We start from the raw sequence: 144,179 nt of genomic DNA on the forward strand, positions 1-144,179 counted from the left end.
TAATGCACTTTTGGAGTCGTGTATACAAGGATTTAGTATAATACCAATAGAAAGTCACTTGGCTCTGAAGAATCAATATTGGAAAACTAATCTCTGGAATCATCAACGGAATATTCAGACACCGACTTAGGAGAAAAAGCACATGAAACTACAAGAAGCACCAAATCAAATCACTCTACAGAACAATGTAGAAAATTTACTCAAACGACGGCAAATGAATTGAAAAACAAATTGGTAAAGAGGTCACCTCAAATACTACCATTATCTTTAACGCACAAACTCTACTTTTGACGTAATCCATAAAGCTATTCAGCAAGCTTCCAAAACTTTCCTAAATGAACACATTAATACGTGAATTTCAGCAAGGCAATAACTAGATATAAGCCAACTGAACTACCACCAAAAAGCTAAAAGAAGCCACTAAAAGATTGCTGTACCAACCCACCACGACAGAAACTTACACAACGTAGCACTCCAGTCCGGCATAAAGTCTCATCTAAGAACATAAATCTACTTTTACTAACATCCGAAGCATACAAGAAAAATCTATGGAATAGGTTGCGGATTGACAAAATCATTGCAATGATACTAAACTTTTTAAGAGAAAATCTCACAAAATACTGAATTTTAGAATGGTTTGTAAAACAGACAGTAACCTGTAGGTAAAACTGCAATCTTTATTCGCAACAACAGATCATGCTCCAACTTTAATATCCCAAAAAATCTACAAAATGAAAAAAAAAAAATTGATGGCAGTCATTCTGCACTTACAAGGGAAGGTTAAAAACTGGCTCCACTGAGATCCGAGCGAGACAATTGTGTTTGCACTTGATATGTTGTAACTAGACAAACCCCGAAGTTATACGTGCCACCGGGCGGAATATCGTGAGTTAGAACATATTTTGTAATGTGGAAGCTATTAAGTGGCAGAATAGTTTGAACAGGGTCATTTATTCGGAAATAGTTGGGTAGATGGAAAACTCGACGAACACGTATCCCATCATTTTTTCAAGTGCACACTTTTTGATGTAAAAAAGTTTACCCCAGGGTTCCCCGTAGGGTCCCAGAGGGGGTCCAACTAAAAAGTTTCAAATGACAAGGGGGAGTTTAGTAGCACATCATTTGAAAGCTGTTGCGAAATGAAAGATGGAGCAAGTCTCAGCTCTGTACGAGAACCCTGCGCAAAATGGTCGTCATTATTTCCTCTTCCATTTCGCTACGTTCGGTGGGTAGAAAATGCTAAAGTAGCAAAGCGAAGCCAAGAAATATTACCGGATGTGAGAAAGTATGTTGAGACAGTTAAGGGAACAGACAAAGAACCCAACTGTAACAGTTTCAGAATAGTAGCTGGAAGTTTGAACAACAAGTTGCTCCTTGCAAAATTAGCGTTCTCTCAATCCCTTGCTGAGGACTGTGAGCCTTTCCTGACCGAATACAGTCAGACACCCCTATGACTTCATTTTTACATAGTAGCTTCAGTTATTAAAACTATTGACACCATGCTTCGTTAAAAAGGAAGCGCTGGATAAGAAGAGTATCAATGAGATAGATGTTATGGAGAAAAATGAAAACATCTATGTTAATTCAGTACGTATCAAGGAAATTGACCTTAGGTATGCAATTAGATCAGCACTGAGGATATGTACAGAGGTTAGTGAAAACAAAATGCTGTGTTTTCGTAAACAAGTTCGTGAATGCTATCACAGCATTTTGTTTCCAAGCTGTAGCAAGGGTCTCCGCTAAAGTAGCACTGACGTTGCTTAATCCTTTCGCCGTTGCTCATTCACATGAAGAAGCTGTTGAACAAATGAGAGCAACGTTCGAAATTTTAGTACAGAGTAATATTGTCAGCATCCAATGCAGAACAGGCAGACAAAGAATTCAAAATTCTACTAGGTCAGATATATGTGCTGGAGAAAATGAAGCCTTACAAAAGAAGTGAACTCAGACTTGATGACTTTTGGATGAGTGTCTTATCACCAAATGATGTATATCTCAGCAAGATAGTAAAGATATGTCTAATTCTTTCCCATGGTAATGCAGCTTTAGAAAGTGATTTTTCCGCAAGCGAGGTAATAATAATAGAAAATATGTCAGAGGATTCATCAGCGGCTCAGCGTATACTATATGATGCTGTCAATGTAGCTAGTAGTGTACAGGCCCTGCATATCCCAAAACAGGTGATACTATCGATAAGAAATGCATATTCGCGATTCAGAACACCGCAGGAAAGTGATGTCAGAAGAAGATCGCAGAGCTGCTGAAAAAGAGCACAACAGAGACTAAAGGAACTTGAAACAAGTAAACAGAAAATTGTAGATCAGCTGTCAGAAGAATTCACTACCATAGAAGACGAGATGAAGAAGTTGCGTGATTAGATTACGTCATTACATACATAAATAAGAAATTATGTGACTAGGAAATATTTTGCACACTCTCATTACATTTAACTATTCTTAACCTTACGATTTTTTTCTTAGGATAGATTGGGAAAAATATGGAAATGGTCGGGAAAAGTCGTGAAAAAGTCAGGAAATTGCCGAGAGAAATTTGCTCGACACCCTGGTATATGTGATTAAAAATATGGAGAGAAAGGAACCCTTAATTATGCCTACATGCTCCACTGTTTACATCTGAGTCAGATATGTGTTTGCTTCAATTATTCAAAGAAGTTTCAAATACAATTCGTGGAGAATGGTACTCCAAATTCTTCCTAAAAATCAAAAAACAAAGTAAAAAAAGAGCCATAAATTATACCTTTCTAGCCCGGACTGTACTTCTAAGTCAAAAACGAAAAAGCAAATGACTCTCTTGCACACAACACTCAAAGTATCCCGAAACTTAACAATGAATGCATGCCTAACAAGCGTGTTGATAGCAATAAATATCCGAGCACCTAACTCTATTAGATTAAATTAGCGGGTATTTCAAACACTGAACAGTGAAAACAGTGACTCAGCACTTTTGACTATCTGAAACAAATTGGCTTTAGCGGGAAATATCTTCCTTCTGCATCATGCTGCCAGCTATTAGTCGATTTCCCGGCATCGGGATGTGTCGCCCAAATCGCCCAGTTCTTCGGAACTGCAGTAAGCCACTGGTTCTCCAGGTTCCGGTTTGTGCCAGGACGATCACCCGGCATGTAAAATGCGCGATTAAACACAGTTTCAGAAATAAGCCTCGGATGTAGACTGTTCACCATTGACGACAACATCGCTATGGACTTGGTTATGCTATATGGATTTGTGTTTGTAAGACGCTTGAATCCGAAGTCTGGTGACAGAACGAAAACTATTTACTATGGCTCTTTTTTCACTTTGTTTTTGATTTTTAGGAAGAATTTGGAGTACCCTTCTCCACGAATTGTATTTGAAACTTCTTTGAATAATTAAAGCAGACACATATCTGACTCAGATGTAAGCAGTGGCGCATGTAGGCAGGGGTAAGGGATCATTTTTCTCCATATTTTTTATCACATATAACAGGGTGTCTAGCAAATTTCTCTAGGCAATTTCCTGATTTTTTTCCATCCAGCCATACTGGAAGAAGTGATGTCCTGAAAGGGAAAGCTGGGAGTGCGCCTCCTTGTGAAAGTCCATAGAAAGCCTGATTCCTCCTCTTAGTCGGTGGGACAGCGGTCTCCTCATGAGTACTCATCAGTTAGGAGTACAAGTGGTTCTATCTCATTGGAATTGTTTCTTCTGTTGCTTTGAGCCAGAAGCTCAGCTTGCTCTGTTGCTCAGCTTGCTGGCTTAGGGCGATTTAAAGTTACTGGTCGCTTCGTAGGCGTCTAGAGCCATGACGAGGAAGTGGAGGAGATTAGGGTTTTTTCATAACATGGATTCGTATCACAAACCTCCCTCAGCCAGTGCTCATATTATTGAGGAACAGACCGTGGAGTTTACTCTCCGGTATTTCATAATTAAGGATAAGAATAATGACACATTAGGAAGTTTAGGTAAGTTGTCACCTTTCGAAATACATAAGCAACTTATACATATTGCGAAGGTTACATTTCCCCCTAGCCATATTAAAAAACTACGAAAGGGTACACTGTTAGTACATACCGCAACCGACAAACAGTATAATCTGTTATTGAAATGTACGTCGTTGGGATCTGTCCTTGTCTCAGCACTAGTTGAAGCTCTGCTGGGAACTAGTTAAAGCTTCATCTCCAACTGAATACCAGTAGAGGAGTTATTACTTGCTTTGATCTCCACAATGTCAGAGAAGAACAGCTAAAAGAAGAGCAGTATGTTATTGACCAGCATCTTATTGGCGTTAAAGGTATTCAGAAAGAGCAGAATGGCATTCTTACGCCAAAATCACCTTACATTCTTACTTTTGATCTTGCGGAACTCCCGTTCACGGTGCGAGCAGCTTTTATGTTCTCAAGATAAGGCTCTACATCCCATTGCCATTACGTTGTTTTAAATGCCAACATTTTGGGCACACTACAGGGCTTTGTCATTCGGCTTAGATTCTGTGTGATAATTGTGGTCAGGTGGAACATGGTAATCCCTGTACCCGTGCTCCTTCCTGTGTCAACTGGAATGGATCCCATCCCGTTTGATCCCGAGAGCATACGTCGCTTAAACTTACGAAGGGAATTCGTGAGTTAATGGTTACAGAGAAAATTCCTGCTGCTGACGCCCGTAGACGTCTAAAGCCTACTCATTCATTTGGAACTATCTTCTCTTCGTAGTTACTGCCGGCACATCCAAGAGCACACAAACAATTGAAGTCTCTACTCAAACTACTTCTGTTAGTGCCTCTACCTCCTCTCGGTCTACCCAGACTGTAGGGGCAGGTACCCAAACTAGTTTTCAACAGCCATCTACACCTGCTTCATATGTAGCTGGCGAATCGTCATCGACTATACTACAGACCATCGGAAAATTAAGACTTAATCTGCTTCTCAACATCAATTCAGTGGTGCTCCTAGCTTTTACGGGAGACCTTCCTCAAAACACCTACCGTCTTTAGTTCTAAACCAGTGCCCGCCTCAACTTATTCCTTTCGTAAAAGCAAGAGGGAATTGCAACGACTAAAATATGCCAGTACTCCTACTAATAAGAAGTCTAAATCTTCATCTAATCCACCTGGCAACCCACACCATAGCAATTCCTTTCTCTCGAATGATATGGTTGTCAATAATACTGATTATTTTACTGTCGTTGAGGACAAGAAGAAATCAAAACAGCGCATTACTTCACTTTAACACCTCTTTTTGATAATGGCTCTTCTTCAATGGAATTTGAATGTTTTTCAGCCATCTCGAAGAATTTACGCAGTTCTTTCACACCATTCAACCTGTAATTTTTTGCCTTCAGGAAACTCGTTTTAATTCAACACGCTCGGCCGTCGTGTCAGGTTATTCTATCTATGGACACAATCAAGTTTCTGATGGCCGTGCTGCAGAACGAGTGGCTATTGATGTCTTGAACACCTTTTATTCTCCACTCCTGCATCTTCAAAATACTTTGCAAGTTGCTGTTGTTCGAGTTTTCCTCCAACAACCGATTATCTTTTGCAGTATTTACATTACTCGTCATTAACACCATACAATGCATAATTTAGAACAACTTATCGTCAGTTACAACGTCCTGTGGTTCTTGTTGGTGAATGTAATGCTTACCATGGATTGTGGGGTTCTCCTCAAACCAAGGTTAGGGGTCGTTAAGTCACTGTCTTATTTGATATGTTCGATCTGGTCTTACTTAATGATGGCAGTCCAACGCATTTTACAACTGCCACGGGCACCTTTTCACACCTGGACCTTTCCATTTGCAGCCCCCAGTTAGTTGTTTACGTAGAGTGTTTATCCCGATTTGTGTGGAAGTGACCATTTCCTCATAATCATTCATGGTTTCCCTGTTGTTCCTACCATTCGCCCATCCATTTACAAGTTACGTCGGGCAGACTGAGATTATTTTTCACATCTTTTTACCTTTGATGATGATCTTAATCTTTCTATGTACGAGCGTACTGCACTATTTTAGCAAAGTATTCTCGCAGCTGCTGATTCTTCTATTTTGTGTTCCGGAAGGTCAGGTTCTCGTCGAGTTTCTTGGTGGTCGCCTGAAACCTGTCATGCTCTCCTTGCTCGGCATCGATCACTACGCCAATTTACATGTTTTCCAATACCCGATAATTTAGCGTATTATCGTCAGCTTCGTGATTGTGCCTGCTACTTGATTAATCAGGCAAAACGTCGATGTTTGCAAGACTAGGTCTTTGCATTAACCACGTCTAGTTTCATGACTGCTGTTTGGTAGAAAATCCACCGTTTGCAGGATTCTCATGAACCGCACTCTATCCCAGCCCTTTACGTAGATGACTAGTTGATCACTGATCAAAAGCAAATAGCGAACGAATTAGGTAGTTATTTTAGGTCCATCTCTAGTTCTATCCACTACTCTGTGGACTTCAATCGTTATAAGCAGCATGTTTAACGTGCAGGTTTATCATTTCAAACTAGGTATGTGGAACCCTATAATGTACTTTTTACTGGTGCAGAACTCGACTATATGCTATCCGACACCAAGGATACTGCTCCAGGCCCAGATAACATTCATTATGCTATGTTACGCCATTTACTCCCTCATGGAAAAACTTCTTTACTGACTATTTAATCATACCTGGCTTGCTGGTCACTTTCCGTTAGTTTGGCGAGAAGTCATAACCTTTCTTATTTTAAACGATTTAAGATTTCAAGTTGCTGTTCTAGCTATCGGCCTATTGCCCTTAGTAGCTGTGTCTCCAAGGTTTTTGAAAATCTGATAAACCTATGGTTGGTGTGGTTCTTGGAACGGAATTTCTTCCTTTCGAACTTCCACCGTTAATTTCGTTTGACCACTGACCATCTTGTCCATCTGGAAACCGCTGTTCAAGATGTTTTTCGTCATGGAGAACATTTAATGGCTGTCTTTTTTGACCTCGAAAAAGTGTACGACACTACCTGTCACTTTGAAATTTTGCAACAGCTTCACTCCGGGGAACTGCGCGGCCCTATGGCCTTGTTTTAAAATCAGTTTCTAGGTGAGCGATATTTCAGGGTACGGGTTGGCTCCACTCTTTCTGGTCGCTTCATCCAAGAAAACGGTGTCGATCAAGGTGGTGTTCTGAGTGTGACGTTATTTGCTGTTGCCATCAATAATATCATGTCTCATATTACCACACCTGTTCGTGGCCTCTTTTACGTTGATGGCCTTACCATCTATTGTCGTTCCCGTGACCTCCGTACATGTACTCACCAGCTCCAACTTACGCTGAATCGTTTATACACCTGGACAACACAGACTGGGTTTCGTTTTTCTGTTGAGAAAACCAAGTGTGTTATTTTTTCTCGGTTACGTACCTGTTTCAGATCCTTACCTTTATTTTCGTGGAACGCGTATTTCGTTTGCTAATAGTGTTCGATTTCTTGGCGTACAATTCGGAAGTCAATTAACTTGGTGTGAACATATGCGCGATCTGAAATATACTTGCTTGAGAGCGAACAACATTTTGCGAGTCCTTTCTCGTCGTTGTTTGCGTGGTAATCGTACTTTTACGATTCTACCGTACACAAATCCGTTCTAAAATGGATTATGGTTGGCTAGTTTACTCCTTCCTTAGGCCATCTGTTCTACGTCAACTGAATACAGTTCATCATCTTGGTATTCGCTTGTGTATAGGAACTTTCCATACTTGCCCTTTACCTAGCCTGTATGTTGATGCACATGAACCATCTCTTCATCGTCGCAGGAGTTGTTTGATTCTCCGTTATTCTGTAAGTCTTAAAGCCGTTCCTAGTCATCCTTCTTTCGTTCTTGAAGCGGGTGTCCGCTATAGTCGCTATGTGGCACGATCTCGTGTCAGCCGATCTTAGAACTTTTAGATCAAGTAGCTCTTGATGTACCCGCTTTTATCCATAGTGTTCTTCCAGTTCCATCTTGGCAGCTCCATAGTCCTCATGTTTCATTTCAGTTGGCGTGTTTTAGTAAATTACCCCGACTAATTACGATCAGCAGGAATTTAAGTCTTTGTTGATAGCATTATGCTGACTTCTCACAATTTTATACACATGGCTCGAAACAGGAAGATTCTGTTGGCTATTTGTTTGTCTTTGGCCCTAGCCGCTATGGTTACCTACTCACTTGTTTTACATCCATCTTCAGTGCTGAGCTGTTTGCTATTCTTGAAGCGTTAGACTATGCTATGTCCCATAACATTGCCCGTATTCTGATCCTGACTACAAGAGTGCCCTTACCAGCCTTAGTAATGTTTACACTAGGCATTCTCTGGTTCAGCGCATTTTGATAAAATGCCATTCCCTACTTCGTGCCGGCTCAGTTGTCCACTTTTGTTGGATTCCTAGCCAGATTGGAATTCCTGATAATGAGCAGGCGGATTCTGTGGTAAAAGATGCAGCAGCTCTTCAATGTGTTGCACTCGTGATGCCCTTGCCTTGCATTGATTTTTACTCGGTGTTGACATCTTGTCTTCTTCAACAATGGCAGTCGGAGTGGGATCTTGCACATGACAAGAAATAGCACGCCACTAAACCACGACTCGGAGTCTGGGCCTCTAGTTCCCGATAGTCTTGTCCAGAAGAAATAGTTTTAACTCGACTGCGTATTGGGCATAGTCATATAACGCATGCATGGAGATGGAGAAGCTATTCCAAAATGTGTTTTTTGTGGACACCTTTTAACTATTCGTCATCTTCTTGTTGCTTGCTCCGCTCTGGATCGGCATCGACAAAGTTACAAGCTTCCGGAAGAGGTGCACTTGCTGCTTTTTTGACGACACACGTTTTCTCCACTAACTCCTACTATTTTTGCAACAGCTCCAGGTTTTGCATGTCATTTAATTTTAATACGTGTGTGGATGTTTTTTCTTGTATTTTAATTAAGTTATTTTTAATTTTAATATTGTAGCTTTTGTCTTTGGTTTGTTTTTATGATTAAGTCAGGTCTTAGTATGGGTGCAAACAACATTTATTTATTCACATACCCTTATTACTACAGAAAACAAATTATAGTACTATAGTATATAAACATATTAAGTATAGCTTGCACAGGAACAAAACTAACTTTTTCCTTGGAGGACAAGACCCGAGATGACGTTATTTAAGAAGAAAACCAGTCGCACCTCCCCATGCCTTTTGGTAACAATGACAAGTGGCTAACCCTTCGTAACGGTGGCAAGATTGGACTCACTGACAGCTCACGAGTAGCCTCTAATGTCCTTCTGACTGATTTGCTGCTGATAGTAAAAGTTGGTTCAGTGTGTACTTAATACTAGTTATACTACAATATGAGAGAGGAAATTAGTATGTTTGGACATGTATTTCCAAGAACTGAACATTTTTCGATAGTCGAGGCCACGGTGGCTCAATGCTAGAGGGTTCACCTCTGGTGCATGGAATCCCTTGTTCGATGCCAGCTCGCGGCAAGTAGACTCTGTGATGGACAAACACCGTGTGCGTAGGTTTTCCCGGAGTTCTCCCGTTTTCTCCCACGTTCTTCATTCCACCATTTCATACATTTTTCATCATCACCGTCTCCTTTAGCCTAGAAAGAATAACCGTAAAACTTAAAGATTTCATTTTTCATTTTTTTACCTCTCGATAGTCCAGAGGGGAAATTCCCACTTACTCCGCTCCGGACAGTCATTCAGGAAAACAACAATTTAGATTAGTAATCATAGTTACAGTTTTATAGAGGTGATTGCACTATATATTGAAAAAGTTATTTCCGAAAGAAGAGACAGAATTAAAACAGTACTAGATAGTTGCATGTTCTAAGGACTAACAGTTCTGTTCCTTCCTAAAATTTAAAATAGTACTTCAATTATTTTAAGTCTTAGGGAGAAACATGTGTTATAAAAAGCAGCTTTTCGCTGTTAAAATGCTTATTTTATTTTCACAAAAGTAAGAGAAGAGGTTCCACAGAAGAGTTTCCTTCACAAACTATTTTCAGTTTAGATGTAAAGTAGGTACAGAAAACATCCTAGAAAGTGGGGAAAAGCTAGTCTTTTCGTCTTGAAATCTTTCTCTCTTTCTCCCTTCTAATATTGGAATTATCCTTTTTGACTTACACAAAATATTCCTTATGATGAAAGCTTTCCTCCCCCTTTCTCAAACCGTTTTTCGTTTATATTCTGTGTGTATATTTTAGTGGGGATACAGAGGAGGTTAAAAGAAATCGTCGTTTTTTAGAGCTTTTCTTCTTTTTCTTCTGTAAAAGAAGTTTCTTCAAATTGGAAAATTTCCCACTTTCTTCTATAGAAATTTCGCTCTTAGAGTATAAAGAAATATTTTTTCCTACCTGTCTTTTAGTAAACTATTTTTCAGTTTAGATTGTGTTACGAAGTGTTACATAGAAGAAAAAGGAACAGAAGAAGAGAAGTTACCAGCAAACGAAATATATATATAAAGAGAGGGGAAAGCCACCACCTACAGGTCCCTGGATGCACAGGGAAAAGTAAAACATCGAAGAGGGACAACAACTACATTTTATATACGTACAAGAAGCAGGTTTTCTGCGCAGGTAAAAAACGGGAAAAAGGGGCAGAAAGGAGAGAAAGACATTAAAGATTCAAAGATATCGACAAAAGGCAAAGGCAAGGTAGGGCAGGGCAGAGACAACATGGCGTGGCAGGTGAAAATTCAGTCAAGTAAAGTGAGGCTGAAGGTAGAGGTAGTAGCAAAAAAGGGAAGGAGAGAGTGTCCCCCTCGTGTACTACTCCAGCAAGCATCTTTTATTTGGTCCACTCGGTTCGTTCGCTGCTGCGCACATTGATTCCCTTTGTACCCTTGTGCTACACGCGCAAATAGATTTCTCTTTTTCTACTGCGTCTTTAAAAAAAATGCCAGCTAAATAAATAAACGAATAAACTGTAGAACAAGGAATAAACTGCTTTGAGTAGTTTTTCTTCTGAGGTCACAAACAATTTTAAATATAAAACCCAATTATGTAAGTTACTCAAGATAGAAATAAGTACTATGCTGTTTAGTAGTTGTTGTGTATTACAGAGCTAAATTCAAAAGAAAAATGAATTTGCCGTTCAAATTAAGATTAATTACACCAACTGAAGTGCTTAATTTTACTGAAATTTGTTTTATTCTAATGTTTTAAGTATACAGCATCCGCAACTTATTTTACGTTACATAGATATGTTTAAAATTACTCTTATATAATACTTGCAGAAATCTTAACTATGTAGCCTAACTACTTTACTCCTTAAGTAATAATCATCATCATAGGTATTCTGCCATTATTGGCAGGTCAGCTGCCACAACTGAGAAAGTTTCCATGGTCTTCCCTTAACCTCTTCGTCTTCACGTACTATTTCTTTGTTTTGATATCGTCCATTAATTCTAGTCTCCTTCAACCCCTTTTAAGTAGCGAGGAGTGGAAGTCTGATTAAGGCACTGTATGTTGAAACTGTTACGTGATTATGTTTTAATGTATTTTTATCACATAGCCTTGCTCAGTGTGTGTTGTGTTTAGTCTGACAATATGAAAAGAAGTTCTGATAGAATAATTACTTTGGAGGATGCATCATGAAGGAATGGATATCTCAGTATTTGATTCATTGTAACAAATAATCGAATTCTATTGCAGTATATGCTACCAATAGTTTACTGTTATGCTAGAATACTTCCTTAAACTATTGCATTTTTTCTCTATTCCAAGTTTCTTTTGCTTGAAAATACTCAGCACAGATGTCACCGGCGCCTTAAGACAACTTTCAAAAGAAGTAAACAATATTTATCTAGAAGAAAGAGATTTATTTCCTCTTGCAGCAAACTATTTATGTTATTCCTTTTTTTATTTTATGATCATTCGCCTAACTTATAGATTTTAGTAGATACCAAAGAAACTGAAGGAGAAAAACAAACATTTAAGATAAATATTGTCGAATTTCTAAGATATTATATATTATAATAGTGCAAATAAAATCATTCTGTCGCTTGAAGCCAATGGATACATTTCTTGTTTGAAGGTTGAACCAGTGTGACCACCGCTAGTACTTTCGTACTAGACCTAGTACCTTTTATAATATTTTAGTGTTACGTAATATTTTAGTACGTTCACAATCAAATCTAGTTATTTTCTTCTTCTCTTCTTTTCTCATAAATACATTTGAAAAGAAAAAGGAATTTCATGAAAACCTGGCAATGTACAAAAATTTCACTGTTCACCCCTTCAGTGCGTAATTTTCAGATGCGAACCGCTGTAAAAAGTTTTTCTTTTTCTTTTTCTTTTTTTTTTTTTTTGAGAACTTTGGATGTTGATTCTAAATCTGTTTCAAAATCACTTACATCAGAGTCACTCATTAATAACTCTTCCTCGATGTCAGCATTGTTGAAATATCGTTTTGAAGCCATTACTGTGCTGTCTGCTCTCAAACAAAACAAAGAATGAAAACTGCCCAAACTCTATTTTAATTTCTTTCTTTTTCCACTTCTTCTTTTAATTAAGCAACAATTGAAACCAGCTGAGCGCAAACTCGCTAAATATTGTCGGGATAACATTACTCATACTATGGGCAAGTATATTCGCCATACGCAATACAAAATAGCCAAAGCAAAATGAAAGCGTATATATACGTCATCCGCACAGCAGGTGCGTTTTGAAGACACGAGTTAACTCGCCACCCACACTGAAGGAATTAAGGGTATCAGGAGGAAACAGATCCATTTCTATCGGTTTTGTTCTGTAACTTATAGTTTATTCTATTGGGGGAAATAGGAAGTACAAAAGTGTCAAAGAACGAAGATTTAAAACTAATAAATGACCACAGTAAATAGTATTACACATTTGGTGATCTGTTTAAACAGTAGACTATTAAGGAATTAAAACTCGATTTTCCCAATAAGCCCATTTCTTGTTTTCTACCGACATCTTCTATATTTGTCATACTTGTGTTACTTTAGTGGTTTTACAGTGAGTTCTAATACGACAATTAAGCAGGGATTCCGCAATGATTTTATTTTGGGGGTGTAAAGTCAAAATTGGGAAGGTGTAAGTGGTTTGTGTGGTTTGTATCGAACTTTGACTTTAAAAAATTAAAGTTAGGGGTTCTTTCAAGAATTTGGGGTCACTTCCCCACCCACAGGGAAGGGGGAGCTGCCGAAAACCTTCTAATAAAATAGTAATGTAAAATGTAATAAATAGGGTGAAACGGGAGCAGATAAAATTTTAGTACTTTTCCCTAGATCTAGTACTTTTTTTCTGCGTAGTTTAATACGAATTATTTTTGCTGGGTGGTCACACTGGGCTGAACTTATCAGACAAATGGATCATAGATGTGTTTTGCCACATTGTTCACAATTTATTCCCAACGTTTAGGCAGTTGTCAGATGTCTTTACGGAAGAAAACACATTGTTGGGTGCATAGAAGCCATGAATGAAATTTTGCAAGTGTTCATCGTTTTCGAAGGGTGTATCACGGACTGTGTTCGACAGAGACCGGAAAATATGTTAATATGTAGGAGCCACATCTGCGGAATACACCGGGTCAAGAAGAACCTCCGATTGAAGTTGCTGAATGGCAACGGTTGTCGTGTTTGATACATGTGGTCTAGCGTTGCCCATATGGATGATGATGCTATGTCGTTTATTCGTTTATTTTTATTGAAGTACTTCATGAACATGTTGGAATTAAACACAGTAGAGAGCAGCAATGATGGTATGATTACAGGATATGAGTTTACTGTGAATAATCCCTACCAGTCACGTGACATTGTCTTCCTGGATACAAATTCTGTTTAGGACGTGATATTACCTTCCTGTTTAAGCTGACCAATTCATTTCTCTGCTTAAGTTTCAGTACTTGTATAAGTACCATTTCTCCTCTTCGGTAACAGTACGTGGGAGAAAGAACTGATGTTGGCAACAGGAATCACGATTGATTGATTGATTTGGAGTTTAACGTCTCTTTCAGCAGCGAGGCTATATAAGACCTACTGATTAACATGGAATCCGAACCATATGAGCTCCCGCTGGGAAAGAACTACGATGTCGGATAAGCGAAGAACCACATATGGCAACACGATGGTTTTTGTTGTCTGCACTGAGTGAAAGAGGCTCCCACGGACTCAGATTTTGAACTTTTCCCATGAAGACGTCGCACAACAGTTGCCTGTCCGGTCCACTGCTATTCTCCGTGCCTTATTTCCGGGTGCTTTGACTAGGATCGCGGTTAAGTCAAGACATTCAAAGTCCTCATCAAAATAGGATGGCCGACCAGAACATGTAGCATTACTCAGGTCAAAATTTGCACTTTAGAATTTGTCAAACTATTTCCGGATAATCCTTTCAGCAATTGCGTACTCTTCATACACTGCACAAGTATGTCTGAATGCTTTGGCGGCACTAGTACTTTTGTTGCATTCATACAGGAACATATGCCGAAGATGGATCTTGTTTTCAACTTAATGCTTCATACTTTAGATTCCGAGAAACAAAAATTGATTAGCACAGCCGAAACCAGAAATACATGTAGTGCTACACCTTACTGATAACATAGTCAATGTTACAATTTGATATATTCCACAGCACTACAACCATCACTGATGTCTGGTTTAGAAAAATGTATGAAAACTAACGGCATGAATTGATAAGTCAATTCAATAGATGATAGATTGTCCACTCAGAAATAATTAATTATATTTTGGTAAAAGGTTTTAAAAGGAAAAGTCAACGCAAACTGTATACTTGTAAAGTTTGTTCATTTTCAACTTGCCATCTAAGGTACTTTTTCTAATCTTGTATTCCGAAATGGAGTGTGTAAATGGGTTAATTCCTGTTTGACCCACCTCCGTTTTGCCTACTATTGCTAGCAATTTATATCATTATCTTTATTTCATTTTAGATGTAGGCGAAACAGGAATTCTTGTTTGGACTATCTCTACTCAGTTTTTGGGAGGGAAATATTCAAGATTCTAGGGACTTTAAAAATATTTCCCCCTCCCCTAACTTCTGGTCATTCAGTTTCGGGGGGATAAACCATACAATAAACTGAGACAGAAATGAAACAAAATTCCTCTGCAAACCTCCCAGCTGGTCTACTGGCTAGCGCGCTGAGAAGGGATGTTAAACTTGAATAAACAGATAAATCCTTCTGCTTAGATGGGTCAAATTTTGAGTGTGAATCAGAATGTCGTGTGTCAAATTTTGAGCGTTGATCAATGCGTCGTGGGTTAACTGTAAATGATCCAATGCGACGCTCCACTCACTGAGATCCAATGCAACCCACAATCTACTGTGACCTATTGTGATCCAGTGGGATCCATTACCAATGTGTCTGTCGATTATTACTAAGAAAAAGTTGGGCTGATTAGGTACAAACATCCTGTCATTATGTTCAAATTTAGAATTTTAAAAGAAAGGATCAGTTAGTCAAAAGTGAAAGATAAAAATTGGATATTTTGCCACATAAGAGCTACCTTCCGTAAACAATCAATTGAAGCATTCCCCCTAATAACAGTGGGTGGCACATTTTGCAATATACTGAGTTACTAGTGGAAACATACTGTTCAGAACATAACTGATACATGGCTCGTCCCAAGGTATGGCACTAGTGCGCAGCAAACTCTGATCGTCGTATATATGGAAGTATTCAACAGTTTTCTTGATTTTTCTTGGTTCCACTGAAATGTGACATACAGTGCATACACTGAATGCTTCAATTATCATTAAGAATGTAAGCCATTGGGCCTATGAACGCAATTTTACCCTATACATTCTGCAGGGACGCCTAAAGCCACTCAAGAAAAGCTATTTCAGTAACAGCTCTGCAGCTCGATATAAGCCATTTCTTTTTGGAAAAAAAAAAAGAAAGAAAGAATAAATTATACAAAAGCAAATGATTTGTAATTTACACTTAGAGTGAGTTTTTGTTTTGGACAATTTTCTCATAAATGGCTTACGCGGTATTTTAAAATATAAATTTCTTAAACAACCACAAAATACAGAATGCACTTATTCCTTGGAATAAGTGATTAATAGTTTACAGGTGAGGTGACTTTCTACGTTCGAGCGACAATAATAGGCCTATTGAACAGTATTATAGTCGCGAGAAAAAAGAAATAATATAATAATAAAATGATTAGATCTATGTTCTCCCAAACTTTAGCACAACTTTCAAACTTTTTTGAATGTTCTGATTTCCAATAAGGCACGAGTACACGACTTGGTTAAAACATGCTTATACAACATAAATTATAGTGTTTATTATTATTATTTTAAGGAAAGAATAAAGTTTTGTGATTTAAAAAAAAACGAATTTGAGATTTATGCTATTAACATATTTCATAGCCTATACATGCCAAAAAAAAGTTATTTTTAAATGTCCTTTTGTCGTGATATATGTGCTAACGCCCAGACGCTATGTATGTACTATTTGATACATACCACTCATATTGTAAATCTGAGGTTTGTAACTGATAAGGTTCTCCATCAGTTTTTTTATTTTTTATTTTTCCCTCTACCTCCAAAAATAAGGGTAGTTTGTGGGAGAGTGAAAAGTGTGATTTTCTCAAAAATGGCTCTAACAAGACACCTATAACATAGTATGCCATTTCTCTGGAAAATTACAGAAGAAGCGGTTTGCTCTTAAGGATGATTGCGAAAAAACGGTTTAGGCGATTGTATTCACGTTTTATAAATGCCTGTTTCATTAACAACTGTACAATCCAGCGAAAGCCACTTTTGGGAGGAATCCATGTGTGGTTATTATAATCTTAGAGCGAGTTTAATATAACACGTGGTTTTATATTACGATCACGAAAAATAAATAAATATTTGGTGGTTTCTACCGATATACACGTAACATTACGTACAAACCTAAAGGGTGATTTTTGGAACCCGTTTGTCCGTTTGATTGCATTGCAAAGACGCCAACCAACACCTTTCACTGTATAGAGACCAAAGTTTTAAAAAGATTCTCTAGAGATGTTTTGATCTCCCTTGTTCACCGAAACATAAGTGTGTAGTTAAGTGAAAAATGAAGATAAAATCTACGATTTTCAAAAAAAGAAAACAAGTACTAGATAGAAAGTCCCATTTATATTTATATTACATAATTAATTTTTCTCATAGCATTTCAGAAATATTAGTTTACTGATGTCGGTGTGTTTTGATCCTATGATCTTCTAAGGAATGGTCCTTAATTTTCTTGATGCTTTCTGAATAAGTGTTTCATCATTAAACCTTAGAATCCAGAAAGGGTTCGTGATTATTGGCAGCCTGAGTTCTCTCGAGGAGAAGTTTTCGGAAGATGCATGTTATAGTTTCTTCATATTTCATATAAAGAAATATTTTAGTAATAATATTGCTTCATGACATGATTTATTTATTTATTTATTTTTGAAAATGAGAGGGAGAAAGTTTAGTGCAGTTACCAGTAGCCCTTGCTTGCATCTGATTCGTGGTGAACCGTGACAAAAACTTCTCACTAGAAAAGATATCATTAGAAGGGAGGAAAACATACTAAGTGACAATTGTGCTATTTTTGAATTTGGTAGTTTTCGAGCTGCCAGAAAAAAAAAATATATCGCATGGAATGCAATTTTATTACAATAACGAACATCTATATGAATTATATTTGCTGTTAAAAATTAAAATGTTAAATTGAGATGTTATTCTCGCACACACACACAAAAGTAAAACTTTCAATATCTTTAAATTTGTGTCACCAATTTCCTTCTGAGCCTTTCATTATAAATATTATAGTTGTATTAATGATGTAGTTGGTATTAGTAATAGTATTTCTAAAACTAATCACTATATGGATTTTTTATGCGGATGGACTTTTACAGATAATCTCAATTTATTTTAAAAAAAATATAGAATAGTGACACTTCCCATTAATTCCTTTGCACTCCTCACTGGAGACACCTCACAGACTAAGAATCAGGGGCTCCCGAAGAAGATTTTCTAGAGGGGGGCCCATCTCCATGGTTGCTGTATTACTCTGGTATTTCTGATATTTAATATACGTGGTTTGCTATATTACGTATACATTTTCGTGAGCCAGGGGGGAGCCCGGGCTCCACCCTGCCCCCACTTTCGGGCGCCCGTGCTAAGAACCCCTACATTACTCATTGATACATTTTGTTTTCTGGATTCAGAGTGACTCAGTGGTAGAGCGCTCACCTCTGGTGTTACGGGTCCCTGGTTGGATCCCAAATTATGTAAGCTTGTGGTGGCTTACATTCTGTTCGAGGGTTTTCTCGAGATTCTTCCACTTTTCTCCCACGTGCTCATTCCACCAATTCTTTCCTTATCATTCATTTTATTAATAAATAATTTCCTTTAGATAAAACTGAAAGATATTCCTTTTTTTTTCAAAAATCCCTCTTGGTCTTTTTTATATCGCTTTTATCATCTCAAGGAGCCTAAACTACATATCTATAGCTGTTAATTAATCTCGAAATAGCATCTAAATTATTATTATTATTATTATTATTAATAATAATAATAATAATAATAATAATAATAATAATAATAATAATAATAATAATAATAATAATAATAATAATAATAATAATACCAATGGAGTAAAGTTTAGCATGGGGCAACATTAACTTTGGTAGCTTCCCTTGTTGTAAAGTCACTCTAGATTTTACCACCACACCCCGTTCCTCATCTTTTCTCCCAGGTCGATACTGTGTTGCTGAGAAAGGCTAACACACAGAGCAGCTTGCTCATTAAATATCAACACCACTTCTCTTCTCCTAATAACGTACATGGCAATACAATATCTCCTGATGCGTTGACACATTTCGGCTATCTGTACTAGAAAAGCACAGATTAATTATTAACGAACGTAGGATGTAGACTGGTAAATGATTTTCTGCTTCGCGTTCCCCTATAGTCTACGTCCCTGAAGACTACACGGACTTTAACAATGGCTGTTTCTTGTCCTTAAATGGTGCCGCGAATCGTCGACAACGCTCATGATGTCACTGGCTTAGGGATTGAACGAAGGGAGAGAGACAGAGGGAAACAGAAGTATCCAATTGTTGAGACTTGGCTTGATTAAATTGACGTTTGCAAGCAAATACACTGACAATAATTATCTCCTCCTTTCTTATGTAGATTAATTTCTTATTTCTATCAATATGCGCTGTCATTATGGGTGGTGTTGTGAATTCATTTTGTATATGTTTGATTTTTTTCAGACTTGGTCGCTCTGTCTAAAACATTTTACAGTTATTATTATCATTATTGTTATTATTATTATTTCCCCAAGCCTTTGGCTCGTCTGCATTTTAACTGCAAGCTAGGGACATACCTTGACGTCGGATAGGAGGAGCACAGGTAGCGACAATTATTAGTCTACATATGAAGTATTGAAAATTAGTGTGACTGAGAGAATGAAGCGTCATGGGTTTAAAAGGCGGCTTAAGAATATCAAAATATTTATCCTACGTGTTATGCAATCCGTAATTCTTAAGTGTTTTGTGATTTAATAGTAGAATTACTCATACACTCTCGGAGAGACTGATATGTTTTTTGCTTTATAATATCTATTATCATTATTATCTTGTTGAGCTTTCTTAAGGAATTAATTCATAAAATTTACAGAATATTTTTCGCAAGTACTGAAACCTCGAAGCTGCGCCCAGCAGAGTTCATTGGTTGTCAGAACACCTAACCATCCAAATTATCAAGTTTAAGAAAAGCATTTTGAAGTGTTTGAGTGTTTGTATAAATGCACATGTTTTAGAAAAAAAAGTATGTGTAAAGCTTCATAAACAATTTCTCCGCCATTTGATTTCTGATTTCATTCTGGATAGGTGCTTATTTTCCTCGGGAAGTACATTCCTCGAAGTGCAGTTGCAGCAATTAAAGAAGTTTAATGCAAATTACCACATTATACAGTAGTTTCCAAAGTGAACACAATAGCGCATTTCATCACGCGCTTAAGGTACTTCGTAATGTAAACGTCAAAAATATAATTACGCTCCTCTAATAGTCTAATGGCTAAGGTTTATGTATTTAGTATATGCTTTGATTTTTGGTGGGGAAAGCATTGAAAACTACAGTGATTTAAATCCTAATTTTAATGGTGTTGTTCTATATTACGTAGCTGCTGTCAATTGACGTAAATACAAATAAATCAATCGGCCAATGAAAAAAACATTATTCAGTGACTTTTATCATTAGATGCTATACGGAAGAACAAATATCTTTGTGGTATCTTCATTACTCGGTATTCATATGTACACGTCAGTAAATATTTCTATAACGTAAGGAATTGGAGGTTACTTATATTGGAGTGACTACATGATGCGTTCATTGTAAAACGGAATAGGAATCAAGTCCACGTTTGGCTATTTTTGGATATAATTCATCTTTAAGATCTCTACCAGAAGCTGTTCCTCGTCAACCTCTTTTTAAGACAGAGGAAATATTCCGATCTCATTAAAAAGGCGCCGGTACGCCATACCGTTCCCTACCGCCAGAAATAAAACACTGACTATAAATATTGTGTAAAAGAGGAGACATACATGATTGGATAAATGATATCGAGCTAAATAATATGACATGCTTGCGGGTAAATTCCTATGCGTAGTTTTTGAAAAAAATCAAGGAAAAATATTTTTATGGTACTAAAATGTATGCCGTTTGTTGCGAATAATAATTTATTGTTTTGTAATAGTTTTAAGTTTAAATACGTATTGCATGCAAACATAAATTCCCTGTTAACTGTGAAAAATGTTACTCTTAACTATAAACTGTTATGGCAGATCTTATCTATAGTTGTTTTTCCTTTATTAACGGTGATAACCATATTCTTACCAATAACGTAATGAATACTTAAATTATGCAAAATAGATTTTAAATACTGTTTAATAAAAAGCGAAGTTCTTAATTCTTGTTGTTTTTTTTATCATAAAGAATTATTTGAAGAAAAATTGTAAGTTTATTATGTTTCAAGAATAAAAAAGGTGAAAATCCATAGTAGCACAGAAATAACTGCTTTCCCTTCTAGTTCTTTCCATTTCAAATACCGCAAGATAATCAATAATATTATGATACCAATGATATTATTGTTGCCCTAGTTCTTCTGCTGTGCGTGAGAAACAGTAAGAATTCCACTTCTATAAATGGAAAATAAAATACCCAGTTTCAACTGCTCGTTGAGACATTGAATTTAAAAGGGACCATCAGGAAAGTTATAAGAAATGGATTTGCATCAGAGAATCGTCAATATACAAAGCACATGTGTTCGAATTTCTTTGAAAAATCTTAAAATTGTAATATCTGAAAAGATAAATTACCTATGTACAATATTATGTTTCTTAAAAGTTAAAATAAAATTATACTGGTTTCGTTTTGACAGAATTTTGCAATCCAACAAACTGGTGATATATATATATATATATATATATATATATATATATATATATATATATATATATATATATATATATATATATATATATATGTAAACCTGATCAACATAGTTATTCTACGTAGTCTGGTTTATTTTAAACATATATTAGAAATTATCATACCTTTGGTTCTAACTTTATTTTGAGAATACAATATCCTTGCTTCTTTTGGTAGGGAAAATAAGTTTGAATGGTACGCTTGACAAGCGGGAGTGAATATAGTCCCAAAGAAAGTAACCAAAGAATAGTAAGGACTTGCCTGAAAACAAAATATCACCTTTAAATAGTTTATAGACCAGGGACGGCCAAGCTTTCTAGATTTGAGAGCTATTTTTCAATTCAATGATCACTCGCGGTCTACTATTGCAGTTAATGTTTCAGACAGTATGATACAGACAAGTGCGGGCTACTAATAGACCGCGGACAATGCCTTGGCCATCCCTAGTTTATAATATAGCTTTGGATTATACTCGTCATTTCTTTTTCAGACAGCTCCTGGTCATCTTGTAGTTACTGAGTGATGTATTGCGATGGCGCTTGGAAATGATTCACCTCATGAAGTCCTATATAGACCCTATAAAAACGCCATGATAACTCGGTTAATTAGTTCCAAGCAACGTCCACATTTTACAATCCACGTTATGCAAAATCACGCTTTACAAGATCTATATACAATAGGTTTAAACTGTAGGATAATAAATAACTTTGAAAAAATATAAATTAAATAATAAAGAATATACTTTTAAATATATAAAGACAATAAAAAATTTCTTCAATTATAAATTTAAAAATCTAATCCTCTATTATTGATCAACCATGTTCTCATTCATGTGGTTAAAATTCAAGTCTAATATGGCCTCGTGCTCCAAACAGATTAAACTTGAAACCAACCTACAAAACTACTTGTTTTTTACGCAACACTGTGGTCATATTATAAATGCAAATTTGGAAAGAACACACAAACTGCTTTACCCAATCTTGGTTATTAAAATTGCTACTCCAAGGTGAACTCTTCAGATCAATCCGACATTTGCAGCGTGTATTGTGTATATGACAATGCCATAATTAATTTCCTAGTTCTCTTGAGTTGTCTGACTCTCCTAGCGATGGATCTTTATGTATGGATTCTCTGTGCCCCAACAGCCCCAATAAATTTTTTGTTTGAAGTGTTTCCTTCTTGCCGCTGTGAAACAACTTGGAATCCTTATAGCTTTGAAAGGTAATTTCCTTATTGTAAAACACTTTCAAGAACATTGTTTCTCAGGGTATGGTTATACCGAAATTTTCCTATTTGATTTTTACCTTTTTCTTCTTCAGTGGGTCAGAAAAAGCCAAACAAACATAACGTTTTAAATGGAGCCTGGTGATAACGCATGCTGAATCAAAGTTCATACCTCCTTTCTTTTTTCAAAAAGCAAAAGTGTTTGTTTTTTACAGTGACCGATCAAGTAAACAGCGTATTGATTGGCTACTTACACACACATACACACAGACGCAAGAGTTCTGCTTGCTCAATAACGTTTAAAATGGTGTTGCAGATGTTCTCTTGACTGCAAATGTGCTGTTGCTGCCTGAGCTGCAAATAACTTTAAACACTTTTTCTGTCAATTCTAATTTGCCTGTGAGTGAGAAAATGCGAAACTGCATAAACACGCTGTTCTATGAAGATGAAGGAAGATCCAACATAAGAACATTGAAAAGGAAAGGATGAAGGGAGATTCAACATAAGAAAATTGAAAAGGGAAGGATGAAACAGGAACATTTCTGTATAACCTTATCCTTAATTGCACTATACCTATATACTATGTTGGAAACAACTGTTACGTACCGGTCCAGGAACTGTTATTTTCAGAGTCAATTATTGCCCAAGAACATCATTCGCTGATAGGATGCTCACTTTATTCAAGAATCTTAATTTTGATGCATAGACTTTCTTGTTTTGTTCCTCAGGTCACGATTCCAGCGCTTTCAGACATCGTTCAAAATAGTTTCCATTGAAGGTGGACAGACAATCTTAGAGGTATGTGAATGTATCGTCATCCGAAGAATAGGTTCCATCCTTGAAATAAAATCTCATTGACCTTTTCCAAAAACTGAAGAGAGAATATATGATCTTTTTTTGTGGATTTGGATTTAAAATCGGGATCTAATAATCCAGTATTCATTCTCCTATTAACACCTACATCTATTAGATATTTTGGATTCGAATGTCAACTCTCAAACGCAAGACTTCTCTCTAAGTCAATGACAGAATTTGTTCTTTTGGTAACATGAAAAGAGAAAGTGGTACGAAAGGTGAAATAAAAACTTATTTCAACGACGTTTCAGAATTGAAATTTGAAAACTGTATGTTATTGAATTGTTATGATACACTATTTTTCGGAAAGCTAGAGGTCAAATTTCAAAGTTTTTGAGCTTGATCATGATTGGTTAAGAAATGGCAAGTTTATCACATGATTGGAAAGACTAGATTTACTTTAGCCTGAAAATTGATAACCCTTGTTTAAACTCGATTCATTAAAATGGTAGTGCCTATAATAACTTTCTTAAATATCCCCTGATGAGTACTATTTGTTAATATCCGTATAGAATTTGTTGAAATTGCTGTAGTTTCGAATTACTTAAGAAAACAATTTATAATTAAGCAAAATTTATCTATTCCTAATAGTTTGGTGGAAAAAATCATATATTTATATGGTCTTTTAATGTGTCGGAAGAAATTCTTTGTGATTCTAAGCTCAGTGGATTTGTCGATTAATTTGTTGAATTCGGTTATTTTTTTCAGATTCTAAATTAATATTGAGATATGCTGTGAGATTGGTCTTGTAGTTTCAAAATAAATAAACGAAAAATAAGAAAAAGGTGGAAATTGGCAATAAATACATTGGCAATTACTTCACGTTTACGTGTATATGCGAATATCTAACGTATATTTGCATATTCACAGCCACCTATTTGTTGTAATAAAATTAATATATAAAATTTGAAAAAAAAAACTTGTGTTTGATTTACTTTGATTATTGTTTTATTTTGTAGTCCTAACTTTATATTAATTGGATACTGGATTATTGTATTGGATGAACAGGAATTTCGTGGTCTGGTTGGTCAAGCTTCCTATAGTCCCTTCTGCAGGTGTCTTTCGGATGAACCTAGTCATTATCTCTATTGTTTGGTTGGTTATCCAAAAGGCTCTAGCGGAAAGGGGCGTTACACAGCGTATACTTTACGCAAGAATCTTGACTTTGATGCACAGATTTCATCTTTTGTTCCTCAGGTCACGATGACAGAGCTTTCAGATTACCATTCAAAATCGTTTCCATTCAATGTGGAGCAACCATCTTAAATGTATGTGAATGTATCGTCATCCAAAGCCTAGGTACCATCTTCATTCCCTAAACAGTTTCAACGAGCAATAAATAATATTTAAAAATTTTACTGGATCACCATTGTTTGGAAGTCAATTGTAGTTTCAGGAAAGGTAAAACTCTTTCTTTTTTTCTTTTTCTTTTCTTTTTTTTAAGTTGCATTTGTGGAGGGTTTCTTGCTTGGGAGAATAGGAATCTACCATTTATTTGAGTCTATTATGGATGACGTAGACGGATGGAGAGGATGCAGAACACATTTTGTAGTGTGTTTGCTAGTAATATTGCAAACTCTGCTAAAGACAGTAAAGTGTATCACTCGAAACATACAAATATGAACGAAATAACCATGTTGGTAGATGAAGAGATAAGAATTCCATGTATGGAATATGGATAGCAATCCTTATGTGTAAAGATATTCACAAACTGCCTTTCGTTGGCCGATATAATTCGTCTATAGCAAAACATAAATAAATAAATAAAAATAAAAAATAAAAAATTCGCTCTCGTTTACGATTTCTTGTATGGAGTAACGGACGAACGGAACTACTAACGTTACAATCCTATAGGGCTCATTACTAGCATGATTTGTAATAAATCCTACAATATTACTAGTGTCTAAGAAATCAAAATTGTTCAAAGATGAGTCACATATATCAATCGACAAATCTTAAAGAACTGAACGAAATCATATGAGTCATGTGCAAAAAGAATTATGCGAGTTGACGAAAATATGAATCAATTTGTTTGTAAACCTAAAAACTGACGCTGTAAGAGAACCATGCGCTTTATGCTGAGATGAAACTGATTCTGAATATACCTTCATTAAAATCTTGAGTTTAATTTCTGTTTAACTAAAACATTATACCAGGGGCGGTTGCAGGGGGCGATCAGGTCGATTGCCCCCCCCCCCCAAGAAGAGGAAACTTCCTTATTTTATATATAAATAAAACCCATCCCAGAGTTTAGAGCTCTTAAAATTAGTTCTAAGTAGCAGTATTACAACCCACCGCCCCCTCCAGAAGTCCGTCCTGGATCCACCCCTGCATTATACCAATAAAAAATATCGTATACGTCAGACAAAGGATCACATTGAGTTGAACAAGGCATATTTTCATGTGTAGTTTTTGAGAAAATCAAAGAAGGAAAAGAACTTGTGTGACACTGAAAAGTTATGTCATTCATTGCCAATAATAACTGACAGCTTCCTTTCTTATTTTGCTGTAAGAAATTGCTATTTATTTCTCCACTAAATACATGGTGTTTCAAAATAACACCGACAACCTTTGGGAGGTGATTTCCTGACACCAAGATAAGACTAAATGTATAGACCAACATTGGTGCACAAACGCTTCCTTTCGGAGTTATAGGATGCAGAAAACAAGAAAAATGAACTTTAAAAGTCCATATCTCCAATGCTATAGGACCTACCGTAGTCGGTTCAAGATTTCACTTAGGAACTAGTACGTGTCCTATCCAAATATCCATGTTTCAGAATTCTGCGATACTTCTGCAACAGTTTTTATAAAGGTAGTTGGTTAGTACTTCAACTTATGTGCGCATAGCCAAACAGCCTCTACAAAAATTGTTGTGGAAGTACCACAGGATTCTGATCCGAAAGGAAGCATTTCCCAGTTTGGTCTATACTTTTTGTCTTATCTTGGTGTCAGGAATCACCTCCCAAACGTTGTCGGTGTTGTTTTAAAACACCCTGTATATAGAAAAATATACTGTTAACTATTCCCTGTTCAGCGTAAGCTCTAAACTCCGATAAACAAAATATTTGTATCCTTCCGATTGTCACAAATACGATTGGCTAGTGATGTATCACTCCTACTTCCCACGCGGAGGAGCAAATTATACGCGTGAATTTTGACAATACTGTCTCGTGTTGTCCAGATACTTACAGCAGCAGCAGAAAAGAAAGAAAAAAGCTCGAATGATTAAAAATAATATATTTGAATTTCGCTGGTAAACAATTGCTGCTTAGTGAGTAAAGGTTTACCTTGTTGATATTTTACCACAACACTCGCGGAACCGGGATTCATGCCAGCCATCTTTCAGACTTTAAAAGCAGAACACGCGTCTATAGTTGAATTGGCGCCATAATTACTGCGCATAGTTAGTGTTTATTTCTATTATTTCATTAGCCACACTCGATTGCAGCATTATTTGATAATCCGTATTATATTTTTGTCATTTATAATAATATTGCAATTTTATATGGAGCTTCAAAGTAAAAGTAATAATCCAATCACATGAACTGTTTTACGGAGGAGTACAAGTGTCGGTAGAACAACAACAAATCAGCGAGATTTAGTTTCACGTGGCTTTGTTTATCGCAGTTTAGAGCTTACGCCAAACAAGGTTTAGTAGAATTTGTTATCGAAACGGTAATACACACACACACACATACATACACAGACACACTACATATAATACTTGTAACTAATCTGTTCCAACAGTTTAAAATCTATCAGTTATTATTAGGAAATGAATGACTTACATTTTAGCACCATTAATATTAGTTTTTTTCTCGACATTAAAAAAGCATGGCAATTTACTTTCAAGGATGTCATTTAGTTTGACTCGATATCATGTATAGATTGATATATGTGCCATTTTTTGAATGATATTACAGTTAAACAAAATAAATAAATAAATAAAGTTTAAGAGTTAATGATAAACTTGGACTGTATCACATTAACCAAACTGTGTACTGACGTCATGCTAGTGTCAGAATGAAAAGCTTTATGAGAGTATATTTTAGTGTCAGTTTAACCTTAATACGTCTCGAGGTTACCGTATAGCTTAAAAAATATATTTCTCGATTATTATTATTATTATTATTATTATTATTATTATTATTATTATTATTATTTTGAAATGCATGAAAATTTACAAAAGAAACATACCATTTTCTTCAACTCATTGAGAGGTATCGATTGGTAGCCTATGTATTTTATATTTATAATTTGATTTCGTCAAATGCTAAAAAATTACCTATAATTTTACTATAAAATGTAATACTATTGTATATTTCCCAATTACTCTTTACAATACCTTGCATTTCACTACACTTGTTATATCATGTGTTCCATGCTGTTTCTCTTCCATATTCCTCTCTGTCTAATACAAGATAAAAGTAAAGCAAGCTACACATATACGGAACTTTTTGATCGATATAAAAGGGAAGCCAAACATAAGGAAAAATTCATGGTGTTTATATGTGAGGCTTGTCACCTTCTCTTTTCATATTTCTCTCTTTCGCAATATATATCTTTGTGTCTTGTTCGGTCTCTTTCTCCTCTTCTCCTCTGTGTGATGTCTCTACATGTGTAAGTTTTCCTTTGAATTTCTTATATGTACAGTATATACATATATGTGCCTATATACATCTCTATGTATGTGTGTGTGAACAACATGTGTATTGATTCACATCAATATCAATCCAGTGAAGCTTCCGACGATTATATATATATATATATATATATATATATATATATATATATATATATATATATAACGATTTCTAGGTTTCTTTGAGCAATCCATTAAGGTGGAAGAAAATAAAAATGGGGCTTCTTTAGTCATCAGGCAAGAAGGAAGAAATATATGATTGTAAGAGGAAGACATTTTTTATTTTATTGTATTGTATTTTTGCGTTTCTGTTTCTTTTTTATTTCTATTTACTTCCTCCTTCTGTTTCAGCGCTTCCTTCTTTGTTCTTTGCTCCTTGTTTCTTGACACAATCGATATATAAGTACAGAGTGAAGAAATATATAAGGTGCCATGGGATTGTCACTGGTGCAGAAAAGACAATTTTATTTTTATGTTACCGTAATATTTAATACGTATATGTGTTTAAATCCATGTGGATTTCCTACTTACGAGCGGAATTTTCTCCTCAGTCAACCCCTGAAATCATCGATGTAAACTATCCTTATTTAAACGGAGTCGGTATGTGCAAGTAAGAGCAACACTTTCTCAATTGTCGCCCTAGAAACTATAAAGATAATTCTTAGAACGAACGGCAAGGCGAGTGGTGTATGGCACATGTGGTCATTCTGTTGGTGTTATTCTGTTGGTGCCGTTCCAGATATAAGATTTAATTTTGTAAATTCCTAATGTTACAAACATACTTCTTTAAGATGAAAACAATGTATTATTAGAACCACTAGCTGAGAGAAACGGAGCCTGCCACGTGCATTGGAAAAAATGAAATGAAATCCTTGAGTTTTACGTCCCACGCTTATGCCGGTTAGGCTAAAGGAGACGGTGATGATGAGAAATGAATGAAATGGTGGAATGAAAGAAGTGGGAGGAAACGAGAGAACCCCGAGGAAACCCACGCACACGGTGTTTGTCCACCACAAAGTTCAATTGGCGGGAGCAGGGTTTGAACCCGGGACCCCATGCACCAGAGGTGAACGCTCTACCACTGAGCCACCGCGGCCGCACGTGCATTGAAGTTACGGAGGTAGAACAACTTTGAGTGCGTTACTGGAGAAGGTAAAATCAATTGAGTATCATCTGGTAAAGAACTCTACAAGAGAAGCAGAAAAGTGTGGAAGTGGTGACATGGAGCACGGTGACAACCACGAAGCTATTGATGTGGGTTTTAGAACTGTGATGTGATACCAAAGGTCATTGAAGAACGTGACATTTGATTTTTTGGAAATCGATAAGAATACAGGAGAGTACTGTTGTCTGACTCACTGAGAACAGAAATAATACACCTGGCTACACAATATTTTAAAAAATAAGTTAGGAAGATTTCGCAGCTACAAATAATCGTTCAATGAATCGAAGTTGGTTTGAAAATCGGGGAAACAAAGTGTTATAATGCATTCACAAATGCTTTACTCTTCTTCTGAAAACTTATTATTTTGATTTAAGTGACTTATCTCTCTCTGTCTCTCTCGTCACTAAGTCATTAGAACATGTAACAGGATTTAACCATTGGAAAGGATTTGAACGGATGAGCGTACATAAAAATCCCAAGACACGTCGTGCCTCATTCACCCAAGGGATAGAAATGGACAGAAACATAATTGAGTAGTAGTGACTGATGCAAAACGTCAAACTTAGATATCAAGAGAAAGTAAAAGTGGTATGATATACTGGAGAGATTAATTCATTGCCCAAAGTCCTTGCCACACAAAACTTACGTCTATGTGGCGCAGGAAACAATGACTTCTACGTGACTCCTTGCTTTTATCTAATTTGGAAACAATATCTATTTCAAACAGAAAATGTCCTAGTTCTGTATCTTGTTTGTCGTCTAGTATTCAGACCGAAATCATCTACGAAGTGGTATCCAATGTCGAGTTAAGTACTATAGTTCAACGTTTGATTGCAGTGCTGATGAGGAAAACAAAGAATAGATATAAGAATTGGTAAGGCATACAGAAGTTGATTTTGAGGAAAGTACAACATACCTCAGAACTGGTGTTAACCAGTGAATTAAAAAAAAAAAGAGTCTGACAGTATTTGAAAACTATGAGAATCATTCAGCCAACTTGATGCTCAAACAAGCTGCAAAATTGGATACATTGCTTGGTGGTAATATTTTTTTGGAAGCCCATTACATCTTTGCTATGGCCTTAAAATCAGAGCCAGAAAATAGGTGGAGTGTAAGGCTAGAAGTGTTAAGAAACAACATTCCAGAGGTACTTCAATTCTTCAGGTCATTTTAGATGAGATCAAGAGCAATGAAAGAAGAAGTAAAACTGAACAGCTATAGCAATTATATCTCGACATAGAAAAGCTTGAATTACACTGTTGGGATTTTGGAAGAAGTAACTCAGTTCAATCGGCCGAATTCAAAAGAGCTCCAGGACTTCCATGAACTCCCAGGAATTCAAAAATGAACTTCCATGATTCTAACCTATTTTAAAAAATCTGAAAGATCATTTTTACGGTGCAAGATAAACTTTAGTCTGTGAGTCACTGAATGAAAGATTTGACCTATGTCAAAAATGGGATATTGAAGTTGAGGTACGGTAAAAAACAAAGAAAAATTATATCTGCTAAAAAATAGATGGAAAAATATATGGAAAAAGGTAATAAAGGGATCACTTGTCCATATTTTCTCACTGAAATAAATGAAAAGTTTATTTCGTTGTAAGATACTGAGTCAAAGTTCGAGTTACTTCTGAATACCAACACAGTATGTTTGGTTGCTGACAGCAACGAGTTAGAAAACAATTGCAGAAGGTTGAGAAATAACATGCAGCAATAATATTGATACACATCATTTACATGAATAAATTATGGGTGCAGAATGTTGCTCTCAGTTTATGCTGCAAAGATTTCTAGAATTGAAAAGCTTCTAGAATTTGTCGTAATGAAGATGATCTCCAATCTGAGAAAGACTATTCTAAATAACAGTGACCATTGCTGTTACCATTTGTAAGTGGTACAATTATCCAGAAAATTAAAACTAATTCTTTCATACTTAAGTGCATTCCATGGATCTTACTTCTAACAATAAAGAGTTGAAAGAAAATAAGTTGAAAAAATTCGTACTTTAAGGATATTATAAGCTACTTAGCAATACTTAAGGCAAGTAAAATAACAACTATAGTTTGAAAATATCAAATATATATATAATCATTCTAAAAAGTGAGATAATGTTGAAGTTTTTCAATCATTTTATTTTATTTGATCTTGTAAAAAAAAGTGATAAACTCAATAAAATAATTTGAATAACGTCTCTTTTCTCCTCAGTCATACCAAACTAGGTATGCATCAATTGGAAATTTGGAGCTAAGTGATCGACTTTTTCTGATTATTCACAGAATTTTAAGCGCATCAACTGTTTTCGTTAACTAATACGACATGCAAATAGTTGAATATGGGATATCAGTGGAAAGCATAATGACTTAGAAAATTGTGTTCGCAGAATCAATGAAAAGGGCTTCGTCATATATTTATAATGCTGAGAATTCATACACCAAATGCTTTTCCAATGTTAACTCTATGGGCATCCCGTTTTCAGGTTATTATTATTCCTCAATGTTATGTCCGATTGGGACGTGTCACTCCTTATGACACTCAGTGCGCACTCTCGAATCACCATGTCAACTTTGATTAAGAATGTTTCAGGCATCCCGGAGGAATATCCGGACAAACGAACGCCGAATAAAGAGGAGCTTCGCTCCAATTAAGAAAAAGAAAATAAAATATAGAATTGAAATTATGTGAATGCAAGGATGGGGAATGGGTAGGAATGGCTGCAATTTCCGCGCTGGCCCTAGGCGCTGTTAACGGTAGATACGCAACTACTGCCAAGGGGAGAGTACACAATATGATTAATGAAATATAACCCAAAAATATTTTAAACAGTTGAACTTTATTTGTTTATTTATTGTTTAACTTAAAAGTTTTCAAAGATGACAATCAACAGATGACACGTTGAGGTTTTAAAAAACATTTTTTTTGTTCGTAGTTTTCGTGAAAATCTAGGAAAATGAATTTTTTGGGAGCTGAAAGGTAAAATTTGACCAAATCATATATTTACTATTGCTAATCTGTTAAATCTTTGGAAATACACATCATTCATTGCTTTCGTTAGACACACTATTTGATGAGTCAAATGAAGGCAATGATATGCTATATTGCTGAAATTGTAATACAAATTATTAATAATAAGAGTTTGCTCTGGTTAGGTTTTATTTTTATTTGAGCTATAAGTAATTTCAAAGCTAGAATTAGCAATATTTAGCTAGAAAGTGTGACTTTCGTTGCCAATAATATTTGGGTTTTTATCTTGAAGGAACAGATTTTTACTTTATGTACTGTATAAGTAAAACAATGCGCTGTTAAATAGCAGATTTTATCTTGTTCTAATAGTCACAAATAATCTTACGGGTGACACACACACTTTTGTTGTCAACAAACGGGAGCAGAAAGAAAATGGAAAAAGAATGTCATAACTCAGCATGGCGGTGGTGCATATATGAATTCAAATTATTTTCATGAGGGCAGAAGGAGTATTGTTAGTTTGTTCTTAGTTTGTTTTTAATCTCTACGTATAATCGAAAAAGTCCTGAGTAAACGACTGACTAATCAATGCTCAGATCAAACCGCTTAAGCTAGAATCTAGGAATTTTGATCATACATAGGATTTGTGACGTAAGGTACCACATAGAAAGTATATATTTTCTGAACATCGACGAGGAAGGGGGAAATTAGGGGTGGCAATTAATATAGAAAAATATCCTTATCTCCGCATCTTTGAAGAGTAGAAACATTAAATTTGGTATATGAATTACCCATTTAAAATAATTAGAAGCGTGTTTCAATATATATATATATATATATATATATATATATATATATATATATATCCCACAGAAGGGAAGAAAAAGGCAGGATGGCAATATCTCGAAATCGTTTAAGATCAGAAGCATGGAATTTGGTATTTAAATATTTCATTTAGTAATTAAAAATGTTTCAGCGTTTATATATATTTCCTCTACAAGTGAAGAGAAACAGCAGAACGAGCAACAGTTGCGGTAAGTTAAAATAAGATAGCCATATCTCGAAATCCGTTAAGGTTAGAGACAAAAATTGGCACTTAACTTTTTAACTTAAAATAATTAAAGACTTGTATCAGCGATTATTTTATGTCTTTCTTAAAATAGAAGAAAAAAATATTGAGGATTGAAATTTTTATAAAATGAAGGCCATATCTCGAAGTTCCTTAATATTAGGAACATGAAAAGCGCAGAAGGAAGAACACAAATAATCCTCACAATAGCACTTGGAGGGGAGGGGGAGGATTTCTATACTATGCTATATGCTATATGCTATATGCTATATATTACTTAGTCAATTCACCTTTTATGACACTGATTTCCATCTTGACACCGTGCTCTAATTTGACGGAGGAAGGGGGTATACGAGAGCAAAGAAGGGACCAAATCCACACATTAAAATATATTGTGAAATTATTAAATAAATACACTTGAGAACGAATTAAGAAATGGATCTAAAATAGAATTAATCAATAAATCTGAAATCAAACCCGGAACACACACACATGTGTTAACCACTTAACGATGTAAGTTTAGCATGAAATAAAATAAAATGTATAGTTTTAGATCCATACAGGTTATCTCCCTTAGGTTAAACAAGACGGATGATTATTGAAAGGTAATGGTAATGAAAGAATTGTATAATAAAAATGGAAGGAAGCGAGAAAACCCCGAGAAAACCCACGGACACGATATTGTCCACCACGAATTCATTTGGCCTGAGAACGAACCAGGAAGCTTTAACACAAGAAGTGAGGACTCTATTACTACACAGGTAAGCATAAACTTTACATGGTTTACAATGGAAGACACCACATAAAACCAGTTGAGAACAGTAGCGGATCTAGAAGATAAAAACTGAGGAGGCAGGCAGAGCCCAGACTATGATAGGTACATCATGAGTTTACTATAAACTTTCAAAAATATATGGGTCATTCTCACTTAACTCCAGCAGGTTATGCAAGAAAAAAGTGAGAAATGACTTTCAATAAACAACAAAAAGAACATTTTTGTTATTATCTTTAGAACTTCTGAGTAAAGATTCTATGTTTTGGCATACACTTTTCATCTCTATTTTGCAAAAAAATTAACTTAACTTAACTTAAATTAATTAATTTTTTTTTTAAGAAAGATGTCATACTTCATGTCGCTTACGTTACCGCATGCGTTTCTTCACTAAAGCGACTTATTTTGTGTTTGTTTTGCAGAACTAGACAAGATTTGCATTATGGAGTGAAACAAACATTTCTTAACGTCTTTTATTGAAGGAAATTTGCTGCAATACGAAAGTAACACAAGTGACGAGGAAGTAATATATGTGACTTGTACGTACAATTACTGTACTAAAGTTCAGGTTTTGGTTGAAGAAAGAGAAGAAAATTAACTTCTAAAACACTTATCAGTCTCCACATTGAAATTTTCCATTTTCTTCCGTCTCATTACCTATCTATTTGCAGATAAAATATACCGAATGCGCAGAAAAAGTTTTATGTTTTCTTCATTACGCTTTTAAATCAATTTATGTTTCGTTTGCATTTTTCAAAATATTTCTTTCAAATTTTCTCTTATAGTTTAATATAATATTTAATAATAATAATAATAATAATAATAATAATAATAATAATAATAATAATAATAATAATATATGTTGTAAATAATCTTCCCTGTACTTGACACATTTATAAAAAAATGAAAAAAGATTAGATTATATAATGAAATAGTCCATAAGAAATTCATGTTTAAGAACATGATTGAGATTTTATTTAAAACATTAATAAAAAAGACTTATTTGAACTTCTGCAGCAAACGCGCTACTGCATTTAATAATTTCAGCACAGTAGTAGTTCAGGCAAAGAAATCAGAAAACTGAATTTTTATGTTAAAAAAAAAAACAATAATCCAATCCGACGAATTTTATTGCAGATACAAGCCCGTCGATCGGCCTTCGTTTTTCATTAGATTAAAAGAGAAACTTATTAGCCACTTTGGAGATTATTATTTATATCATTGTGCTATAGAATAACAATTATTGATAAAATATTTCTTGTTCTATGTCAGAGGTGTTCTTTGAAGTCACATAAGTTACTGAGACATATGGTAACAACGTATGTGACATTTTGTATATTTTAAAGAAAAACATCAGATTTTTAACTTTAAATGCAATCTGTTTTAATACTTTACAAATGATAAGTCAGCGCTTCAGAATATAATAAGTGCATATATATATATATATATATATATATATATATATATATATATATATATATATATATATATATATATATACTAGCAGCGTTCACCCCGCTTCGCTGCGGTCACCCCGGAACGCAATAAACTTTGTTACTTAGATAATTTTTACTTTTTCGCTTTCAAGTGATATGATAAAAACCATAGAAGATTGCATTAAATGTTAACATTATATCGCCTGTCATTTATGTTAACCCGCCCCGCTTCGCTGCGGTCACCCCGGAACGCAATAAACTTTGTTACTTAGATAATTTTTACTTTTTCGCTTTCAAGTGATTGCAGTAAATGTTAACATTATAGCGCCTGTCATTTATGTTAACCCGCCGAGTGACACGGTCATGCGGGTTGCATATAAATACTTTTATTTTTATACCTATGATGAATAACTAACAAAGGATTTGTACGTTATGGACACTTGAATGGTCAATTATCTCAAGACACTGGTAATTAAAAATTAAAGTGATATGATAAAAACCATCTAGGGTCCAAATCCTAATAACCCCCCAAAAATAAAAGAAATTGGTTCAGCCGTATTAGCGTGATGAGGGAACAAAGGATTTTGTACGTTCTCTTTTATATATAAGATATATATATATATATATATATATATATATATATATATATATATATATATATATATATATATATATATATATTTGCAAAATAAACAGTCCTTAAACATTGGTAACTTGCGTGACACATATTAAACCTATTTACGAATTCATCTACATGTTTTCTTCCACAAGATCACAAACGTATAACGACCATCGGCGCTACAGATTACACTGAAGCATAAAACATCCAGAGAACAAAACTATTATTTTGAATTGTATTTTAAATCCTGCCACAGTCGCGAATCTAGCTCGGGGCCAGGGAGTCCTAGGATTCCTGTTCTTTGAGTGACAAAAATAAATTAAGCTATTATTTTTATATTTTTGAAAGTTTATAGTAAACTAATGCTACACCTATCATAGCCTGGGTTCTAGCTGCCCCCCCCCCAAGTTTTTGTTTTCTAGATCCGCCACTGTCCTGTCATGTGTTGTAAGTTCATAGAACCAGAGAGTAACTTAAGTGACAGACAATTACAGTACAGAAGTTTCTTTAAAAAAAAAATAACAAAGATACTCACGCAAAATGAAAGTTTACATTTTTCATTTCTATAAAAATTTCTGTTTGTAATCGTAATGATTTTATTTTGCAACTTATGCTTGTCAATGTAGAATAACTACTTCAAACTTTGAAAATGCTATTGGGACAGGTAATTTATGTGATAAAATTAGTAATTTTTATATTATTTTCAAACAACTCTGGAATATATTTCCCTGCTAATCCTGTTCCAAGGATTAGTGGCAGCTATCCTGTCACCTTTTAAAATAGAAATTGGATAAATTAAATTTTGAATATCCTATACAGTTGGACATAGCGTGTCGGAGTTAAGTGAGAATGGCCCATATAAATAATAGCTTAAATTATTTTTGTCACTCAAAAAACTGGGAGGGTCTAGACTCCTCCGGCCTCGGGCTGGATCAGCCACTGGTTAAGAAGACTATGCTTTTAAGAGTCTTCATCCCGGCGAAATTAAAATACCGCTAATTTTACAGTAATTATGTGATATCTTCAAATAGATAAAAGATAATCGAAATGTGGAACAAGAGCGCCCTAGACAATATTATTTTACATGAGAAACCGTTATCACGACTCATTTATCTGCTTTCGATTCCGAGCCATTTTGAAAATCGGCATTTATTTTCGCGTTTCTAAACAGCTGAAAACGGAAAGCCACTAGGTGACTTGTGATAACGGTACCTCACGCAAAATAATATTGTCTAGGGCGCTCTTGTTCCATATTTCAATTATCTTTTATCTATTTGAAGATATCACATAATTACTGTAAAATTAATTTCGCCGGGATGAAGACTCTTTAACCTATGGTCCGCAGGTCATAGGAGACCTCTCTCTTTGCCGTTCCTCGCAATATTTTGAAAAATTAAGTACTTGACATGAAAGTCTGGTTAAATAAAGCATAGATGGCAGTATCTTGCAGTATTGAATACAAATGTATAGCTCTGTGGCCTGCGAGAGTCGTTGGTTTTTAACCTGGTTCATGTGACCAGGTTAAAAACCATTGACAAACTTACTTTTTATTTATTTATTTATTTACATAGTTAGCAGTGGCATATTTAAGAGGGGACTTCCGGGCTTAAGCTCCCCTCCGAAATTGTATTTACTATATTAAAGTAAATGAAATATCTTGCAGAAATTTATACATTTCCAAGAACAAAGATAACAAAGCCTTTCCCCTGGAAACAAAATTTTAAATACGCCACTGATAGTTAGTTAGTTTAGTTTAGTGTGCTTGTGGTCGCTTTACAAACAATGAAAACACTTCGCAACGCCAAACTGCAATGTAGGCCTATATTCTTTAGAAATAAACAAAAGGATCAGAATTTCCAGGAACAGAAAGATTTACTAACACAACAGTAATCCCAAAACAGAAATCTAGATATGATCGTTATACCACATTATCCTTAATAATCTCTTATCATAAATCTCCTCGTATAGTAGTAGAGATCCTAAATATACGTATATATGTACTATATATCTAGATAGGCATTTGTTGGTGTGTGAGTGTGTGTGTGTGTGTGTATTTAAACAACGATTGGTAAAATTCAAACTGGACTCGGTGAGTATTTTCGTAATTACATACGAAAAGAAGTCGGATAAAAATAATCGTACCATTGACGAAAGGGTGGTGTCGACTAACTGTATGGATGGATTTGTGTTGGAATGAGTGCGCCATAGATGGGGAGAAGGGGTGAGGTTGAGCATTCCGAAAAGCGGATTTACTCAACTAATGGATTGATCTATTCAAAAAGAGGACGCTTCAATTGAGTTGTAATGAAAAGGGCAGTGAATCACATACATATTGGAGAAGCAGTTGTTTCGGTCGCAAGGGGAGAGAGTGTCTGTAAAACCTATGCCTAATCTGACATTACATTATATATATATATGTGTATATCTGAAAGTGCAAGTGATGTAATAGGTGTTTGCATTCAAGCAAACAAAGCGAAAAAATACAGAAAAAAATGAAAAGCAATTCAAATTTTGTCACACGTAAGCTACTGAGGGCAGTACTTGTAACACCTTGTACTGCTGTGTATTATCTCGTGTTTTTCTTTTGTACCGGATTGGGTCACCTCTTTCAAAGGAAAATGAATGTAAGCAAAACAAAAACAAAAAAAGACTTTTTAATACAAGTCTTACGTATAAAAGCGAAACTAACATTTCAAAAAATGGAATTCGTAGAAAGGGGAGAGAAAATTATATAATGGTACTTCTGAGAATGAATGAAAAGTTGCTGTATTTTTAAAAGGGAGTAAAATAAACAAACAAAAATATTTGTTATTTCTAAAAGTTTCATGAAACTGTGTATTAGTAAAGACTGGGCACTTTTTTTGGTAAGAGGTAGCACTAAATAACAGGAAATTAGAGTAGCAATTTGAAATCTAAATTACGTTGGGTTGTATAGCTATGTAACTACTACTACTACTGGAGACAATGGAGCTGTATTCAGTTCACTTATAAGTAGGATAGAGCCGTGAGTATTGGTCTATACCGTGAAGGTTTATCTTACGTGGCGAACTGTGCATATGCCAGCTGACTCGAAGCTCACATTGCACAGTGGGCCAGGAATCCCGAAAACCTGGCCAAAACTGGAAGTCGTGTTTTAATTTTTATGAAATTTGGAATACATAGGTTTAGAAGGTCGCTCAGCACGAATTTGATACCAAAAGGGTAAAATTCAAAATGTTGGATACAATATGGCGGTCATAAATTGCAATAATTTGTATATATGTGTAATTTTCGTGTATATATATTACAGAAAAATCGGATGTGAAAAACAACAACAAGTGAAATCATATATGTAATACATTATTATGTCTTGAAAGATCACAAACTATCGCTGCTACTTTTTATATGATCTATATCACAAAATAGTCTGTCTTTTTTGTGCGAATTGTCTTTATAAATTATGTTTTGGTACCGCACCCATTTCCCGTATTAATTCTTTTTTAAAACGTGCTGCCTGATTTCAGCTTTGCTGATGGATGTCTTCTTGGATGTCTGTTCATATCTTTAGGTTTTCTGCAGCATACATTACACATTTGTGGAGACTTTGTGTGCATGATAGCGTTGCAGACTTTGCCGTCTACCGTCGTCAAATGGAGGTTGTGTTTAAATTGAAACGCCATATCTTCAACGAACACCTTACTTAGTGTTAAGGCTGATATTTGTTCTTGTACGCGCTGCACCTCTTCCCGTGCCAGGTCCTCGGTTTCTTTCTTGAATTGGAGCCGAACTGGACGGCAGAATCTTGGTGATGATGGGTGGGGATTCTGCCACACTACAACTCTTTCACCTTTCTGTTCAAAGAACATCTGCAATGGCACACATGAAATGAAGAAAATGTCTGAATTCTGAAGCCCAGCTTCACTGACTGACTGCTTCTATTTGGCCTGACCACTAGACCCATTACAGCCTTACTTGCTGATCAACGTTATTCACATACGGTAGTTCCGTGGTATGCTCTCCAAGACTGGCTCTTGAAGCTGGAAAAGCCTTTTCACAGTGTGATCTAGTAGATACTAAAGTGGCACTAACGACAACGACTCACTCACTTGCATGCCCTCTGGGTAGCACTTCTTCTTTGCGTCCCGTACATGATTATAAGCAGGTTAAATATCATGGCCCAGTTTTTTTTTGCTTCACTCCTACGAATTTGGTACTGATGTTAGATTGGTTTCCAGAAATAATGTTAGAATCTTATCTGAATCGTACAACGTTGCAAAGTGTTTTTCAGATTGTGACCAGGACTCCCTAATCTTGGTCGCTCTAGTAGGACTTGCCTCGATTTCTTCTAGTATTTTTGACTTATCAAGTTCCCTTTGCTCTCTGTACTTCATCGCGGTTGCGTAAGCAAGAGTGGTTCCACTCTCGGCTGATTGAATTGCCTCAGTCTTACTCCTCTTTGATCTTTCACTGCTTTCTGCAAAGTCTGCCAGTGGGCGTCCGACTTTCGCTGAGGTCGATGGTTGTGATTCAGTATCACTCAGATTAATATCAGTATCCAGCCAGTCTGCATACTTTTCCTCTAGTTTACCGTACTCGTGATTGCATTTGCAGAGCTTCCGGAACATCTGATAGCAAAAGGCGACTATTGTGTTTTGGTCAGTACTACATAACATATCTCAACCTGATATTTGATCTTCCACAAAGCGCAAGAGCTGCTGTTTTTTTTTTTTTTTTTTTGGCTTCTCTGTTCCCTTCTGCATTCTTCAGAAACCCAAATAGCTTTCTTCTAATTATTTTATGTGGCATTTCTCTAGAAAGAGAACAAAATTGCTATTAATATGCTGTATTTTGGTTAGAAAATTTCACACATCTTTCACATTAAATATGCACTTACAATCTAAATGGGCAAAAACGGCAAAATTGGTTAACTGTTCCAGAAACATAACTAATTCAGGTACCACATTAGCAAAAAACCGTGTTGTATCCGCTTTTCCCGGATTAAACTCCTACAAAACTGTCAAAATGTGTTTTTCTTTCTGATTTACAACCTACTTCTCCATAAGCATCCATAGAATAAATAAATTACATATAACGTCAAAAATAGATATTTATCATTGAATTATAATATATATAGATGAAATAAACAATAGGTGCCCACTCGAGGATATGACGCTATTATCCGTAAAAATATCGCGAACTTGACCTTCCCTAACATAGAAAGTACACATGAATACAGAACATTGCAAAGTTTAGTTTTGACTTTCTCTCCTGAGTAAAACCAGTGAACATATGTCAGTAACACTGATATCTGTATGCGATTGGAACCTCCCTTGATCATATGCGTTAGGTGATAGACCGTTCCATGAACTTTCATTTTTGGGGTTTTGGCCAGGTTTTCGAGGTTCCTGGCACACTGTGCATTGCTCTGATAGCAGTTCGGAGTCTATGCTAATAGTAGGTCCGGTCCTTCATAACCCCGGTTGTATAAGGATGTAAAGGGGAAAAAATCTAACTAGAAGGTAACCAAAAATATTGTTACCGATTTTGACGTCCTGTTAATCATGCGCTCACAAAGAAGAAATGAAATACACGTGGCTGTCAAGCGATCAGGAGCTAGTCCGACCCATCGACTTTCGATAACACAAGCACGTTGCGCACGTACAACAGTCATAGCTCGTCCAGTTTCGAAGACAAAAAGAAGTATCGGAGCTGCTTCGCGTATGTTTGTTGTATGACTTTTTAAAGTGGGCCTGTCAACTGCTGCATCAAGTCACCACATATGCCAGACATTTGAAGAATATATCGTGAACGAACTCACTGCCAGGCACTGATTCCAAAAGTTTCGTTCGAGAGACGCGAGACCTTAGATCGAACCTTGCAGTGGACGACGACATGTGTTGGATTACGAGGCCTCAGTCAAAAGTTTGTTTTATGGGTCCCTGAATAAAGAGTTAAGAAAAATACTCGTTAACATGTTTCGTGTGGAGTACTGTGCTCTATAGAACAAAATCATGGGCAATACACAAAACCAAATAAAAAGGCTGAAGGGTTTTAAAGTGTGATGAAGGCAAGGATAGAGAAAATTAGCTCTGACGAACGAAAACGAATGAAGAAAGTTAGGAATAGTATCAGAGAAAAGAAGTACTTTATGTGTGATTAAAAAAAGGGAAAGATAAACTGATTGGGACATTGGCTGTGTAGGAACTGTATAATGGGAGACGTATTAGAAGGAACAGTGGCAGGAAAAAGAAGAAAGAATGAAAGGGGTTACAGCTGATGGAGACATTAAAATAAAATACCTATCTGAAGACGAAGAGATTATTTTAAAAACGTAGTGCATGGAAGCTTGTCAATTTTCTGTAAGTAACCTGCCAGAATAATGTATTTGGTGATGTTGAATATTTAAATTATCTCTAGTTGTATACAGTACCTAAACATCTGTCAGTAATGGTTGAATACCGATAGTGATGCTGAATTGCTAAACTATATGTACTTACATACTGTAATTCAACACCTGCTTGTAATGGCTGAATATCTGTGGGGATGAAGAACTGTTAATTATCTGTAGTTTTATATTGTATGTAATTCAACACCTGCCAGTAATGACTGGATATTTGTGGGTATACTGAATTGTTAAACTACCTATACTTTATACTATAATTCAACACCTGCCAGTAACGACTGGATATCTGTGGTATGCTGAATTGTTAAACTACCTATACTTCACACTGTAATTCAACATCTGCCAGTAATGGCAGGATATCTATGGTGATACTGAATTGTTAAACTATCTATAGTTATATACTGTAATTCAATAAAAAAGTAGTCCGCATTCTTCTATATCTGTCTAAACAAGCAGATTGGATGAGTGTAGATTGAGATTAAATCTAACAATAAGAAACATATTCTAAGTTTAAGATTCTTCTCTACTGACCATAAATTTTCGTTCATGACCTTAAACGTATGTATGTAATATATAATAAAGAATTATAAAACTTTTTAGATTATGGATAATAATCATTGATCAAAACCAGGTGTACAGAACGCATGACACAGTTATGTTATCTATATTCAGTATCTCATTGTTCTGTTATATCTTAACACATATATTTTTTTAAGTTACTTCTATATCGGAAACAAAAAATGCATATATAGGGTACATTGTTCCGGATCACAGTTCTGTTATAATCCTGACCGCGTTGCTACTCACGGGTAAAAAAGTAATTATCACCACATATAACTTCATAACATATTTCTTTCTTTATTCCATGCTGACAATAACTGTACGTGACTCACTTAACACGTGTTCGTAACGACAATGAACCTCTGTAATACTGTATTTATAGAATAAATATATATGTGTATTTCTCCTCCTATTATGATTGGTTAATAATATATTCCGTCATTTTCGGAGGAACAAGGATTATTACTGAGTCGTGTTTCATGAACTGAATCCATATCACGTAGAAAAATTACTTTGAAGAATTTATTTTTATTTTTGATCGACAGATGGCAGTGGAATCCTCTTTCTGACGGACGTGTTTCATAACTATAACTGCTTTAGCTAGTGCTTTTTTAAAATGTTTTTATGGAAGTGATAACTGCTTAGACAGTTTCATTCTGTTTGGTCTCTCTTTATAAAAGAGATAATCTTACAAGAAGTAAATAAGAATAGAAATTAATTTAAATAGTGAAAATGCTGTAGACCTTCAATTAGAAACCATCGTACTCCCCCAATAGAGAAAAGTGGTCATAGTAATATTGGATTTCAAAAGATAAACATAAACATTAACTAAAATTTAAGAAAAAATTAGAAGACTAAATCGATAAACGATGAGTAAAGTGTAAGTAAGGAAATGATAAGTTAAGATGTTACAGTTTAGTGGAATGTTCATGGTGAGACTTTAGTCTCTGTCTTACGTACTTCCAGGCGATTAAAAAAGGGATCCAACTCACGTCTTTGTGCCATAGTGCCAAGAGAGCACCCACGCACACAATTTTATATACAAACTAAAACGAACGAAATGTTTAATCGATGTTGTCAAAGTATGACCAAAAATTGTTAATATTCATTCAGAAGTGATAAGAACAAATAAAATTACACAAAAATAGTAAACAAGAGAAAACGTGGAAAAGAGGCTTTAAGAAAAAGCCCTGTCCTGCTTCCAGGAAAAGAATCCATGCATATCGTGTGAACGACTGTATTTATTTATTTATTTATTTATTTATTTATTTTTAATTTTTCATCTCTCTGCCCAGTGTGATGAATTATTTTAAAGTACTACTGCAAATGCGATACTGGCCGATTCCTTCAAATTTCGTGAATGACAGTCAATAAGAACGATTCATCAGAAGAATCAATTCATTCATGAATGAACCATTATAATTTCATTCACGGTATGATTCCGTCGTTACGACAGAATCGTTCATGGACATAAGAACAAGTCGCTGCAATATAAATACCGGTAGTATTACACACGAACTATTATTATGGTAAACTACTCACTTCAGTAAATAGTATGTTTATATTGACGTCTAACGTGGTATTAAATTTTTCGTTTTTTTTTTTACAGTTCCATCTATATTTATTTTTTAAAAGAAGCTTTACTTTTAAAATCATGTAAATTAAATTTCAACTTTTTTTTAAAAAAAAGTACATTATCACATAATAAAGAATATTTGCTTTATATTGTTGTGTTGCAACTATTCTTTATATATTTTAATTCATATTCTGTATCTACCGTGGAAATGTAAGGAAAAAAATAGTGTAGGAACATAGCGTAAAAACCAACACATTTCCAAATCATCAAAATTATTGTGAGTATTAATACATTTTGCTTTATTTATGCATTTTGTAATTATTAAACATTCTTTATTTGGAATTAATATAATAGAGATTCGTTTCGTGGTGGAAGTAAGTTTGTATGATTTGCATTCAACACGAAATTTTAGATGTCATCTTATATAGCCTAGGAGCTAAGAGAAAAAATAAGAGATGTTAAACCAAATGATAAGTGAGGAATCATTAAAGGCTTAAAAGGTTGAGTTTGAACTTGTTGAGTATTAGCTAAGCTTGTTAGTATAATAGTTTCAGTCACAAATATATTATAAACTTATTTATTGTCGTACTAATTACGGAAAGAATCGACTTACATTCAGATCGTACTGTTATGCATAGTGTGACAGTGCAACTGGTAATTGATGTATTTTCTGCAAGAAATCAAGGCCTGAAGCTTATCTAGGAACAAAATGTATCCTAATATTATGTAATTTTTCTATAGGATAAATACTTTCTTGTATTAGTGGTTGTATCGTACTCCAATCCAATATAAAACAACATAATTGGATAGGGACATCCCTTCAAGGGCTTGGGTTCAAATTTACTTCTCCTGCCCCAAACGTACAGTCAACGAGAAAAGTTATTTCCACTTGATAATATAGAACGTAATTTTCTGTACATACTAGCTTTACCATCGTTGTACGTTTCAGCTATACCACTGTTATTTCCAAAATAAATTTTACCAAACGGAAAGAAATTTTGTCGCTGACTGTACCTTTCTCCACCCAAATGTACGTACCATTCTGGCCTCCAAATGTACTTTCCCCCAAATTTTACCGTTCTCCAATCTGGTTGTACCATTTTCAATGAAAAATCTTATTCTCCTTAAATGTTCTCATGGGCTCAATCTGCAATCTAAAATTAGCCTGTGGAATATACGTAGTTACGAAAAGGATGACCCAGAGTTTTGAACGCACACTTTTCCGAAGTTTTCAGTTATATCCCAAACGATAATTATCATATCTGATAAAAAGAATGATGTTGCGTACTGTAAATTAACTAGGATATAATTTATCCTAAAATTGTTTTTCTACTTAATGGTGGTATCGATATCTTTGCATCTACCATGACACTAGCAGACTAGCTCGTCTACAAAATGACTTGATGTCTGAGAGACTGACATAACTACCACGAGGTTTAAATTACAAGTTAAGGTAACATCGCATCAGTATCTATCTCAAACAGTTTATTTAAAATTAATTATTTCTAGTTAATATCTTCTGCTAGTAAGCAAATATCTTGGCGCTCATATGACTTGTTAAACTGGTTTAGCTTTAATTTTTAAATTCTGGCTTTACATTAAAATAATTTCCTCGCTCCAATTCCTTAAACTAACTTGAATTCTGCTGTAGTTATCAACGAAACAATTTTCTTGTGTAATACGAACAAAATTATAAGACCGGAAAACTTCACCCTATGATCAAAGTTGAATGAGCTGTTTTTCAGAAAATTGTACGAGAAAATTTTACCCCCAACAGTAAATATCCCATCTCGATTTTCTTAGAGAATTAACTTATACCACAGTGTGAGGTTGTTAATGAACTATTGTTTTTTTTAATATAAACAAAATCGTTAGAACCGTTTTTTAAGTAAATAGCATTCTTTTATTTTTCACCCTTGAGTAAACTACCCTTATTTTAAGGAGTAGAAAGAAAATTGAAAAAATCCTCTGGAGAATCACATGAAAATCTTAAGTTCAAGATTTGGTTGAGATATGTTAAACGGTATGGCTTGTAGGCGAGCCTACACTAGAATGAACATACGAACAAACGGACAGACGTCGAAAAATTACTTACAGTATCAAAAGTTTTCCGTACATCTAGTATGCAAAATGCACCCCCATTTAACTTCATCTAGCAAGAAGCCTTTGGATATAGTATTTCCATCTTTAAAAAAATCATTTTTGAGTTCTTGGTAGTTATCCTACCTCTGTTACTTTGTCACTCACTATTCCTGTAAAGATTTGCATTAATTTCTAGATGATCATTATTGGCCGTCAATTTTCAGCTTTAGTGAGATTTCTCTCCTATTTGGGTATGAGAACAGTCTTGTTCTTTTTTATATACTGATGGTATTCACCTTCTCTTTAAAATTAATTTTAAAGAAGTAGTTACAAATTCTAATTTGCCTCTACCTGTAACATTTGTTTTCTTGATTTTCTAGAGTGTGGGGACCGTGTCATTTCATATTGTAATGACTCTTCTTCTCACTTCTTCCATTGAGATAATCCTTGTTAAATTTTCAGTATCGATATGTTCAAATCTCCTAATTCAACCTCACATTGCGATTGACCATAATTCTTGATAGAGTTCTTTAATCGTCATACCCGTGAGGATGGTACCATTTTAGTGTCTTTCTACTCGCCCTTCGATTATCGTTTCGACGAATTTACAGGGATCTTTCTTTAAAATTTCTTGGCATTATCTGTATTGTTTTACCTTCTTGCAGTTCCTTCCTTTGGTCTTAAGTTCTCATTCATCAGGAGTTTTCTTTCGTTTAAGAATTTTAATTATTTCTTCATTCAATCCGTCTATTTTTCTTGAGTTATACTATATTCTTCGTCCTTTATTTCATCTAACAGTTCTTTCATCGTTTTTGTTTGATCATCCCTTCTGACAACCTCAATATAGTGCTCCACTGTGTGTTTATATATTTATCATTTATGTTTTTTTCTTCATAACTAATTGTATATTCTCTATGCAAGTTTATTTCTGCATGCCAAACTAATTTGCTTATTTCTGTTTCTTTACCTACTTCCTTTATATCGATTGAGTCCTTGAGATTTCCCTCATGATTATTCTCTTTCTTAATTTCTCTGGTTGTTTCCGTACATTTAATAGCTATGTTATTCAACAAGTTTTCTTTCCAGTTAAATGGCATTACGTTGACTATATCCATGGGCCACACCATTATCCATATTTCTATTACTCGTTTATATCCTCAGATTTAGGAGACTGGTATTTACCACTAATTCCTTATGTTTATTTTCTAAATTCAAATTTTCTGAATCTTGAATCTTATTTTCCGACTCTTTCAATCGTATTTTTAAGATATTTTCTTCTTCCATCTGTTGTCGAATTTCATTAATGATTCTATTCCTACAAGTTAACCGCTCCCTAAAGCTTTCATCTTCTAAGTGAAGACAATCTAGTCATTTTCTGTTTTCATCAGCGAATATTATATTTTCTGTTTTCATTTTATTTAATTCTCCCTCTAAATCTCTTAACAATAGCTCTTTCCTGTGGCATTATTTTAAATAACATTCTACTCTTTTCTCTACAATTATATTCTTATAATTCGCTTTCTTTATTGTTTAGTTCATCTTTTACCTTATTAAATTTTATCATACAACTATCCATTATTACTTTATTGAGGTCATCAATAAGATTATTTTAATGCCTCAGTATCGACTATACCTTCTTTCGATGCTCGTATTTCTTCAATTATCATTTGTATTCGTTCTTTATATATATTTTCGAGTCTTGACTTTGTCTCTACCTGCGTTTCGTTAAAAAGTAATTCAAATCTTCCTTTTTGGCTACTTACTTGAGTTGATTTGGATATTAAGTCTCTTGCTATTCACTTTTGTTTCTTATTTCTTACATCCTGCGAGGTCTTGCCAAATATCTTTTTCACGACCAGAAAATTTATATTGGGATTGTTTTATATTGTTCATACAAATCTATATGATTTTGTGTTTCAGAATTAGCTCATTTCTTTCACACACCTTCCATGACATAATCGTGTCTCACTTTATTCCATTAAGATGGATGGTTGTTCATAACATGATGTCCGTGACCAGCTATAGTAGCAAATTACCTTTTACATAAAACATGGTGATATTTAATCGGTTGTGTCTTCTTTCTCGCAAATTTAGAGAAGTGACAGATCATGGCGTTATATTCTTAAAATCTTTATCACATTTACTACAGGTACACATAACCAGCCCGTGGATAGATTTCCGTTTTCAGAAATTCGCATTTGATAGAAATGCCATTTTGAGATGTTAGTTACGGCTGAGTTTAGTAAACGGATACTCAATTCTAAAAACTTCTGTTTCTTCTTACCCAACTTCATCCCCTGCGTTTTCCATTTCCTGATCCTCTTCTCCATATTCTTCGTTGCAATAATCCAAGTCGCTGTCACTTATCATTCCCTGTTCACCCTCAAAAGTTCATTGCTACTAATTGATGCAGCTTGCAATGTTTGTAAACTTCAGTTATGATTAATATGCCAATTTATTGTCAGTTTCTCTCTAAACATTCACCAACACTTCACTAGTACTATTGTTTCGCTATGCATAACAATCCACACTATATAAAGTTCTTTACATTTATCTATGTTATCTATTTTAAACTCTTTATTAATTACGTAAGTAAATTTCTTGATTTCGTACTTCCATACTTACTTAAATCAGTTGCTCCATTTAATTTGGACAGGAAGCACACTTCCCTGAACAATAAGTGGTAAAAATGCACAGATTCATCGTTCAAAATGTAAACAAACAAAATTTTGAAATAAATGCCACATCCCAAATTGAACTGACTGTAAGTTTCTTATTTCTTCACTAATTTTAATTCTACAAAATTTTCGTCAAAGTTCATGCTTGACACTACACAGTAGTGTTCTGATACTGATATAGAAATTATATAAGAAGTACATTAATATCACTCAGCGTATTTCTTACGGTATAAACAACAAACTTATCCGCGAGATGTTTTTGCTTGTAACTTTATTATTTATTAACAAATTTCCGAATCATTTTCGCTAGTTTTTAGTACAAACACTATGAATTCATCAGCAAATTCTTGATTGTCACTAACACTTGTTTGTCTTATATTGCACTTCATTCAATAAAGTTCACCATAAATTCCTTATGGGTAGAGTATTCACTTATACAGTTTCGTTTATACTTTTCTTTATTTATCAACAGAAATCCACCAATTTTCATAACAATATGCCTGAAACCTTCATGTATCGATAATATTGCATATATAGTCCAAATCATGTCATACCTCTTGAATGTTCAAACTTCGAGGTATCTCATAAGAGTCAGACTTCATTCGAGATAAGAGATTCCTAAATACAATCACTTTATTATATTAATTGTAATTCCACTTCTTCTGTTCCAACCTTTTTTTCGCTTGTAGGTCAAATATTAAAAGAAAAACGCTGTTAAACGTGTCTTATTATCTTAAATAGGAAGTCTATATAATCTGCAGAGATTCTGATATATGGACATTTTAATATAATAATTGTCACCCCTATTCTCCCCTTCCCTGTCGTATTTCCAAAAATCGTTACTTGCTGGTACTTTACGTCACAAATTATATGCCCTGTCTAAATTTCAAACTTCTATCTACAGCGATTTGACCTGGTCGATGATCAGTCAGATAGTCATTCATTCACTCTGAACTTTTTCTTTTAGAGATTTGCTTTTTTTAAAAAAAAACGCCACCGGAAGGATGATCTTTTTTCGAGATAGGAGAAACATGCTAGTTCTTGTTAAAATTTCAGGTCCAAATGATACATACAAAAAATTGTATTATACTGATCGAAACAAATGTGTCCGTATAACATTGAAGAAAATTTACTGTGAAACGTGCAGAAAGTACTAACGATAAAGAAAAAAACTGTAGAATCTGTCAGTGGCATTTGGTTAAAATTTAAATATCACATTAAACCTCACCTTTCTTTCAGAGTTGAACTTACTTAAGAAAAAATCTTACTTTGTTTTCATCTAAGAGGCAATGGCACTAAAAATTAAGTATGAAAAGGGACAACTGCAGCGTGGGACAACGATTGTGGCTTTATTAAGTACAGTAAGTGTTTTATCGTATGAATTCCAATTTCAGCATAGTTTTGTGAATAGTTTCAGTCATGGATGACACCTAGTCTAAGTTCAAGGATACATACCCCAAACTCAATAGTTCTGATGGCAGTAGTTCACTAAGTTTTCCTACCCTAGCTCTTTTATGGTATCAGGAATAAACAGCTCATATTACAAGGATTGGTTCGGTTCTGAAAACCGTTTAGTTCTGAAAAGGGAATTTAGGTATGACTTCTGCGAAGTTATACCTGCTAATAGCTATAAATAAAACTATGTGCTACCATTTATACGGATAGTGAATTCAGACAATTTTAAGCATTTTAAGCATTTATAAAGCAATCATTGAAGATCTATGCATATGTTGAATTGAGTTGATTTTGAATTTAGCGTTCCTTTCAGCGGCGAGGCTAAAGGACTGCTAAACTGAATGGTTACTCCACTCACACTGAATTGTAGTTCCAGTTCCTCACATGTCTGGCCACAGTTCGCCTCAATTGTTGCCTGAAGATCTTCGTCTTTTGGGACGTGGTGCATCTTCGATTATTTCGTCACTGTCCTTAAACTTGTTAAAGCACTGTTGCACTGTCCGCGTAGTCACGACACCCTTACCAAAGGCCTGGCGCATCTTTCATCCGGCTGCAGTGTCATTTGTCCCCAGTTTGAACTCGTACAGCATACACACCCTTATGATGCTCTGTGGAGGTCCCATATCCACTCTGTCCTTACGCAAGTTCACAGTATAACTGAACTGCCACAACACGTAATATGTTGGATATACCCACACCAACAACTGACCCTTGCCTTATCTCCATTCGCATTGAACTCACGGTGTGAGGGCTAATTGAACACGGACCTCCACAAATAGCGACATAACTTTCTTGGTTATCTTTATAATTGTACTCTACAGTCATAGAGTGTACAAAAGCAATAATATACAAATTACTCGCAAGTATTATCATCAATGCCGTAAGTTATGAATTGTTGTCAATTAAGCAAAAATTTGCTATGTTTTTAAAGATCAATATATCAACTTATTGCAAAGGCTGATTTAAAACAACTGAGAAAACATTGAAGGAAAAACGATACGTAACTTAATTCTGTATGTTACTTTTTTTGGCAAGAATGTGATGTTCGTCAAATTTTAACGCCTACAAATGGATATTTTCTTGAGCAGGAAAAGTAAATGTTAATATGAATAGTATATTCCAAACTATTTCCTGTTGACATTTGCTCGTCTTTATAGACGTTAAAATTGAAGAGTGTCTATTTTTACCAAAAAGTGACATTGGCCCTTTTAGATCCAAGTCACATAACTTAACAAAGAAGTTATCAATGCAACTTATCAATGCAAGTGTCTCGGCGTTATGTCATTTTTCAATCGTCTCCTGGAATTATTTTTTTCTAGAATGCTGGCTAAGAATCCGTGATAGTGCTCTTATGAGTTGTTGATCAGTCTCAAATTTTCGTTCCACGGTAACCGTTTATCTAAAATGGGAAATAGCCAGAAGTCACATGGATACAAATCTGAATATATGAAGGTTGACATTATTGAACATACAGTTTCTATAAGAAATAACTGTATTGACCATCTGTAGTCTGGGGTTATCGAGGTGCAACAACAGATTGGTTTTCATGTGAGATACATCCATTGTTTCGCACCATATAATTCCTCAATGTCTACAGCACTGTTCTGTAATAATCATCATTTACTGAAGTGTTAAGGGAAACGGTGTGTTGATATATCAGACCTTGACAGTCAAAGAATGCAATCAATATAATTTTTCCAGTTGATTTTGATTGGAGATTTCTTTCTTGCCTTAGGGAATGAAGGCGATTTCCAAGTGCTGCTTTGGCGAGTAGATCTCCCTGAAGAAGACAGAAAGTTTATCCTACAGATTTATTCAGTTGGAAACAAAACTTCCTTCGCATACAAATCCCAAACACTTGTAAGGATACAAAAATCACCGCTCACTGAACTTTGCCTAATAATCAGCACAAGCGTGATGTGATCTCTCGAATGATAGGGATAGTGAATTTTGGACAATATTTTAGTTGAATAGAAATTAAAATTTAAAAGTTATCTATAATTGTAAGCTATATCAAATTAATCCTGCTACGTACTGTCACTGTGTTAGCGCCATGATGGAGAGCTTATTGAGGCTATTTGTAGTATCCGTATCACCTCAATAAGTGACATGGTTCGTTCTGGTATAGCATCATTTTTTAGGTCTACAAATTAATTGTTTTCTCCCTTTTTTCGAAAATTGAGCATGAGAATTTACACTCAAGCATATCATTTTGTTAAACTCAAAAGTTCTGTCGCTTGGTATGTTTCTATCTTCCGGCAATTTTTCGTTAAACGCTAATGATAATGAAGAATATAATTGGTTTGTGTTTCACACGTACACTAGGTACTAACAATACAATATTTGTTGTTAATTATTTGTAACAAATTCTTCATAAAATTCAATGCAAATTGATTCTTTTGTAATATATATATATTTTTTTATATGGAACAAATTAGTAGGATCTCTATTATTTTATATGGGGAAATTGGATTCGGGATAAGGTATTTTGAAGATAACAGTACCCTTATGGAACGAAGCAATGGAATCTATTATTTTATATGGGGAAATTCGATTCGTGAAAAGAGATTTAGAAATAAAAGTAACTTTTTGTAACGAATTAATGGGATGTTACATGGGAAAATTCGATTCGACGTACATATTTCTGAAGATTCGAGCAACTTTCCAAAATGGATTAATCTTTTAAGTTTAGTTTATGTGTTTATTATTACATTGTATTGTACTGTATTACATTGTATTACATTGTATTATACTACTTTACAATTCTCATTTCGAAATATCTTCTTTTTTATATATATACAGCTTTTGACAGTAATACTACGATTGTATCGTTTGGATCAGCATTATGCTACTTTCGGTACGTATATTCGAAATTATTTTCTGCTCACTAGAGTGCTTATAACGTTCAATTTCTAAAATTTTCTAATTTTTAAGAATTTATATTATAATGAGCGTTAATATCTGTGAAATTCTGCTCAAAATTTGCTGAAAGCAGTTACAGTACAAAACCGAGCAATGTTTTGGATCATATTTTCTTTAATAATTTTTGTAACATTATTTCATAAAGGTGTAATCAAGTCCGTATTAAGATAGTATTATACGCCCCTGAATGTCTACTACAGAGTTACAGAATGCAACTTCTTATTTGAAGTAGAACAGCTGATGAGTTGTATTATGTTAAAGCTAAATGTTGAAGTTACAAAATAAGTGTGCGAAGATTATTTTGAAATTAAAAATAAATTAAAATGATAGCCATTTATCAATCTCCCTCTGTTTACATATATTGAAACACAGATACAAATAACTAAACAACAAAAGTATTTGTTTTTCATTATTCATCTTATCGTATACAAACTAATATATAGTTACTAACCCGTTTTATAGTTTACCCTCACGGGTATATGATCAAGTATATGCTTTCGGTGCGACAGACACGGGTTTGATTCGCGGTGAGACTTGATGCGCTTCGAATTCTTATATAGAAATTTAATAAATACTAAAAGAGATTTTGACTTCCAAATCAATCAAGGAACCTAACCCGCTGTAGAGCTAACAAAGAAAAAAATGTGGTTAATATCAATTCAATGTGGAAAATAAGAATATCATGAAGAGTACTGAAATAACATTTTCGTTTACACTATATTATTATTATTATTATTATTATTATTATTATTATTATTATTATTATTATTATAGCAAACTTCCTCTTTACTTAACTTAGGCGTTCGTTTATGCGGATACTCCTCCGAGATGCCGGAACAGTTCTTAATTAAATTGACAGTAATTCCAGAATACGCAATGAGTGTCGTCAGGAGTCGCACGTCCCGATCGAATATACCATTGAAGAATAACCACCAAAAAACGGGATGCCCGTACATTTAACTTTGGAAAAGCATTTGGAGGGCGAATTGTTATTGTAAACAATGGAAAATAGAATTTTCAGCATTATAAATAGAATTTTCAGCATTATAAATAGAATTTCCAGCATTATAAATAGAAATGAAATGAAATGAAATCTTTAAGTTTAACGTCCCACGGTTATGCCGGTTAGGCTAAAGGAGACGGTGATAATGAGAAATGAGTGAAATGGTGGAATGAAGAAAGTGGGAGGAAACGGGAGAACCCCTAGAAAACCCACGAGCACGGTGTTTGTCCACCACAAAGTCCACGCGGCGCGAGCTGCATTATAAATAGAATTTTCATCATTATAAATAGAATTTTCAACATTATAAATAGAATTTTCAGCATTATAAATAGAATTTTCATCATTATAAATAGAATTTTCAGTATTATAAATAGAATTTTCAGCATTATAAATAGAATTTTCAGTATAGTGGGGTAGGGTAAACGAAGAATCTTGCAAATCGTGATACAAACATGCCATTTGGTGACGTGGTAGACCAGTACCTAAGGATAAAATTTAGATGTAGACCCCAAACATCAAACCCTTTATTTGCCACTGTGACGTCATCATACAACATGGCCGCCCGGACATTACAGAAACACCGTTTCTCACAGTAACATCTTATAAAACTGTGATTACAAACGATTCACATAAAATTTTGAATTCCTATTACTCATATTTGCTAATAAAAGGTACATTTTTTGTCACTGAATGCTGTAATTAGTGTTATACTGGGTGAAACAAAAGTCCGTTAAAATCAACTTCGTTATTATTGCAGAAATAAAGAAAGGTAAAGAGAAAAAAATTGTTGGAAATATGTCATCTTCAATTTAATATGTTGCAACCTTTAAAACTGGGCGGAGTACCTGGACCTCAAGTAATGGAACTATAATAGTCAAGAGTCCAGGTATATATCTGAGTGAGGGAGACGTTGCAGAATTGATTTACGGTGCTTGCTTACAGAATACAGAAGATGATGGAATGTGTTTGGCTAGGGCTGCATCCATCGTGCGGAAGCACATGTTTAAAGCTTTCCCACAATTCAATGGGCATTTTACCACAGCTTGCCAGGAGCAATCAGTTCCACAATCACTAGTAACACTTGTACGGGTGATTCTTGAAGGTCCTAATATTGCAAATGAAGAAACTGTTGATGTAAGCCGTGCTGCGCTGTCAGTGTCTCAGTTACTCCGGTTTAACGCAGTGAGACCAGAAAGCAAGCAAGGACATGGAAATGTACGTTATCCACAATCTAGCGAGACTCCCCTGCCCCTGTACATTGGATTAATGATCCATTCAAAAACGCGGAACAGAGGGATTATAAATAGACTGAATAAAGTAGCTGTGAGTGTATCATATTATCGAGTTCGGGATGTATCGGCCACCATGACCAATGCACTATGTGAACAATTTGAAACTAAGAAGAGAGTACATCAAGATAACCTTTAAGCAGGCGTTTTTACTTATGCTGCCATAGACAATATCGATCACAACCCGTCGTCAGCAACCTCTACGCAAGCATTTCACGGTATAGGAATTTAGCCAGCGATACTGGGGTTATAATTAGCAAGTGGTCCCGCAAATGCAAAGGTGACTTGCCTGCATAGTTCACAAATGTTCCTCAGATGTCAATGCTTAAATCATATGTGCCTCTTTCTACCGTTAATAGTGTTGAATTACCCGCTACAGGAAGATAGTTTATCAAATATGTGGTTGAAAGCAATCGAGATTATTGTCAGAGAACGTCAGTATTTCCGAAGAACATATTACCTGGGCAGCTTTCCATTTCCAGCAACTTCGTGGTAAGATTCAACCTACAAGTCGATGTGTTCTACTACCCTTGTTGCCAGACTCCATAAACTCGCCTGCCATGATTCGTCATTGCTTTGACATAATCATTCAGACTGTGTCATCACTTAATCCTTCCCAAGTCCCCGTGGTTACCTGTGATCAACCCGTTTTTGCTATAGGGAAGCAAGTTCAGTGGTTCCAGCCTCTTCAGTATGGGGAAAACTAGAAGGTAGTTATGATGGGTCCACTTCATATTGATATGGCAACCTTAGAAATGTTGGGTAACTGGTTGACTGAGAGTGGGTGGACTAATCTTCAAGTGGAAGCAGGCGTAACCACTGCTGGAAAAGCAGATAATTGCTTACATGGATTCCACGTGAAGCGAGCGAGATATGCTCACGAAGTGACATCTGCAGCCCTATACATAATGCTGAAGAAAGCATACTCAGAGAGTCCCCAAGAAAATGAAGAGTGGGTTAAAATTAGACAGAATGAATCCGTTCAGTTTAAATACTGGTACACAGTATTGGAACTTGAAATGTTTCTCTTTAGACTCTTGCACAGCTTGCGTTCTGCAGATTTTAAACTCTACATCAGTTCCCTGGTTGTGTCCCATCAGAGTTGTGTCCCTGGATGTTCGCCTTGGACCACACGCGCTACGCACGTTGGATGCCAATATTTGTTAAGTCATTACAGGAGCTCAGTTGCAGACATCCTACCATTTATGAAGAGTTTGTGCGAGGAGGTTTCGTTGGTACTAAGACAAGTTGTCCTCATTCTTGTATGGGTCATGATCAAGAACATGATCAATGCATGAACAATGCAACAAAGTCGTCAAGTCTGAAGGTGGAGCAGTTGGAATAATTGACAATCCTTCAGCGCTCTTGAAGTGGATGGTGTCTGGTCCAGTTAGTGCCAATCTCATTTCCAATTTTGAAGAAGAATACAGATTGTTACTTGATGAAGGTGATTGTCAGACACATCATGAAGACACTGTGGCTGCCAATAAACGATTTGTAAAAGACGTCTCAAGACTAGTGTGTACATTTTCAGAAGACGACAGAAATCCTTTCACGCAAGACGGCACTGACCTTGTAAGCATAGTGTCTGACGTCATTATGAGCGAAGATGCAGTTGCATCAGTGTACAATGCTAAAAAGCTCGGCAGAGACCAGTACGACAGCTTTAAAAAAGAACGCTTAATGCAGTGCAGTAAATCAATTTTTGAACCAATTCATCGAAATAATCTAGCCCTCCACCGCAAACAAATCACAAAGACCACTGCCGCACACCGCAAGGTTAATATCATGAAAAATGATTGTTCTCTTTTCAGCCGAATGTTTATTGCTTGTCAGAGCCGACAAGGCGATCTTTCTGACTTCTTCGCTCATGAAAATTTGTAGTATACTCCATCACTTTCTGACGATGGTTTGATTAGCAAGGGAACTAAGTCAGATGTTGTTATGTGTCTGGAAAAGTTCGGAGATTCCCAGCATAATGCTCTCCAGGCCACATGTGTGATACTTGATGGTTCTGCTGTCATACACATTTTCACAGAAACCTTTCGAGATTACTTTGATACGAAAGTGAAACCATATATATTATCAATCCTCACGGACAAAACTAGAGTGGACTTTGTTTTTGACCGCTATCTACCAGGCAGCCTGAAAAGTGAAGAGCGTCAAAAACGAGGTATTTCGCCATGGGTGCGAGTTGGGGACTCTACTCGGATTCCTAAAAATTGGACCATGTTTCTGTATAATGAAGACAACAAACAAGGGTTATTCCAACTCATTGCAGACTTCTTGTCAAATATTGACACACCAGAAGGCAAGACTGTGGTCTGCACTAAAGACACTGGCATGTGGAGCACGCCCAATGTTGATGTTTCCAAACTCGCACCCTGTACACATGAAGGAGCCGATACGCGACTACTTCTGCATGCCAAACAGGCCAGTGATTTTGGTCAGAAATCGATTCTGATGTGGTGGTGCTAGCTTTACATGCCTTTCCCAACCTTTCCCAACCTAACCCTGTCTCATCTATGGATTGATTACGGAGTTGGAAGGAATCGAAGAGACCTTCCTGTCCGTGAGTATCCAAAAGAGCTTGAAACCAAGATTTGCAAAGCAATTCCATTCTGGCAAGTATTCACTGGCTGCGATGCAGTATCAGCTTTTACAGGATGTGGGAAGAAAACAGCCTGGGAAGCTTGGCAAGCAAACTCATATGTCACTGATGCATTTATGGAGCTTTCACATTGTCCTTCGGAAATTGCAGACAGTTCTTTTAGAGAAGTGCAGCGCTTTACTGTGTACTTGTATGATCGCAGCAGCAACGCAGAGAGTGTTAACGAATGTCAGAAAATGCTCGTCACCAAGAAAGGTCGTTCACTGGAAAGTGTGCCTCCAACTGAAGGAGCACTTCTTTAGCATGTGAAACGAGCAGTGTTTCAAGTTGGAAATATTTGGTCTCAATGGCATAAGTTAAAACCTAATATACCTGATCATCAGCAATGGGGATAGAAGAAAGCTGGTGCTTCATACTCACCTTTATGGTCTTTACTGAAACAAATGTCTGAACACTGCCAAGAGCTTGTTCACTGTGGGTGTAAATCACTGTGTTCGCGTGCATGTAAATGTGCTAAATTATTTCTTCCCTGCACACCATTGTGTGTGTGCGATGGTCAGTGTCAAACAAATACTTCCAATGAAAATTAGTGGTCTATGAGTGACGGAGGTATGTTAATGTTAGAGGAAAGAAATATCGTGTAATATGCACACTCATGATTATCTTGATACGAGAGGCGGCTTGTGAGAGAAGTTGCACCGGTAAAAATTAATGTTTTTTCTCTTCAAATTAAGTAAAAAAAGTTAATTAATATAATAATTGATATATATAACAATCAGTATATTAGGAAAGTTTTCATCTTTGAGTTTTAATAGAAAAATCCAAATCTTACCTGTGACTTCCCTCGCGAGCCGCCTCTGCTTAATACTCGTTATATAGTGATACTTTTTTTCTATTATGGCAATGTGGAAGACTTTAATCAAGACATAATTCAGTTCATCACATCAAAATATAGAATGTATTGTTTGTAATCAACGGTTTATGTGCCTTTACTGTGTTTCTGTAATGCCCATGTCGGTCATGTTGTATGATGACGTCACAGGGGCAAATAAAGGGTTTGATTTTTGGGGTCTACATCTAAATTTCATTCTTAGGTATATATCTAGTACATTACTAAGTGGCATGTTTGTATCATGATTTGCTAGATTCCCCTATCTCGTGACGTTACCCTACTCCACTAGTATTATAAATAGAATTTTCATCATTATAAATAGAATTTTCAGTATTATAAATAGAATTTTCAGCATTATGAATAGAATTTTCATCATTATAAATAGAATTTTCAACATTATAAATAGAATTTTCAGTATTATAAATAGAATTTTCAGTATTATAAATAGAATTTTCAGTATTATAAATAGAATTGTCAGCATTATAAATAGAATTTTCATCATTATAAATAGAATTTTCAGTATTATAAATAGAATTGTCAGCATTATAAATAGAATTTTCATCATTATAAATAGAATTTTCATCATTATAAATAGAATTTTCAGTATTATAAATAGAATTGTCAGCATTATAAATAGAATTTTCAGTATTATAAATAGAATTTTCAGTCTTATAAATAGAATTTTCAGTATTATAAATAGAATTGTCATCATTATAAATAGAATTTTCATCATTATAAATAGAATTTTCAGTATTATAAATAGAATTGTCAGCATTATAAATAGAATTTTCATCATTATAAATAGAATTTTCATCATTATAAATAGAATTTTCAGTATTATAAATAGAATTTTCAGCATTATAAATAGAATTTTCAGTATTATAAATAGAATTTTCAGTATTATAAATAGAATTTTCAGCATTATAAATAGAATTTTCATCATTATAAATAGAATTTTCAGCATTATAAATAGGGCGAAGCTCTTTTCGTTTACTTCTGTAAACACAAGTTTTTCAAAGCCATTATGCTTTTCGCTTATATGCCAAATTCAACTATTCGCATGTCGTGTTCGGTCACTTAAACAATCGATGCACTAAAACATTATATGAATAATCAATAAAGGTGGATCACTTCGCTCCAAATTTGCAATTAATGTATACCTAGTTAGTCCTTTGTTATAGAAGCCAAATTCTTGAATCAGCTAGCAGAAAAGTTCAAGTATGATAAAGTTAAGTTGAAAAAAGTATATTTGTATGAATTAATATTCTTCAGAAATACGTAGGTTAGCGTATTAGTTTCTTTCTTTTAATAAAAGTGATAGAAAACAATAATTGAAAATTGAAAATGAAACAAAATTTCTAGTTTCAGGCCACTTGCCTATGCACTTTAGGCTAAGAGACGGATGGGTAATAAAAGTGAATAATTAAGAAAGAATTGGTAGATTGTTAATTTGGAAGGAAATGGAATAACACCGAGGAAAAACCACAAACACGATGTTATCAACCAAAAGCTTGATGATGTGGGAGCGAACCAAGAATCTCTCGCACTAGATGTGAGAGTTAAACTAGATTTTTTAAAAGAAAACTTATTCAACTCTTTCTTAATTAACTAACTCTATGACCTATGGAGCCCGGAGGTTCAATACCGCATTCATAAAACCTCTCCATTGTTTTTTGTCCTTTGCTATCAAGATCCAGTTTCTACTTTGTATTCCTATTTCTGCGAGATTTATCTTAATATTGTCCTTCCATCTGCGTCTAGGTTTTCCTAATGGACGTTTTCCATTGAGATTTCCAGTAAGATTTTGAAAGCATTCCTACTTTCTTCCATTCTGGCCACATGACCTGTCCACCTAAGCCTCCTAGACTTGATGACCCTAACAAGGTTCAGTAAACCGTATAAATTATGCAGTTCTTCGTTAAGAGATTTCCGCCATTCTCCATTGCCGTTCCTTTTGGGTGCGAATATTCGTCTCAGGATTTTACGCTTATGAATTTCTACAGGACTCGACAATGACACATACAAAAACGCTGAGGACAGTTCCAGTTCCAGGCATGATTACTCATTGGTAGGTCGCTGTGCTGTAGCCGAGCATCTGAGGCTTAGGCTGATGAGGGTAGGGTGAAACTCATTAGGGATTCTAGTTAGGGATTGATATTAAGAGTAGGATTTTAACTGTCTTTAATGTTTCTGTGTTCGTGCCCTGTCGAGTCCAGTAGTCACGGAAAATATATGAACGAGAAAATAAGAATTGGAAAGACATTTTGTTTGAAAGAAGGGTTGTAGAACGCTCACCTGATCCAAGTGAGTCTCTGGGTTGATCAAGCCATATGAATTTGTGCTGGACATCATACCCAGGGTTTTCTCGGGGTTCCCTCGTTTCTCCACACAATGTTAATCAATTAATTCTTTCATAGTCATACTAGCTTAAAGGGCACAATCGTGGGACGTAATACTAGACATTATATTTCATTTTTTTATATTTAGTTATTGTATTCTTGAAAAAATGTAAATATACAAAAGTCCCCCGAAGCACCTTATTAAATACATATATACTTTAACTGGCTAAATTAGTTCTTTATTTAAGATGTATCATATCAAACATATTTAAGAGGCTTAGTGAGTAACAAGGGATTAACATTATTATTTAACTATGGAATGGAAGCCTTCGAAATGTGGGCGTGGAGAAGAATGGAAAGAATTAGTTGGGTCGAGCGGAAAACGAATGAGAAAGTGTTAGAAATGGTGGGGGAGAAAAGAACACTTTTAGATAGTATTAGGAAGAGGAAGAGAAACTGGTTGGGACATTGTCTAAGAAGAGATTGTATCATGAGGGACGTCCTAGAAGGTATGGTGGCGGGAAAGAGAGGGAGCGGGCGAAGGAGACTACAATTAATGGATGATATTAAAACAGAAAGATCATACGCGAAGACGAAGAGGTTAGCGGAGGACCGTGGAGCATGGAAGCTTCACAGCTGCGGCAAGTGACCTGCCAATAAAGGCCGAATACCTATGATGATGAATGTAAAGAGAATGATGTTTCAGCACTCCTTATGTCATTTTAATTTTTCACGTTGAATTGACAGTTTTATTGACTGAATTTCTTTGTAAACTTTAAAACGGATCAGACGACTTCCCATTTAGCGCAGATAACATCCCCATATGAGACGTAGAATCCCAACTACATGAATTCCTACTGGAAATAGATTGACTTGATTTTGAGTTTAACGTCCCGTTCAGCAGCAAGGCTATATGAGACGTGGATCTACTAATTAAGGTGGAATCCGAACCATATGAGCTCCCGCCGGGAATCGAACCCGGGTCTCCCACGCTAAAGACACGTACGCTGACCACTTAGCCACGAAGGAGCTCTACCGAAATAAAGCCCTAGTCTCTCGCACGGAAGACGCGTAAGCTAATCATATAACCACGAGGAAGTTTTCTTACATGTTAGGATTTACATATCTATTTGTTAATTTATTGACAAAGAATGATGAAAAAAATGTTGTTTCTTTATATTTCAATATATATATATATATATATATATATATATATATATATATATATATATATATATATATATATATATATATATATAAAGGTACGCAAAATTTCAGGGGTGGATTCCTTATGGGTAGGCAAGCAAAAAAGTTCAGATGACCAAATGTCGGGAAATGCATCATTAGAGAGTTACGGCCATTGAGTTGTCTGATGGTGTGATCTCTCCTTAACGTGACTTAATTTAAACCTCAATAACTCAGCCCCTAATTAAGCTAGAAAGATAATTTTGATAGCAATGTGTTCCTGAAGGATGAAGCTTTCCGCCGTTTGAATACATACAAGACTGTTCATTAACACAACTATGTTAACGCAAAATATAAAGAAAATATTTGAATTTGGTCTACTCACCAATAGAAAGCAGCAAAATGTATTGGACAGGCTTAGCCTCGTAACCACAACTTCGTTCAAGACTCCAAATATAGCTCACGCATGTTTGAAAAATACTGCACTTTAATAGTATGAACAAAGTGAACATGAACATTTCGTGACATCGAGTTATTTCTGTGTATATACTATATTTTCTTTATTTGCTTAATATCATTAATTAGGCTAACTACACTGAGAAAAAAATTGTAGGTGGCGTACTTAAAAAGATAGGTTACATGCGTAATTTCTGTAGTTTTTGGACTTAACGTACAGCAGAAGTATAACTGAAAACGCATGTTTTATAATACTTTCTGTATAAGTGTTCCATCTATACGTACTTTCCGTATGAAACAATGTAGGCGGTCAGGATCTCACATACAAATGGACGTATATAACATATAGCTGATGAAGGTAACATAAGTACAATACGAAAAACTGTTAGATGTCAGACACCCTGCAACGGCATGATGTAACATATAAGGGCAGTACCTATGTAGCATACGGTAAACGTATGCTCCGTACTGATTTCTATAGTAAGCAAGAGGATACCGTATATTTGTACAATATACCGCTGTCGGGAGAACGGATTTTTCTCGGTGTAGTGATGCATACCCAATGAACAAGAGATGTGGTGGATAATGGCAAGGGCAGTTAATAGATTGAGTATCTTGGTATTAGCCTGTTGCGACTGAGATATTGTTGCATTTTCTGTTCAGCTCATCTTTTCTGTTTTCATTCTACTTTGTTTAGCTTCTGCATTGGCCGCAACAGCGAGCAAAGGCTCCGTCCCATCAATATCTGATTGACAGATCATGCTTCTCCAGAACTGTAGGGCCCATTACTTGATTTCGAGGGCCTGCGAAACCAATGCTTCCACACGTTCGTTTCTATTCCCACTACCGACTCCTTCACCAAATTTGGTGCAATTATCTCTGAGTGACATCACACCCTTCTCTCGTAAGCTTGTTCAAGGCTTATGTCGTGATGTAAGATGCACGATGCTGGTTGGATTGAAGTTCAGCGTTTTCTTCAGCGCCAAGGCTATACAAGAGGTTTGCCTACAATTTAACGCTGAATCCTAAGCACATGAATTCCCGTCGGGAATCGAACTGAGATCTCCCATGCCAAGATCACAATGTTGTTAATATGAATATTGATCAATATGAATTTGGTGATTTGGGTATTCAGATTTAGAAACAGTGTAATATAGCCAATAGTTACATTGAAATTAATTTTTGGTCAGTAGTAAAGGGGCTACTTTCCTAGACAGCTTAGGACGAAAGGGATCTAAAAACTTAACACATATTAAAAAATGAAATGAAATCTTTGAGTTTTACGTTCCACGGTTATGCCGGTTAGGCTAAAGGAGACGGTTATGATGAGTAATGAATGAAATGGTGGAATGAAGAAAGTGGGAGGAAACGGGAGAACCCCGTGGAAACTCACGCCCACGGTGTTTGTCCATCACAAAGTTCACTTGGCGGGGGCTGGGATCGAGCCCGGAACTCCAAGCACCAGAGGTGAACGCTCTACCACTGAGCTACCGTGGCCCCCTTTAATACATATTAAGTAACTTCAAAGATACAAGAGTGACTGTAAAAATCTCTAGAAATACAAGCAAAAGGAAAAAGAATGAATAGCAATCTAAGTTAATTTCTAGGGAAAAATATTTAATACTTTATTTAGTTAATTACCGCTTTCTAAAGGATCTATCTTACTGTTTATTCTCTTGCTACTTATATCTAGGATAAGATGTGAATTTATTTCTTTTATTTATTGTGTATAAGTCCTTCACTTTAGTTATGAATATTGTTTGCACTTTAAGTAAAATACACTATTTAAGCATAGTCGATGTAAAAACAGGTTTTGTTTTACAGGACATTGTAAATTTTTTACAATGTAAATAAAGTTTGTTTTGTGTTCAGTAATCGTTGAAGTGTAATTACTATTGGAATACACATAGTCTTCAAATTTGAAGAAATTAGTTAATAGTCCTGCTATGCTCAAGTGAACTTAGCAGGAAATTTATTACTCGATTTTTTCGGATTTGAAACCGGTACAAACGAAAATGTCTGTGGTACAATCCGGTACAAACGCAGTACAAACGATTCTTACAGAAAAATCTCCAGATTCGTAGAACTTTATCAGTGGTCCTGCTACGTTCATGTGAACTTAGCAGGACCATTTTATTTTTTGATTTTCTCGAATATGAAGCCGCCACAAACGAAACTTTTTGCAGTACAATCCGGTACAAAAGCAGTACAAACGATTCTTACAGAAAAATCTTCAAATATGTAGAAATTGTATTCTGGTCCTGCTGTATTCAAGTGAACTTAGCAGGGCCACTTTATTTTCCCATTTTCTCGAATTTGAAACCGGTACAAACAAAACATTTTACGGGATAAGCCGGTAGAAACGCAGTACAAACGTATGGGATGCAAATATTTAGGTTTCCAAAAGTGGCCCTGCTAAGTTCACACGCGTGTTGAATTGACAAAGTATGTTTTGTGTGAATTGAATTATTACTTAAATAGCAGAGCATACAACCTAATAAAACAGTTCTTTTCCTTTTCAGATTTGTTCAAAAATATTCTGTTAATAACGAATTTAATTTTGATATTAGCTACATATGTGGTAAGTAAAAAATCTTTTCACTCAATGAATTGTTCCTTATATTTACGATGAACTTGTAATTATAAAACCCGCTAATTTTAGGAACAAAAAATTACTTTTAATTACATCAAAGGACTTTTCTGTTTGAGTATTACTTTTGTGATTGTACCTCTTGCGTTACACTTAGGGTTGGCTGATTTTCACAGGAAAACTAAAGGATAACTGCTGTATTGCCGGACCAATTTTAGGAAAGTTACCTGGTCAATTGGAGAATTTATTTAAGTTTGTGAGGAAGAATGAGTGAAAGTCAGGTAAAGGAAATAGTAAAAGTTAAGAAAGTGGTTGTATTTGTTGGTTGTTTTTGATGTTATAAGCGGCACTGTATGTGGAGGCGGATGGACTATTTCGCGGAGAGGTACAATTGTTTTATTATATGGATCCATAGATTGTAAAATATACAGAAAAATTTAGACAAGTCTTTAATTCGCACATTTCATGTCGAGAACAGAACCCAACCAACCCCTGCGGGGTTTCTAACCCATTCCTACTCCTACCACTACTACTACTACTACTACTACTACTACTACTACTACTACTACTACTACTACTACTACTACTACTACTACTACTTATATTATAGATCCGTATAGTAAACCTGCACGCCTAATAACGTAATCTAAGGTAACTTAAGGTAATTCAACCCAATAACCGAATGCAGTATATTTTGGTACTTTTATTTCGATTTTCAAATTAGCCCGGAGATAAAGCAGTAATGCCAAAAATAATTTAGATTTTCCGATTTTTAGTGAGAAAAATTGAAGATACGCAATATAGTCAGGTTCCTTAGGGGCCAATCATGGTGTCCCGTGTGCAGTTTGATGGTTAAGTATTGCGAGTGATTTCATCTTTTCAGGTGCATATTGAAGAACACGAAAAGCGATGGTGGAGGTCTGAGGTCCGCGACTGGCCAATATGGCGGCCAATTCAAGATGGCGACCAAGCTAGGTTTAAAAACCGCTGTATCTTGTTTACCTCTCATCCGATTTTGATGCTCCTTTTTTTAAATTGTAGGTCTATATTAAAGCTATATTTAATGTTATTACACATTTTACGCTAAATACAATAGTTTCCTAGGTATTTCGCAAAAGCCAATTTTTGAAAAAAAAATGTTTTATGTTTATTGAAACAAAAAAATGTTTTCTGTTTCTCAGAAAAAATAGTATTGCGGGTGTTTTCATGTTTTCAAGTACTTCTTCGAGAACACGAAAAGCGATGGTGGAAGTCTGAGGTCCGCGACTGGCTAATATGGCGGCGAATTCAAGATCGCAGACCGGTCTGGGACCTCAGACTTCCACCATTGCGTTTCGTGTTCTCCAAGGAGTACTTGAAAAGATGAAAACACCCCCAATATTTAATCATCAAACTGCACATGGAACACGTTAATGAACCTGACTATAACATGAAATTAGAAATTGTACATCCATGAGGAAATTTGTATTGTGTTCGAAAAATCCAGGTGTTCATTAAAAACTTCTATTCTGATGAGTCAATACGATATGTAAAATATATAAGTTATAAGTTGAAATGAATAATTTATGAATTGTTAATTGTACTACTAAATAATTATACCATAATTTACAGTATTTAAGACTAATAGTTTCCATTTTCTGGGCCCTTTACTCATTGTCATTTTCGTCAAACTCTTCTTCATCACTCGCGGTGGCTCAGTGGTAGAGCGTTCACCTCTGGTGCTTGGGGTCCCGGGTTCGATCCCAGTCCCCGCCAAGTGAACTTTGTGGTGGACAAACACCGTGCTCGTGGGTTTTCTCGGGGTTCTCCCGTTTCCTCCCACTTTCCTCATTCCACCATTTCACTCATCTCTCATCATTACCGTCTCCTTTAGCCTAACCGGCATAACCGTGGGACGTAAAACTTAAAGATTTCATTTTCATTTTCTTCTTCATCACTGTCATCAAATTGTTCACATTCCTCATTTGAAGGATTGTCACAATTTTGTTCATTTCCAGAATAGCTGCACATCTCTGTACATGGAATTCCATGCCTGAAACACTTACAGGGGGGCGCACAACGTGATTGCACACACGAACATTGTATGGATGACAGAATTTCTAGAGGTCCACAGGGAAGCTCACTCATCTCTGTAACAAACTGACCATTTTCCAACTTCCAACCACATTCTAATGCAGGTGGGAGGCAAGGTGTAGCAATATCTGATGTATTTCAAATCACTGCTTGCAAATGTGCTCTTCTAACTTCAGGACGAAATGAAAATAAAGTTGGAGAAAGACTGGTCCCTTCAACTTGTTTTTTTTGAAAATAACCACCATCTTACTTCACTTAACTTTTGAAGATTCGGCTCTTGTAAGTACACTGAACAAAGATACTCTTCCAAACCATTGTAGATTTCATCTGGAACATGCAAAGTTCTGCCAAGAGATGAAAGTGCGTGAAGCACTCTTTCATTTGCTTCCATGAAGTGGTTGCAAAAAGTAGTTTTTGTTTTCCCAGAGAAAGCACCAGTTACGTCAGTACCAGATATAGCATGCATCCCAGTCAGTGCATTTGTTCGCTGTGGTCCCAGTTTCGCATACATTTTCTCTACCTCAATTTTCTGAGGTTTAGTTCCAATGAGAAAAAAGAATGTTTTCGTTGGGGGCTGTGGATACCAACTGATGAGCAATACTAGTACATCAGTGTCAGGGGAGAACACATTTATGACTTTTGCACCTCTTCCAGTGGCACGTAGGGCATGCAAGGTAATTTTCGTGTCAACCTCTTCTTGAGTAGTTTTCAAATCTGATACAACTAACTTTGAAGCTTCTGCAGTACCCTTGTAGGACACAATGATGATTTTATTGTCGTCATTAGCCTTTTTGATTAGTTCTTTACTTAAATACTCCATCAGGGATGCCTTAGTTTATATATGTGAAAGCAGTTTATTAATGGGAACTGATTTGATGCTGGTGTGAGCCTCAATTTTATATTGAACAGGTGGTTTTCTATGTTGACGACGGTCAAGACAAGCATATTTCAATGAAGTTTCGAGATATGTGTCAAACAACATGAACTTCAGAGTAATGCCCATATTTCCGACAGATTTTTCTGCAGAACTGATTTGCTAAGTCTAACACATTCTTTGCATTATTGTCCAACTTCAGAGAATTGAGCTCTTCCATACCATCTACGATTGCAACTGGCATTACTGGACTGTCAGAAGCTGCAACTTGTGATTCATCAGGATTTTCGCATGTTTCCTTGTCTTGAAGCTATTCTAAATGATGAAGGAGCTTGCTCTTCACTTGTATACGATGCATGGACCCATCACTGCAAAGCATAGATCTTGGAACGACACTCAACTCATATATACCATTACAGTCATCTAATTTTAAATCTGTTCGTGCTCGACACAAAAGGACAAGCCTAGCAAACAACTTCCTGTCCTCCTTAATCTCCACTACCCCCTCTTTAGTTTGCACTTTTACTTTCTTTCCCATCGAACTAAACAGTTTATGTTTCTTCTGGGGAAGACTATCCCAAAACTTTCTTGTCCGTAGCATTATCAGCTCTTCTGCAAAAGACTTGTCCTGTGCTAATCCCTGGACTGGCATGGAAGTGACATCATTGACAACTTCAGATGGTGCGACAGTCATTGTTACAAGGTTGATCAGGTCATTACCTTCATGTTTGAAAAGGTTTACAAAATTATGGGCACACAGAGTCATCTTGGTCAAATTATTTTGGTAGCGAGATGACTTCGATCGGCTTACCTCATGATGAGTCTTTCCTTCTGAACACCTGGAACACGTTCTGTTACTTCTAAACAAATCTTAGCTAGTTCAGGTGTTACCAAATAGAATTTGGTGAGGATGTGTGGGCTTTGTGTTATGCCTACTACTCCACCTGCTACCTTCATTTTTCGGATTTCCTGTTCAAGAGCTTCATCAGATCCAATATTACAAAATAAGACTTCAGATTTATTTGGAGCCCTACGTTCCTAATATTGGTCCAAGTTTCTGTATCTGACGTCTTTAAAAATTTCATTTCAGCTGTATGCCAAGCACATAATGCATTAGTTTCGCATAATCATGGCAAAAAAAAAAAAAAACTTTGTGAACTCCAAAGCTACTAGCCTTAGTTCCCAGTCACGACTTCAAATTGCTCTTAGAAAAGCCAGCCAGTTGGAAGTTGATTCCCTGAACATGCTTTTTCACAGAATTCATCAAGCTTTTCAAGCGTGTTTTCTTCAACCAAGGCAGTGTTGAATTGATGATTCTTTAAGGATACTTCTTCACTGTCTCCTTTTTGCTACGCTTTCCATAGATTTGTTGCATGTGGAGACATTGTTTGTTTAAGGTCTTTTTCGTCCCTGGAGTGCCATTCCACTTGCTGACTGAACAATGCATGAAGTGTCAGTATATGAGCTCGAAGTGATCGCCGTACAGGTTTCCCTCCTAACATTCTCTTGACAATATTTTCGCTATATATCCCACTTTCAACCCAAATCTCAGGAGTACCACTTTCGTGAATATAGTTACCTATAGCTCTTAATTCTGCCATTAAAATATGCAAGACCCCAGATATCAAAACCCAATTTTCCTTCGCAATAGTCATTTTTAAATGAAGTAGTGGTCGATATATGCCCAGGCCAGCTGTGACAACCAATTTCTTAGACTGACTTTGAACTTTTTTATTTACTTTCTCCAAATGACTCATCACAAAGTACAACACAGTAACATTGGTTTGTGTTTCTGGAAGTACTGACATTATGTTGTTCGTTTTTGCATTGCTTTTACCTACCATTAAATTATGTGCAGACCATGTTAGAGGTAGCCCAGACTGATTGCTGGCACTACTTTCAATACCAATGCAACCAGTTACCATCCACACAAAATCTTTGGTTGCAGCAGAAATTAAAAGTTCAGGCTTTTTTCTGGTGGGGGGTCTATAGAGATAATGGACTATTAGGTTTCAACAACTTAGGAATGAGCAAGGGCTGAATTGAGTATACTGAGTTTGGTAACTCTCTATTTTCCTTCCTAACAGAGATATCTAGAACATTTTTTAAAATACACTCAAATTTACTACACACAAACAATATAAAAATGTCACACAATTCTATTAATGTTATAATATAATCCTTAAAAACATTGTATTTAGCGTAAACTGAGTAATAACATCAAATATAGCTTTAATAATGACCTAAGACAATTAAAAGAACATCAAAGTCGGAAGAGAGGTAGCCGAGATACAGCGGTTTTTAAACCTAGCTTGACCGCCATCTTGAATTCGCTGCCATATTAGCCAGTCGCGTACCTCAGACTTCCACCATCGCTTTTCGTGTTCTCGAAGAAGTACTTGAAAAGATGAAACCATCCGCAATACTATTTTTTCTGATAAACAGAAAACATTTTTTTGTTGTTGTAATAAACATAAAACTTTTTTTCAAAAATCGGCTTTTGCGAAATACCTAGAAAACTATTGTATTTAGCGTAAAATGTGTAATAACATTAAATATAGTTTTAATATAGACCTGCAATTTAAAAAAAAGAGCATCAAAATCGGATGAGAGGTAAACGAGATACAGCGGTTTTTAAACATAGCTTGGGCGCCATCTTGAATTGGCCGCCATATTGGCCAGTCGCGGACCTCAGACCTCCACCATCGCTTTTCGTGTTCTCCAACATGCGTCTGAAAAGGTGAAACCACCCGCAATACTTAACCATCACACTGCACACGGGACACGTTAAGGAACCTGACTAATATTTATGTATGATAAACACATACGAGCGTTTCTGTGACGGATTTGCCCAGTTTTACTCAGTTTCACGTTCGCTTGTTCTACCTTACACTCCATAATGAAACCGCACACGTGGTAATGCAAATGGTCAGAATAGCACTAGTTACCCAGTTCCCAATGTATATAGGATGATATCTCTTGGCACACTGCTTTATGAAGATCGGTACTCCTTGCCTGTGCGTGACTTTGCGCTGCCATCTGTTGGTGTGTTACACAACTAGCCTCGAAACTTTTTGATGATTTTATATAATAGCGTAGAATAATTTTAATTCAAAACTGGGATAATTTCATTAAAAACAAATCGAAGTAAACCCAAATCAGGAGCTTCTGGCATGCAAAAGTATAGAACACAGCCTCTGTTGTCAAGCCAAGCCTGTCCTCCAAATATAGAGATCTTCACTTCCGGGAAGATAGGCTAATTGCTCACCTATCCCTATGGCCGAGTTCGGTCATAAAGTATAACAATTTTTAATAGGCATATACCATAGACAATAGGCTATTCGCTCACCAAATTTTGTTCAGATTCGGGCAGTAGTTACCAAGAAATAGAGCACCAGATAAAAGTCGAGCCGAGCCTGTCATTGGTCAAGTCCGGTTTCCAAATATAGCATTTTGTATTTCTTAGACGATGAGATACTATCCCACCAAATTTAATTCATAAACACCCAGTAGTTAGTGAGAAATAAAGTACCACATACAAGCAGCGCTGTCTTGTTTTTTTTTTTTTTCCTGGGGATGCAAGCATTAATACGCGTATTTGGGCCCTCTTGAAAAGTTGTTTTTCTAATTATTGGGCCCCCTCTTTCTATCCCTCTCTTACTCTTTATAGGCCCACGGAGCCTGTGTGCCCTCCCTCATAGCAAGGTCTGCGGGGCCGTTAGTTACGCCCCTGGGCCCCGTTCCATACATGACAAAGTAATTAAGGGTACAATATTGACAAATCTCAGAGCCATACCATACGAATAGATATTATTTTTAGAGCCTGATAGACATTTTTTGCTGAAATAGGCCCACGTCTCATTTTTGTTTTATTGACCTTTTGTGTGCTGTTTTGTTTATGTAATGTAATGAACCTGTTTGATGCTTCATTTGTAATTTCACGTTCGTATTGTATATGGAGTAAAAAAAATGTCTTAAAATGGGCTCCCTTGTAAAAACATGTATCCTACATTTTTAAGTACGCCACATACGATATTTTCTCAGTGTAAATCACAAGAAAGTGTATTACAAATCCCGGTGGGAGTTCATGTGGTTCGTATCTCACGATTAGCTGTAAATCCTCGCGACTCTAAACTTAAATCCAACAAACTGTAATGCATAAGCTGAAATTCAAACAGTCCCATTCCTTATACACCGTATATATATGCTTAAACAAAACTTTCAGGTCATATTGAAATTCACAACCACTTGGAGTTCTGGTTTTATTAGTTTAATGCTCTTAGCATCAGTAGATCGCGATGATCGAAACTTGAGATATGATCAAGACAGTATTGACAGATAAAGGCTAAGAGAGTAAAGCCAAATTATTTTTAAACGTAATATAGAAGCGCCTGTTAGATAAGAAGCAATAAATAAATAAATAAATAAATAAATAAATAAAATCTCTTGCATTCTCTCTCTCTCTCTCTCTGAATACTTAGTTACATCATTGTGTTGCTTTGTTAATAATATGTTAGAAATCAGTTCCCTTAATTAATTTGTTTATTCGCACTAACTTTAAAAAAGGAAATTATAAGACTATCATTTCTTTTATATACTAACAATACGGAAAATATCGTTTCACGAGGAAAATAAAAACGTATAAGCGTAAGACGTATAAGAGAAACCTAAAACTTACAGGAAAAACATAAGATATGGGAATCGCGGTTTCGATGCGTATTTGTGTGTTTATGCAGTTTTCAATAGAATTTAAAAATGGAAGAGGTTCTTAATTTGACCCGTTGTGTATATATACATATGCGCGCCGATTACGTGGGTGCTCCGGGGCTCCAGCACCCACACAAATAATCTTGTGGGTGCGCCGCACCCACAAGATTTTTAGTTTGATAGAAACAAAATAAAATAAATATTTCTCTCTTTTCTATTATCAAAAAATAATATGCAATTAAAATATTGAGATGGAAGTTAAAATTTCTAACCTCAGGGGTGTAGTCAAGGGGGGGCCCATCGGGGCCGGGCCCCCCCAAATGGTTTCCTGGCCCCCCCAAATGACCAGCTTTTAAAACATCATAGTAAAATTATCTCGCTTCATTCATTTAAAAGTAACAAATTTTATTGACAATTAATAATTTATGGTAAAATAGTAAGGAGAAATATTTTTTCCATACCGATCGAAAAATAGTATAGTATCTCTTCTTTATACCGATCGAAAAATAGGATACTTTTTTTGTGACAGCAGATTACACAATTTACTGCGATTTATATGCTTTGACAAGTATATTTTTATATGCTTTAACAAAAGTTTTAAAAGACATAGAGGATGGAAAATTTGGTGAGAAACAATGTTTTTATTCAATTTGGATTTCATTCGCTCTCTCTTTCATTTCTACTCAGTGTAATAAAATATTTTTTTTTTTTTTAGTCAGGAATAATAAATATTTTTGTCAGGAAACCGTAAAGAAATTAAGTGAAATTTCAAAGAAAATTAATTTTGTGTAGATAGATTCTGTATACAAGGTCTTAAATTTAAAGGTACCCAAGAAAAGTTTTGTTGCTTTTTCACCCATCACCTTCGAACATTGATATTTCACCTAACCTGGAAGATCAAAAATAGTCCCCATCAGCATCGACGACCTTCTGAAAACGTTCTGGAAGGCCATGAAATCCATCGCGGTAGAACTTGGTGGGCCGTGAAACGAAGAAAGTATCAGGTGCATTTTGGACTTTTACTAGGGATATGAACTGGCATCCTCTAAGGTGATTGTTCAAAGAATGAAACAGGTGATAATCGGACGGTGCAATATCCGGGGAATATTATAGTGGTTGCAATATTGTTTCCCATCCAAGGCGGAAAATGGTGTCTTGAGTCATCTTAACCACGTGGGACTTAGCGTTGTCCCGTAAACGAGGACCCATTTGCAATTCAGAAGCGATGGCTTCAGAGTTTTGAGCTTTTGTTGAGCACAGCTCAACTGCTGACACTACACAGTTGCGTTGATACTCTGACCAGCTGGTAGCAGTTCCCGATGCACGATGCACCAAACACACAGAAGGACCTTATTCTGGTACAATGCTGGTTTCGGATGTTTTGAAATCGTTTCATGGGATGCTAACCAATGATGACGGCGCCGTGGAGCTTCGTATAGGACACACTTTTTATCACATGTCAACGCCCTGTCCAGAAATGGCTCCGAAACAGTAAATAAACACAGGCGACTGCCGCGTTTCCTTCTGGCCCGGAGTCAAAATATGTGAGACCCATTGACCCAACTTGTAGTGCTTCACAAGTTGATGGATGTGCTGCCGAATGGTTTCTCCACTCACTGAATTGTAGTCCCAGTTCCTCTTTGTACATATGTTGGTCTTCCGGCACGTGATGTTTTCGGGTGTTTCGTCATCGTCCTTAAACTTGTTAAACCATCGCTGCAATGTCCGCGTCGTCACGACACCCTCACCAAAGGCCTGGCATATCTTCTGTCCCGCTACAGCGGCGTTTGATCTCCATTTGAACTCGTTCAGCATACATGCTCTTACGACGCTCTGTGGATGTCCCATGTTCCCTCTGTCTTTACGCAAGTTCACTGTGTGTCTGAATTGCCACAACCAGGTAGTATGTTGGATATACCCACACCAACAACTGACGTTCTCCTTATCTCCACTCGCATTCAACTCACGATGTGAGGTCCAATTGAACACAGACTTCCACGAAAAGGGACAGAACTTTCTTGGTTACCTTTATAGTTACGCACAAAAGTATAGCGTTTGGTCCCGGGCAGTAGTTCTTAATTAAGCATAATAATAACTATCTTGAATATAATTTATGGGTAATAATAATAATAATAATAATAATAATAATAATAATAATAATAATAATAATAATAATAATAATAATAAGCTAAAATAGTGTCTTTAGTTTTCCAGAAGAAAACCAATATTTTCCTTTCTTTCAGGCCTCAAAAACACTAGCAGCAACACTTTTTTTGGCTTTGTACATTGTAGCTGGCCCCCCCTCAAAAACGACGCCCCCCCCCCTACACAAACCTGCTGGCTACACCCCTGTCTAACCTCTAAAACCTGTTTGTTTCAAACGTGTTTGTGCAAATACCACCCAGTAACACATTCCCTCCTTCCTTGCCTGCTAGTCCAAGGCAGTCCCCACAATAATAATAATAAAAAACTGGAACTAGACCCCCTTTATTACGAATAGAATCGAGCATAGTTCTTTACTATAGTCTTCATAAAAGATTTTACCTAAAAAGAAATCAAAAATTATCGAGCCTGCCCTGAAAACATATAACGTCCCAACATTGATATGCACCCACATAAATTTTTGAAAGCCCGTGTATACGTTGTAGGTGTCAGGTCCGGACTTAGGATTGCGGGATCTAATTGGAAACAGTTTTTCTGCTCTTTAGGTTCCCAGCCAATTTGCACCAAGGTTTGTTGAACCATTACGTCTGTATGGTAGAATGGAAAGCAATCAAAATGTGTGTTTACCAAGTTCTGGCAAGTTAATAAATCAATGAGACATAAACTGCATAAATACAGTATGCGGCAAAACAAACAGTACTGAAATCACATCGTTGAAATTTATTTATTTATTGTACAACATAATGAAACATAAGAAAGGTTGTCAAATGGATGTCAACTAAATGTTACTCAACACATATTGTAAATTTACAAGGAATCATTCCTGTACATCATGTGTTCAAAATGTTGAACATTTTGTCGCACATATTCTTCATAGCGGTTCTGTAGATCGATGAATATGTTAGTGAACACGGTTTGCTGGAATGACAAAGCAAATGACCGAACCTTTTCTCTTAACTCCGGTATAGCGGTAGGAAGTTATCTGTTCGAAAAATCGCTTTCTTCAGCATACCCCGTATGTAAGCATCTGGAGTCATGAGGTGAGGGGAGTGGGAAGGATATGGAAAATCCGTTCCACAGGAAATCAAGCAATGTTCAAACTCTAGTGAGCAGAAGGGTAAGTGACTCACTTGTGTGAGGTGCAGGTAGCCAGAGCCGAAACTACTGTTACCTAACAACCCAACACAAATAAAAATAAAATAAATGAAGGGTAGTGGCTAGGAATATTTAAATCAAATGAGCTATTTGCATAAAATGCAAATTACAAAAGATATAAAACGTGATTTATTCCTTTTTTGGAGATAAGGTACTGTCCTGCAAGAGCCGCCACTCCCTTATGAAGTCGGTAGAGCAAATTTTTTTATTTAGTAAATGGAACAGCAGATCTCAGGGACATCTGCATTACAGTCATGCTCAAAGACGCTACAATAGTGAGTCAGTTTAAACTTTCCTAAATAGGTTAAAAAAAAACCAAAACATTTAAGTTTAAAGTTTACAGGTAGCAGCCTGTACTTGAGCTCACTATCTCATGACTGTAATATGGTTCCTTGGGCAGAATACTCTCCCTGAGGCTCCATTCAGAGAGCCGGCCAGACATACATAAACAAGGGAAAAATGTCTCCTTGTATCACCCTCCTGAAAATAAACATTTCATTAGTGCAGGTACTCACCCTACAGCAAATCAAGTAGACATGGATTCTGGTAAGAGATGGTAGTTTTATTTTCCTTGTAACCAGGAACATAGGATGCATATATGAAGAAACCACACTTAAAACACTAATATTTATACTTTTCCTTGTAGTGCACTACCACACACACACTTTTAGATACATTGATTTTTATGTAGATATTTTTATATCACTGATTCATTTTAATCACCAAAATAATAAAAGAGGGAGAGAGGACTTAAATTGATAATAAAGGTCTGTCTGACCTGTTATAAAAAAATATTTACAACTTTCTTATCTCCTCATTCCTAGTAAGTTTATAGTCTCTAACAGTTTAGAGAGGAGAGAAAACTATCACATTCAGCATATTAATTCGTTGAATAGATATATACACACACAGACTGAAACTTATGAAATTCTTAATAATTGTAATGCACTGTTCTCATTGAATTTCACTGAGTCCTTCAGCATTCTCATTCCACTGTGACGGGAAATGTTCCAAATACGATTATGTTACACAGGATACTGGCTATTCTTTTGGAGACTTGAAGTCTCTTCTAAAACAAGCAAATTAAATTGCTTTACACCTTGTTCACAATGTCCAAGGTTAGGCACGGTGTAATAGCGTTACCGGCCAATGTTTATATCTCCCCTGGATATATTATACGTTAAGTATTCCTCCCATACTGGAAGAGGTAGGTTTCCCATACTACAAATGGGTTATTCAACAAGCCAAACTACGTAGTCTCTTGTGAGTGTCAGTAGCACTCAGAGAACGAGTGAAGACTAACTGCCTGTAAAAGTTTACCTTCCATTGTCACTGTAAAAAATGAAATCACCACTGAAATTGTATTCACCACCAGAAATACGTATGATTTCACTTAATCGGTGAATATATAAGAACTTGATATAAAAAGTTAAGTTCTACACACTCGCGTAGACTGTAGTTCACAGGACTTCCACGGGAACCGGAAACATTGTTCTCACGTTGTCCTGGGTTATTCACACACTCTCTGTATGCGAAGTCACATGACTTCTTTACTATCGCAAAGTTATATGTTGTCACGTCTAGAAACTAACTTGAACTGCCACGTTCTCTTCCGAAAACGAGTATATACAATAGCACAAAACCAAGAAAGGAGGAAACTCGCTCCTTTCGAGGCCTTTGACAAAAGGTTCTCTGCCTTCAGGCTATATTCCGGGTGGTCCAGGCTGCCAATACACTTGTTCAGCTACCTTCCGTTGCCAATATTCACCTTGACCCTGCTGACAAGTGCTGCCCTTACCCCAAGGACGGTCAAAACTGAAGCTTTTGCTCCCAGCAGAAGCTATGAGAGTTTTTAACACACTTATGATTTTCTTCACTTGTTACACACAAAATAATATGAGAAACATATGTTATTATACATAAAAATAAAGGAAAATATACAAAGAATACATTGACATTATATATACACACTGTCATCTCTCCCAGAAGCCGAAGTAAGCTCAATTTCCATAGGCTGTCCTTCAAAGCTGTCTGCAACTAATGTCGCCATGTTTGCTGGGAGAGGGATGCAGGAAACATCTTTATTTTATTTTATTTTTGAAAATTACAAGATCCAAATGTCTTGTACGACTAGGGATCACGCTGATAAAATAAATCAGAATTTTATGCGGTATTTCCAAGAACGTGTAGAGCTTAGTACGTAAATATTAATATTATACACATAAAATAAGTCAAATCAGAGTATAAATTTTCAAATTGGTGTTGCATTTTGGGAAACAAGCTAAAGGCTCGCTGGTTGACGTTACTGGTCTTTGGTGAAAGGGGGGGAGGAAGTGACGCTGGTGCTCGATGCATCGAAACTCACACCTATAGAAAGCTAAAATTTCGCAGGTCGAAGCGAAAAAGTTTATGGCTTTTGAAACAATACAAACGATGTGTTTCAACCCACTGTATCAACGTCAGTGTATTTCCACCAAGGAAGTCCATAGGCTACTTCCTGTGTATAAAGATTCTTATTTAGTTTCTATTCTGGTGATTTCTTCCATAGTGAGTTGTGAGGACCTCACATCATGAACTCTCGGCGACAACAAGTCGGGAAAGAGAAAAAAAACTTTTCTCAGCGTTCGCTCTATCTTCCAGCGTTCTGAAATTCATGTATGATTCCCATAGAATCTGCGTATTTCCTTTATTAATTAATCCTTCATATATGATTTAAATATCATTTCTTCCTTCATCCCTTGTAAGCTATACATTATGCAACGACTCAGTAATTTTATGCAACACGTAAATACAATATAATATGCCTATAAATGAAATAAACACAAGTGAAATAAATACAATATGATACAATATTGTATTAATATTTACGTACTATTCTCGGGGTTTTACACTTCATTACTCATAATAGCTAAATAATATGCACTGAGTATGCTAATATAAGCAAATAATTATATCACAAAATCATTATATTTACATATCAATATTTAAATGTGCCCCTCATCTGCATTTTGATATGCAGATGATGGAGAAGGACATGGGCCTTCTACAGTATTTTCCCCCCTATGATTCTAGGTGCTGTACTTTCTAGTACAGGACGTAGATCATACGGAGGGCACATTTTTCGTTCCTGAAAATATAAATACTCAAAACATCCAAGGTTTTAAAAAAAATCAAAGTTAAACACACAGTAAACATAATAAATGAAATAACAAAGTCACAAAAGCTAAATATAGAGAATTCAGTGTTCCCTAAGCTTACATAAACATAAATGACATAGGTTCCCATACATACACTAATACACTAATACTCTAGTTCACTGAAATATACACTAACACTAACACTATTTACATATGTCGTCATGTCCGGTAATTGATGCATAGATGTGTGACCTGTTTCATCTCTATTGACCAGTACCACTGTGATCCTTCTCTTCTCTAGAAACATATGGCTTCAATAGAAAAGCATTTCTTGTCATCTTGACTTCTTTAGTCGCTGGATCCCCTAGTGTGTACATGTTACGACCAGTGGCGGCGACAATCTGCCATGGTCCCGAGTACAAGAGCAAGAGCTTTTTCGACACACCTGCTAGAGCATCCGATTTCGGGAAAACTCTAGTTAGAACAAGATCACCCACTTTGTACTCTACAGTACGGTGTGACTTGTCGAAGTTACGTTTTCGTGCAGCAGCATTCCGTTTGTGGTTCTTTCTTGCAATTTCTACATAGTACTGCACGTCATGGCGCTGATCCACTTCTGGGATTTCAAACAGCCTGGCTATGTTTCTAGACATAAACTGCCCAAAGTGACACTCAAAGGCTGACACGCCAGTGGTCAGGTGTTTGGCCGAATTCAAGCACTTCTCAATTTTGTCCAGGTATTTGGGCCACAATCTCTGGTTATCATGGCACAATTTACGTAGCAAACGTACTGTTGCCTTGACGGCGACTTCTGCCATCTCACCCTGGGGATAATATGGCGTCGAAGTGATGTGCCTGATACCAAGATCTGCTAACTCTGTTTTCCAGCGGTTAGACTGGAAAGGTGACCCTCTGTCTGTTAAGACTAGTTCCACACTAGGGTTAACTTTTAGGTACTCCTTCAGTTTCCTTATGGCAGTGGTAGTGTTTGCCTTTCTACACGTGTACAAGCCAATTAGCTTTGAAAATGCGTCATAAAACACCAATATATAATGGACTCCCCCAATTCCCTTGGTTAGAGGCCCTAACCAGTCAGCACAGACCAAGTAGCCTGGCTTCTCTACTACGACGGGATTCAGTGGTCCCGGACGATAACATTGGGGAGGGTTGCTTTTCTGGCATAATTCGCAGGAAGCACAGAATCGCCTCACACTTGCCCTCATCTTCGGCCATACGAAAAATTCTGATAGAAGTGGTAGTAGTTTACTAGCCGACATGTGCCCTCGATCTGAATGGTAATAATCGAGCAGTGGAACTACTAACACTTCTGGAATGCATATTCGGACTCCTTCCCGGTCACGCTTGCATAAGCGCCCGTTCAAAACTTCAAAACGGTGACAAGCACCATTCACCTTTGGTGAGTCCGTCTTCTCTTCGACATCTTTCTTGATCTTGCCATAGACAGGATCTGAAGACTGCATCTCCGGTAGTATGGCTATCATCTTCCTCAACTCACATGGGATTTCCGTCAGGATGGACATCAGCGACTCCTGGAGGATAGGCTTCCGTGCAACACTGAGGTCTTCTTCTGTGTGAGGAGGGTACCTAGAGTGATAATCACTCAGATTCTCATTGGACTTGACAAACTGAAATTCGAAATTGAAGTTGGATAGCAGCATCGCCCACCGGGTGATGCGCTGGTTTGTAAGTCTACAATAGAGAATAAACTTAAGTGCAAGGTGGTCGCTGCGTATTATGAATTTAGTACCAACTAAGTACTGTTTAAACTTCACAACCCCATCCATTAGTCCATAAAATTCCTTCTCTGTTATAGAATAATTTCGCTGTGCGGCATTGAACACACGTGATGTAAATGCTATGACACGAATGTCATCATTATCATCACGCTGGTACAACAGAGATGAACACGCTATGTCACACGCATCACACTCTAGAATAAGTTGTTTGTCAGGCAAGACGGTTTTCAGTACTACTTCCTCCTGGAAGATCTGCTTGATCCTGTCCATCGCTGCCTGATGTACTGGTTCCCACTTGAACCTAACATTCTTCTTTAGAAGTTGGAACAACGGATGGAGAACTTCTGAGTATTTCCTACTAAAACATCGATAGTACTGGCAGTACCCAATGAAGGAACGCAGTTCCTTTACGTTCCGTGGTGTCCTAAAATTTAACACCGCCTTCACTTTCGCCGGATCTTTACCGATACCGGATTGCGAAAGATGGAAACCAAGTATGTTCAATGATTTTCTGGCAAAATTGCACTTTTTCAGCCTGAGAGTTAGGCCGCCCGCAGTGAGTAAACCCAACACTGTCGAGGTGTACTAAGTGATCATCGAAGCTCCTGTCGGCTAAAATTAAATCATCAAAATAAGCGCCGCAGTACTCTCTAGCTTCTGATCCAATCAACATATCTAATGCTCTTACGCAAGAAGCAAGGCTCTGTTTTGTCCCAAACGGAAGTTTTTGGAAAACATACGAAATGCCTTCATGTAGGAACCCTAAATATTTCTGATCGCTCTCTTTCACTTTAATCTGTAAAAACATCTCGGTTGCATCGACGCAGCTAAACCAAGAGTTGTCGCATATATCTTGGAGAACAGATAGGGGTGGCATTGGTCTGTCGGAAAGATCACCTGAAATTTTGGCCAGAGCTCGACCATCTATACACACCCGAATACGTCCGTCACTCTTCGGTGTCACTACCAGAGGGTTTATATATGCTGTAGGCATCTTTTTGATCACACCCCAGGCTTCCCAACGCGAAATTTCATTCGATACTAAATTCCTGAATTTCTTTGGGTAAGGATACAATTTTGTCTTGATGGGACGTTCGTCCGTTACTCCAATCTCATGCTCGTAGTTAGCTATGCAACCTGGCTTGACATCAAAAAGCGCCTGGTGCTTTAAAAGAACAGCTTGCAAACTTTCTCTTTGGGAGGCTGAGAGATCTGAGTAGTTCGAGACAAACTCCTCTATATCTGAATGGGAGGCACGTGTGTTCACTTTCAACCACTCCTCTGGTGGGAATACATGAACTGCCATTTCTTGGGCACTTGGGAATCTACCATCATCCAAGTTTGGGGCACGAGCGGCCTTTTCTCTGCAGGTCTTATGCTCATTCTGTGCGCTAACCCGTATGGCCTTCCGTCTTTCGTCTGACGGGGAAAAATTACACTCAAAAGTATCTACTTCCTCAATAAAACTATAAGGTTTCTCGCACTCTCCATTCCATTCTAAACAACGAACTACTAGATCCTCAGTCTCGCATTCTACTGATCTAAAATTCACTTCTACACCATGAGGATGTTTGAGATGTAGAAGGCCGGTGTCATAGTCTAACACGGCACGAGATTCTGTAAAGAAGTTGGAACCTAAAATCAAAGATCTGTTCAGACCTGAAATAATAAATCCTAATGTATGAAATTCCTTCCCATGTATCTGAATGACTAAAAGCGTTTGGCCTATGATCGTCGCTGATTTACTTCCAAAAGCAGACGTAACCCGTATATTCTTCGCACTCAAAAGTGCGGGTGTGGGGTGGCTATTTGAGACAGTGTCCCATATTTCCTTCGAGATAGCTGAGCAAGTAGCCCCTGTATCTAATAACGAATTAACCTCTTTTCCAAACAAAAATACTTTAATCTCTGGCAGTGAGATGACGTTATTGCTAGGTAGTTCCTCATTACTTGAATCAAATAAATTCTTAAAAATGCCATTCGCCTGTTCATATATAGCCCTATCTAAATCGATGTGTTCTCCTGTCCTACTTAATAAAGTTAACTTATTTTCTAACATGCCTTCTCTGAAATGCTTCTTTGCCTTAATTTCTAAACAAATTTTACAATTTTCTTCTTCCTTTTCTTCTACATTTTCAAAAATTTCTTTAACTGCGGTTTCACATGAGGTTTCATCTAAATGTATATTTTCTACGTTCTCTTCTAAATATCGCACATACTCGGAATTTACATTTGTCAACTCAGATGTACTCGTTTTCTCCATTTCCATCTTACCGTTGTTCCAAGCACATGCGGACAATCCTCATTCTCTGGGAGCAGAAGAAGAGGATTGGTTACTCCTGGTAATGTTTTGGTTTTGGCTGGTAGAAGGAGGCGCACGGTCATATCTTTCTAACAATTGAATTTCCTCGTCCTCGTGACGAAAGGAATTTCCTTGTGCTCTATCCGTGTTACGCATTCCACCCCTCCTACCGCGGGCTCCACGAACGTTGTTGTTGTGGGTGGAGTGGGAGTTCCCCCCACGTGACCAGCCAGACGACCCACTTCCGCGGCTCTGGTTGCGAGGCGGGGAGCTCTGCTGGTTGTTTTGATTCGTGTTATTCTGATGTCGTCTCTGGTAAGGACGATGGTTATTATGATTTCTGTTTTTCTTTCTAACCACGTGCTTACCACTATGGCCAGAGGGGTTATTCTCTTCATTTTCGATGCTCACTTGGAGCATGTTGACCCCTTTCCTCTGGTTAGACTGGTAGAACTGGTCGCGATTCGTCATCGACGACTGCAGTTCCTGTACCAGATTCAAAAGTTCTGCTATTGTCTTAGGGCGAGACGAGACTATCGCCCTGAACAGCCAATTTGGGAAGTGCCTCGGAAGTACCTTTAATAAAGTCTCATCTGACATTCTTGGCTCTAATATACTATTTTTGTGTAACAAATCCAGCAGATATTCTGCGGGGGATTTGTGTACACGATTGTCGAAGTGGGAGGTGAGAATACTTGCTCTTAGGTTCGCCAGCCGCTCTTCGCTTAAGTAACACTGTCTAAAATTTTGTACGAAATCTTCATATGTGCGGATTTTGCTACGGTTGACCTGAAACCACTGATAACAAGTATTTTTGACCGCTCTAGGGATGAAACTCAATCTCATCTCGTCCGGTACTCCTGTGACCTCGAAGTACCGGTCGAGATCTTGGAGGAAGTTATACGTCTCTGTTTCTGATTCGTTTCCAGCATACACAGGTAAGGTGACGTCCCTGTGTATGAGACCAAATGCGGTTGCGAGATGCTGTCTCGTCTCGTGATTACACGAGCGAGACGTCGACGGAACAGGTTCTGTCTCGTGGGAAGTAGCAAGGTTCCCAGGATGAGAACCAGGCAGATCGCGACTCGAGGCGTTGCTCGGAGATGGTTGTCTTTCCTGTGCACTGGAGACAGAGATGTTTGCGAGTCTCCCTTCAATCACCTCGCTCGTCTCCTTTTGTATGGAGTTCTTCCACTCCTCCATTTTCTTCTCAAGTTGTGCACACACATCTTGAACAGTATCTTGCATCTGTTGGATGCTACCGTTACACTCAGATCTAATATCCTCGAGTGGCGTTTCCTGGTCTAGTTCCCCCCTGATCCTCGCTAGTTGGGAAGCGAAACTCACTTCCACTCGCCTGACCTGATTATTCAGATGGAGTGTGGTCTGTTCTACACGAGACGAGACCTGTTTAACACTTTCAGAAAGCTCAGTGTAGTTTTCTTCTAATCTCCTGGTGGTTTCAGTGACACGTGAATTTAGATCTTCCCGAGCGCCTTCAATCTCTCCCCTAAGCTCAACAGTGGTGACCTCTAGTCGCTCTGTCAATTCCCGCTCACTCTGCTCAAGTCTCGACGTCATGGTATCTAACCGAACTTCAAGACGAGCATTGACCGACTCTATGGCCTGTTCAAGTCTTTCACTATTCTGCCTAGTTTCATTATGAACTTGTTCAAGACTTCTGTCTAGTTTCTCTAACCCTTTGGAGCTTTCTTCTATTTTCCTTTCTAACTTCTCCAACCCTTTTGAACTTTCTTCTATCTTGCTTTCTAATTGGGATGCATTTTCCTTAAGCTTAACGTCTAAATCTTCCCTTAGGCTCCTATTATTTTCTTCTAGTTTTAACAAAATCTCCCCTAACATGGCAGCAATATTCACGTTATACATGTTCTCAATGGCACTACTTAGGTTACTAGCTGGACTAACTCTACTTTGATTTTCTATAATTTCCGTGGTTACCTCCCTTTCCTCCCGTACAGGCACTTCCGGTTCCCTACCAGGGACTGGCGGAACCGTATCCACCGCGTCAGTGTCTCCCACAACGCTGACCGGGCGCTCGCTAGCGCTCTGCGCTTCAACAATACTATTTTCTTCTGAGAGCTCACCAGCTCTCTGAGCGAACTCTTCAACTACAAACTCCGTGTCCATTCTTTCTAATCTTCGAGCCTGCGCTCGCGTTAACACCATTTACAAAACAAAACGGATGACAAAAGTTTCTTCCCCCCAAAGTTCAAAAATACTGAATTCTCTAAACAATATAGTCATACAAACTTCAAACACAAAATAAATTCAAATACACAAGACACCGACGTTCTTGGAATTTTTACGGGAAGAGAAACAAACATATACCGAAACTTTAATACAAACTGTATGTCTGCCAGTGAGTATTTAAAGTATACTCTATGCCCTTTTACGCTGATGGCGCTACTTCTTGTGGCGCAAAAGCGTGAAGTATCGTGCCCTGCAGCTGGGTAGCCACTTTCTTTGTGAGGTGCAGGTAGCCAGAGCCGAAACTACTGTTACCTAACAACCCAACACAAATAAAAATAAAATAAATGAAGGGTAGTGGCTAGGAATATTTAAATCAAATGAGCTATTTGCATAAAATGCAAATTACAAAAGATATAAAACGTGATTTATTCCTTTTTTGGAGATAAGGTACTCTCCTGCAAGAGCCGCCACTCCCTTATGAAGTCGGTAGAGCAAATTTTTTTATTTAGTAAATGGAACAGCAGATCTCAGGGACATCTGCATTACAGTCATGCTCAAAGACGCTACAATAGTGAGTCAGTTTAAACTTTCCTAAATAGGTTAAAAAAAACAAAACATTTAAGTTTAAAGTTTACAGGTAGCAGCCTGTACTTGAGCTCACTATCTCATGACTGTAATATGGTTCCTTGGGCAGAATACTCTCCCTGAGGCTCCATTCAGAGAGCCGGCCAGACATACATAAACAAGGGAAAAATGTCTCCTTGTATCACCCTCCTGAAAATAAACATTTCATTAGTGCAGGTACTCACCCTACAGCAAATCAAGTAGACATGGATTCTGGTAAGAGATGGTAGTTTTATTTTCCTTGTAACCAGGAACATAGGATGCATATATGAAGAAACCACACTTAAAACACTAATATTTATACTTTTCCTTGTAGTGCACTACCACACACACACTTTTAGATACATTGATTTTTATGTAGATATTTTTATATCACTGATTCATTTTAATCACCAAAATAATAAAAGAGGGAGAGAGGACTTAAATTGATAATAAAGGTCTGTCTGACCTGTTATAAAAAAAAATATTTACAACTTTCTTATCTCCTCATTCCTAGTAAGTTTATAGTCTCTAACAGTTTAGAGAGGAGAGAAAACTATCACATTCAGCATATTAATTCGTTGAATAGATATATACACACACAGACTGAAACTTATGAAATTCTTAATAATTGTAATGCACTGTTCTCATTGAATTTCACTGAGTCCTTCAGCATTCTCATTCCACTGTGACGGGAAATGTTCCAAATACGATTATGTTACACAGGATACTGGCTATTCTTTTGGAGACTTGAAGTCTCTTCTAAAACAAGCAAATTAAATTGCTTTACACCTTGTTCACAATGTCCAAGGTTAGGCACGGTGTAATAGCGTTACCGGCCAATGTTTATATCTCCCCTGGATATATTATACGTTAAGTATTCCTCCCATACTGGAAGAGGTAGGTTTCCCATACTACAAATGGGTTATTCAACAAGCCAAACTACGTAGTCTCTTGTGAGTGTCAGTAGCACTCAGAGAACGAGTGAAGACTAACTGCCTGTAAAAGTTTACCTTCCATTGTCACTGTAAAAAATGAAATCACCACTGAAATTGTATTCACCACCAGAAATACGTATGATTTCACTTAATCGGTGAATATATAAGAACTTGATATAAAAAGTTAAGTTCTACACACTCGCGTAGACTGTAGTTCACAGGACTTCCACGGGAACCGGAAACATTGTTCTCACGTTGTCCTGGGTTATTCACACACTCTCTGTATGCGAAGTCACATGACTTCTTTACTATCGCAAAGTTATATGTTGTCACGTCTAGAAACTAACTTGAACTGCCACGTTCTCTTCCGAAAACGAGTATATACAATAGCACAAAACCAAGAAAGGAGGAAACTCGCTCCTTTCGAGGCCTTTGACAAAAGGTTCTCTGCCTTCAGGCTATATTCCGGGTGGTCCAGGCTGCCAATACACTTGTTCAGCTACCTTCCGTTGCCAATATTCACCTTGACCCTGCTGACAAGTGCTGCCCTTACCCCAAGGACGGTCAAAACTGAAGCTTTTGCTCCCAGCAGAAGCTATGAGAGTTTTTAACACACTTATGATTTTCTTCACTTGTTACACACAAAATAATATGAGAAACATATGTTATTATACATAAAAATAAAGGAAAATATACAAAGAATACATTGACATTATATATACACACTGTCATCTCTCCCAGAAGCCGAAGTAAGCTCAATTTCCATAGGCTGTCCTTCAAAGCTGTCTGCAACTAATGTCGCCATGTCTGCTGGGAGAGGGATGCAGGAAACATCTTTATTTTACTTTATTTTTGAAAATTACAAGATCCAAATGTCTTGTACGACTAGGGATCACGCTGATAAAATAAATCAGAATTTTATGCGGTATTTCCAAGAACGTGTAGAGCTTAGTACGTAAATATTAATATTATACACATAAAATAAGTCAAATCAGAGTATAAATTTTCAAATTGGTGTTGCATTTTGGGAAACAAGCTAAAGGCTCGCTGGTTGACGTTACTGGTCTTTGGTGAAAGGGGGGGAGGAAGTGACGCTGGTGCTCGATGCATCGAAACTCACACCTATAGAAAGCTAAAATTTCGCAGGTCGAAGCGAAAAAGTTTATGGCTTTTGAAACAATACAAACGATGTGTTTCAACCCACTGTATCAACGTCAGTGTATTTCCACCAAGGAAGTCCATAGGCTACTTCCTGTGTATAAAGATTCTTATTTAGTTTCTATTCTGGTGATTTCTTCCATAGTGAGTTGTGAGGACCTCACATCATGAACTCTCGGCGACAACAAGTCGGGAAAGAGAAAAAAAAACTTTTCTCAGCGTTCGCTCTATCTTCCAGCGTTCTGAAATTCATGTATGATTCCCATAGAATCTGCGTATTTCCTTTATTAATTAATCCTTCATATATGATTTAAATATCATTTCTTCCTTCATCCCTTGTAAGCTATACATTATGCAACGACTCAGTAATTTTATGCAACACGTAAATACAATATAATATGCCTATAAATGAAATAAACACAAGTGAAATAAATACAATATGATACAATATTGTATTAATATTTACGTACTATTCTCGGGGTTTTACACTTCATTACTCATAATAGCTAAATAATATGCACTGAGTATGCTAATATAAGCAAATAATTATATCACAAAATCATTATATTTACATATCAATATTTAAATGTGCCCCTCATCTGCATTTTGATATGCAGATGATGGAGAAGGACATGGGCCTTCTACACTTGCAGTGTGGGCAATAGCTCCGTCTTGCTGCATTCATTGTTGTTATAACGACAGATTTTTCGTGCGGTAAAAGCCGCACAAATCATGCAAGACAGGGTCAATAATCAACTGTCGATTGATGTGGCAATCAAAGTACACATGGCTTTTCATCACTGAACCATATGTTACTGATGAAATCTTCATTTTCATATGCCATACCTAACACTCCAGAGCAATACAGTAGACGTTCACGCTAATCTCTTCCAGTGAGACGTTGCCCCACAGCGTATGAGCGGAAATATTGCTCGACAATAAGTACCTCCTCCTCTGTTGTGAGTAACATTATCATCGCACCAACTGCACACTACGCTAATCCACACACAACTGAGCACACATGTGGCAACAGCTCATACCACATAGCATCTGAGCGCCATCCGTACGCGAATTTCAGTTCTGTTTGCTTTGCCGCATACTGTATATAAAAAGATGACTGACTGACTGATCAACGCTAAGTCAAACTTCTTTACGTAGAGCAGTGGTTCTCAACCTAATTCCTACCATGACCCCCATTTTATCACATTCCTTTGCCAGCGACCCCTTATAATTTCTGGTTTGTAATAAGCTTGTGTGGGATTTTTAATAGAAATAATATACCTATTGCGGAGACCTCACTTTACTAATCTATTTCTAAGGACTAGAATCTATTTCTTGTACAGGTATATAGTTTATACAGTAACTTCTCTTAAAGTGAATGGATAAAAACCAAGTTTGGTCAGTTCATTCATTTTCCGCTTATCTTCGCGACTTTCCTTGGAGTCGCGACCCCCAGATTGAGAAATCCTGACCTAGATACTTGACATTTTTACAGTAGATAGGTTTTTGTGAAGTAAGTTAAGGCTAATTAAAGATTTTTCGAAGTTCGACGTAAACTTCCATATTATTGGGGTTGCAATTGTTATGAGATTTCCGTATGCCAACCAGTGTTTCTCCTAGACGTTTTTTGGGGGCACTGCCCCCCGGAGGAGACCAAAATAATACAGCCATAATATAATAATAAATAGAATAGTACCAGCAGTGCCCCCCGGAATACTAAGTGTGCCCCCCCCTCGGAACATTGTTTCTGAAAGAAACACCGATGCCAACATCCCTTAAGGTTAGAGAGGAAAAATTTGGTATTTAGACTTTTCACTTAAAGTAATTCATCACGTGTTACGGCGTTGTTTGAGGTACAATTCAGAAAGAAAGAAAAAGAAATGGAAACTAGAAACAGTAGAAGCTGCAATTGTTAGCGTAAGTAAGGGGAAGTTCGTCACCAAAATGCCATTTATTTTTTGTCTTCTAAATGAATTAGGGGAGAAGGATCAAATTTATACTATTCATAAAGTAGTCATTGTAGATTATGAGGAAAATAAAATAAACACTGTGAGCCTTATGCAGAGTCGTTATGAGGCGTGATTAGTACCATACTAAAGAGTTCGACTAACATCTATGTCCTGCAGTAGTCAAGCCTTTAGTATGACGCTAATCATATGTCAAAACGACTCTGCATAAGGCCCTGTGTTACTTAAATTTATGTCGTAATATTAAAAATACGAAAATGAAGAAAAGTGGCGAACTTCCCACCACATGCTGGGAAATTCGCCATATTTCCTATACATCATGTTATCGTCACGTTGAGTGTGTGTAGGGCTATGTACAAAAGCAGATGCCAAAGACAACAAAGCGTAAAAGAGCGAGAATTACCATAGAAGATAAAATACTATTGAAAAATATAATACAAGCATGTATAATTGAGAAGTTTGATGTAATAAGGGCGTAAGCGAGTTTACACTCTTTGTGCATTAACGCATTTGTGGCTTTTGCCATGCTTGTTTAGCCTCCTGGTAACATTCCAATTCAATATCGCAATAAAATGCAGCATATTACATTGTTTTATGTACAAAAAAACTATTTAAATTTTCAACAACGTTTTTCTCCAACTGTATGTTTCAGATTTACGCCCTTATTGCATCAAACTCCTCAATTACTATGTTTCAAAGGATATAATTGAAACATGTTACAAAGGTAAGCATAGATCTTCAGATCTTCCTTAACAAACGCTCTTTTAATCAGATTCTACATTGGAACCAATTGCGTCATCATTATCAGACATTGTGCACAAACCACACCGTTTTATTGAACCTTTTTCGAGTCTGCATAAAACCAACTTAGTCAAATTAAGCATTGGTACCAATCCACATTTTTACCTTTAGGATTGAAGTAATCCTCTCTACAGTCACCACAAAATGTTGACTTGATCCGTTTAGGTTTCCCCACTACTTGTTTATTCTACTACATCGTGGTTGCTGAGAAGCAATTGCACTTTGCTTTCTGTCTTGATAATGTTCATTCCTTGAAGTTGTAGGCCTACTGTTGTTATCATCAGAGTCCAGTTTCCCCACACCTTGCTTGTTACTGAATTTTCTCGCCGTACACATGTTCTTCTGAGTTAAAAGAACAGCAGACGAATTTCTGGACTTTCACATTTGCCATAAATTTTAAATTCGTCGCATAATATGTTACTCTGGCGAACTTACCTGCAAATGCATAGTCGAAAATAAACAACGTTTGTTTACTTGTACATGCATGCTTTCCAAAGCAAATCTTTTCACAACACTATTACAGTTTATGGTTATTATATCAATAATTACCAGGACTGAAATAATTCATACGTTACAAAAAGATGTGAATTTCCAACGTATTACTGTAATTCTGCGCCTTTCTTTGCTGTCCGTTTAGACGTAACTGCGTATTACAAACTGTATTGCTTGTTTGCTAGTTTGCTCACCACATTGTAGATGTCTGTGCAAATGAGGCACATGTTACTTGATTTTTTAGCGGCATAAGCGAGTGTTTCCAACCCATAGTTTTTATTTGCGATAACAAAAACTACCCTGCATGGCGAACATCCCTTCATTTACCCTATATTTAGATGTGCAAATCTCGAAATCAATTAAATTTAGAGACTTGAAATTTGATATTTAGAATTTTTATTTAAATAAGTAAACACGTGATAAAATGTATTTTCAAAAACTTGATTAGAATGGAAGGAAAAGGACTTTTTTTTTGTAAGGAGTTCATATAATGCGTTCGAGTTTCATGCTAGACTTCAACTGGAGACAAATTCAATATTAAAGACTGAAAAAGTCGAAAGCAGAATATGCTAATAATTAGATAGATTTGAAACAAGAAACAAACAAAATTTGTAAATTTATTGGTTAGTAAGATTACCGAGATTGATGTGAAAGAAAGTATAAAAAGCGAAATCAATTGCACCTTAATTTAAGATTGTCAATATCGCAATTGTATTTGGTTGGTGCGAATGAAATTTCTATCTCAGATGCGTCATTTTCAAAGGCAAAAAGAAAAATCAAAGAAAACGAAAACTATTATAGAATACCTGGTTAATCAAAATAGTCGCTCTCTAATCACATGCTTTTGCTATCTCTCAGCCAACGATTAGATTCTGTTATGAAAGAAGTCTTGGGTCTGCGACGCGAAGAAGTTCTCAACCTTAAATTGAAGTGCCTGATAATCAGGGAAGCATCTTCCCTACCAACAAGTAATTGAGATCTCAGAAGTAGCGTCAATGGAAGATAGATCAGGGAAATACAGTGATTGAGTCTTACTGCAATTCAGAGCTGTGCCATCCTTTGCGCGACATGGGCGATATCATGCAACATACGGATATCATGTCTTTTGACCATAGCTGGGAAGCTTTGCCATGTAATATGAGGATATCATGTCTGTTGACTATGGCTGGCAAAACATTGTCATGCAACATGAAGATCCTATGTCTTTTGACCATAGTTGGCAAGGATTGTCATGCAACATGAGGATAGCATGTAATTTGACCATAGCTGGATGTATCTAGACAAGTTTGCGGTACATTTCATGTTTCAACTCGTCTAAGAGAGCCATATTGGATCTGTTCTACCACAGACCACCATACCACCAACAACACCCTCTGCGGTTAGCTGTCCTTGACATTGAATAGATCCACCTTTTATCTTACTTCTAAAATTGTCCTAACAAATCAATTCTTCGTCTGAAGTGACAAACTGATACAAGAAAAAAACACACCTTGGACAGCGACTGTTATTGGCCGATGTGCATCCATGAGTCTAGCCTTTTCAGGTGACTGATTGCATGGACCCACCGAATGACAGTGATATGGTGTGCATCTAAGTCGTATATAATGGTATAAATTCTTTTCCGAGAATCTGCTTTGCCAAGATTCTTCCTGGGGATTCTTCCAAACATGAAGCTGATCAAAGTTCACTTTGCAATTTGAAAAAGAATTTTGACAAACAAACAACGAATGGTCCAGTCATTTGCCATTCCTGGCCAAAATGGCCGAATAAATATCTTCTACACCGTGCTGTGAATGTCCCAGGTTTAATTTATAGAGAAAATCGCTCGCAATTGTGTGTTCTCAACGGTGCATTTTCATACACCTCTATTCAACAAGACATTATTCGGACTGTTTTAGTACGGCAGCCTGTTCGTTCCGTCTCCTTTAGCCTTGCCGGCATAACGTGGGACGTAAAACTCAAAGATTTCATTTTATTTTTCCACCTGTTCGTCATATGTGTACAGAGTATTGACTTGTATCCGTAACCTTGTCTGTCTTTTTGTTGTAAGACTAAGGTAAGTTTCCCACCAAGTGGCCAAGTGAACATTTCGTTAGCAACAACATAATCGCAGCTGGAACATGATTAACTAACTAACTCTATGGCCTATGGAACCCGGAGGTTCAACGCCGCGTTCACAAAAGCTCTTCACTGACTTCTATCCTTAGCTAATTGGATCCAGTTTCTACTTTTATTCCTATCTCTGCGAGATCCATCTTAATATTGTCCCCCCATCTGCGCCTAGGTCTTCCTAATGGTCGTTTTCCGATTGGTCTTCCAGTCAAGACTTTCAAAGCGTTTCTACTTTCTACCATTCTAGCTACATGACCCACCGACCTAAGCCTCCTAGACTTGACGACCCTAACAATGTTGGGTAAACCGTATAAATTATGTAGTTCCTCGTTCTGAAGTTTCCGCCATTCCCCATTCCCGTTCCTTTTGGGTCCGAATATTCGTCTCAGGATTTTGTTCTCAAATACTTTCAGTCTATGTTCTTCCCTCAGTGTAAGCGACCATGTTTCGCATCCATATAGAACAACAGGCATGATTATAGATTTATATATTTTATGCTTCAAATTCCTCGGCAGAATTCGCGACGACAAGAGATTTTAAACCGAATAGTAACACGAATTCCCTGCTTTTAGCCGACATTTAATTTCTTCGTGGATATGATTTTCCTCTGTTAATATTGATCCTAGATATTTGAAACTATCTACTTTATCAAACGTATTATTTAATATTTTAACGCATCTATAATTTGCGATATTACGGTCCCGACGCACTTCTATGTATTTAGTTTTCTCTGTGTTTACTTCTAAACCCATGTCCCTGCAAGCGTTTAATAAGATCTCTGCCTTTCTTTGTATTGTTTTTCTATCATCTCCTATCATCCCCTATTAAATTTACATCATCAGCATATGCCATAACTTGGTGAATACCGTTCAACTCTAGGCCCTGGTTGCTATCTTTGATTTTCCTTATAGCGTATTCCAGAACGAAGTTAAATAATAATGGCAACAACGCATTTCCTTGTTTCAGGCCATTTTCGACGTGAAAGCTCGTGGGCAATTTTCCTACCCGGACTTTACTTTGGGATTCATTTAAACATATCTTAATTAATCTAATTAGCTTTTTCGGTATTCCAAGTTTTGTCACAACGTTGTATAATGCTTCTCTCCTAATCGAGTCGTACGCCTTTCTAAAATCAATAAATCGTTGATGTACCGGGCTACTGTATTGCCACTTTTTTTCGAGTATTTGGCGAATGGTAAATATTTGGTCGATAGTTGATCGATTTCGTCTAAATCCGCACTGATAATCTCCAATAATTTCATCTGCGTATGAGGTCAATCTTGATAATAGAATATTTGAAAGGATTTTATAGAATGTTGACAAAAGAGAAATGCCTCGATAATTATGACAGTCAGTTTTGTCGCCTTTCTTGTGAATTGGAACAATGATTGATTCTTTCCACTTTTGTGGCAATTTTTCCTTGTTCCAGATAAGGAGGATGAGTTTGTGTATCTTGTTCCACAATTTTTCGCCTCCAGCTAAAATTAACTTGGCCGGAATTTCATCCACACCCGGAGATTTGTGTTTCTTTAATTTATTTATAGCGGTTTCTACTTCTATTCAGTTAGGTTCTGGAATATACGGTTCTGCGGTGTGTTTCTCCTTTTCTCCACGCACACTAGTTTTTGGTTGCTTGTTAAGCAAATCGTCAAAAAAATCTTTCCATATTTAAGATGCTATCCGTATCAGTGAGAAATGTACCGTCAGATTTCTTTAATATATTAGCACGAGGTTGATAGCCTTTCTTAAATTCGCTGATCCCCTTATACATGTCCCGGATGTTTTTATTTTTACTGTTCTCTTCAAGTTCCTTAATTTTAGCTTAAAACAAATCGCGTTTCTTTGTTCTAAAAGTTTTGGAAGTTTCCCGCCTGGTATCTGCGAAATTTTGTGTAGTTATTTCATTCGGATTTTGTAGCCAGCGTAATTTTGCCTGTTTTCTCTTCTGTGCTAGTTTAATGCATTCCTGGTCGAACCATGGTTTGTTCTTACGTATTTCCGCGTGTGCCGATTTTTCTTTTGCTGAAATGTTAATGCTATCTCTAATTTCAATCCAGGTATCTTCAAGAATAGGGCACTCCGAATCTTCTAAACCGAGAATCTATTATCTGGTATTTCTCTCTTACCTGGCTCTCTTTTAATTTCTTTAAATTGAATACCTCCGTTTTCGAACCTTTATTCAACGATAACCTCTCTCGTATTATCACTGCTACCAGGTAATGATCAGTGTCACAATCAGCCCCTCTAAACGACCGGACATCAATTATGCTAAATTGCCTTCTCCTATCTACTAAAACGTGATCAATTTGATCGTGTTTTTCCGTCTGGTGATGTCCAAGTGTATTTATGAACGTCGCGATGTGGGAATTGTGTACTCTTCACGATTAGATTTTTGGATATTACAAAGTTCACGAGTCTAACACCGTTGTCATTACTTTCCTTATGCAGACTTTCGTTCCCTATAATCGGTTTGAAAATATCCTCTCGTCCTATCTTCGCATTGAAATCCCACAATAGAAGTTCCATATGGTATCGCGGGAGTTGGTCAAATATCCGTTCCACTTCTTCGTAAAAACCGTCTTTTATATCGTCTTCCTTATCTTCAGTTGGGGCATGTACATTTAAAACAATAATATCACACCACCGTCCCTTAAGAGTAATAAAAGAAAGTCTGTCAGTAACAAATTCAACCCGTTTAATTACTGGTAATGTTCGTTTGTGGACGAAAAACCCTGTTCCTAACTGGTGATTTTTATTTCCTTCCCCGTAAAAGAACGTAAAATTTCCGGAATTCACAGATCCATTTCCTTCCCACCTAACTTTCTGAACTCCTACTAGGTCCATCCTGTATTTCTCTAACTCACTCGTTACGGATTTTAACGCGCCTGCCCTATAAAGACTTCTAATATTCCGTGTTCCAAATCTCATGTCCATTTTATTTTGCTGAGGTCGTGCCAAGTTATCAGTCCCTGTCCGAGGCTTTTGTGAATATTTCTGAGCAAGTGATTTTTTTTACAGGATGAGGTTGTTAGCCTTACCCAAACCCCCAAGCTGGAGGACCACTCCTAGTCGGCTGTCCGCGACTGCTTATTCAGTATATTCGCAGCTAACCTCTATATCTAGAGGCCTTCTCCTCGATCCGCAACCTGAGGACGCGCCATGCCGTGGTGACAGGAACCCACGTTACAAGGGGAACATGATAACTCGTTTAAATTTAAATCTACCTACAATTTTTACCACCAAATTTTGTAGGACTAATAATTCTTACTAGCTTACGGGACAACTCTAAGAAACAACTTAAAAACTAGTTGAATCCAGTGTTCTAAAGACACAAGGATAACCAAAAACCTTTTCCAAAAATTCGTCATCATGTTCAATCAAGGACAATACTCGAGTCCACTAACTTCATTAAGGCCGGAGTTCAGTCGATATGCGCTTGATTGTTGAATTCGAGACCGGCTAATTCCCAGAGCCAGGCTCGCGAATTTGAATAAATCTCTCCACTTGAATAAATTTTGTTATTGATAATGGCTTAATAAATTCTTCGTTTGAAATTTGACGTTCCTTTGGAGCAGAAGAGAACTAGACATAGCTATATTAGGAAGGTTTACAGAGAACTCAAACTGCATACACTACTGGAAATCAAATTAACCCCATCTCTCCTATGCCAAAAGTGAGAATACTAACCATTTAGCATGAGAGCCTCATTAATAACTTATTTTTTTTATCATCTAATTTCTGGACAAATGTTATCCAGATATAGTGGAAAGTCTATAATCAAATTTAATGAACGTTAAAAAAAGAACTTCATGTTGACTCTTGTTGTAGGAAAGCAAAATTCTGGTTGTCCCGTGGCTGTTGGTGACCGGTGTATTTTCTGTTGAATGCCTTGGGTTCAGTCTCATATTCATTGGAATGGGTGTCACCAAAATGATTGAAACGAAAGAAGACTGGAAGGCTATGATTATAACGTTGTTTATTGAAGGCAAGTATCAATACATATATAATTTTAAAAAATACTAAATATTGTTCTCTTACTGATGATATGACAGAAATAGTCAATAATGTCACTTCAGTGTACTTCGTATGATGATGCGTTGCAGTACTATATGAAGACGATGATTGGTAATGGTGGAGTGAAGTTACAACCAAACTTTTCGGGAACAAGGAATAAAATTGAAAGTGGTTTGATTTGTTATGTTAATTATTTACTAGACCCTTAGTAATATCTGTGCCACTGTTAGGAGTATTGGGGTCGCAGTAAGAAAACTAACAACAGTAGATATCATCTACCTAATTAACACTGTAAATATGACGAATGGCATGTATCCTCTATTTACAAAGTACTAGTATATAAATAAATAGACAATTTGTTCGAGCAGCTTTTCTTGATTTCTTTGATCGAAAATTACACATAAGAATTGAAAACCTAAATTGCAAAACATCTCAAGTCCATAGCCGTAGAGAGATTTCGGTGCCCGGGGCGAAGTAAAATTCGGCGCCCCTCTACACTCACCTTACTTTTTTTATTTTTTTTACATGTAAGAGAAACAGCTTTTGTTGTTTTGCTAAATTTTTATCAAGCTTCTTGGAAAGACCATTGCAACAGCCAAAAGCGATCATTATGTATAATTTTACAAATACGAGCTGCTTTCAAGATGCTTATTTTGTACTTTTTGTTTAACTTGACAAAACTACTGTTGGTTGTATACAAATCCGTTTGCAAAACAGTTATGGAAAGAACATGCAGCCAATTCTCCTACGCCAGGGAAACCGTGTTAGACATTTAGTTGATGGACACGGGTGGTGGCGTTGGAAATGTCCGGTTTCCCTTAGCATAGCAGTAATGTCGGAAATCGAGCCCAGGCCCCAGAAATGGCCAGGTTTTGGGCATGCGTTTCTTCTATTCGACTACTAAAATGGAGTTCTTGGACGCGGGTGACGGCGTTGGAAAGATCTTTGTCCCCTTAGCACATCGGTTATGTCAAAAATGGAATCAGACACTCAAGGCCCCAAAAATGGGGCCCAGAAGCTTTTGCCTTGGGTCCCTTCTATCCATCTATTAAACATGAAGTCGTTTGACGGAGTTAGTAGCATTGGAAAGGCCTTGGTCCATTGAGCATAGTGGTGATATCAGAGATCTAATTCGGACCCCGAATCCATAAAGATAGGGTCCTGAAATTTTGGGCTCACGTTCATGGTATTCGACTAAAAACCGTAGGATTCTTGGACGCGGGTGGTGCCGATGGAAAGGTTTGGATTTCATTAGCACATTGGTGATGTCAGAAATGGAACCCAAAGCCCAAGAAATGAGCTTCAGAAATTTTGGATTCGGGTCCATTGTATTTGCCTGTTAAACATGGAGTTGTTGGACGAGGGTAGTAGCGTTTGGAAAGATTTTGGTCCCTTGAACACAGTTGAGACGTCAGAAATCGGACCCTGGCCTCGAAGCCTCAGAAATGGGATCTAGAAGTTTTGAGCCCAGGTCCCTTCTATTCCTAATTTAAACATGGAGTTGTTAGACACGGGTGGTGGCATTGAAAAGGTCCTAGACATCTGAGTACAGTCTAACATCAGAAATCGGACCCTGGTCTCAAAGCTTCAGAAGTGGGCTACTGAAATTTTAGATTCGGATCCATTCTATTTGCCTATTAAACGTGGAGTTGTTGGACGAGAATGGTAAAGTAGGAAAGGTCTGGATCTTCTGAGCACTGCGGTGATGTCACAAATCGGGGATCGAGCCCTGAAGCCTCAGAAATGGGGTCCCGAAGTCTTTGGCTCGGGTTCCTTTTATTTGCCTATTAAACATGGAGTTGTAGGATAAAAGTGGTGGCGTTGGAAGTCTTTGTGCCTTGAACACAACATTGATGAGAAATTGGCTCCGGGCCCTCATTTGTTTTATTTGTGTCTTAAACTTTTTGTGTAATTTGATCTCAATACCTGATTGTGCAAGATAAAACCATATTAATAGCTGAATTGATGATTTTATCTCTCGCAATCAAGTATTGAGATAGAGCCATTGCAAAGGTTTACAACACAACACAAACTTCGGGACCCGGACCTGATTTCTGACATCACCGCACTGCTCAAGGGGCCAAGACCTTTCCAACGAAACCACCTGCGTCCAAAAACACATTGTTTAATTGCCGATTGTGCGACACCGGAAAGCAATATTTCGGGACCTCACTTTCGGGACCTTGAATCCAGGGCCCGATTTCTGACATTACCTCTGACAGACGACCTGAACCTTTCCAACGCCTATAACATTTCATGTTGTGGGGCGCGAAGGCTCAGTGGTAGAGCGTTCACCTTCGGTGCTTGGGGTCCCTGGCTCGATCCCAGCCGGCGCCGTGTGGACTTTGTGGTGGACAAACGCCGTGCTCGTGAGTTTACTCGGGGTTCTCCCGTTTCCTCTCACTTTCTTCATTCCACCATTTCACTCATCTCTCATTATCACTGTCTCCTTTAGCCTAACCGGCATAACCGTGGTACGTAGAACTTAAAGATTTCATTTCTTTTACAACAATTGATGTTTAATTGGCGTATAGAAGAGGCTCATGCAAAAAACATCGGGACCCGGGACCTCATGGTGGGGGCCCGGTTCCTGACCACCACTGTGCTGAGGGAAACCAGATCTTTCCAATGTCACCATCTGCATAAAACAACTCCATGTTTAAACGAGAAATAGAGTGGAATCAAGCCCAACATTTTGGAACCTCATTTTTGGGGCTTCGGGGCCAGGGCCCAATTTCTGACATTACCGCTTTCGTTAATCGACCCCGATCTTTCAAACGCCAACACCCTAGCACAACACCATATATTTTATTTGATAATAGGTTAAGTTATCAAGGACTTCGTTCATTCACCAAATGAAAGAATGTCATTTCCTGCATTAGTTACTGATATTATGGTTTCTAGGATATCACAGTGATCTACCGTACTGAATTTGTTTGCTTGATTGGATATAAACTTTACGCTTGCATAGCGGCATTTTTCACCGGCTTTGTGTTTTTAGTAATTATTGAACTCAATATGACGAAAATAATAGGACAACGCTAGACGATCTCGCCAATCTAACCAAATGCAGGATCAGGAGTGTATTTTTCTGAGAAGCTGGTGTAAATGTTGTCCATGCGAACTCCAGAAAAAATTTCTTTCAACATAGAGTGTTCCTAGACTTTCTGACATATTTCTTAGCGACCGTACAAAAGATTCTTTTCTTGTTAAATTTTCATTATTTTGTTAATGATGATATTTCTGCTCGTAAGGCAATAGTATGGTGGAATCCTGATTTAAAGAGATTTGAATTTGAGCCGAGGACTGCCTTATAGCCTTAATTAGCCTTCTGATATGTCCCTTTCCTCAAACTATTTGCGGAGGCATTTCATAGGACCAGAAAAAAAGGAAGAATTTGAAGAAAACTGAAGAGAATTGAAGGAGGCTAGGTTGCCTGGGGTTCCTGCTTCGATCTCGGACTAAATAAGTTTGTAGTGGACAACATCGTGTCCGTGGCTTTTTCGGGGTTTTCCCTTTTCCTCCCACTTTTTCATTTCACCAATTCTGCCATCATCATTCACTTGCTTTAATTATCATCTTTCTTAGCCTAAAGAGCCATAATCAAGGGACGTTAAACTCAAAGATTTCATTTCACATTAAAAAGAATTGAGGTTTATCAACTGTTCTTAATAAAAAACAGAAGGCAAACAAAACCACGAAATTCAATCTATAACTCAATCCGGCTGTTTCTCTGAATTTCAGCATTTTACACTAAAATTTCACTTTTTTTTATCTATTTGTTAAAATTTTATCAAATTTCCAAATCTTGTTACCAAATTTCCCTTAGCGAAATTTCCTTCAATCAACGAAACCAAATAGAGGCTAAAGTAGATAGCTATTAAAGTCACATTGTCGTTAAAAATACAATTAAGCATAAGACTAGTAATACAGCTAATAATATATTCGATATATATTATTGTCTGTCGTTATTTTAATTAGAACTAGAACTGGTAGAAACCCAACATTTCCAGTTTCAATATTTATCGCTACATGGGAAGAATAGTAACACATAATGAGAAACAGTGTCCTAATATGGATTGAGTACTCCTAGAATGAATACATGCCATTTCCGGCTTTAACCCTCTACTGAAACCGGAAGTGGTAGAAATTTATTATAATTACCGGTTTCAATATGAACCGGTAATTATAATAAAAGAATATACATAGCGTGGTTTATGGTGTGAATTTACTGTCCCAAAGATGCATTCAACCTGAACTCTAATGCTTTAATTCAGTATTTGGAATTTAGGAGCTAATTCTTTGAAACTTTAATTTGTATTTTCAGGATTTCTTCTCGTTTCAATGATGTGGGTTTATAAATATTTAATGGTGTTACAGAAGGATGTTGTGTCTTGAGTCAAATATTTTATAACGCAAAAATATATTCTAGTAGAAAAAGGTTTAACTTCTTTAATGTAATGTTCCTATAATAAATAATATCACAAACAAATGTTTCAACTATTTTTATTTATTTTTTGGTCCATTATAAATACATGTAAATAGAGTATTAAAGTATGAAGAGCTTAAGCTTTGAGATGATTAGAATTTTTGCGAAGATTGGAAAACAGATTTAGCATTTTCACATTACTTTAGCAGAGTAATGCACATCTGTTTTTTCTTCTCAAAGTTTTATAGAAAAAATAAGTATGAACACTACATGTAATAGAAATATTATGTACTATATACCTACATGCTTAATAGCGTATTTGCAATTTCCTTTGTTCCTAATGCACGTAAGAACAACAGATCGCAGGACTTCTATTCATACAAAGTCAGAAAATTTATACGCTCACAAAATCATTTGCGTGCAGGTTTACAAGAAAGATTATACTTTGTTCATTCCATACGTTGTTACACAAAAATCTTGTACATTGAGTGGAACATTTTATAAGGCAAAAATGTATCGTCGTACGAAAAGGTTTAACTCTATTTATTCCTATAATAAATAATATCGAAAATGTCAAATATACCACGTAAAGCTTTGCTTGAAGCAGAAAACAACACCTAATCCGAATACTTACTGTTAGTTACAAGATATTTCCGATATCATAGGAAGACGATGCTCTTGGTGTTGAAATAACACTTTAACAGTGCAGTGCACGTAAAGGTCTAGACGGATGAAAAGTAAATTACATCCAAACGTAAAGTCTAGGAAATGTATAAATCCATTAAAATCTCGACTTAATTTTTTTTAATTGCAATATCTGGAGGTGACCGTGAATAAGAGATTAATAGATGCGATACCTGTCTAGAAGTATTAGACCTTCTTTGTTTTCGCATCATGGGAACGTAAAGGAAGGGCGTACAAGCTACAAAGGACTACTCTCTGGGTGTATTCCTTTATCTACATGGACGCAAACCATTACGGAATGGGGCCCTTAGCTTCGTGCGACTTTTGGCTGTTTCCAACAATCAAAAGGCACTTCAAAATAATAGCTTTTACACCTGGGACAATATGTAGCGCAGTAGTCGCCAAACTTATGAAGCTTCTGAGCTACAGTACCGTTCTTAAGTCCTACTGTGAGCCGCCAATTTATTTTTAAAACTCTTACATTTGTTTATTGACTATAAAGTTACACTTCTAGTAAATATGAAATCACACTGTCAAAGTTAGAAAATGTCTAATATACCCACGAGAAAACATAACTTGCACAATCCCACGCGTATTCAATCAAATATGAGATATGGCTGGCAATGGTATGACTGACCATGTGAGAAACAAGCAGTTGTTGTCGTGAGAGCACACTGTCGTTAGCGTCAGCTCAGTGGAGAAATAAAGTTTAGCCAACCGGAGTGTTAACGCGATCTACAGAAAATGTCCCCGAGAGCTATTAGTAGCTCCCTATCGACGGTTTGGCAATCACTGACTAGTACAGCCTATATGATCAGATCAGTGAAAAGACCACTGAACTGCATACGCTTTTACACCTGTGGGGGTATCTAGCGCAACACCATAGTAGCACCTCCCTAGGAGGCGTTCCAACCATATTCACGGCAGTCAAAACACCATTAAACTGGATGCACTTTTGCTCCTGAAAGGATATCTAGCGCAATACCATAGTAGCACCTCCCTAGGAAGCGTTCTAGCCATATTCACGGCAGTGAAAAGACCATGAAACTGGATACGCTTTTACTCCTGAAAGGATATCTAGCGCAATACCATAATAGCACTTCCCTAGGAGGCGTTCTAGCCATATTCACGGCAGTGAAAAGACTATGGAACTGGATGCGCTTTTACTCCTGAAAGGATATATATCCCAATACCATAGTAGCCCCGCCCTAGGAGGTGTCGTAGAAATATTCACGGCAGTGAAAAGACCATAAACTGGATGCGCTTTTACTCCTGAAACGATATCTAGCGCAATACCATAATAGCACCTCTCTAGGAGACATTCTAGCCATATTCATGGCAGTGAAAAGACCATGAAACTGGATGCACTTTAACCCCTGAAAGGATATCTAGCGCTATACCATAATAGTACTTCCTAGGAGGCGTTCTAGCCATATTCACGACAGTGAAAAGACCATGAAACTGGATGCGTTTTTACTCCTGAAAGGATATCAGGCGCAATACTATAATAGCACTTCCCTAGGAGGCGTTCTAGCCATATTCACGGCAGTGAAAAGACCATGAAACTGGATGCGCTTTTACTCCTGAAAGAATATCAGGCGCAATACCATAATAGCACTTCCCTAGGAGGCGTTCTAGCCGTATTCGCGGCAGTGAAAAGACCGTGAAACTGGACGCGCTTTTACTCCTGAAAGAATATCTAGCGCAATAACATAATAGCACTTCCCCAGGAGGCGTTCTAGCCATATTCACGGCAGTGAAAAGACCATGAAACTAGATGCGCTTTTACTCCTGAAAGGATATCTAGTGCAATACAATAATAGTACTTCCCTAGGAGGCGTTCTAGCCATATTCACGGCAGTGAAAACACCATGAAACTGGATGTGCTTTTACTCCTGAAAAGATATCTAGCGCAATATTATAATAGCACTTCCCTAGGAGGCGTTCTAGCCATATTCACGGCAGTGAAAAGACCATGAAACTAGATGTGCTTTTACTCCTGAAAGGATATCTAGCGCAATACCATAATAGTACTTTCCTAGGAGGCGTTCTAGCCATTTTCACGGCAGTGAAAAGACCATGAAACTGGATGATTTTATTCCTGAAAGGATATCTAGCGCAATACCATAATAGCACTTCCCTAGGAGGCGTTCTAGCCATATTCACCGCAGTGAAAAGACTATGGAACTGGAAGCGCTTTTACTCCTGAAAGGATATATATCCCAATACCATAGTAGCCCCTCCCTAGGAGGTGTTGTAGAAATATTCACGGCAGTGAAAAGACCATAAACTGGATGCGCTTTTACTGCTGAAAGGATATCTAGCGCAATACCATAATAGCACCTCTCTAGGAGATATTCTAGCCATATTCATGGCAGTGAAAAGACCATAAAACTGGATGTGCTTTTACTCCTGAAAGGATATCTAGCGCAATACCATAATAACACCTCTCTAGGAGACGTTCTAGCCATATTCACGACAGTGAAAAGACCATGAAACTGGATGCGTTTTTACTTCGGAAAGGATATCAGGCGCAATACTATAATAGCACTTCCGTAGGAGGCGTTCTAACCATATTCACGGCAGTGAAAAGACCATGAAACTGGATGCGCTTTTACTCCTGAAAGGATATCAGGCGCAATACCATAATAGCACTTCCCTAGGAGGCGTTCTAGCCATATTAACGGCAGTGAAAAGACCACGAAAGTGGATGCTTTTACTCCTGAAAGGATATCTAGCGCAATACCATAATATCACTTTCCTAGGAGGCGTCCTAGTCATATTCACGGCAGTGAAAAGACCATGAAACTGGATGCGCTTTTACTCCTGTAAGGATATCTAGCCCAATACCATAATATCACTTTCCTAGGAGGCGTTCTAGTCATATTCACGGCAGTGAAAAGACCATAAAACTGGATGTGCTTTTACTCCTGAAAGGATATCTAGCGCAATACCATAATAACACCTCTCTAGGAGACGTTCTAGCCATATTCACGGCAGTGAAAAGACCATGAAACTGAATGATTTTATTCCTGAAAGGATATCTATTGCAATACCATAATAGTACTTCCCTAGGAGGCATCCTATCCATATTCACGACAGTGAAAAGACCATGAAACTGGATGCGCTTTTACTCCTGAAAGGATATCTAGCGCAATACCATAATATCACTTTCCTAGGAGGCGTTCTAGCCATATTCACGGCAGTGAAAAGACCACGAAAGTGGATGCTTTTACTCCTGAAAGGATATCTATTGCAATACCATAATAGTACTTCCCTAGGAGGCATCCTATCCATATTCACGGCAGTGAAAAGACCATGAAACTGGATGCGCTTTTACTCCTGAAAGGATATCTAGCGCTATACCATAATAGTACTTTCCTAGGAGGCGTTCTAGCCATATTCACGACAGTGAAAAGACAATGAAACTGGATGCGTTTTTACTCCTGAAATGATATCTAGTGCAATACCATAATAGTACTTCCCTAAAAGGCGTTCTAGGAATATTCACGGCAGTGAAAAGACCATGAAACTGGATGTGCTTTTACTCCTGAAAGGATATCTAGCGCAATACCATAATAACACCTCTCTAGGAGACGTTCTAGCAAAATTCACGGCAGTGAAAAGACCATGAAACTGGATGATTTTATTCCTGAAAGGATATCTAGCGCAATACCATAATAGTACTTTAATAGGAGGCGTTCTAGCCATATTCACGGCAGTGAAAAGACCATGAAACTGGATGCGCTTTTACTCCTGAAAGGATATCTAGCGCAATACCATAATATCACTTTCCTAGGAGGCGTCCTAGTCATATTCACGGCAGTGAAAAGACCATGAAACTGGATGCGCTTTTACTCCTGTAAGTATATCTAGCGCAATACCATAATATCACTTTCCTAGGAGGCGCTCCAGTCATATTCACGGCAGTGAAAAGACCATAAAACTGGATGTGCTTTTACTCCTGAAAGGATATCTAGCGCAATACCATAATAACACCTCTCTAGGAGACGTTCTAGCCATATTCACGGCAGTGAAAAGACCATGAAACTGAATGATTTTATTCCTGAAAGGATATCTAGCGCAATACCATAATAACTCCTGAAAGGATATCTATTGCAATACCATAATAGTACTTCCCTAGGAGGCATCCTATCCATATTCACGGCAGTGAAAAGACCATGAAACTGGATGCGCTTTTACTCCTGAAAGGATATCTAGCGCTATACCATAATAGTACTTTCCTAGGAGGCGTTCTAGCCATATTCACGACAGTGAAAAGACAATGAAACTGGATGCGTTTTTACTCCTGAAAGGATATCTAGTGCAATACCATAATAGTACTTCCCTAGGAGGCGTTCTAGGAATATTCACGGCAATGAAAAGTCCATGAAACTGGATGTGCTTTTACTCCTGAAAGGATATCTAGCGCAATACCATAACAACACCTCTCTAGGAGACGTTCTATCCATATTCACGGCAGTGAAAAGACCATGAAACTGGATGTGCTTTTACTCCTGAAAGGATATCTAGCGCAATACCATAATAACACCTCTCTAGGAGACGTTCTAGCCATATTCACGGCAGTGAAAAGACCATGAAACTGGATGATTTTATTCCTGAAAGGATATCTAGCGCAATACCGTAATAGTACTTTCCTAGGAGGCGTTCTAGCCATATTCACGGCAGTGAAAAGACCATGAAACTGGATGCGCTTTTACTCCTGAAAGGATATCTAGCGCAATACCATAATAGTACTTTCCTAGGAGGCGTTCTAGCCATATTCAAGACAGTGAAAAGACAATGAAACTGGATGCGTTTTTACTCCTGAAAGGATATCTAGTGCAATACCATAATAGTACTTCACTAGGAGACGTTCTATCCATATTCACGGCAGTGAAAACACCATGAAACTGGATGTGCTTTTACTCCTCAAAGAATATCTAGCGCAATACCATAATAACACCTCTCTAGGAGACGTTCTAGCCATATTCACGGCAGTGAAAAGACCATGAAACTGGATGATTTTATTGCTGAAAGGATATCTAGCGCAATACCGTAATAGTACTTTCCTAGGAGGCGTTCTAGCCATATTCACGGCAGTGAAAAGACCATGAAACTGGATGCGCTTTTACTCCTGAAAGGATATCTAGCGCAATACCATAATTTCACTTTCCTAGGAGGCGTCCTAGTCAGATACACGGCAGTGAAAAGACCATGAAACTGGATGCGCTTTTACTCCTGTAAGGATATCTAGCCCAATACCATAATATCACTTTCCTAGGAGGCGTTCTAGTCATATTCACGGCAGTGAAAAGACCATAAAACTGGATGTGCTTTTACTCCTGAAAGGATATCTAGCGCAATACCATAATAACACCTCTCTAGGAGACCTTCTAGCCATATTCACGGCAGTGAAAAGACCATGAAACTGAATGATTTTATTCCTGAAAGGATATCTAGCGCAATACCATAATGGTACTTTCCTAGGAGGCGTTCTAGCCATATTCACGGCAGTGAAAAGACCATGAAACTGGATGCGCTTTTACTACTGAAAGGATATCTAGCGCAATACCATAATATCACTTTCCTAGGAGGCGTCCTAGTCATATTCACGGCAGTGAAAAGACCACGAAAGTAGATGCTTTTACTCCTGAAAGGATATCTAGTGCAATACCATAATAGTACTTCCCTAGGAGGCGTTCTAGCCATATTCACGGCAGTGAAAAGACCATAAAACTGGATGTGCTTTTACAACTGAAAGGATATCTAGCGCAATACCATAATAACACCTCTCTAGGAGACGTTCTAGCCATATTCACGGCAGTGAAAAGACCATGAAACTGGATGCGCTTTTACTCCTGAAAGGATATCTAGCGCAATACCATAATTTCACTTTCCTAGGAGGCGTCCTAGTCAGATACACGGCAGTGAAAAGACCATGAAACTGGATGCGCTTTTACTCCTGTAAGGATATCTAGCCCAATACCATAATATCACTTTCCTAGGAGGCGTTCTAGTCATATTCACGGCAGTGAAAAGACCATAAAACTGGATGTGCTTTTACTCCTGAAAGGATATCTAGCGCAATACCATAATAACACCTCTCTAGGAGACCTTCTAGCCATATTCACGGCAGTGAAAAGACCATGAAACTGAATGATTTTATTCCTGAAAGGATATCTAGCGCAATACCATAATAGTACTTTCCTGGGAGGCGTTCTAGCCATATTCACGGCAGTGAAAAGACCATGCAACTGGATGCGCTTTTACTCCTGAAAGGATATCTAGCGCAATACCATAATATCACTTTCCTAGGAGGCGTCCTAGTCATATTCACGGCAGTGAAAAGACCATGAAACTGGATGCGCTTTTACTCCTGAAAGGATATCTAGCGCAATACCATAATATCACTTTCCTACGAGGCGTTCTAGCCATATTCACGGCAGTGAAAAGACCACGAAAGTGGATGCTTTTACTCCTGAAAGGATATCTAGTTCAATACCATAATAGTACTTCCCTAGGAGGCATCCTATCCATATTCACGGCAGTGAAAAGACCATGAAACTGGATGCGCTTTTACTCCTGAAAGGATATCTAGCGCTATACCATAATAGTACTTTCCTAGGAGGCGTTCTAGCCATATTCACGACAGTGAAAAGTCAATGAAACTGGATGCGTTTTTACTCCTGAAAGGATATCTAGTGCAATACCATAATAGTACTTCCCTAGGAGGCGTTCTAGGAATATTCACGGCAGTGAAAAGACCATGAAACTGGATGTGCTTTTACTCCTGAAAGGATATCTAGCGCAATACCATAATAACACCTCTCTAGGAGACGTTCTATCCATATTCACGGCAGTGAAAAGACCATGAAACTGGATGTGCTTTTACTCCTGAAAGGATATCTAGCGCAATACCATAATAACACCTCTCTAGGAGACGTTCTAGCAAAATTCACGGCAGTGAAAAGACCATGAAACTGGATGATTTTATTCCTGAAAGGATATCTAGCGCAATACCATAATAGTACTTTCCTAGGAGGCGTTCTAGCCATATTCACGGCAGTGAAAAGACCATGAAACTGGATGCGTTTTTACTCCTGAAAGGATATCTAGCGCAATACCATAATATCACTTTCCTAGGAGGCGTCCTAGTCATATTCACGGCAGTGAAAAGACCATGAAACTGGATGCGCTTTTACTCCTGTAAGGATATCTAGCACAATACCATAATATCACTTTCCTAGGAGGCGTTCTAGTCATATTCACGGCAGCGAAAAGACCATAAAACTGGATGTGCTTTTACTCCTGAAAGGATATCTAGCGCAATACCATAATAACACCTCTCTAGGAGACGTTCTAGCCATATTCACGGCAGTGAAAAGACCATGAAACTGAATGATTTTATTCCTGAAAGGATATTTAGCGCAATACCATAATAGTACTTTCCTAGGAGGCGTTCTAGCCATATTCACGGCAGTGAAAAGACCATGAAACTGGATGTGCTTTTACTCCTGAAAGGATATCTAGCGCAATACCATAATAACACCTCTCTGGGAGACGTTCTAGCCATATTCACGGCAGTGAAAAGACCATGAAACTGAATGATTTTATTCCTGAAAGGATATCTATTGCAATACCATAATAGTACTTCCCTAGGAGGCATCCTATCCATATTCACGGCAGTGAAAAGGCCATGAAACTGGATGCGCTTTTACTCCTGAAAGGATATCTAGCGCAATACCATAATATCACTTTATTAGGAGGCGTTCTAGCCATATTCACGGCAGTGAAAAGACCACGAAAGTGGATGCTTTTACTCCTGAAAGGATATCTATTGCAATACCATAATAGTACTTCCCTAGGAGGCATCCTATCCATATTCACGGCAGTGAAAAGACCATGAAACTGGATGTGCTTTTACTCCTGAAAGGATATCTAGCGCTATACCATAATAGTACTTTCCTAGGAGGCGTTCTAGCCATATTCACGACAGTGAAAAGACAATGAAACTGGATGCGTTTTTACTCCTGAAAGGATATCTAGTGCAATACCATAATAGTACTTCCCTAGGAGGCGTTCTAGGAATATTCACGGCAGTGAAAAGACCATGAAACTGGATGTGCTTTTACTCCTGAAAGGATATCTAGCGCAATACCATAATAACACCTCTCTAGGAGACGTTCTATCCATATTCACGGCAGTGAGAAGACCATGAAACTGGATGTGCTTTTACTCCTGAAAGGATATCTAGCGCAATACCATAATAACACCTCTCTAGGAGACGTTCTAGCAAAATTCACGGCAGTGAAAAGACCATGAAACTGAATGATTTTATTCCTGAAAGGATATTTAGCGCAATACCATAATAGTACTTTCCTAGGAGGCGTTCTAGCCATATTCACGGCAGTGAAAAGACCATGAAACTGGATGTGCTTTTACTCCTGAAAGGATATCTAGCGCAATACCATAATAACACCTCTCTGGGAGACGTTCTAGCCATATTCACGGCAGTGAAAAGACCATGAAACTGAATGATTTTATTCCTGAAAGGATATCTATTGCAATACCATAATAGTACTTCCCTAGGAGGCATCCTATCCATATTCACGGCAGTGAAAAGACCATGAAACTGGATGCGCTTTTACTCCTGAAAGGATATCTAGCGCAATACCATAATATCACTTTATTAGGAGGCGTTCTAGCCATATTCACGGCAGTGAAAAGACCACGAAAGTGGATGCTTTTACTCCTGAAAGGATATCTATTGCAATACCATAATAGTACTTCCCTAGGAGGCATCCTATCCATATTCACGGCAGTGAAAAGACCATGAAACTGGATGTGCTTTTACTCCTGAAAGGATATCTAGCGCTATACCATAATAGTACTTTCCTAGGAGGCGTTCTAGCCATATTCACGACAGTGAAAAGACAATGAAACTGGATGCGTTTTTACTCCTGAAAGGATATCTAGTGCAATACCATAATAGTACTTCCCTAGGAGGCGTTCTAGGAATATTCACGGCAGTGAAAAGACCATGAAACTGGATGTGCTTTTACTCCTGAAAGGATATCTAGCGCAATACCATAATAACACCTCTCTAGGAGACGTTCTATCCATATTCACGGCAGTGAAAAGACCATGAAACTGGATGTGCTTTTACTCCTGAAAGGATATCTAGCGCAATACCATAATAACACCTCTCTAGGAGACGTTCTAGCAAAATTCACGGCAGTGAAAAGACCATGAAACTGGATGATTTTATTCCTGAAAGGATATCTAGCGCAATACCATAATAGTACTTTCCTAGGAGGCGTTCTAACCATATTCACGGCAGTGAAAAGACCATGAAACTGGATGCGTTTTTACTCCTGAAAGGATATCTAGCGCAATACCATAATATCACTTTCTTAGGAGGCGTCCTAGTCATATTCACGGCAGTGAAAAGACCATGAAACTGGATGCGCTTTTACTCCTGTAAGCATATCTAGCGCAATACCATAATATCACTTCCCTAGGAGGCGTTCTAGGAATATTCACGGCAGTGAAAAGACCATGAAACTGGATGTGCTTTTACTCCTGAAAGGATATCTAGCGCAATACCATAATAACACCTCTCTAGGAGGCGTTCTAGCCATATTAACGGCAGTGAAAAGACCACGAAAGTGGATGCTTTTACTCCTGAAAGGATATCTAGCGCAATACCATAATATCACTTTCTTAGGAGGCGTCCTAGTCATATTCACGGCAGTGAAAAGACCATGAAACTGGATGCGCTTTTACTCCTGTAAGGATATCTAGCCCAATACCATAATATCACTTTCCTAGGAGGCGTTCTAGTCATATTCACGGCAGTGAAAAGACCATAAAACTGGATGTGCTTTTACTCCTGAAAGGATATCTAGCGCAATACCATAATAACACCTCTCTAGGAGACGTTCTAGCCATATTCACGGCAGTGAAAAGACCATGAAACTGAATGATTTTATTCCTGAAAGGATATCTATTGCAATACCATAATAGTACTTCCCTAGGAGGCATCCTATCCATATTCACGACAGTGAAAAGACCATGAAACTGGATGCGCTTTTACTCCTGAAAGGATATCTAGCGCAATACCATAATATCACTTTCCTAGGAGGCGTTCTAGCCATATTCACGGCAGTGAAAAGACCACGAAAGTGGATGCTTTTACTCCTGAAAGGATATCTATTGCAATACCATAATAGTACTTCCCTAGGAGGCATCCTATCCATATTCACGGCAGTGAAAAGACCATGAAACTGGATGCGCTTTTACTCCTGAAAGGATATCTAGCGCTATACCATAATAGTACTTTCCTAGGAGGCGTTCTAGCCATATTCACCACAGTGAAAAGACAATGAAACTGGATGCGTTTTTACTCCTGAAAGGATATCTAGTGCAATACCATAACAGTACTTCTCTAGGAGGCGTTCTAGGAATATTCACGGCAGTGAAAAGACCATGAAACTGGATGTGCTTTTACTCCTGAAAGGATATCTAGCGCAATACCATAATAACACCTCTCTAGGAGACGTTCTATCCATATTCACGGCAGTGAAAAGACCATGAAACTGGATGTGCTTTTACTCCTGAAAGGATATCTAGCGCAATACCATAATAACACCTCTCTAGGAGACGTTCTAGCAAAATTCACGGCAGTGAAAAGACCATGAAACTGGATGATTTTATTCCTGAAAGGATATCTAGCGCAATACCATAATAGTACTTTCCTAGGAGGCGTTCTAGCCATATTCACGGCAGTGAAAAGACCATGAAACTGGATGCGCTTTTACTCCTGAAAGGATATCTAGCGCAATACCATAAAATCACTTTCCTAGGAGGCGTCCTAGTCATATTCACGGCAGTGAAAAGACCATGAAACTGGATGCGCTTTTACTCCTGTAAGGATATCTAGCGCAATACCATAATATCACTTTCCTAGGAGGCGTTCTAGTCATATTCACGGCAGTGAAAAGACCATAAAACTGGATGTGCTTTTACTCCTGAAAGGATATCTAGCGCAATACCATAATAACACCTCTCTAGGAGACGTTCTAGCCATATTCACGGCAGTGAAAAGACCATGAAACTGAATGATTTTATTCCTGAAAGGATATCTAGCGCAATACCATAATAGTACTTTCCTAGGAGGCGTTCTAGCCATATTCACGGCAGTGAAAAGACCATGAAACTGGATGCGCTTTTACTCCTGAAAGGATATCTAGCGCAATACCATAATATCACTTTCCTAGGAGGCGTCCTAGTCATATTCACGGCAGTGAAAAGACCACGAAAGTGGATGCTTTTACTCCTGAAAGGATAACTAGTGCAATACCATAATAGTACTTCCATAGGAGGCGTTCTAGCCATATTCACGGCAGTGAAAAGACCATAAAACTGGATGTGCTTTTACTCCTGAAAGGATATCTAGCGCAATACCATAATAACACCTCTCAAGGAGACGTTCTAGCCATATTCCCGGCAGTGAAAAGACCATGAAACTGAATGATTTTATTCCTGAAAGGATATCTAGCGCAATACCATAATATCACTTTCCTAGGAGGCGTCCTAGTCATATACACGGCAGTGAAAAGACCATGAAACTGGATGCGCTTTTACTCCTGTAAGGATATCTGGCCCAATACCATAATATCACTTTCCTAGGAGGCGTTCTAGGAATATTCACGGCAGTGAAAAGACCATAAAACTGGATGTGCTTTTACTCCTGAAAGGATATCTAGCGCAATACCATAATAACACCTCTCTAGGAGACGTTCTAGCCATATTCACGGCAGTGAAAAGACCATGAAACTGAATGATTTTATTCCTGAAAGGATATCTAGCGCAATACCATAACAGTACTTTCCTAGGAGGCGTTCTAGCCATATTCACGGCAGTGAAAAGACCATGAAACTGGATGCGCTTTTACTACTGAAAGGATATCTAGCGCAATACCATAATAGCACTTCCCTAGGAGGCGTTCTAGCCATATTCACGGCAGTGAAAAGACTATGGAACTGGATGCGCTTTTACTCCTGAAAGGATATATATCCCAATACCATAGTAGCCCCGCCCTAGGAGGTGTCGTAGAAATATTCACGGCAGTGAAAAGACCATAAACTGGATGCGCTTTTACTCCTGAAACGATATCTAGCGCAATACCATAATAGCACCTCTCTAGGAGACATTCTAGCCATATTCATGGCAGTGAAAAGACCATGAAACTGGATGCACTTTAACCCCTGAAAGGATATCTAGCGCTATACCATAATAGTACTTTCCTAGGAGGCGTTCTAGCCATATTTACGACAGTGAAAAGACCATGAAACTGGATGCGTTTTTACTCCTGAAAGGATATCAGGCGCAATACTATAATAGCACTTCCCTAGGAGGCGTTCTAGCCATATTCACGGCAGTGAAAAGACCATGAAACTGGATGCGCTTTTACTCCTGAAAGAATATCAGGCGAAATACCATAATAGCACTTCCCTAGGAGGCGTTCTAGCCGTATTCGCGGCAGTGAAAAGACCGTGAAAATGGACGCGCTTTTACTCCTGAAAGAATATCTAGCGCAATAACATAATAGCACTTCCCCAGGAGGCGTTCTAGCCATATTCACGGCAGTGAAAAGACCATGAAATTAGATGCGCTTTTACTCCTGAAAGGATATCTAGTGCAATACAATAATAGTACTTCCCTAGGAGGCGTTCTAGCCATATTCACGGCAGTGAAAACACCATGAAACTGGATGTGCTTTTACTCCTGAAAAGATATCTAGCGCAATACTATAATAGCACTTCCCTAGGAGGCGTTCTAGCCATATTCACGGCAGTGAAAAGACCATGAAACTAGATGTGCTTTTACTCCTGAAAGGATATCTAGCGCAATACCATAATAGTACTTTCCTAGGAGGCGTTCTAGCCATTTTCACGGCAGTGAAAAGACCATGAAACTGGATGATTTTATTCCTGAAAGGATATCTAGCGCAATACCATAATAGCACTTCCCTAGGAGGCGTTCTAGCCATATTCACGGCAGTGAAAAGACTATGGAACTGGAAGCGCTTTTACTCCTGAAAGGATATATATCCCAATACCATAGTAGCCCCTCCCTAGGAGTTGTTGTAGAAATATTCACGGCAGTGAAAAGACCATAAACTGGATGCGCTTTTACTGCTGAAAGGATATCTAGCGCAATACCATAATAGCACCTCTCTAGGAGATATTCTAGCCATATTCATGGCAGTGAAAAGACCATAAAACTGGATGTGCTTTTACTCCTGAAAGGATATCTAGCGCAATACCATAATAACACCTCTCTAGGAGACGTTCTAGCCATATTCACGACAGTGAAAAGACCATGAAACTGGATGCGTTTTTACTTCGGAAAGGATATCAGGCGCAATACTATAATAGCACTTCCGTAGGAGGCGTTCTAACCATATTCACGGCAGTGAAAAGACCATGAAACTGGATGCGCTTTTACTCCTGAAAGGATATCAGGCGCAATACCATAATAGCACTTCCCTAGGAGGCGTTCTAGCCATATTAACGGCAGTGAAAAGACCACGAAAGTGGATGCTTTTACTCCTGAAAGGATATCTAGTGCAATACAATAATAGTACTTCCCTAGGAGGCGTTCTAGCCATATCCACGGCAGTGAAAAGACCATGAAACTGGATGCGCTTTTACTCCTGTAAGGATATCTAGCCCAATACCATAATATCACTTTCCTAGGAGGCGTTCTAGTCATATTCACGGCAGTGAAAAGACCATAAAACTGGATGTGCTTTTACTCCTGAAAGGATATCTAGCGCAATACCATAATAACACCTCTCTAGGAGACGTTCTAGCCATATTCACGGCAGTGAAAAGACCATGAAACTGAATGATTTTATTCCTGAAAGGATATCTATTGCAATACCATAATAGTACTTCCCTAGGACGCATCCTATCCATATTCACGGCAGTGAAAAGACCATGAAACTGGATGCGCTTTTACTCCTGAAAGGATATCTAGCGCAATACCATAATATCACTTTCCTAGGAGGCGTTCTAGCCATATTCACGGCAGTGAAAAGACCACGAAAGTGGATGCTTTTACTCCTGAAATAATATCTATTGCAATACCATAATAGTACTTCCCTAGGAGGCATCCTATCCATATTCACGGCAGTGAAAAGACCATGAAACTGGATGCGCTTTTACTCCTGAAAGGATATCTAGCGCTATACCATAATAGTACTTTCCTAGGAGGCGTTCTAGCCATATTCACGACAGTAAAAAGACAATGAAACTGGATGCGTTTTTACTCCTGAAAGGATATCTAGTGCAATACCATAATAGTACTTCCCTAGGAGGCGTTCTAGGAATATTCACGGCAGTGAAAAGACCATGAAACTGGATGTGCTTTTACTCCTGAAAGGATATCTAGCGCAATACCATAATAACACCTCTCTAGGAGACGTTCTATCCATATTCACGGCAGTGAAAAGACCATGAAACTGGATGTGCTTTTACTCCTGAAAGGATATCTAGCGCAATACCATAATAACACCTCTCTAGGAGACGTTCTAGCAAAATTCACGGCAGTGAAAAGACCATGAAACTGGATGATTTTATTCCTGAAAGGATATCTAGCGCAATACCATAATAGTACTTTCCTAGGAGGCGTTCTAGCCATATTCACGGCAGTGAAAAGACCATGAAACTGGATGCGCTTTTACTCCTGAAAGGATATCTAGCGCAATACCATAATATCACTTTCCTAGGAGGCGTCCTAGTCATATTCACGGCAGTGAAAAGACCATGAAACTGGATGCGCTTTTACTCCTGTAAGGATATCTAGCGCAATACCATAATATCACTTTCCTAGGAGGCGTTCTAGTCATATTCACGGCAGTGAAAAGACCATAAAACTGGATGTGCTTTTACTCCTGAAAGGATATCTAGCGCAATACCATAATAACACCTCTCTAGGAGACGTTCTAGCCATATTCACGGCAGTGAAAAGACCATGAAACTGAATGATTTTATTCCTGAAAGGATATCTAGCGCAATACCATAATATCACTTTCCTAGGAGGCGTCCTAGTCATATACACGGCAGTGAAAAGACCATGAAACTGGATGCGCTTTTACTCCTGTAAGGATATCTAGCCCAATACCATAATATCACTTTCCTAGGAGGCGTTCTAGTCATATTCACGGCAGTGAAAAGACCATAAAACTGGATGTGCTTTTACTCCTGAAAGGATATCTAGCGCAATACCATAATAACACCTCTCTAGGAGACGTTCTAGCCATATTCACGGCAGTGAAAAGACCATGAAACTGAATGATTTTATTCCTGAAAGGATATCTAGCGCAATACCATAATAGTACTTTCCTAGGAGGCGTTCTAGCCATATTCACGGCAGTGAAAAGACCATGAAACTGGATGCGCTTTTACTACTGAAAGGATATCTAGCGCAATACCATAATAGCACTTCCCTAGGAGGCGTTCTAGCCATATTCACGGCAGTGAAAAGACTATGGAACTGGATGCGCTTTTACTCCTGAAAGGATATATATCCCAATACCATAGTAGCCCCGCCCTAGGAGGTGTCGTAGAAATATTCACGGCAGTGAAAAGACCATAAACTGGATGCGCTTTTACTCCTGAAACGATATCTAGCGCAATACCATAATAGCACCTCTCTAGGAGACATTCTAGCCATATTCATGGCAGTGAAAAGACCATGAAACTGGATGCACTTTAACCCCTGAAAGGATATCTAGCGCTATACCATAATAGTACTTTCCTAGGAGGCGTTCTAGCCATATTTACGACAGTGAAAAGACCATGAAACTGGATGCGTTTTTACTCCTGAAAGGATATCAGGCGCAATACTATAATAGCACTTCCCTAGGAGGCGTTCTAGCCATATTCACGGCAGTGAAAAGACCATGAAACTGGATGCGCTTTTACTCCTGAAAGAATATCAGGCGCAATACCATAATAGCACTTCCCTAGGAGGCGTTCTAGCCGTATTCGCGGCAGTGAAAAGACCGTGAAAATGGACGCGCTTTTACTCCCGAAAGAATATCTAGCGCAATAACATAATAGCACTTCCCCAGGAGGCGTTCTAGCCATATTCACGGCAGTGAAAAGACCATGAAATTAGATGCGCTTTTACTCCTGAAAGGATATCTAGTGCAATACAATAATAGTACTTCCCTAGGAGGCGTTCTAGCCATATTCACGGCAGTGAAAACACCATGAAACTGGATGTGCTTTTACTCCTGAAAAGATATCTAGCGCAATACTATAATAGCACTTCCCTAGGAGGCGTTCTAGCCATATTCACGGCAGTGAAAAGACCATGAAACTAGATGTGCTTTTACTCCTGAAAGGATATCTAGCGCAATACCATAATAGTACTTTCCTAGGAGGCGTTCTAGCCATTTTCACGGCAGTGAAAAGACCATGAAACTGGATGATTTTATTCCTGAAAGGATATCTAGCGCAATACCATAATAGCACTTCCCTAGGAGGCGTTCTAGCCATATTCACGGCAGTGAAAAGACTATGGAACTGGAAGCGCTTTTACTCCTGAAAGGATATATATCCCAATACCATAGTAGCCCCTCCCTAGGAGTTGTTGTAGAAATATTCACGGCAGTGAAAAGACCATAAACTTAATGCGCTTTTACTGCTGAAAGGATATCTAGCGCAATACCATAATAGCACCTCTCTAGGAGATATTCTAGCCATATTCATGGCAGTGAAAAGACCATAAAACTGGATGTGCTTTTACTCCTGAAAGGATATCTAGCGCAATACCATAATAACACCTCTCTAGGAGACGTTCTAGCCATATTCACGACAGTGAAAAGACCATGAAACTGGATGCGTTTTTACTTCGGAAAGGATATCAGGCGCAATACTATAATAGCACTTCCGTAGGAGGCGTTCTAACCATATTCACGGCAGTGAAAAGACCATGAAACTGGATGCGCTTTTACTCCTGAAAGGATATCAGGCGCAATACCATAATAGCACTTCCCTAGGAGGCGTTCTAGCCATATTAACGGCAGTGAAAAGACCACGAAAGTGGATGCTTTTACTCCTGAAAGGATATCTAGTGCAATACAATAATAGTACTTCCCTAGGAGGCGTTCTAGCCATATCCACGGCAGTGAAAAGACCATGAAACTGGATGCGCTTTTACTCCTGTAAGGATATCTAGCCCAATACCATAATATCACTTTCCTAGGAGGCGTTCTAGTCATATTCACGGCAGTGAAAAGACCATAAAACTGGATGTGCTTTTACTCCTGAAAGGATATCTAGCGCAATACCATAATAACACCTCTCTAGGAGACGTTCTAGCCATATTCACGGCAGTGAAAAGACCATGAAACTGAATGATTTTATTCCTGAAAGGATATCTATTGCAATACCATAATAGTACTTCCCTAGGACGCATCCTATCCATATTCACGGCAGTGAAAAGACCATGAAACTGGATGCGCTTTTACTCCTGAAAGGATATCTAGCGCAATACCATAATATCACTTTCCTAGGAGGCGTTCTAGCCATATTCACGGCAGTGAAAAGACCACGAAAGTGGATGCTTTTACTCCTGAAAGGATATCTAGTTCAATACCATAATAGTACTTCCCTAGGAGGCATCCTATCCATATTCACGGCAGTGAAAAGACCATGAAACTGGATGCGCTTTTACTCCTGAAAGGATATCTAGCGCTATACCATAATAGTACTTTCCTAGGAGGCGTTCTAGCCATATTCACGACAGTGAAAAGACAATGAAACTGGATGCGTTTTTACTCCTGAAAGGATATCTAGTGCAATACCATAATAGTACTTCCCTAGGAGGCGTTCTAGGAATATTCACGGCAGTGAAAAGACCATGAAACTGGATGTGCTTTTACTCCTGAAAGGATATCTAGCGCAATACCATAATAACACCTCTCTAGGAGACGTTCTATCCATATTCACGGCAGTGAAAAGACCATGAAACTGGATGTGCTTTTACTCCTGAAAGGATATCTAGCGCAATACCATAATAACACCTCTCTAGGAGACGTTCTAGCAAAATTCACGGCAGTGAAAAGACCATGAAACTGGATGATTTTATTCCTGAAAGGATATCTAGCGCAATACCATAATAGTACTTTCCTAGGAGGCGTTCTAGCCATATTCACGGCAGTGAAAAGACCATGAAACTGGATGCGCTTTTACTCCTGAAAGGATATCTAGCGCAATACCATAATATCACTTTCCTAGGAGGCGTCCTAGTCATATTCACGGCAGTGAAAAGACCATGAAACTGGATGCGCTTTTACTCCTGTAAGGATATCTAGCGCAATACCATAATATCACTTTCCTAGGAGGCGTTCTAGTCATATTCACGGCAGTGAAAAGACCATAAAACTGGATGTGCTTTTACTCCTGAAAGGATATCTAGCGCAATACCATAATAACACCTCTCTAGGAGACGTTCTAGCCATATTCACGGCAGTGAAAAGACCATGAAACTGAATGATTTTATTCCTGAAAGGATATCTAGCGCAATACCATAATAGTACTTTCCTTGGAGGCGTTCTAGCCATATTCACGGCAATGAAAAGACAATGAAACTGGATGCGCTTTTACTCCTGAAAGGATATCTAGCGCAATACCATAATATCACTTTCCTAGGAGGCGTCCTAGTCATATTCACGGCAGTGAAAAGACCTCGAAAGTGGATGCTTTTACTCCTGAAAGGATAACTAGTGCAATACCATAATAGTACTTCCCTAGGAGGCGTTCTAGCCATATTCACGGCAGTGAAAAGACCATAAAACTGGATGTGCTTTTACTCCTGAAAGGATATCTAGCGCAATACCATAATAACACCTCTCTAGGAGACGTTCTAGCCATATTCACGGCAGTGAAAAGACCATGAAACTGAATGATTTTATTCCTGAAAGGATATTTAGCGCAATACCATAATAGTACTTTCCTAGGAGGCGTTCTATCAATATTCACGGCAGTGAAAAGACCATGCAACTGGATGCGCTTTTACTCCTGAAAGGATATCTAGCGCAATACCATAATATCACTTTCCTAGGAGGCGTCCTAGTCATATACACGGCAGTGAAAAGACCATGAAACTGGATGCGCTTTTACTCCTGTAAGGATATCTAGCCCAATACCATAATATCACTTTCCTAGGAGGCGTTCTAGTCATATTCACGGCAGTGAAAAGACCATAAAACTGGATGTGCTTTTACTCCTGAAAGGATATCTAGCGCTATACCATAATAACACCTCTCTAGGGGACGTTCTAGCCATATTCACGGCAGTGAAAAGACCATGAAACTGAATGATTTTATTCCTGAAGGTTTATCTAGCGCAATACCATAATAGTACTTTCCTAGGAGGCGTTCTAGCCATATTCACGGCAGTGAAAAGACCATGAAACTGGATGCGCTTTTACTACTGAAAGGATATCTAGCGCAATACCATAATTGCACTTCCCTAGGAGGCGTTCTAGCCATATTCACGGCAGTGAAAAGACTATGGAACTGGATGCGATTTTACTCCTGAAAGGATATATATCCCAATACCATAGTAGCCCCGCCCTAGGAGGTGTCGTAGAAATATTCACGGCAGTGAAAAGACCATAAACTGGATGCGCTTTTACTCCTGAAACGATATCTAGCGCAATACCATAATAGCACCTCTCTAGGAGACATTCTAGCCATATTCATGGCAGTGAAAAGACCATGAAACTGGATGCACTTTAACCCCTGAAAGGATATCTAGCGCTATACCATAATAGTACTTTCCTAGGAGGCGTTCTAGCCATATTCACGACAGTGAAAAGACCATGAAACTGGATGCGTTTTTACTCCTGAAAGGATATCAGGCGCAATACTATAATAGCACTTCCCTAGGAGGCGTTCTAGCCATATTCACGGCAGTGAAAAGACCATGAAACTGCATGCGCTTTTACTCCTGAAAGAATATCAAGCGCAATACCATAATAGCACTTCCCTAGGAGGCGTTCTAGCCGTATTCGCGGCAGTGAAAAGACCGTGAAACTGGACGCGCTTTTACTCCTGAAAGAATATCTAGCGCAATAACATAATAGCACTTCCCTAGAAGGCGTTCTAGCCATATTCACGGCAGTGAAAAGACCATGAAACTAGATGCGCTTTTACTCCTGAAAGGATATCTAGTGCAATACAATAATAGTACTTCCCTAGGAGGCGTTCTAGCCATATTCACGGCAGTGAAAACACCATGAAACTGGATGTGCTTTTACTCCTGAAAAGATATCTAGCGCAATACTATAATAGCACTTCCCTAGGAGGCGTTCTAGCCATATTCACGGCAGTGAAAAAACCATGAAACTAGATGTGCTTTTACTCCTGAAAGGATATCCAGCGCAATACCATAATAGTACTTTCCTAGGAGGCGTTCTAGCCATTTTCACGGCAGTGAAAAGACCATGAAACTGGATGATTTTATTCCTGAAAGGATATCTAGCGCAATACCATAATAGCACTTCCCTAGGAGGCGTTCTAGCCATATTCACGGCAGTGAAAAGACTATGGAACTGGAAGCGCTTTTACTCCTGAAAGGATATATATCCCAATACCATAGTAGCCCCTCCCTAGGAGGTGTTGTAGAAATATTCACGGCAGTGAAAAGACCATAAACTGGATGCGCTTTTACTCCTGAAAGGATATCTAGCGCAATACCATAATAGCACCTCTCTAGGAGATATTCTAGCCATATTCATGGCAGTGAAAGACCATGAAACTGGATGCACTTTAACTCCTCAAAGGATATCTGGCGCTATACCATAATAGTACTTTCCTAGGAGGCGTTCTAGCCATATTCACGACAGTGAAAAGACCATGAAACTGGATGCGTTTTTACTTCGGAAAAGATATCAGGCGCAATACTATAATAGCACTTCCGTAGGGGGCGTTCTAACCATATTCACGGCAGTGAAAAGACCATGAAACTGGATGCGCTTTTACTCCTGAAAGGATATCAGGCGCAATACCATAATAGCACTTCCCTAGGAGGCGTTCTAGCCATATCCACGGCAGTGAAAAGACCATGAAACTGGATGTGCTTTTACTCCTGAAAGGATATCTAGCGCAATACCATAATATCACTTTCCTAGGAGGCGTCCTAGTCTTATTCACGGCAGTGAAAAGACCATGAAACTGGATGCGCTTTTACTCCTGAAAGGATATCTAGCGCAATACCATAATATCACTTTCCTAGGAGCCGTTCTAGCCATATTCACGGCAGTGAAAACACCACGAAAGTGGATGCTTTTACTCCTGAAAGGATATCTATTGCAATACCATAATAGTACTTCCCTAGGAGGCATCCTATCCATATTCACGGCAGTGAAAAGACCATGAAACTGGATGCGCTTTTACTCCTGAAAGGATATCTAGCGCTATACCATAATAGTACTTTCCTAGGAGGCGTTCTAGCCATATTCACGACAGTGAAAAGACAATGAAACTGGATGCGTTTTTACTCCTGAAAGGATATCTAGTGCAATACCATAATAGTACTTCCCTAAAAGGCGTTCTAGGAATATTCACGGCAGTGAAAAGACCATGAAACTGGATGTGCTTTTACTCCTGAAAGGATATCTAGCGCAATACCATAATAACACCTCTCTAGGAGACGTTCTAGCAAAATTCACGGCAGTGAAAAGACCATGAAACTGGATGATTTTATTCCTGAAAGGATATCTAGCGCAATACCATAATAGTACTTTCCTAGGAGGCGTTCTAGCCATATTCACGGCAGTGAAAAGACCATGCAACTGGATGCGCTTTTACTCCTGAAAGGATATCTAGCGCAATACCATAATATCACTTTCCTAGGAGGCGTCCTAGTCATATTCACGGCAGTGAAAAGACCATGAAACTGGATGCGCTTTTACTCCTGAAAGGATATCTAGCGCAATACCATAATATCACTTTCCTACGAGGCGTTCTAGCCATATTCACGGCAGTGAAAAGACCACGAAAGTGGATGCTTTTACTCCTGAAAGGATATCTAGTTCAATACCATAATAGTACTTCCCTAGGAGGCGTTCTAGCCATATTCACGGCAGTGAAAAGACCATAAAACTGGATGTGCTTTTACTCCTGAAAGGATATCTAGCGCAATACCATAATAACACCTCTCTAGGAGGCGTTCTAGCCATATTCACGGCAGTGAAAAGACCATGAAACTGGATGTGCTTTTACTCCTGAAATGATATCTAGCGCAATACCATAATATCACTTTCCTAGGAGCCGTTCTAGCCATATTCACGGCAGTGAAAAGACCACGAAAGTGGATGCTTTTACTCCTGAAAGGATATCTATTGCAATACCATAATAGTACTTCCGTAGGAGGCATCCTATCCATATTCACGGCAGTGAAAAGACCATGAAACTGGATGCGCTTTTACTCCTGAAAGGATATCTAGCGCAATACCATAATATCACTTTCCTAGGAGGCGTTCTAGCCATATTCACGGCAGTGAAAAGACCACGAAAGTGGATGCTTTTACTCCTGAAAGGATATCTATTGCAATACCATAATAGTACTTCCCTAGGAGGCATCCTATCCATATTCACGGCAGTGAAAAGACCATGAAACTGGATGCGCTTTTACTCCTGAAAGGATATCTAGCGCTATACCATAATAGTACTTTCCTAGGAGGCGTTCTAGCCATATTCACGACAGTGAAAAGACAATGAAACTGGATGCGTTTTTACTCCTGAAAAGATATCTAGTGCAATACCATAATAGTACTTCCCTAGGAGGCGTTCTAGGAATATTCACGGCAGTGAAAAGACCATGAAACTGGATGTGCTTTTACTCCTGAAAGGATATCTAGCGCAATACCATAATAACACCTCTTTAGGAGACGTTCTATCCATATTCACGGCAGTGAAAAGACAATGAAACTGGATGTGCTTTTACTCCTGAAAGGATATCTAGCGCAATACCATAATAACACCTCTCTAGGAGACGTTCTAGCAAAATTCACGGCAGTGAAAAGACCATGAAACTGGATGATTTTATTCCTGAAAGGATATCTAGCGCAATACCATAATAGTACTTTCCTAGGAGGCGTTCTAGCCATATTCACGGCAGTGAGAAGACCATGAAACTGGATGCGCTTTTACCCCTGAAAGGATATCTAGCGCAATACCATAATTTCACTTTCCTAGGAGGCGTCCTAGTCATATTCACGGCAGTGAAAAGACCACGAAAGTGGATGCTTTTACTCCTGAAAGGATATCTAGTGCAATACCGTAATAGTACTTCCCTAGGAGGCGTTCTAGCCATATTCACGGCAGTGAAAAGACCATAAAACTGGATGTGCTTTTACTCCTGAAAGGATATCTAGCGCAATACCATAATAACACCTCTCTAGGAGACGTTCTATCCATATTCACGGCAGTGAAAAGACCATGAAACTGGATGTGCTTTTACTCCTGAAAGGATATCTAGCGAAATACCATAATAACACCTCTCTAGGAGACGTTCTATCCATATTCACGGCAGTGAAAAGACCATGAAACTGGATGCGCTTTTACTCCTGAAAGGATATCTAGCGCAATACCATAATATCACTTTCCTAGGAGGCGTTCTAGCCATATTCACGGCAGTGAAAAGACCACGAAAGTGGATGCTTTTACTCCTGAAAGGATATCTAGTGCAATACCATAAAGTACTTCCCTAGGAGGCGTTCTAGCCATATTCACGGCAGTGAAAAGACCATAAAACTGGATGTGCTTTTACTCCTGAAAGGATATCTAGCGCAATACCATAATAACACCTCTCTAGGAGGCGTTCTAGCCATATTCACGGCAGTGAAAAGACCATGAAACTGGATGTGCTTTTACTCCTGAAAGGATATCTAGCGCAATACCATAATATCACTTTCCTAGGAGCCGTTCTAGCCTTATTCGCGGCAGTGAAAAGACCACGAAAGTGGATGCTTTTACTCCTGAAAGGATATCTATTGCAATACCATAATAGTACTTCCCTAGGAGGCATCCTATCCATATTCACGGCAGTGAAAAGACCATGAAACTGGATGCGCTTTTACTCCTGAAAGGATATCTAGCGCAATACCATAATATCACTTTCCTAGGAGGCGTTCTAGCCATATTCACGGCAGTGAAAAGACCACGAAAGTGGATGCTTTTACTCCTGAAAGGATATCTAGTGCAATACCATAATAGTACTTCCCTAGGAGGCGTTCTAGCCATATTCACGGCAGTGAAAAGACCATAAAACTGGATGTGCTTTTACTCCTGAAAGGATATCTAGCGCAATACCATAATAACACCTCTCTAGGAGACGTTCTAGCCATATTCACGGCAGTGAAAAGACCATGAAACTGAATGATTTTATTCCTGAAAGGATATCTAGCGCAATACCATAATAGTACTTTCCTAGGAGGCGTTCTAGCCATATTCACGGCAGTGAAAAGACCATGCAACTGGATGCGCTTTTACTCCTGAAAGGATATCTAGCGCAATACCATAATATCACTTTCCTAGGAGGCGTCCTAGTCATATTCACGGCAGTGAAAAGACCATGAAACTGGATGCGCTTTTACTCCTGAAAGGATATCTAGCGCAATACCATAATATCACTTTCCTAGGAGGCGTTCTAGGAATATTCACGGCAGTGAAAAGACCATGAAACTGGATGTGCTTTTACTCCTGAAAGGATATCTAGCGCAATACCATAATAACACCTCTCTAGGAGACGTTCTATCCATATTCACGGCAGTGAAAAGACCATGAAACTGGATGTGCTTTTACTCCTGAAAGGATATTTAGCGCAATACCATAATAACACCTCTCTAGGAGACGTTCTAGCAAAATTCACGGCAGTGAAAAGACCATGAAACTGGATGATTTTATTCCTGAAAGGATATCTAGCGCAATACCATAATAGTACTTTCCTAGGAGGCGTTCTAGCCATATTCACGGCAGTGAAAAGACCATGAAACTGGATCCGCTTTTACTCCTGAAAGGATATCTAGCGCAATACCATAATATCACTTTCCTAGGAGGCGTCCTAGTCATGTTCACGGCAGTGAAAAGACAATGAAACTGGATGCGCTTTTACTCCTGTAAGGATATCTAGCGCAATACCATAATATCACTTTCCTAGGAGGCGTTCTAGTCATATTCACGGCAGTGAAAAGACCATAAAACTGGATGTGCTTTTACTCCTGAAAGGATATCTAGCGCAATACCATAATAACACATCTCTAGGAGACGTTCTAGCCATATTCACGGCAGTGAAAAGACCATGAAACTGAATGATTTTATTCCTGAGAGGATATTTAGCGCAATACCATAATAGTACTTTCCTAGGAGGCGTTCTAGCCATATTCACGGCAGTGAAAAGACCATGAAACTGGATGCGCTTTTACTCCTGAAAGGATATCTAGCGCAATACCATAATATCACTTTCCTAGGAGGCGTCCTAGTCATATTCACGGCAGTGAAAAGACCTCGAAAATGGATGCTTTTACTCCTGAAAGGATATCTAGTGCAATACCATAATAGTACTTCCCTAGGAGGCGTTCTAGCCATATTCACGGCAGTGAAAAAACCATAAAACTGGATGTGCTTTTACTCCTGAAAGGATATCTAGCGCAATACCATAATACCACCTCTCTAGAAGACGTTCTAGCCATATTCACGGCAGTGAAAAGACCATGAAACTGAATGATTTTATTCCTGAAAGGATATCTAGCGCAATACCATAATAGTACTTTCCTAGGAGGCGTTCTATCCATATTCACGGCAGTGAAAAGACCATGCAACTGGATGCGCTTTTACTCCTGAAAGGATATCTAGCGCAATACCATAATATCACTTTCCTAGGAGGCGTCCTAGTCATATACACGGCAGTGAAAAGACCATGAAACTGGATGCGCTTTTACTCCTGTAATGATATCTAGCCCAATACCATAATATCACTTTCCTAGGAGGCGTTCTAGTCATATTCACGGCAGTGAAAAGACCATAAAACTGGATGTGCTTTTACTCCTGAAAGGATATCTAGCGCAATACCATAATAACACCTCTCTAGGAGACGTTCTAGCCATATTCACGGCAGTGAAAAGACCACGAAAGTGGATGCTTTTATTCCTGAAAGGATATCTATTGCAATACCATAATAGTACTTCCCTAGGAGGCATCCTATCCATATTCACGGCAAAGAAAAGACCATGAAGCTGGATGCGCTTTTACTCCTGAAAGGATATCTAGCGCAATACCATAATATCACTTTCCCAGGAGGCGTTCTAGCCATATTCACGGCAGTGAAAAGACCACGAAAGTGGATGCTTTTACTCCTGAAAGGATATCTAGTGCAATACCATAATAGTACTTCCCTAGGAGGCGTTCTAGCCATATTCACGGCAGTGAAAAGACCATAAAACTGGATGTGCTTTTACTCCTGAAAGGATATCTAGCGCAATACCATAATAAAACCTCTCTAGGAGACGTTCTAGCCATATTCACGGCAGTGAAAAGACCATGAAACTGAATGATTTTATTCCTGAAAGGATATCTAGCGCAATACCATAATAGTACTTTCCTAGGAGGCGTTCTAGCCATATTCACGGCAGTGAAAAGACCATGCAACTGGATGCGCTTTTACTCCTGAAAGGATATCTAGCGCAATACCATAATATCACTTTCCTAGGAGGCGTCCTAGTCATATTCACGGCAGTGAAAAGACCATGAAACTGGATGCGCTTTTACTCCTGAAAGGATATCTAGCGCAATACCATAATATCACTTTCCTAGGAGGCGTTCTAGCCATATTCACGGCAGTGAAAAGACCACGAAAGTGGATGCTTTTACTCCTGAAAGGATATCTAGTGCAATACCATAATAGTACTTCCCTAGGAGGCGTTCTAGCCATATTCACGGCAGTGAAAAGACCATAAAACTGGATGTGCTTTTACTCCTGAAAGGATATCTAGCGCAATACCATAATAACACCTCTCTAGGAGACGTTCTAGCCATATTCACGGCAGTGAAAAGACCATGAAACTGAATGATTTTATTCCTGAAAGGATATCTAGCGCAATACCATAATAGTACTTTCCTAGGAGGCGTTCTATCCATATTCACGGCAGTGAAAAGACCATGCAACTGGATGCGCTTTTACTCCTGAAAGGATATCTAGCGCAATACCATAATATCACTTTCCTAGGAGGCGTCCTAGTCATATACACGGCAGTGAAAAGACCATGAAACTGGATGCGCTTTTACTCCTGTAATGATATCTAGCCCAATACCATAATATCACTTTCCTAGGAGGCGTTCTAGTCATATTCACGGCAGTGAAAAGACCATAAAACTGGATGTGCTTTTACTCCTGAAAGGATATCTAGCGCAATACCATAATAACACCTCTCTAGGAGACGTTCTAGCCATATTCGCGGCAGTGAAAAGACCATGAAACTGAATGATTTTATTCCTGAAAGGATATCTATTGCAATACCATAATAGTACTTCCCTAGGAGGCATCCTATCCATATTCACGGCAGAGAAAAGACCATGAAACTGGATGCGCTTTTACTCCTGAAAGGATATCTAGCGCAATACCATAATATCACTTTCCTAGGAGGCGTTCTAGCCATATTCACGGCAGTGAAAAGACCACGAAAGTGGATGCTTTTACTGCTGAAAGGATATCTAGTGCAATACCATAATAGTACTTCCGTAGGAGGCGTTCTAGCCATATTCACGGCAGTGAAAAGACCATAAAACTGGATGTGCTTTTACTCCTGAAAGGATATCTAGCGCAATACCATAATAAAACCTCTCTAGGAGACGTTCTAGCCATATTCACGGCAGTGAAAAGACCATGCAACTGGATGCTTTTACTCCTGAAAGGATATCTAGTGCAATACCATAATAGTACTTCCCTAGGAGGCGTTCTAGCCATATTCACGGCAGTGAAAAGACCATGCAACTGGATGCGCTTTTACTCCTGAAAGGATATCTAGCGCAATACCATAATATCACTTTCCTAGGAGGCGTCCTAGTCATATTCACGGCAGTGAAAAGACCATGAAACTGGATGCGCTTTTACTCCCGAAAGGATATCTAGCGCAATACCATAATATCACTTTCCTAGGAGGCGTTCTAGGAATATTCACGGCAGTGAAAAGACCATGAAACTGAATGATTTTATTCCTGAAAGGATATCTATTGCAATACCATAATAGTACTTCCCTAGGAGGCGTTCTAGCCATATTCACGGCAGTGAAAAGACCATAAAACTGGATGTGCTTTTACTCCTGAAAGGATATCTAGCGCAATACCATAATATCACTTTCCTAGGAGGCGTTCTAGCCATATTCACGGCAGTGAAAAGACCACGAAAGTGGATGCTTTTACTCCTGAAAGGATATCTAGTGCAATACCATAATAGTACTTCCCTAGGAGGCGTTCTAGCCATATTCACGGCAGTGAAAAGACCATAAAACTGGATGTGCTTTTACTCCTGAAAGGATATCTAGCGCAATACCATAATATCACTTTCCTAGGAGGCGTTCTAGCCATATTCACGGCAGTGAAAAGACCACGAAAGTGGATGCTTTTACTCCTGAAAGGATATCTAGTGCAATACCATAATAGTACTTCCCTAGGAGGCGTTCTAGCCATATTCACGGCAGTGAAAAGACCATGCAACTGGATGCGCTTTTACTCCTGAAAGGATATCTAGCGCAATACCATAATATCACTTTCCTAGGAGGCGTCCTAGTCATATTCACGGCAGTGAAAAGACCATGAAACTGGATGCGCTTTTACTCCTGAAAGGATATCTAGCGCAATACCATAATATCACTTTCCTAGGAGGCGTTCTAGGAATATTCACGGCAGTGAAAAGACCATGAAACTGGATGTGCTTTTACTCCTGAAAGGATATCTAGCGCAATACCCTAATAACACCTCTCTAGGAGACGTTCTATCCATATTCACGGCAGTGAAAAGACCATGAAACTGGATGTGCTTTTACTCCTGAAAGGATATCAGGCGCAATACTATAATAGCACTTCCCTAGGAGGCGTTCTAGCCATATTCACGGCAGTGAAAAGACCATGAAACTGGATGCGCTTTTACTCCTGAAAGGATATCAGGCGCAATACCATAATAGCACTTCCCTAGGAGGCGTTCTAGCCGTATTCGTGGCAGTGAAAAGACCGTGAAACTGGACGCGCTTTTACTCCTGAAGGAATATCTAGCGCAATAACATAATAGCACTTCCCCAGGAGGCGTTCTAGCCATATTCACGGCAGTGAAAAGACCACGAAAGTGGATGCTTTTACTCCTGCAAGGATATCTAGTGCAATACAATAATAGTACTTCCCCAGGAGGCGTTCTAGCCATATTCACGGCAGTGAAAAGACCATGAAACTGGATGTGCTTTTACTCCTGAAAAGATATCTAGCGCAATACCGTAATAACACCTCTCTAGGAGACGTTCTAGCCATATTCACGGCAGTGAAAAGACCATGAAACTAGATGATTTTATTCCTGAAAGGATATCTAGCGCAATACCATAATAGTACTTTCCTAGAAGGCGTTCTAGCCATATTCACGGCAGTGAAAAGACCATGAAACTGGATGATTTTATTCCTTAAAGGATATCTAGCGCAATACCATAAAAGCACTTCCCTAGGAGGCGTTCTAGCCATATTCACGGCAGTGAAAAGACTATGAAACTGGAAGCGCTTTTACTCCTGAAAGGATATATATCCCAATACCATAGTAGCCCTTCCCTAGGAGGTGTTGTAGAAATATTCACGGCAGTGAAAAGACCATAAACTGGATGCGCTTTTACTCCTGAAAGGATATCTAGCGCAATACCATAATAGCACCTCTCTAGGAGATATTCTAGCCATATTCATGGCAGTGAAAAGACCATGAAACTGGATGCACTTTAACTCCTCAAAGGATATCTGGCGCTATACCATAATAGTACTTTCCTAGGAGGCGTTCTAGCCATATTCACGACAGTGAAAAGACCATGAAACTGGATGCTTTTACTCCTGAAAGGAAATCTAGCGCAATACCATAATATCACTTTCCTAGGAGGCGTTCTAGCCATATTCACGGCAGTGAAAGGACCACGAAAGTGGATGCTTTTACTCCTGAAAGGATATCTATTGCAATACCATAATAGTACTTCCCTAGGAGGCGTCCTAGTCATATTCACCGGAGTGAAGAGACCATGAAGCTGGATGCGCTTTTACTCCTGAAAGGATATCTAGTGCAATATCATAATATCACTTTCCAAGGAGGCGTTCTACTCATATTCACGGCAGTGAAAAGACCATGAAACTGGATGCGCTTTTACTCCTGAAAGGATATCTAGCGCAATACCATAATATCACTTTCCTAGGAGGCGTTCTAGCCATATTCACGGCAGTGAAAAGACCACGAAAGTGGATGCTTTTACTCCTGAAAGGATATCTATTGCAATACCATAATAGTTCTTCCCTAGGAGGCGTTCTATCGATATTCACGGCAGTGAAAAGACCATGAAACTGGATGTGCTTTTACTCCTGAAAGGATATCTAGCGCAATACCATAATTGCACCTCTCTAGGAGACGTTCTAGCCATATTCACGGCAGTGAAAAGACCATGAAACTGTATGCACTTTTACTCCTGAAAGGATATCTAGCGCAATACAATAGTAGCCCTTCCCTAGGAGGCGTTCTAGCCATATTCACGGCAGTGAAAAGACCATGAAACTGGAGGTATTTTTACTCTTGAAAGGATATCTAGCGCAATACCATAATAACACTTCCCTAGGAGGCGTTCTAGCCATATTCACGGCAGTGAAAAGACCGTGAAACTGGACGCGCTTTTACTCCTGAAAGGATATTTAGGGCAATACCTTAGTAGCACTTCCCTATGAGGGGTTACAGCCATGTTCAAAGCTGAGGAAAGACCGTGAAACTGGATGCGTTTTTACTCCTGAAAGGATATCTAGCGCTATACCATAGTAGCGCTTCCCTAGGAGGCGTTCTAGCCATATTCAGGGCAGTGAAAAGACCATGAAACTGGATGCACTTTTACTCCTGAAAGGATATCTAGCGCAATACGACAATAGCACTTCCCTAGAAGGCGTTCTAGCCATATTCATGGCAGTGAAAAGATCATGAAACTCGATGCACTTTAACCCCTGAAAGGATATTTGGCGCAATACCACATAGTAGCCCCTCGCTAGGAGGCTTTCTAGCCCTATTCACAGTAGTGAAAAGACCATGAAACTGGATGCGCTTTTACTCCTGAAAGGATATCTAGTTCAATACCATAATAGTACTTCCGTAGGAAGCGTTCTAGCCATATTCACGGCAGTGAAATGGCCGTGAAACTGGACGCGCTTTTACTCCTGAAAGGATATTTAGGGCAATACCTTAGTAGCACTTCCCTAGGAGCGGTTACAGCCATGTTCAAAGCAGAGGAAAGACCATGAAGCTGGATGCACTTTTACTCCTGAAAGGATATCTAGCGCAATACGACAATAGCACTTCCCTAGAAGGCGTTCTAGCCATATTCATGGCAGTGAAAAGATCATGAAACTGGATGCACTTTAACCCCTGAAAGGATATCTAGCGCAATACCACATAGTAGCCCCTCGCTAGGAGGCTTTCTAGCCCTATTCACAGTAGTGAAAAGACCATGAAACTGGATGCGCTTTTACTCCTGAAAGGATATCTAGTTCAATACCATAATAGTACTTCCGTAGGAAGCGTTCTAGCCATATTCACGGCAGTGAAATGGCCGTGAAACTGGACGCGCTTTTACTCCTGAAAGGATATTTAGGGCAATACCTTAGTAGCACTTCCCTAGGAGGGGTTACAGCCATGTTCAAAGCAGAGGAAAGACCATGAAACTGGATGCACTTTTACTCCTGAAAGGATATCTAGCGCAATACGACAATAGCACTTCCCTAGAAGGCGTTCTAGCCATATTCATGGCAGTGAAAAGATCATGAAACTCGATGCACTTTAACCCCTGAAAGGATATTTAGCGCAATACCACATAGTAGCCCCTCGCTAGGAGGCTTTCTAGCCCTATTCACAGTAGTGAAAAGACCATGAAACTGGATGCGCTTTTACTCCTGAAAGGATATCTAGTTCAATACCATAATAGTACTTCCGTAGGAAGCGTTCTAGCCATATTCACGGCAGTGAAATGGCCGTGAAACTGGACGCGCTTTTACTCCTGAAAGGATATTTAGGGCAATACCTTAGTAGCACTTCCCTAGGAGCGGTTACAGCCATGTTCAAAGCAGAGGAAAGACCATGAAACTGGATGCACTTTTACTCCTGAAAGGATATCTAGCGCAATACGACAATAGCACTTCCCTAGAAGGCGTTCTAGCCATATTCATGGCAGTGAAAAGATCATGAAACTGGATGCACTTTAACCCCTGAAAGGATATCTAGCGCAATACCACATAGTAGCCCCTCGCTAGGAGGCTTTCTAGCCCTATTCACAGTAGTGAAAAGACCATGAAACTGGATGCGCTTTTACTCCTGAAAGGATATCTAGTTCAATACCATAATAGTACTTCCGTAGGAAGCGTTCTAGCCATATTCACGGCAGTGAAATGGCCGTGAAACTGGACGCGCTTTTACTCCTGAAAGGATATTTAGGGCAATACCTTAGTAGCACTTCCCTAGGAGGGGTTACAGCCATGTTCAAATCAGAGGAAAGGCCATGAAACTGGATGCACTTTTACTCCTGAAAGGTTGTCTAGGAAAACACCATAGTGGTACTTCAGTTTGGGCTTCTAGTCATGTTCTAAGCAGTGGTAAGACTACTGAATTCGGTAAGTGGAAGCAGAAGGGAACTAGTTTGAATGAAATTAGGATGATAAAAAAAATCCACATTAATATATTTGCTGGACCATAGTATATTTTTTGGATAGAACTTGTACATATAGAGGAAATGTTGCTAGATAAATTAGATATTTACAAGTGATAACAGAACAGTGCCAAATTGTGTCTTTTAATTTCCGATTTGATTTACCCTGGCTCTGAACTAGACATTCCTAAAATTGAATACATATAATAAAGTGCTTTTTTACATCTAAATATAGGTAATCTTATATAAAAATAGAATATGAGCAGAGCAAGACATCACAAACTTTACGAAAGTATCGTATAATCTAAGCTACAATTGATAAGGTTCTTTCCTGTTCTACCTAATGACACTCCAGCACATTATAGCAAATTTTTATATTTATCGTTATGTAGAACACAAATTCTTCTTCTGCCTAATCTTCAATTGTTTTCATATTTATTTTCTAGATAGAAATTCTATGAATTTTGTGTACTGTACCTGCGAATCGGATACGATAGAATATCACTTGTATCATTACAGCACGGTCGACACTATCATTTAAAGTTTGCATTATTTTAGTCACGTTACTACATTATACTTATATCTTTCTTCTTAACTGTTAACACTTTTCTTAATTTGTGTCTGCTTAAGTGATGTAGCACTTGTAGCCTCGCGTTTCTAACTAATAATTAGAACTAAAATTGAATAATGCTGTTGGCAGATAAAAATATTTCCGATGAGGGAACATTGTAGGTAGTATGAACTGCTTTAAAACTTTAAAAAAGATTCAGAGAAAGAAATGAAAGAAATTATTAAACTGTATTGTTATATCTAACGCAATTTTTCTATATACATCACCTTACTTTTACTTATAAATCTGCTAAATGCATTCCTATTTTGTACAGGAAACTACAATTAAGCACAAGTATCATAGCTTTGTGTGAAGTTGTAGAAAGCCAATGAACATGGCGAAAATATACTCGTTTTAAAGTAATGGTGGTCCATGATTGCTTATTCAATTTTAGGGACACTGAAATTATATAGCGGTACTGAAATCAACGGGGCCTTGAAACCAACTGCAATTGTCGGGAAAATAATTACTATTAAATTTTTCTAAAATCTAGATATCTCTTTCCGCTAAAATTAAGCAGAACAGAAACTTCTGTTCTGTCTAAAGATAAGATCACTTGAAAAATGTGCTACAGAATGCTGGAGGACCATTAGGTAGAACAGTTGAGTTGAGTTGATTTTGAGTGTCACGTCTCTTTCAGCAACGAGGCTATATGAGACGGTACCTCTGATTAACGTGGAATCTGAACCACATGAGCTCTCGTCGAGAATCAACCCCGGTCCACTAGATAGAACAGGAAGACACAGCTGATAAATTTCAAAAAACGTGAGAAGTTTTCTTTTAATAACTAATAGGATTGTTCATTTCTTATTTAGTTTAGAACTGTAAAATAAAAAGCATAATCTAATCACTATTACGAGTAACTTCTCTCAGATTTTATTTTTAAGTTGTACGAAGTTCCAAAGCTAGACTGCGCAGTAAATACTCTATCAGCGCTGTACTTATACGTATTATCCATAAATGCAGCTTTTTCAATCTCTCACACACGTATATATTCAACTCATATTTCGAAATTCGAATTGAGTAATAGACACTATTTCCTAATTGAAATAACTTAGAAGGGGGATAATTCTACTTGGAAATATTGTTTCTATTTGAAAGAATATGTACGTTTTGTGTTCTTCTATTCCACCTTCCATTCTTCTACATATATGCATGTATGTAAGTTCGTAAACAGGAGCAAAACATGGCGACAAATGGCGCAACCTCATAAAATATTCACCGAGCCCTTGTTAGCCCCCGTAACACCACAACAGATCAATAAATGTAATTCCACCTCTTATGTTGACGTTGTTGTTATTATTATGGAGGGACAACATGCAATACACGCATACATTTACAACATACGAATAGTAAGCTTCCAAAAATAACATTATTTTCACTAAACGTTGTAGGCTATTGCAACAAACTGAGAAATATTGTTTCCCAAGAATGTTATGTTTTATGCATTTCAGACATTTTGTTCTGCTATTTCTCTTAATGAATGCCCATTTTCCTCAACAAAAGAAGAAATATATATAACGTTAAGTTTCTGTGATCAATATCTCTACCTTAAGCTTATAATATACGTAAGTTGTGGTTACCATACAGCCAAATGCGACCACCTATCGATTACAGAATGATACTACTATGAATTGTGTTTATTTGTGGTTCAATTATAGTTTAGAGTTGTCCTAAGTATGTTCAATGTGTAAATTGCATAATGATCATTGGAACTGACATTTTACTATTTAAAAAAAACTATTATTGTCAGTTAACAAATAATTATCTTATGAAGAAATCAAGAGAAAAAGCCTCGAATAAACCTAAGGACACCGTGTTGTCCACCTCAAGTTCACGTGGCGTGGAATCGAACCAGGGAACCTCGCACCAAAGATAGGCGCTCCAGAACGGAAACACCGTGCCCTCCCCTTGTAAATGGGCCTAATTCAATGTTTATTGCGATTAGGAAATCCTATTCTTTTAGGATTTTGTTATAGAAAATAACTATGGAGCTGAGATTGAACTGAGTGAGACTAAATTTATTGTGTAATGCGCAAATTGAAATATCTAACTTTAATTACAGTGACCGTCATCTGAACGATCATAAATTCTAAACTTAATAATAACTGTATACTTAAAATTTTAATGAATATTTCTATGTGTAGATAAATAGATAACACGCATGCTTCCTAGTTCATTCCCGATGAATATAATTAATTGTTCACTCAGAATTGTGTGGAAACAGAACGACTCGGAAATTTAGCAAACTCCAATCCAGAATCCAAGAAATAGTGTATGTTATTGGGTATCTATGCGCTGACCACAAATCACCTAGTTAAATGTGCACCATCTTGATCGATAATAGCCCTTTGTGCGTTATAGCATCAGGAAGTAAAGTCTAATTTAACGTACTTTGTGTTGCATTCTTTTCGGGAAATGATCCATAACAGGTTTGCTTTTGAGTGTTAAAAGTGTTATTCAGAAAGAAGTGCACTGAAATTCTTAATTAGAAATTTGTTAGAAATTTGTTTAAGTGCAGTTACTTAGATGCCATTAAGTCTATAATCCTGTATAATGCCGGAAGTGCTGAAGTGGTCTTCTAAACTAGCTCTCCTTGACGTGGGATAATGTAATGGAGAACGACCTATACTGTGAGGATTGATCTTATGAACATGATGGTCTGAATACCCGCCAAATGTACAGGATCACTGGAGTAACGTTAGAGCCTAAGGCCTACCGCTCACTGGCGACAAAACAGTTGCGCAACTATCTCGTCGCTGTCGCCTGCAGTCAGCAACTTCACGGCGACAAAACAGTTTTGTTGCCATACCCTCGCTCACTGGCGACTGCAACAGAAAAGTTGCCGAGCATTTGATATCACAATTTACATAATCGGCAACCGGAACAGTTCACATAATCGCTGGTTTCGGACATGAAAAAAACTACCGCCCATTCCAATGGTTAAATAAATAAATTTAAATAAACTTGCGAAGGTAGCGTCAACAGGGGCGTTATTTCAGACTTCACTTGAGGAGGGCAAGAGCACCACCGACATAAGACTTTCACGTTTTGTACTAGTATATTAGTAGACAATTGATTAAAGTACATGTATTCCTCAAACTCTTGGGGAGCAATTGCACCTCCTGCCCCCCTAAATGACGTCCCTGAACGTCAATAAGTGACAAAAATAACAGCATTGTGTAAGCTAATACGAACAGGAACAATTATTCGAATCAAAAGATAACAAGAATAACGAAAATATAAAACGACTGGAAATAACTAACAGAACGAAACTAACAAAAGCGGCAATCCGACAACACTGTATAGTAACTGTACTCTCAATGTTCTACGTATAGCCAGAAAATAAAAATTGGCTTTCTTCGTTCTTCCCGCGTATTCTTCACGTTTTAAAATCGGCCATTTTTATACACTACAGTTTTTTCTTCTTTATAGCTATTTGAAATGGAAAGAAACTTGAAAATGATAATTTTATCTGTATTTTTTTCTAGTTGTGGGAAATTAATGAAAGTAGTAGTGTGTAGTATGACAGCGATATGTCATTATCGAAAAATGCACCTGCCTATGTTGTTTTTTCTTAGCTGGAAAGCTCATTCTAGTTTCTTATAACAGCGAAACACACTTTCTTCCATAATTTCTTCTTTATATATATTTCTTCTTTAACGCTGAGCGTTTCTCTATATCCTCAATTAATTTTTCATATTCTTTATCACTAAAGACATGCTAGTCACTAATCAAAGAATGTGTTAGTTTCCATTGCGAACACTTCTTTTCACGTGCTACACACGGAACGAACTGTTACGTGAAAAAACTTGTAGAAAACATTTATTTTTTACCTTTCTATTTGGAAGTACCTCGGCAACTTTTTTGTCGCCGTCGCCTCAGTGAGCGGACTCCCATAAGACTCAATGCATTTTTAGATGTTGCGCAACTGTTCCGTCGCCGAGCTGTTGCCCTGCTGTCGCCCTGCTTGGCGACACCTCGGCAACTTTTCTGTCGCTGTCGCCTCAGTGAGCGGACTCCCATAAGACTCAATGCATTTAGCCAGAGCAACAAGATAGTTGCCCGACAAAATGTTGCCAGTGAGCGGTAGGACTAAAAGGCCTGCAAAGCAGGCTGGTCCATTGCAGTTTGGGGGCCTTTTTCCGAAGAGCAATATTAATTTATGCATCACAGCGGTTGACTCTTAAGTGTTTACTGAGGGTGGAACAGAATTATCAAATAATCTATGTTTTAACTTTGTGCTGAGAAGAGTACAGTTGTTAATGCTCACTGTCTTAAAACTAACCAATGTTCCAAACAATACGGTCTCTCGTAAGCATTATGTTTTCCTTTCTCTTAGTGTTACCATACGTACCAGCCTTGAAATCAGTAATAATCCCAATTCACCTCAATTCCCATTGATTGAATACCGAAAAATCATTTCAAATATTAAACTTCATTACAACAGTAAGTGAGAAATAAATTTTGCAATATTGTGATACACCACATGTTTGTTATTTATTACGTAGAATGAAAGTAGATAACGTTTAAAGAATACCCTTTCGTGTTAGACTGTCTGCAGCCTGTTCGATTTCCGGTGGGGCCACTCGGTCGAAAAAGTGTAACAACTTTTTAGGCCAGCCAGCCTGAATGAGGTTTTTGCTGGGATTTCCGCATTCACACCAGGCAAATGCCGGGGTGGTACATAACTTCTAGGTCCCAGGCCGCTTCCTTCCTTCCCTTTCCCCGGATAGTGTGCTCGCCGAGGGACGTCATCCCTCATGTACGTGACGGGCTAAATGGCCTTAGATGCTGAAAGCCCAGAAATCTAAAATCCTAAATCCTGTCTGCAACCGCTTTCCTGCCAATTCCTCGATTCCTCAGTCATTCACTGCTATTTCCACCTCACTCTAGCTGGTGAAGCATTGTATTTTCAGGAACTCCACCATGGAATAAAACAGTGAGTAATTCGAAGAAGCAAGATCAAGACTATATGCTGGGTGTGGCATTAGTTCGATATCATGAAGTTCCAGATTTTGTTTTCATTTTACGATCCGCGTGTGGCTTCGCGTTATGCAAGACTTTTGGCATAGTGTACCATACATCTGTTCCCATTGTTTGGAATAAAGGTCGGCATTCATGGTACGACCGTTAGAACGAACTCGAAATGAATTACTCCCTCACACTTCTACCACACACAGAGCTTGAACTTTATGCTCGAAACGGCTCTGTTTTACAAGTGGTTCTGGAAGTCGGCCCTTGCTAAACCACTGTTTTTGGACATTCCGACTTCTGAAAAAACACCACCTTTTCGTCGCATATGACAATCCGTTTCAGAAAACTCACATCATCCGGATTATGGAGCAGATGTCGGCTCACATCCACTCTAATGGACCTGAGGTGGGATCAACTCATGTGGCACAATGCGGCAGCTCCTCATGGATTTCCCGAGTTCGTGAAGGTGACGCACTACAGTAGACTAAGACATGACGAGCTGGTTTGATAATCGTCGTGTACTGCTGGGTGGATTTCCCTGAATGGCGTGTCGTAGAATCTGTTACCCTGCTTGAGTCGGCTGAACCTTGACTGACTTTCGATACTTCCACAATCTGCACGAAATGTCTGGAACCAACGAGTTCCTCTGCTGTGGTTCATTGTACCTTTCCCTTCCACATGACAAATGTTTTGGTTTGCTACCGAAGCGTTACGACCGACTTCGAACACATACAGTGGTTTACGTCTTAGGCGTTGTTGAGCGCTCATCGTCATTGCTTCTAAAATTGGCTGAAGATACTGACGAGTAGCGGCCTCCATGTAGAATAGTCCACTTTCCACACCACCTCTTGGGACAGTTTGATCTTGCTTACAGTCGACGGTGTATACACTCGCCTGCTGTTTGAGTTGTGGAAATATTTCAAGACTTATGACTTATCCTTGTAAATGACTTTATCTTGAAATGAAAATACTTTTAGATTTCCTTTTTTTTTTTTATGTACAGCAGAACAGCGGATAAACATATATGGCCATCGAAATTTTCTGTCCTCTATATTAATATAAACAATGTTAATTTATCTGTTAAATAATTTACTAACTCCCACATACAAATATGTCCCGTTAACGATAAATAGTGCATTAATTTGCATTTTAGTCTGCTGAAGTATTCCATGACTAATTGTAACTCAGTTAGTTCCTGTAAGTTTTTATTATATTTTTAGAGGATCAGGAATTTATTTTTGCATGCACTCCAACATGATTATTTATCATTACGCCATCGTATACAATCTTGTATATTTATATTAATAGCGCATTATCTCCACATATAGGTACTTAATTATACACATATAAAATTTAGGGCCTAAACGTTTCCTTGAGGAGCGGAGAATTATAAACTGTAATTCTGTCCGAGACACGTGCATAAGAAGCGTGATGTATATTAACCACTCTATTACTTAGGAATTCAATGCAAAATTAAGCGCTGAATCTATCTTCCGCATTAATTGATATGAGATGCATGCTTTGTGTATAATTTGTGTTAACAACCTTCTACACATTAGTATTTTTAAAGCAGTTGTTATGAGAAATCCTAGCACCACTTCGGTTTTTTTTTTTTTTTTTTTTTTTTTTTTTTTTTTTTTTGGTATTGTGCATGGCTGCTTAACCTTGACGTTGATCCTTGTTATTTGACCGTGCAGCTGTAGATATGTCGTTATTTTCCTGGCTTTAAAAAAAGGAGAGAATGGAAGTGAGGGTGACGGAGGCAACCATCGAACCGCTACAAAAAGAGTTATTCTCCATATGATGTCCTAAAAGGAGGCGAATAAAAGGGATGCTTCGATGGTTAATTGTC

At 37.8% G+C, this 144,179-nt stretch overlaps 1 protein-coding gene across 1 annotated transcript; it reads left to right on the top strand.

Annotated features, from left to right (window-relative positions):
* Positions 1-44,815: 44,815 nt before the first annotated feature.
* Positions 44,816-103,120, top strand: LOC145669258 (uncharacterized). Its single transcript, XM_081737578.1, has 6 exons — positions 44,816-44,945; positions 50,668-50,789; positions 53,686-53,740; positions 66,103-66,161; positions 98,449-98,605; positions 102,962-103,120. The coding sequence occupies exons 2-6, from the start codon at positions 50,718-50,720 to the stop codon at positions 103,030-103,032; spliced, it is 414 nt and encodes a 137-aa protein (XP_081593704.1). The 5' UTR covers positions 44,816-44,945; positions 50,668-50,717; the 3' UTR covers positions 103,033-103,120.
* The last annotated feature ends 41,059 nt before the right edge of the window (positions 103,121-144,179 follow it).

This window comes from Thermobia domestica, chromosome 13 (genome assembly GCF_964235325.1).
Source record: "Thermobia domestica chromosome 13, izTheDome1.hap1.1, whole genome shotgun sequence".
NCBI classification, from domain to species: Eukaryota; Metazoa; Arthropoda; class Insecta; order Zygentoma; family Lepismatidae; genus Thermobia; species Thermobia domestica.

Coding starts and splice junctions, on each gene's coding strand:
- LOC145669258 (XM_081737578.1), top strand. CDS start 50,718: ATGGCACTAAAAATTAAGTATGAAAAGGGACAACTGCAGCGTGGGACA. Junction 50,790..53,685: donor TTGTGGCTTTATTAAGTACA/GTAAGTGTTTTA, acceptor ATATATATACAG/CTTTTGACAGTAATACTACG. Junction 53,741..66,102: donor TCAGCATTATGCTACTTTCG/GTACGTATATTC, acceptor TTTCCTTTTCAG/ATTTGTTCAAAAATATTCTG.